We start from the raw sequence: 114,771 nt of genomic DNA, 5'->3' as shown, positions 1-114,771 counted from the left end.
GACGAAAGTTCGTTTACTATCATAGAGATAGCTACCCTAGCCTTAAATATCCACGTATATTGCCCAAATTATGATGAAACCAATGTCTATTACTATCTAGTAATCCTTTAATAATTCTGAAACTATTATGAGTTCATAGGAGTATTATTATTAATTCAAGATGGAAGGTAGTTTTTGCTACTTTATGATGTTTTAATATATTTTTTCGGGCATTTGTTATAATCCTTATTTGAAATGGATTCAATAAAATTTCCAAATGGTAATAGTAAATATAAAAATATATTTATGAAACTTATATTATCTATATTTATATTTGTATGATATTTAGATCCGGAATTAAAGAATATTATAGATAAGTTGGCAAATTTTGTTGCTAGAAATGGACCAGATTTTGAAGAAATGACTAAGAATAAACAACGAGATAATTTAAAATTTTCATTTCTTTTTGGAGGGGAATACCATCCATATTATAAATTTAAAGTTCAAGAGGAATTTATGGGTATGTTTAAACTTGTTAGTTTAATTTATTTAACTTTTTTTATATATAGCTTTTAGATTTCAACAACAGTCACAAAATCAAAATTTGCATTCAAATTTCAATCCTCCATGGCAACAAGCCAATATTCAACCTATTCATTCTCAACATATGCAACCATCAAATTCATTATTGCCTAATCCTTTTCCCAATCCTAACATGAATAATATGATGCCAAATCAACCATTTTTATTCAATTCAAATAATAATAATAATTTAATAAACCAACAGAATAACCCAATTATACCTCCATATATTCAACATCAACAATCATTATTTCCACCTTATCCAAATTTTAAAAATACTTCCAATACATTTGAACAACCAAAATCTACCAATATGAATAATTATAACCCTAATAATTTCAATAATAATAATTTTAATGATAATATTAACTATATACCTAATAGTAGATCTAACAACAGCTCTTTCAATAACACCACAATCTCTCCTAATATATGTTCAAAATACAGCTATGAAACATTAATGAATTCAGGCCTTAATGATGTAGCTCTTCAAAAAATCCAAGAAAGTGAAAATTATTTAGCATCACAGTTTCAGTCACTCTTAAATCAACAACAAGTCATTATTTATATATTTGTTAAATGATTAATAACCTTAAATCAAAAATAATATTTTAGTTTCTTGTTACTTTATTTTTTTAATTAAAATTATAACATAAATATTTATTATTTTATCAAAGCTATTAGGTGGATAATATGTTTTTTTGCAAAAATTTTTATAAATAAATAGGCAAAAGTAAAAAATGTGGTAGCTACAGCACAATTTGGCAAATTAGTACAATTGAGTGAAGAATGCAATATAAATCTCTCAGAATTAGATATGATTGTCAACCCAATCATTGAATCTTGCACTAAAGAAGCAATCTCGGTATTTACTTTAAAATAATTTTTTTTAAAAAAAAATAACTACATGTGTAAACATAATATGAACATTGTCTAGAATCATTTTATATTTTGATTTGGATAGAATTCATATAAGGTTTGATAACCAATTTTTTGCTATTGTTATTAGAGAATTAAAAAAAATTTATTTTATTTGAAAAATTACAGGAAAATGACCTTTTTGCTTTTATTTAATTTTGCCTTTTTTCCCTAAAATAAATTTATATTTTGCCTTTTAATCATTTTTCTTATTGGTACAAACTAGAGTTCTGCCACCCATTTGATCCTCCTGTTACATTATCCCAAAATATAAATATTATATTCTATTCTTTTTGCTTAATTTTATATCCCAATTTAAACGTACTCATTGAAATTTTTTTTGGCCCAGTCAATACATTTTTTTTGCCCCAGTCTATACATTTTTTTCCCCTACCCTAATAATTCTGTATGAAGGAAAGAAATTATTGTTAACTTCAGGCCAAGCTCGTTATTTTGCACAAGTAGTTGAGCCAGGCCATAAAATATTTTTGCCTTGACCTTGGAGTGGAAAATTTAAAAATAGTAGGAGGTGCCAAATTTTTTCTATTTATTTTTGTATCTTATTTTTCAGACCTGCAGGCTAGGCCAAACCTCTATAGGCACAAAACTGGCTAAAAAATATGATTTTTAAAATTTAAATTGTTATTTTTGTTTAAATCCAAGCTAGGTCTAAAATTTTAACTTATGCAGGTCTCTGATATTTTGTTTCAAATAAAATAAGTGGACATTATTAGATTATCATAGTTATTGAATTTCAAAAGTGTAATCAGAGTTTGAAAATAATCTTCAAAAAAATTTTGATTTCATCTTGAATTTTATACATGAAAATTAAAAAAGTTTTGGCATTTTTGATTAAAATTTGATCAAAAAAAATTATTGTTTCTTAAAATAGAAATATTTTTGAGGGTTTTTATAAAAACTCTAGGGATAACAATTTTTCTCCAGGCTTACTCAATCTCATTTGGGAGATCAAAACTTGAATATTATTTTTGATTATTCGTAGTTACAAGATGGTCTGTGGAGCTAACAAACTGCAACTTGAGTATTTTCAAGTGATAGATACCAACCATGCAAAATCTAAAATTTTTTATTTCTTTATAAATTTTTAAAATGGAAATTAATAAGCGCATATGGGAATAAACTGCTTAAATATTATATTTATTTCACATTTTTTCCATTATTGTTTATTGTTTTTTAGACACATTTATAAGATTCTTAGAGAAAGCAAAATATATTCACAATATGGTGTTTGCTTTTAAATCGATCATCAATCTGATTAGAGATAATATAAATTAAGATAAATGCCCTTTACACTTTTTTCCTTACTTTATAAATTTTCACTTTGGGCTAATTCCATAACAAATCTACCAGAATATTATGATTTTGTAAATATCCGAGCCTTTCTTCTTTTAACCAATCTCAAATTACTCAAAATATTTTTGGTACAAAGTCACAAATATATATCACTCTGTAGCCCTCAAAATTCTCCTTTAAGAAATGCAAAAATTATTTCAAAACTATCTTCTATATTGTTGTATTTATGGGGAAAAATATTTTGAGATGGGCAAAATTTGAAATGGTGAAACTCACCAAATATGTTAATCTATGATATATAAATATTTAAGTAAAAATATTAACGGAGAAACTTATAATTTAAATTTTATTTAATTTTTATATAAATTTAGGAATAAAAAAGTAAATTATAGAGGATGTTATCTTTAAAAATAATTGTAATATCTTTTTTTTATTGGGGTACATAAAACTATATTTTTTTAACATTCCTAATATATGTTATATATATTTTTTTATTTTATCAAAAATACAACAGCACTGAAGATATTTTAAAATAATTTTGTTATTTTCTTAAGGATAATTAAAGCTATAAAATGATATATAATTTGTGCCTTTGGACTAAAGATATTTTGAGTAATTTTAGATTCTTTACTAAAAGAAAAGACTATCATTGGACTTTGAAGACACATAACTCCAGATATATTTGAGCTAGAGCTTTAAAATTTTGTTTTGTATAAAATATACACATTATATAACCAATATATTTAGTTTAATTTATTTAAAAAGGGTCACCCAACATACTGGGTGATTTGTCATGGAATTAGCCCTTGAAATTCAATAAAAAAATCTGTTGAATCTTTTTTTAAACATTCAGCTTCAATTTTAAATTTATAAACAAATAAAACCCAACAAAATATTTTAAGTCTTTCTTTAACTTATATTCGATGATTGTAGATTTTTTACTATTATATTGCAATTTTTTTATATAACACATTGAAAAATTAATATATGACAGAAAAATTTTGCATTTTATTTCTAATAGTTTTTGTTTTCTCCTTTCTTTTGACAATAATGTAAAATTTAATAACTTCATTATATATGTATAATCATCTAGATGACAATCTTGTCTTGCATATTCTCTTTAATGTTTTAAGTGATTATTTTCATTAAGCCTTTCTGTTTTTTCCATCTATTATACCATTCCCTCAAAATGTATATATTTTTTTTAATAGCATTGTAAATAATTTACTTATGTTATTAGTAGCAGTATTTACAAGCTCAAGTTATGAATAGCAGAATGTATCCAAGCTGCATTTGTCTATTTCTTTATGCTTGCTCCACTCATATTTACAATTCCATTATATTCTTTTCCTTCATAAATTTATTAATAATAATATCCAATTCTGAATTTTGTTCAGAAATTTAATAAAATCTTGAATAGAATCCATAATCTCAATATCAGGATTTTTATTTTCTTTATTTTTGACAATTTGAAAACAAGGACTAGCTCATCTATTTTTTTGATATCTTGAGTTGTATCTAATATATTTGCATAAAAACAATATTCTCTTATTTAATATTTATTAAATTATTATACCTTTTTTTAAATAGAATATTGAAATTGTGATAATAGATTTATTTTTTTTGGGCTAACCTATATATTTTTTTTTGATTTTTGAGTTAAAAGATTATGATGAATTAGATCATAATTGCTTAACAATTTTATTAATGAGATAAAATTTCATTTGGTTTATATAATAAACATTCATTGTGTCCACAGAGAAAAATAGCATATTTCTATTATCACATCTACAATCCAATCTAGTATGAGCATATTTTCCCATTTATGGGTAATTGTCCATTGACTTATTTTATTGATGATCATGGTAGTATCGATTTCTCTACATTTTCCACTTATCATATGTTAAACAGGATTCAAGATGGGTGTGGGTAATTTCATATTCCATGAAATGCATGGGGGGGGGGAGGTGTGCCTTAAATTTCTGAAAACTTTAAAATTCTCACACTTACAGGGTCTGTGGGCCTTATATTACCACTGCTGAATATTTAAAATAAGGTACACCATTAAAATAGCAATTTGAGTATGAGAAATTTTTTCTCAATTGCATTTATAAAAATTGAGCTGTTTTTTCAGGTCCCGAGTTCAAATCTTATTTAAATATGTTTATAGGTTATCATTATTAAGGATTAATTTGGGTTTATATATAAATTAAAATAAATCTAATAGTATTACTATTTATAATGAAATTAATATTTAATCTTATAAAAAGAATGGTAAAGCATGGATACTCAAAAACAATATCAACCCTAAATTTCCAGAATTTTTGGCTAGATATTTATTGAAACGGTAATTCAATGAAAAAAAAATATTTAAGTATGTTTGTTTCTCTTATATGGAAGGAAGGAAAGAAAAAGAGAGAGAAACAACTTATAAATTGGTTAGGGTTAGGATCTCTTAGAGTGTTATTAATAACAATATAACTTCTGGCAAAGCTCTTATTACATTTTGTTAAATTTATTGATATTTGTTTTTGTTTTCGACAATCTTAACACATCTTTTATAAAAAATTGTTTAATCTATTTGTACTTGTATTTAAATCAAATTTAGATGAAATTAAATAAATAGTAAGTTAATGCGAACATATAATATAGTAATGATGTTTGAACTAATATCCTTGAAATCATTATGCTAAACATGATTATGTTATTTTCATCATTGTTTTCATTATAAATATTTATTTTTAAAAAACAGTATAATGGCGGTAGATGCTAATTTTGACATCAGGCTTCACTTGATTTACCTGATCAACGATCTTATGCATCACTGGTAATAAAAATATATAGAAATTTTATATTTGAAAATTTATTATTATATTGATTATATAGTTGTCATCAATGTAAAATTATGCTAAGAGGGGTGATAAATTTAACTTAATATTCTACTTTAAAAAGATATAAACATCATCCCAGCTGACTTTCAGCAAATTATTAACAGTGATTTATTTTGTTAAAATAAGAAATTTGTTTTGATTAATTTATCTGCTCAAGAATCTAAATGTCTTACTGAACCAAAATTGATTCTTTTAATTTTAAGAGGTTTTCTCCCATTCACTCAAATCTTAGAACGATGATATGTCTTTATAAAATATAAGTATTCTAATTGAATTTTTTTGAACCTAATTCAATTTCGACGAAAAGTGAAATTTCCGGGCAAATATTGCCATGTTTTAAAGTAAGAACAGAATGGAAGCATTATTATTTTTTTCGAGTTTCAGTACTTTTCAGCTATTAAATTATTTTGACTTTCCGGATAAAAAATAATTATTTTGAAGTGATTGGCGTGGAGAATCGAATTTGATCTGTTTAAATGACTTTATGTAAAATGCAAACAATTTTTTTTAATATTTATCATGCAAATTATTATTTTATTTAATATTTTTTGTCAAGCATTCGCAAAAACGTGGAAGAATTAAGAGGCGCCCTAGACAATATCATAATCCCCATTTTTTGTCAAACCTACGTGGAAACGCTGGATACTGAGAGGGAGAAATTGGACAAGCTGTTGCATCTATGGGAGAGCAACAATTATTTCAAACCCGAATATTTAAACGTATTTTTTTAAAAAATAATTTTTTATGGTTTTTTATAGACTTTATTATCGCGTTTGCCAATAACTTTTAATAGTACATAATTCTTGTTTTTAATTTCCCCCTATTTATTTTTCGCCTTTCTATTTCATTCACCATTTTTTTTACTAATCGATATCTTCATTATCACCGATAGGACCTAAAAAACGCCAAGGAATCGCTCGTCACTTATAATTCCGACATTGCGATTGAATACGGGCACGTAGTTGATAACGTGATTGCTGAATTCGATCATCTTCGATCCAATCTGCGACAGAATCATGAAAAAATGGTGGAAGAGTTGAAGATGGAAATGGGCGGAAATCTGGATAGTGGCGGGCACAAAAAACCTCCAGGATTGATGGATATAGATACCGGAAGGAACAGTGCAGAAGAAACTGAAGCTCCTAAGAGTTTATTAGGAAGTTAGTTAATTTTTTTCCCATTGCTTTATTAGAACTATAAACGGCTCTCCAATACGAAAAAAATGAGTTTTAAAAGATAAATATAAGTCTACTTTTATTTGTAAAAAGGAAATGATTAAATACGATTGAAATTCTTTAGATCTGTAAACGATTCATTATCGAAGTTACTGTGCGGTTTCTGTTTATTTTTTATCAAGGAAATCCGGAAGAGAAAAAATGTGCTAAATTTTTTTTTGAATTATTTTTAAAAATCGAAGATCCACCCGTTATGATGAATAGCAGCATTCCTAATCAACCGATGCCAGGCAACAATTTCAATAACCTTATAAACCAAAATCCTAATTTAATGAATAACCTTATGTTTAACAATGCGAACCCTAATGCTATGCTTGAAATGCTCACTTCTTGCATGAATTCTGGCAATACAAACATGACGGCACTCGGTGGAAATAACCCAGCCGCTATTTTAGCCGCCATAATGAATAATAATCAAATGGGAGGAACTGGAATTAGTAGTTTAATGCCTCACCTTCCTCCACCAATGGCAATGATGATGATGACCATGATGAAAAATAATGGGATGGTACAACAGAATCAAAACAATAACCTCAACGCTAATATTCCTTTCCCATTTCCGGGAAACAATAATAATAATATGGGTAAGGAAATTTATAATTTATAAATGATTAATCATTTAGCATAACCTCATTTTTAAAATAAATATTGACATCTTTATCAATATTCCACAGAGTTCGGCCATGTTTCAGGACAGGACAAGTGTCTTGTTGCTAGAATATCCTTTATCCTTTCTTTATCTTTGTAATCGTGTTTTAAAAAAATGAGAAAAACAAAAACTCTTTTCAGTCAATGTGTTATTTTCAACCTTAAATATTTTTTTGACCGTTTTTAAAGAGTTTAAAAATCTTATTTTTTTCGGAAATGTTTTCCACTATTACTTCCATACCCCTGCTTGATTTGATCAAATGTGTTTTAAAATGCGGAGAGTCTAAAAATATAAATATATGAATTAATACCCATGCAAAAATTGATTACCAAATTTATAATATAATCGTCTTTGGCAGTCATATAGTTATTGCTTAAACCATATTTCATATTTGATGGACCGCCCGATTTGGATCGATTTTTAAAAACGGCCGTATTAAGATTTTAGTCAAAATAATATTATGTAAGCCTGAAGATTTTGCTCATTGGTGACACAATGGTTTGGACCTCTATTTCCCAAATCTCGAGACTTACATAATTTTATTTTGGCTAAAATCTTAATCGGGCCATTTGACAATGGATTAAATATACACTGTTAGTCAATCAGGTATAACTATCCTGTTAGAACTTCAAATCAAATTTAATCTTGTTTTAATTTAAATGAAAATTTAAAAATATATATATTTTTAAAAAAAGGTAACTAAATGGGTATCTATGAAATTTTAAATGCTACATAATTATGGACTGTGTTGAAACTTTTTTTTGTATTCTAGTTGACCCAATAGTGGTTATTTTTTTTTCTATATTAACCCGGCCCTATCAAGTGGATTAACTCATCCTGACCAATAATTTTATCATGTAATTGGTATTAATATTTTTATAATATAATAATATATCTTAAAAAAATTTTTTTTATTTACCAACTGCAGCTGCTAATCTAATGAACCTATTTAGCACGTTCAATAATCAGCCCCACCTCAACAATCCCCAAATTATGAACAACGGGAATAAAGAACTCCCTAATTTCGCACCCATACACCCTCCGGCATTTAAAATGGATCCCAAGGATAAATCCATCATCCCCGGATTGCCTTACTTTGACCTGCCAGCAGGGCTCATGGTTAAATTAATCAAGGTATGCCCATTTTTCCTGTTTTATTCTCTTGAGCAATTTTATTTTAATAAAATTATGAATGGTTAACGTAAACACATAAAACTTTTACCAATTTACTCATTTTTGCGAATGATTTTAAATATTTACCAATATTCGTATAATAAAGAAGTTATTATTCGACTTAGTTTTCATTATAATGTGTGTAAAAATACGAATAACGAATAATTTGTTTTATTTCTATAAGAATGAGAGAAATAGTTTTTTTTATATCAAGTTCAATAGCCAATTTTTATATTTTTCTTTTAAATTTACATTTCAGGATGAAGATGTTAATTACAAAAGTTTAGACCCAAACTCGCTCAGGCTGCCTGCTCCAGATCCTCCCTCTGAACAATTATTAGGAGCTGTAGAAGCATTTTACAGCCAGGCCTCCCATGAAGCACCTAGGAATATGTTTTTATAAATAAATTTATTATATTGATTTATTGGCAACTATAAACATGAAACATATGATAAGCATAAAAATTAAATTACGTTGGATTCTTGCAAATTTTTTTTGAAAGTCGTTGCAGGATTGAGGGCAAAAGAGTAGCTTTTACTTTATTTGTATCTATGTACGTTAGATAACTTATAAATTAATACCCTTCGTATCTCATCTTGTATTTTAAGTGAAATAGTCAAATCAATGCGAAAGGTTTTTGTTTCTAGTTAGATGATTCTTATTGTTAGAATAATTAAGATAAATGCTCTATATCGACTTTAAACATTATTTTTGTATAGTTAGGGATGTAAATTGTCTTTTATTTTTTCAAGTGTTAAAAATGGGGAACAAAATATAAATTAATATATATTTGAATTTTAATTTGATAGGTGATAGAAATGCTAATTGTATATAAAAGGAAATAGTTAAAATGTAACGTACATCGATACAAATAAAATTAAACGATGATATAATAATAATGCTCACCAAAGGCCTGAAAATTGAATAAGCCTACTTATTTTTATTATAGTGAAGTTATTATTTTATTATGTTTTAATTTAATTCTCCATAAAATAAAAATGTAACGGTAAATTAGCGAGGGATGGGAACATTTGGGTCTCTTTGAGTTTTACAAGTGTAAAGCCCGTTACCAAAAGTCCACGAATAAACGTCAAACATCCTCTCCAAATCGTTCTGATCAATCTTCTCGCCATAGTTCCCGGTCTCGATCTAGATCATTTTCTAACGATTCCAATTATTCTAGTTACGACTCGACCCGACAAAACGACAATGATTATGCCAGCGAGAGAGCCGATGATAGGAAAATCAAGAAAAAGAGAAGGAGACGCAGGGGTGGTAGAAAAAATCGAGGCAGAAGTTTAACTCATTTTCCTAACTTTCTTTTTTTTAACTATTTTATTGGGTGTAACTGGGATTGGTATTAGATTAAATTATAAATGTTTAATATTTTAAATGGGATTCAACTAATTATAATAAAATCTTATAAATAAATCTCATCTCATTCCCAATCGAGAATGAAACATGAGAATTTATAGAGCAAGGAAAGATTAAGAGAGATAGAATGAGGGCTTACAAACACTCACGAGATTTTGAAAAAAATTATGTTTCGGGAGAAAAATTTATAAAATAAATTATACAATTAATATCGCTGAATTTTTATGTTATCTGTGTTATAATAGTTTTATAACTAAAAATAAAACACATGCTTTCAGGAAACAGAAAGGCATTGAAAGATGACAAACTCGTTGGAGATCAAGATCATTCTTTAAACGCATCGCGAAACGATGAAAAAGAAAGTGACAAAAGAGTCTTCAAAGAGTTCAGCTCTGACGAGGAAGAAAAAGATGCGAATGGGAGAGAAAGGAATAGACGGTAATTTTATTTTATATAATCATAATATGGACGGTTTTTATAATATTTTAGTGTAGGCCATGTCATGATTTTCAGCCTTTAACCAAGGTTTGTTTGTAGTTGTGAGCCATATTTCCTCGACTCTTTTTTAATTATCATTAGATGCACTGCAAAAGGTAAAAGAAAAAATAGAAAAAACAAATATGGTGTCCTAGTTCTAAAGCTGTATCCATAAGTAACAAAAATTAGTCGATCCAGGGACACAGCCTAAGAATTGGATACTGTGTAAAGAGTAAAGAAAATAGAAATTAGAGTGCAACATTTAAATTAAGATATAAGAATATCAAAATAAAGAGTAAAAAGTTCGCCACATTAAACGTTTTTAAGTAAAGTCGGGAATTTATAGGGTTATTTTAGGATTTCGAGTTATAACTAATAAATTGGGATTAAAAGAAGAAATTCTATATTAAATATATAAAACTATAAATTTTAATGAATAATTTTGGATTGCTCGCAAATATTATTTTTTAAATTTAGCTCGAGATCTAGATCCCGCTCAAGAAACAGAACCAGCCGACATTATTCAAGAAGATCTCCTTCCCCGTATAACAATTCGAATTCCAGGGGCAATGCTAAACGGAGATCCCAATCACGATCTCCCATTAAAAATGAGCAGAATGATAACTATTATCAGCCGCCCACGTTAGATATAATTTTTATGAAATCGATTTAGGTTTTAATGAAGCGCACATTTCCTTAAATTAAAACGCCAATGATCTATATTTTCTTGAGTTTATTTCCAGTATAATTCTTATCGACATATTATAAAATTGGCATATACATTTACTAAAGTGTGAAGAATATTTTGGTAACGCAATTGGAAAAATGATCATTACAGACAACAGTTTTGCAATTTGGCGTTAAATTTATCGAGATGATCTTAAGTTTTATGAAAAGAAATTGTTCCTAATTGGTTTTCTTTTTTTTTTGACTATCCGCTAATTTAGCTTATCTCTATTTCAATTCAATATGGTTATATAACATTTTATATAATACATATTATTTAAATGATTGTAGTGAAGATATCTTCTCAATCAAAGACGTTTCCGAGCAACAAAGATTAGATGAATACAATAAAGGTCATCAACTCTTGAAAAAAATGGGTAATAAATATGTTATTAAACAATTCGTTTTATAATTGATTAAAATGTTTCAACTAATCATCTAAAATTTAATTTTTCCTTTAGTCAGTGTCAATAAGCGTTTATACTATAATTTGATTTCAAAATAATAGATATATCTTTTAACCCTTGAGTGTATAAGGTTGGAAAAAAATAGTGAATGGTTAAATGAGGCATAGCATATCCTCATTTAATTGTAAATATAAATTTTTTTATTTATTTACTTTACATTTATATTAGTACAAGCATGTTTGTGAAATTTATGTATTTTTTGAAAAGAAATCATTACAAGAGCTAAAATGTACGTTTTTGCTTCCCAAAAAATGTTTGTATCTTAATAATATTTAAAATACATTAAACTTTTCAGAAATATTGTTTAGTATAAAATAGAAGACTACAAAATAACTACAGGTTTTTTGTAGAATAAATTTTAAATCTCCGAAATGTTTGTCATTTTTTTTTAACTTGCACTTTTATATTATAATATATTGATTTAATTAGGTTGGAAAGGCGCCGGTTTAGGTCTAAACGAACAAGGAACACAAGATCCCATATCCGGCGGCGAGGTAAGAGATAGAGTTAACCAATATAAAGGGGTGGGAGAACAACCCAAAGAGATGGAACCTTACGAAGAATACAGAAAAATAAGATGCAAAATGCTTTACAATCGATGAAAATGTTTTGCAGCCTATCGATTATTTAATATATCATTGTAATTATTTAAGTTTTATATTTTATTTCTTCTTCACCCCCACTCCATAACTTGATTTATACATTACTTTTTAATGAATTATGAACAAATTCTTAAATAAATGATTATAGACCTCGAGGAAGTTTGCTATTGAAATATTGTTATACTTGAACACAGATCATTAATTATATAAGTACAAAGTTTATTCTAAATGATCGAATTCTCTCGGAACCACGTCAAATTTAGGAAGCAGAACCCACTTCGGAACCATTGAGATTTAAGAAAATTACGTTTCCGATTTTACAATTTAAATTTCCCGTCATTTCTTAAAAATAGAATCAATTAAATATTTTTTATTTATTAAGATCAAACTCGGAGATTTCAACAAGAACCTCATTTATTTTACATCTAAATGGAATTAGATTGTTATTATTATTAAAAGTCTTTATTTATCAGCCATATATAAAACAGTAGGGTTCGTGTGGTTTTTTTTCTTAGCAGTCATTTGTTTAGCCGTCTATATAGCTACCTTCAAACAGCCTGAAAATGAAGAAGCTATTTAGATTTACATAAAAGAAGTGCTGTAAACCTTACTTCAAAAAGAAACTCGTTACATTTGAAAAAGAGTGCGTTATTTTACTCGTTTCTTTGTGAAAAAAGGAACGCGTTTTTCGCTATTCAAAAAAAAATAACGCATTACTCTTTACTTAAAAAAAATACTAAAAAAATATATAAATTTTATTTTTTCCCATATATAATAAAAATAAAATTATTACAAAATAATATACTATAAGATAAGATCATTTTGTAATAATTTTTTACTTATTTTTAAATAACAATCTATTTTAAAAATTTTGATGAGATAAACAAGAACATTTTACGGCTTTCCCTCTGCTAAACACGTTCAACTGACGCAAAGGATGGGTGGGTTGTTTATATTTAATAAAAAAAAAAATTAAATAGGGGAATTTATTTAAAATATCAAATGAATTATTTTTCAAAAAAAAGCTTAGTTAAAAATCATACTGGGACAAGGGTAGAGTTAAATCAAAGAAATAAGTATAGATTTAATATTAATCAGATTAACAATCTTGAACTGTATGAAGAAATTCAATAACAGAATATAATAAATAAAATAAAAAATAATGAATTTTGATAGTTGATCTGATTTAAAAACACGGCTTAAATTATTAATAAAATTTATAATATATATCTAATAATAAGAAAAAATTTAAAGTTACATTTTGCGTTACCTTATCCAAAAAAAAGAAACGCGTTACTCTTTAACAACAAATGGGCTTCTTTTTCCTTAAAAAACACTACTTTATAGCACAAAGAATACATGCCTGTTTACTGAAAAAATATATGAATAACAAATAATATTTATTTTTGGTACAAACTTAAAACAAACCAAAATAAGGTGTCCTAGTTCAAAACTTGTTTTACTTGTGCTAAACAAAAATAAGTTTCAAAAATATAACATACCAGGATACGGTCTAACTTATGAATTATTTTTTTTACCTATAAACATGTATTTGTTACTTTTTCTTTATAAAAATGCCTTTATATTTTGAAACATTTTTAGCTCATTTTTTAATCGCAGCTTATTTCGGCGCTTAAATTCAAAAAAATATTTTTTTTAAATATTAGCTCATTCAAATTGTATAAAATATGATCACTATTTCGAAACTCATTTCATGCCTAAGTAAAGTGCTACAGGAAAAAAATCTAAATAAGTTGGCTTCTTAAATTTCCTTGCATTTATTTTGCATTTAAGTTAGTTTTTCATGGGAAATAAAATCATTCAGGTTGGATTGGGCATAATTTACTGGGAAAACAATTGGGCAGACTTGTCGGATTAGGACCTAGAAAAAAAACTTGATTTTTTTTCGAATCTGTTAAACCCACGAAAATATGTCCAATGTAGGGCTCTAGGCGATATTTTGAACCAAGGTAAAATATTAACCAATTCACTAACAAAATTTTCCTCAAAATTGAAATAAGGTGTCAATAAATTTGGATATATTAAAAATCGAAATAATTTAAATGGCCAAGATATGCAAAAAGTAGTTTTTATAAAAATAAAGTGATGGGTGTACATTTTTGTTTCATAGAGTACGTCTTTTTTGAGATATGAAAATTCTGTGTACCGGCGATTCGCATCTAGTCATCTTCTACCTAGCTTTTTCGCCTAATAAGAGCCAACGGTGTACCAGCGATTCGCCTAAGACATTTTACCTAAGGAGCGCCAACTAGTGATGCTAAATCGCTCCATTTAAGCCGATTATTAAAAACGCCTAATTCAATATTTTCTCCGGAAAATATTATACAAGCCTTAAGATTTCGCTGATAGATGCCACATTGGTTTAGACATCTAATAATAAGTTAGCCGTTTTTAAAAATAGGAAAGATACGCAATTTAGGGCAAGGGGTGACAGGGCAAGAAAACTTGTCTTGACATATATGGCATGTCTTGGGTGTTTAGACTAATAAATTAGCGGTTTGTCTATTAATTGGCTCTTATTGATACTAATTGGCTATTATTGACTCCCACTAGCACTTGTTGGCACACATTGACGCTTGTTGACCCTCATTAACATTTGTTGCTGCTCATTAGGCGAAACGCACTCCAACCAAAAGCTCAATTTTTACATAATATAAATATTTATAATAAAAATATCAATGATAATACTAATCTAGATTGATGATTCATTTATTAGATACATATATTGAAGTCAGCTGTAGTCAACATTTCCTATGGTGGACTTAATGAATGAAGTCAATTTAGGTTAGTCATTAATGTCAGTTTAAAGTATATAAATTAAATTAAATTTGCTTGTTATACCCCATTTTCATTATTCATTTTTTCCTTTTTTAAATATGTTTTAATAAATTTGGCCCTTAGTTGATAATTAGGTCTTAAATTATTCTTTGTATTTCTTTAAATTTTAAAATAATTAGTATATTTTAAAAGAATTGTCTAGTTTCAAAACCTCCCCCAGTAAGGCCACTCCTATTTAATAAATATTGTGGTATGCTAAATTATCGGAAATTGTTTCATGTCTGTCAAAAATTTTTTTTTATTAAATACTGTCGGCTGAGTATTATAGTGTTCAAGTACATTTTTGGAAAATATATTTTTTCCCGATAAATCAATTTTTCGCTATTTATTCTTCCATATTAACAATCGAAGATATTAATTTATAATAATGCTTTATAATGTTGTTAAACAGCCCAATTTGGGATCGATTTTTAAAAATGGCCCGATTAAGATATTAGCCAAAATTATATTATGCAGAGACCTGCAGAGGTATCATTTGCACCACCCGACCCTGGATTCTTTTTAAAAAAAATTTAGACCATGCCCGGGTTTTATATTTTCAGGCCCGGCCCTGATTTTTTAAAAATATATCACATTTATTTATTTTTATAGCTAATAATGGCGATTTAAAATATACGGCCCAGCCCAGGTAAAGCACCACCCAGGAGGTCTATGATATTATGTAAGAATCGAAATTTAGAAAATGAAGGCCAAAACATTTCAGCCATCTATGAGCAAAATCTCCAGATTTACAATGTTATTTGGGTTAAATGAAATATTTACGTTATTATAATGTGATCTCCGATTTAAAATTCAAAAAAGTTTATTTTTTTTGAACATGTTCCCCTAAATTTTTTTTTAAAAATAGAACACCATATTAGATGAAGATACTGCGAAAACCTGACTGGACAATTTTTTTAAAAATATTTACTTATTAAAAAAAAATTGGATTTAAAATGTTAGAAATTAATTCCGTAAACGAAATCCTTGGCATTTAAGGTAAAAAAAAAATAAAATAAATTAATATTGGTTTTTTTCTTTTCAAAATTTACATAATTATTATGTTATAAAAATCATGAGGAAATAAAATATGCAAACATTAATATTTTTTTAAAAAAAAATATATAAGCTATCAAATTTTTTTTTTGAAGATATTACGCGAAAAAAAGGAAAAGTAAAACTTAAATTATTTAGATTCCATATTTAAAAGAGGCCAAAATATTTCATATGACAAAAATATTTTTTAAAAAATAATATTAAAAAAAAGGTACATTGCTCTATTTTCATATTTTTGTTATAAATGCTAAAATAGCTCAGACTTTATAATCGTGTGATTTATTCCGAAATATTATATCTATACAAAACCGAATTGAATATATATTGTATGGTGTCTAAAAATTACCCTGCATCTATTTTTTTTTTAATGGCCGGTCCGAAATTTTTTTTTGTGTTTCTATTATTATTTTAGAATTAAATTCAATTTTACTTAAAATAAGGTGCCACCTTAAATAAAATGTGAAAAATATTCGGCTGAGATAAAAATTAAGATTTTTCGGGTATCCAAGAAATTTTGCCAGAATCCAGCTTCGAATGATAATTTGAAAATGAACGTTAGGCCAAATCAAATCGGAGAGTGTATTTGTCCATCATATTCGAGTTCGGAGTGATTCATATAGGACTCTATAAAAAATATGCTATTTTCTCCCCCTATGTTTGATAATGTATTCCAAAAAATTTTTTTTTTACAATACACTAAAATTATCAATAATATACTCATTTATTTAAAATAACAAATATTTCCTTACCCTATATTGTTGTGTATAGCTGTCAATGTCACGAACTTTCTCCATGAGTAATGAAAGTCAGGTCTTTTTCAAAGTGCTGCGTTATCTTCAAATCTGTTTATTACAGTTCATAGCTGGAATAAAATTTAATGGGGAATAACTTCACTTAATAGTTTCATTTCCCCCCTCCCCAAACCTGGCTACGCTATGTTGCCATTATACAAGGTTAACTGGATTTTGCAAATGACTCAGAATACTTGATCATAATATCTAATAGCTAGTAACAGGCAAAAAGGTTGTCGATGTATATTTAATTAAAAATAATGCCAGTAATGTAATTGGGTAAGGTCAAAAATGCTTAGAATACGCGAAGCTGGGCCAATAAATGTTATTTTAAGACCTCTAGAGATTTCATGATTTGAAGGATTACAAATCTTTCAATATAACAGATGATAAATGAATAGTCGTAATCTCAGTTTATGAAGAAAAAAACTATCATTTGGCATTCCTCTCTTATCAGTTCAGAAATTTTATAAACTTGGTAATGAAAATAATGGAATGTATTTTAGAAAGAGTATTATTAATGCCAATGAAATGCAATTCTGGTATGCTCTCGGTTAAGTTATAACTGATGCTATTTTTAATATGAGACAGTTACGAGAGAGAAAAACATCTGGTAAAAAGACATAAGTTATTCAACGTATTTGTAGATTTGGAGAAAGCCTTTGATATTCCTTGTGAAGTCGTTAGTTGGGAATTTTATTGGAGAGTAAATGAATAAGAAAGGATAAACGTGACAATGAGAATTTATTTTTTAATAGACTATATAGATGTAGTAGCCCTAAGTATGCGTCAAATACGAACTAGAGCTTGACCGTGTGGTGTTTGTGATAAAGAACCAGTTCAATACAATGAATAACTATCAAAAATAGGACCGTAAAAAATATAACGGAATGCAAATTTTTTTTTAAATACTTGTAAAAATAAATTTAGAAGATGTATTACGCGCTTCAGTAACACACCAATCCGTTGTTGCGTTTGTTATGGGCAAAGTAACTATTTTAAACAAAAATGAAAATGGGCCAAAGGTTTGCGGGGTAACAAATTCTGTAATCAAGGGCTAAGGATTGTTTAAAATTGTTTATTTAGCTAAACCACAGAGAACTAAATGATGAGATTAAAATTATTAGGTTAATATACGTGCATAAAAATAAAAGTCGACTAAATCAAACACGGATAGAACGGACAAAAAAAGACACAGAAAGTACTTGAGGGACATGATTTAACGTCACTCAATCTTAAACTAGGTGACTGTCAAAAAAAATTTCAAGAGGAAAATATCTAAATCAAGGATTGTATACACATCAATAATGATGATACTAGTTATGTTAAAGGATTTTTCTAAAACTTATTTAATGTGTTCTTTATTTTTGAATAGACATAACCTTTTAGAGTATATATTTGTTTTAGTATTAATTTTATATTCTAAGCATTTTACGAATCTTTTTTTTTCAAAGAGTTATAAAATTATTTTTTATGCATAATATTCGATAGGAATATTTTTTTTCAAATAATAAAAAATTAATATTTGCAAATATAATTCGAATAATGAGATATTCGATTTGTAAAATTTAAGCTAACAAAGTTTCTTAGGAAAAAAAAAAATTTTGTTGAACGAATGGTATACTAAATAAAGGTATAAAAAATGTAGGAGAGGAGGAGAGAAATGTTGAGATGCTGTTATTAAGAATCAACATAATATATATATAAAGAAGAGTAAATACTCATTTTAAAGTGGATTTAAAATAATTTGGGTATATGGAAGAGATGGAGCCCGAAAAAATCTTTAAGTGTTAAGAGTGAGTGACTTGAATATTGTTTTATAATAGTTGACCACCAATAATCAATGAACAAAAAAAACTTCATCTTTTTTTAATTAAAAAATTATATTATAATTAAAAATATACGGTTATTTGATTTATAGTCTACAAAATCCGGCTCAGAACCCGAAATTCCGGTTAGTGTTTACGAACCCGGTAATCCTAACAGATAAAATCAAACCGTTCTTGATATCTAATTTAATGTAACAATTAAAGTTTGAAAAAATAAAGATATTCTGTATCTTATTTGTTGAATCCGTTTTTTTACAAACCTTATTGTGCAATGAAATGTGACCACTTCATTTACTTGAGCCTTCCTAAGTAGAATTATGATTTATAAATATATTCGGGTTTTAAATACAAATTATTAATATTTCAAGTACAGTTTTCTGCATTCTACTTAACAAATATGACAAATTATGCTCTAATTTTTATTATTATGTAAAAAAATCAATCATTTAAGACACATAATATATATACATTAAATAAATTGTTTAGAAAAGAAAGAAAGAAAGAATGAATTAATATAATGTAGTAGTAATATCTTCGCTTTTTTTTTCGTGAACTTAAAATTTAAAAGCACAAAAAAATTGGCAGGTATTAGATAGATAAGAATTTGATAATAATTTTTATAAATTTCCTATCAAATTATTATTGGAAAAATGTAACAATAAAAAATAATGTAAATAGGTCGGCCTATATTTCGGAGTCCTATATATGTGACCAAATTTTCATTTATTGTGAAGATATATAAATATATTTTTACATTTTTTTTTGTCTTTCAAAAATTAATTTAACATTTTAAAGACTTATTTAAAAAAATGATGCTTTCATAATTCACTTCAAATTTTAAATAACATAAAATTTAAAAAATAAAATTATTTTCCATTCAATATCATTTATATTTACAAATGGCTTGTAATAACAATACTAAACTGACCATAATATTCGCTTCTGGTTGTTTCTTAGTAGTTCTAGTGACCTGCTGTGTCATATTACCCATGTTCTACAACCAAATGTCGGTTCTCAAAATGGAACAGAGAGAAATAGTGGAAGGAATGTTGGATTCACTAGTTTACAAACAAAAGATCGTGGAGCAAATGGAGGTCGAAATGATTCGGTTGAAAGTGAGTAAACTAATACTGATGCCATTCCCTTATAAATAACAATTTTTTTTTTTTATAAAACCATTTATATGTAAGGGAAGAATATTCAAAAAATAGATTGTTTTGAGATAAAAATATTTCAATTGTTATTCAAAATTGCATTTTAACACAGGAAATTAAAGACAAGGCCCTAAAATCAGGGAAGAAATTGCGTTCGAATAGACAGAAAAGAGCATCGAGAAATAAGAATAACCATGGTGACTTCACAAAAGATATCTCAAATATAGACACTTCAGAAAGAGCAAAGAGAAATGCCCCGATCGATGATAATATACGCGACGACGAGATGATGATGCTGATGGATGAGCCCGTTATGCCTCCAGCCCCACACGAGGTTAATATGCATATGCCTATGGCGCCGGATCACCACTTAGGGTCTGAAAGGATGGATGATTCATTGTCCAAATACGAAGGAAGAAGGGCAGGTGGTAGTAATGGCGTGGGTAGGGGCAAAAGAACCTATTATCAAGAAGCTACGGATACCCATGGCAGTTCGGAGATAGAAGCCGGGAGAGACGATAGTAGGTTCGAACAATTGTTGAGGGAACTCGAGAAGACTGGAGGCATCGTAGAGATAGGTAAAATAATTATTTGGTTATAATCTTTTCTACATTATAGATTAAGTATAAACGGGGGAGGGGGACTTTACATCTTAATAAGTTAATAAGGTTGGTTTAATCTGTTGCGCCGCTGGCTCTTATAGTATAAATTAATGATGCTAATAAGTAATTTTTTGATGTAATAAGGGTTGTTTAATTAAAAATAGATCTGTTGAGCATACCTTTTTTTCCCAGCTAGGTCATTTAATTTTTTCTTTGGTATAGATTGACACACCATTTAAATTAATCCAAGCTTTATTTTACGCATATTCTTAATATACAAGGTAACTATAAGTTTGTTTGACAATCAGTTTAATTAAAAAATAAAATAGTTTTAACACCATCCTATGATTAGTAGAATAATTCAAAATTATAAATTAAGAATATTAAGATCCATTAATCATAATTTTTGTCGTTGTCTAACAATATATTTTGGCTTTTTTTTAATATCGATTCATCTAACAATCATTCCCCCCCCCCAACAAAAATAAGTATAAATTATATGTTTATCATTATCAATCCTTGCAAATTTTCATCTTTAATGAATAATAATTGGATATTTTTTTTTTAAACTATTATAACTTGCGACAGTCCAAGTGGTGTTACCATAAAAAAAACTTATAATATTATAGTTATTATTTTGTCAAATATTAATCTATTGTAATAGGGTAACCAACTAGTTAAAATAATTTTAATTACTTTTGTATATGTCATATTGGGGTATGAAATTCATAGGGATTCCGAATCTCTAGATTTTAAATAATTTATTGAGGACAATTTTTTAATTTAAACACCGGATTTTATAATAAAAACATTCCAACATGTAGAGTGTACGCATGTAAATTTCAGAACAATTTCCCAGTAAATTTTTAAAAGCATATATTTTATTTATTCTGAAAAATCTAGATAATAAAAGTAATTTAAAGTTGACGGCAGAAGTGTATGAAATTTACAGTTTAGTTACTTGTGAAGTGCTGTAATGCATTTATTATCAATTCCGATGGTTCAAAAAAAAATTCTTTTAATAAATGGTTTAAGAATCGAGTGATTCAGAATTTCCCCGAATTCTGTTTCATTTTAACCATATTAATTTGGCCAATGCTTTAAGGGAAGGAAAAATGCAAAAGAAAGCTAAACTTTTTTAAAATTTCATTATCATTTTTACTAAGCAGTTATAGGTAAAATATCAAATATTAATCAAATGGGCAAAGTTCATAACAGTAAATTTTTCTTAAAAAATTGAACCAGAGTTTAAATTATTTTGCCTTCGTTCAATAAAAATTGTAACCTCAATTTATTTTTTTACTTGTTACCCCGTCTATCGTTTATAATTTTCCACTATTTTCTTTCTTCAAAATATAAAAGATTGCGGTTGTCCCAATGGTAATCCTGGAACACCAGGACCTCAAGGTCCTTCAGGAAAACCGGGAATTCCTGGAATTCAAGGGGTTGATGGCACTCCCGGAAGGCCCGCGATTGATGGAAATCCCGGGGCACCAGGCGAAAACGGAAAACCTGTGAATTCTTATAACTTATATTTATTATTGCAATAATTTTAAGAATTCGGTAGATTTTATAACTGAACCTTTTTATTTTATAGACTACAAATTTAGGTATATACGGTTCAAAAGCTTTTGCTAACTTGACACCCTTTTTTTATAACTCCATTTTTTTAAATGTAAACTAGCCCTAATTCATATAAATGAGTGAGGGGATCAGATGCGAATTTAGTATTGGCGGCGAGTTTTTTTAGTGAAATTCTGTTAATAACTTATGGCTGGAAAACGCGCATAAATATCTATTAGATTTCATCTCAGAAGGGGGGGGGGTATGCATCTATTAAAAAATCTCTTAATTGTGAGCCTGAAACCGGGATAAAAGGGCAGGTCTTGGATTTATTTAGCTATTAAAAAAAGTATAACGATTTAATTTCTATTATATTGAATTAAATTTTGAAACATACGACAAAAGCGCGAACTCAAATTTAATAAAGGATTAATGTATAAATCATACATTAAATAAGATCTTATAAAATAGGATATCATGTTATCGTGTTTATCGATAATAGCTCAACTCAGGGAATGTTCAAGGAGATATGAGGAGATTTATTTAAAAGTGGTTAGAGAGATATGGATTAGGTTAGGGTTACTTGTTTTGACAGATATGGGTTGGTTATCGTTAATTGCTTTAAGCGATTTGGTTTGGTTAGGGTTAAGATACTTTAAAAATGGTTTTGATAAAATTTAATAATTTTATTAATAAACTCAAACCTGAGAGATCATGTAATATAGAAATTAAAATAAATCAACTGTTGTAACGGCAATTTCAACGAATTGAACCATAATCCTGTTTATCTTCTCTTCTAATTTTTTTAGAAATTTTAAAATAATAAAATGATAAACTAGGCTACCATTGTATTTAAAAATATTGTTGATCATATATTATTATTATTATTTAATTATGTATTTCTAATTTTTTAATTTTCAGGGTCCAGCTGGAAATCCGGGAAGAAATGGGAACGATGGTAGAGACGGAACCCCGGGCCAGCCCGGACGAGCTGGACCGGAAGGTAGCAATGGAAGAGATGGTCAACCAGGAAGAGACGGACAAAATGTTTAATATTATACTATCTAATAATTGTATGATTTTCAATTTTAAAGTATGAATAATTTATAATTGTTCATTTTAAAAAAAGTACGGAATTATATATGTTAATGCTGACGGCTTAATTTGGGTCTTTAAAAATGGCTAACTCAACATTATAGAAAATATTGCCTAAGCATCGAGATTTCGCCAATAGATGTTCAATCCTATGTGCCATCTATGAGCAAAATCTTTAGGCTTGCATAATATATTTTTGGATAAAATATTGAGTTAGCCGTTTTTAAAAATCGGCTCAAATTGTGCCGTTTAACAACAATATTTACGTATATTATTAGTTGTTTGGAGGAGTTATATGCTATTTTTAGAAGGTTATAAAATTAAATATTTCTTAATTTAATTTACTAATACAAATTAATTTATTTCGATATAAAATTTAAAAAATGATTAAAATAAACTGAAGGGTTTACCAGGGAAAGATGGCGAACCAGGTAGAGAAGGGGAACCTGGTGTTTCAGGAGAAAATGGAAAGGATGGCAACGATGGTTTACTGGGTAAGCCAGGAGCTGATGGCATACCAGGTACGTATTGAATTTAGATAGAAATACATTCAAAATATAGATTAAATTTTAAAAAAAGTAATGCTTCATAATAAAAATAACTATATATAATATATATAACACATAGGTATAAGGGGTCAACCTGGTCCTAAGGGGCCAGACGGCAGACCAGGGCCACCTGGGCGAGATGGAGCCCATGGAAAAGACGGATTGCCAGGAAAACGAGGTCGGGATGGTGCTCACGGAATTGACAATAGACTACCCGGACCAGACGGGGATGCAGGTACACCGGGTAGAGACGGCCCACCTGGGCTAAGCGGATCAGATGGAAAACCTGGTCAGGATGGTAATCCGGGTCGGGATGGTCATCATGGCTTGCCCGGCAAAGACGGAGAACCCGGCTTAGCGGGTGTCGATAGTCTACCAGGAAAGGATGGTAACCCAGGAACACCTGGAATCGATGGTAGGCCCGGAGCTCCCGGCATAGACGGAAAACCTGGCCAGCCTGGCAATAGGGTGAATTTTTTTTTAAATTTTGGATTTTTTTAAACTTCTTTTTTAGAGCGAAGGGGTTTGTTTTAAATGAAAATTTTAACAAATATTTATAGAATAATTATGTGTTAAGTTTGAATTAGTTTTATTGCTAAATAGTTATTCATAGTGTATACTCTAAAAATTAACATAAGCATCATATTTTTTTAACCTCTTCAAAGTTAAGAAATGAATGTTTTTTCACATGCTAAGTGCACTTTTTACTTTGAAAGATAGGCATTCGTTGAAATTGAAAGGAAATAAGGATTCCACTTTTTGGGATCCCCGGTTCTTATATTTATATTTTATTTAAAGATTTTATTTATAACCAATAAAGAGAATAGATTTTTTCTTGGTTATGAGTAAAAAAAAACATTAAACAAAATTAAAATGTGAAAAATTTTTTTTTTGTAAAAATTAATAAATAGAAAGATTTTCCAACTTGAAGCAATTGCTTCTAAAGTGTTTGCCCCCATGCCCCATGTAAATTTCAAGGAGCATTTGCTTCATAACCCCCCCCCCCCCCGTTATAGGAGCAACTGATAGATAGTGATTTATTTAATGTTATTTCATAGGGTCTTCGATTTTTTAGAGAAGTCTTAATAATGATTTATATAAATATAGCCTTTTAGAGGTCTCAGCTGCATCTTTATTAAAAAAAAATTATATATAATAAATCCAGGGGGTTCCTGGAGAGCCTGGAAACCCAGGAAAAGATGGTTTACCTGGCAGTCCTGGAAGAGATGCTCATCATGGCCTTGACGGAAAGCCCGGACCAGATGGGAGACCTGGCGATGATGGACAACCCGTTAGTATTTTATTTTATTTTACAATTTCAATTTTTTTTATTTACTTTATGAGCGCCATGGAAAGTTTCAAAAAACAATTAGATAGAGCATTTGAAAAAATGTTATTTGGATTTTCCAGAGTGTTACCCAAGATTTTACTCATAAATGAAGGGATATTTTTTATAACCTGCATTATAAAATCATGCTTATTAACAACCATATCCTCCAAGATTTTAAACACCTTGATATTGTGAGCTTTATTTTTAACAATGCTTTGCCATAGAAATATTCATTCATTATTAATTTAATAAAATATTTCTAGAAATGTTTCATAAATTAACTTGGAAATTAATATATTTGGGAAAACTAAGAATATATCATATCAACTAATATCTTTTTTCTCTCTATTAATTTAAAAAATTAATAATTCTATCATTACAAAATTTCATTTATAAAATCGAAGGGCTTAGACGGTGAAGCCGGACGAGATGGTCGGGATGGCAAGCCAGGTGACAGAGGGCGAGATGGTCTTTCAGGAGTGGATGGAAAATCGGGAAACGACGGCAGACCCGGTTCAGCTGGTGTTAACGGTCCGAAAGGAGCTAAGGGATTATCCGGTCAGCCGGGGCAGGATGGATCACCAGGTCAACCAGGACCAGATGGTCTGACTGGCCCACCTGGGGAGAACGGACCTATTGGAAGCTTACCAGGAAATTCGGGTAGGGCTGGAAATGACGGAAGACCGGGTACCCCAGGAATATCTGGAAGCCCCGGAATAAGAGGAAGTTCTGGGGTTCCAGGTAAACCAGGAAGGGCAGGTGAGAAAGGAGATAGCGGACAGAGTGGACGAGACGGTGAATTGGGAGTGCCTGGCTTACCCGGCAAAGATGGCCCTCCTGGAGGCCCAGGAGTTCCGGGAAAGTGCCTTAACGAGTGCGTCAACGATAACCGAAAAATCAGTAATTTGTCATTATAATTTACATTTATAAATTTTTTAAATAAAAATTGCTAGACCTAGAGAGTACAGGAAGGAGATGCCATTGATACACTATATATTAATATATATACAATTTATTTTTATAGTATATCATTATATACTTTTAAACAATATAAACATAAAATATAAAATATTAATATGAAATAAGGAACTAAGCAAAATGTTGATTTTATTAACTAAACAATGTATAAAACTTAATAAAAAAGCGGTATGCGGTGGCTCCTTGTACGTACATTGGGGTAAGAAATCATGTTCTGATGACACAGATACAGGCGCTAAGTCTCAACTTGTTTACAGTGGATATGTGGCTGGAGGTCATTATGCTGACTCGTATCCAGGTGGAGGTCACAACTACCTGTGTTTACCTGAAAATCCGAATTTCGAAAAGTATATTTATTTAATTAAAACAAACAAAAACTATTTATTTTATAAAATTAAAATTGATTAAAAAAGTTATAATTTTTCGATAATTTATTTAGCAATGAGACCAAATTAATAAAAAGAGAACCCAAATATATAACATTTTAATGTATTATATTGCACTTAAAGCTTTTTAAATTATCATTTGGATGATAGAATTTGCCACTTTATTTAATACAAAAAAAATAATGTAATGTAATGTACGCGTCAGTATAATAATGTCAATTTAATGCTCCATAATGAAATACATGATCTGATCGATCTAATATACATTTTTTTAAAATATTAAACAAATTTATATCTTAATCATGTTCGACTAGTTTCGTAGATGGATTTTCGACAGGAACTAATGGCGAAGGAGCTTCCAAGATATACGGGGCAGAATATAGAGTATATGACGATGCCAGCCCATTTTTGGTCTATCAGGGCTCGCTCAAACAAAAACAGGCCGTGTGTTCTGTTTGCTATACCAGTAACGCTTGCAACCATGTAGTTATTCCTGGATTCACTGAATGTCCTACAGGTTAATTTTTTTTATTTTTTGAGGTAAAATAATTACATTCATTATTAGTAAAATAAATAATATACATATTGAAATTCTTAAAAATATATAGTAAATTTTATAATCAATAAATATTTAAATCATTAAAAGGCTTCGTCAAGGAATATCAAGGTTACATTATGGCTCTTAACAACAAATACTGCCGTTCTCAGTACATTTGCGTGGATCAATCTCCTGATTTCCACACTGAAGGTGATAGCACGGGTGACGGTAGCGCGCTTTATGTCGTAGAATCCAAATGTGGAGCTTTGCCTTGTAACACTTATTCAGACGGAGCGGAGATATCGTGCATTGTTTGCGCCAAATCATACGCCTATTAATTGCCCCCCCCCCAAACATAAAATATACTACCCAAAAAGTAGGAACACCCTTCCCTTTTTAAACAAAAAAATATATACCCATATATAAATATCATAGTACATATACATATAAAAATATTTAGTTCAATGCACCACAAATTCACGCTTTATCACTTCTTTCTTATATATACGTAGGTTACTTATATATATTATATATTAAAAATTGACAATATTATTATTTATTTTTTTTATTATTATTATACAATCATAACATAATTTAGACAAATTATTATTGTAATGAATATTGTAGCTTTAAAATAAAATAATTTGATAATCATTTTTATATATCTTTATTTTTATTCTAATCACACATGTATTAGATTTATGTAATTTTATTCGTATTTTTTTTCTTTATAATTTTAGCGAATTTTTTCCAAAATATTTTAAGTCAATTGATGTAATAAAGGATATTAATTTTATTTTCTAAACAAAATATAACCTTTTATTTTCCACCTTTTATTAAGTTTATTAGAGATATCTTATTTTAAAATACATTCCTTCAATATTACGCATTGGGAGGGGGGGGGGTGATTAATATTTTTACGTATTTTGATCACAAATTACATATATAGAGCGCATTCGACCGGTATTTGCATATTTCCAACACTTTTCGTCATTTTTATGGTGAATAAGGAGATATGAGTATAAATTAGGTAATAAATAAAAACGAGTAAAAAATAATTTGTAAATGACTTAATAAGATAATATTAATAATAATTTATGAAATATTCACCATAATTTATGTAATATTGTATTAATGATAAAGTATATAATATTAAAGTTAATTTACGTAATATATTTATATTACATTTTATTTACGAAACAAATTCTGCAATATTTTGGGGAGAGGGAACAAAAAATTATTGGTGGAGGGTGCGAAGCCCCCTAATTCTCCCCTGTTGCTACAGCTGTGATTAAGACTCCTTCCTCTAAACCGATTACGGTATTACCACCAATTAAAACTCCCCCCCCCCCCACTCCAAACATCTAAAATTTTACTCTCATCACCTTCCTACTAAATCAGCATATAAGAAAAGGTAATATAAAATCAAAATTAGCATAAACAAAAAAAGGAAATCAAAATTAACCTATTCTCCTTTCAATTTTATTCAAATGACGATAGCGTCTTCGTAACCACATGTGTCATGCCCCCCCCTCCCCAAACACTCCTGGAGTAGAAGTCTCTCTGCGTCTATTAATTTAATCTCAATGTTTCTTAAACTACATAATATATTGTAAAATTAAAAACTTCTATTAGGTGATCACTTAGGCGATTACCTTTTCTTGGGTCTTTCAAAATATTATTTATGATATTAGAGGTGAGGGGAATGGGAAATGTGTTGCGGGGAGGGGGCTTTTGATTAGATTAAAATTCCATAGGACAGGCAAATCTTTAATGGGATTTTCCCCTCCCCATCCCTTTAGTTACATGCCCTGAATAATAATGTTAATTATTACCTTGCTCAACTTGAAGAGATCTTTTATTTACATATGAGTTAATTTCACTCAAAGTGTATAATTGTTAGATTAAATTCATTTTTAAAAAATAAAAGTTTAGAATAAAAGACTCGATTTGGGAAAGAATCTTAGAACATCGTCTTTTTTATTAACTAATATCTATTCTATCTCCTTTTCTAAGTACTTTTTCTTTAACATAAAGGTTAATTCAAGTTACCTTGATATCTATTACCTATTTTAAGTTCCACATATGCGTAGTCATTATTATCAGATTTACATATATTTTTTTTAAAAAAAGCCTTTAAAAAAGTTATAAAAAAGATAAAAATAAGGAATAAAAGAACAAAAAACTAAGATAAAATTTACTAAGTGAAAAATTTTTTAAAATATAATTATTTAAGACCGCATATTTTACTTTCAATCTTTATTTTATATCATTATTTTTATTTAAAATAAATAAACCAATAAAATCCATCGTTTATCGTAAAATTATATTTAAAAAATACCCAAATTTGACAATTTTAACTGCCTACAGTTAATTTTTTTTGTTAAAATTCCCATGATAATCAATCTTTTATAATATCTATGGAAACCAAGTTTAAAAAAATATTATTTATATAACATAAATATGTGTATTTATATTTATTATATAGTTAAGTTAAATGAAAAAATATTTAAAATTTTTTTTAGAATATATATTATTTTTACTTTAGAAAGTAATAAGATTAAAATTAGGGCTGTTTCTTCAGCACATCGCAAAGATTCTGACATCTCATTAGCAAATGAAGCAAAGAATTCGTTGTCAAATAACCCCCCCCCCCCCACCGCCCCCATACGCTCATATTAAATCAGTTATATTTGATACATTGGTACTTTAAACGTAGTTCAAATTTGCGAAAATAGTTTATTTTCATTAAACATCAGACCCACATAATTAATAAAAGAACATGACTAGTTTAGCACATTTTTATATTATTAAAAGCACTAATTTTATCATATTTACCCACAATATATCTTTTGACAATGAGATATATTACAATTTTTAATGTCGTTGTAGGGGGAAATATTTTATTAGCTTAAAATGATATTTGCGAGAACTGGCAAAACAGCGATGGGCGGGATTATCCCCTCCCTACCCTTTAGGTTATGTGAGAATGTTATATATAAACGTCAGGATTTTAAAAAATTTGGAATTAAAAGAATATGAATTTTAATTGATATTGAACCTTCTTATAATAAATGCTATAGTTTGAACTAACAATAGGTAATTTTTACCAGAAATACAAAGTCAAGCTTAAACTGGTATCCTCTTATATAAAGAAATACAAATTTAATATGGGAGACATAGTTGTACCCTATTCCAGTAACTATAGTCTTTATAATGAGTTTAGTTTGAAGTAAAAAAAATAATAATAACTAAAAGGTATCGGTACTCTTCTCCACCTCCACGCGATAAAATTTAAACATATACTGTTTGTCGGAGCAATTATCGGAATATTTGATGTGATTGCCTTAATGAAATATCTATGATAATTAATAAGACATTTTATTGTTAAATATTATAATTTAATTATCTAAAATGATATGATAATATATTTTTTAAGGAAATTATTGATTTAAATATTTTCTACTTCTTTCAAAATATAATAAAGTATATTCGCATATATTTTTTTGGGGAAAAAAAATTATATAAATCAAGAAAAACCTTTTATCTTCTTATAAACTCCATTTTCTTCGAAAAACGAAACAATCTGTTCCTTTATTCTAAAAAATTAGTCTATAAATGGGTTAAAAGTGCTCTCAATTTTAAAATAGGCTTTATTTTTAAATATAAATTTTATTAGTATCTTATTCTATTTTTTTGTATCAACAGACTCTATAATTATTTTAAAATTGTTTTCTAGCCACATTAAAAATTAATCCTAACAGTAAATATATTATTGTTGTTAAAGTATCTAGATATAAATATGCGGTATCTGTATCTAAATATATTTTCATAAAAAGTATATTTAATACTATTTTACAGATATCTCTATCTAATTTAATTCATCAGATATTATGTCCGAGTTTATTTCATTACAAAAATGAACCAGACAAGTTTAATTTTATGCAATGGATGATGACAAAATTTGAGAATGTTTTATATTTAAAATCTAACAATTATCTTGTATAAATATATAATTATATATTTTATATGTATTGTTAAAATGTAACAATTTTATTTATAATTTAATTTAAATATATATTGTACATTTATTATTAAAATATAATCATTATTATTAATTATATATTTTATATATAAATGGGATATCAATTCAATAAATTTTTTTTTAGCTTACTTAGAAATTTGAATTTTAACAATAGAATCTAAATTTTACGCACATACAAAATTATAATAAAAATATATCTTGCGAAAAATGTCTGTGTAGAATACAATTGTTAAAATGTATCTAGAATCGATACATTTATATGCTATGTAATTTATCTAGAAACATTTTGAAATAAAATTTATATCAAAGTATCTTTTAAGCCTTATCTGTATCTAATTTAAAAAAATAAAATCAGTCAATGTTGAAATATAAGGGGAAAAATCTTTCTTTATATATTTTTTAAAAAAATTATAATAAATTAAATATTTTTCGACTTTTCGACAAAACATCCTTAACTAACCTTTATACAAATTATAATTCTTATTTAAATTGCCGATATTAAATTTAAATACAAAAAATAACAACGAGTTAATAAATCAATAAAAAAAATATATATATTTATATAAAATTTGCACAAAATAAAATACAAAAATTTAATAAATTTTCTTTTATTCAATTGTAAAAGTATTATAAAAATATTTTAAATTTTTCTTTTTGTTAAAGAAAAAGAAGATGAAGTTTAAATAATATTAATTAATATAAAATAAAAATTTGTTTCAAAAATAAAAACTTTTATTATTGCAAATTTGGAGGATTTATTATAATTTTTGTCAAAACTTTATCGATTCTAAATTCTTTTGAATAAATTATATTTTATTTATTTTTTGAAAAAAAAGGAAAATAAGATTCATTTTCCAAAGGAGCATTCATCTTGATATCAATTATTCCCTACTTATATTTAAACAAAAAAATAGAGGGAGTTGGTGTTTCTTAATTTACTATCAACTTACCGGCTCACCACATTCATTTGTGTTCACTATGAAAAGGTTTTATTATAATAAATATAATCATTTTTTTCAAAAATAAAGGTTGGAGAATTTAGAAAGTGAAGCGCCCCCCCCTCTCCTTATCATTTTCAAAATTTATGTCCATATCATTAAAAGGTTTTATGTGGATTTAATAGCTTAATCTGTTCAATCCCACGTTAGACCATTTTTTATATATTTTTTTGGCGTCTAGAGCTAAAAAAAATTTAAATTAATGCAATTGATTTAAAGTTAACTTTATGTTTTAAGGATTTAGTTTATCACTCATTTATTTCTTCTCGGCAGTTATTATTTAATATGAATGTTAAGGGAATTTTTTATTAATATCGGGCTTTCTAGAGAAACAACGTTTTTTTAGATTTATATCGAATTCAGTTAAAAATAATATTAAGTAATATTGGAGATTTGGTAAATCCAAGCCTTTCAGTCATCTATGTGTAAAATAGGCTTACTTAATATTATTTTGGCTAAAATCATAATTGGGCCGTTTTTAAAAATTGATTCAAATCGAGCCTTACCTCATGGTTTTCATTGGACTAAAAATCAGGGGATCTTTATGATTTATTACCGTGAAAGCGATATCATCTAGCATGTAGGTGACGTAATATCTGTTTGTCCAAACCACGACACTAGTAATTATTTATTTCAAAACAAAATTAATATATGAAAATGATTTGAGAGAAATTTTGGAAGAAAGCTGAATGCAATTCTTTCCCAATTACGGTTTAAGAAATGTTACTAAGCCATTAGTGCCTAAATCAAGTCTGCTAATCTCCTGTTGGATTTATAATAATTATGCGAGAAATAATATCACTGGGAATACTTGATTATTTGTCAGTAGCGCTGAATATTTTAGTTTGGCAACTCATCTCGAAAATAGAATTTTAACCGAAAAACGAAATTGAACACAAAATTTCTATATATAAAAAATGAAATTTACTCATATTCTTTGATAATTTAATATTCTGATGTTAATTAAATGTTTATTATAATAAAAATTTTCCATCATTGTCATTGTCCACCTATTTTATTTCTTTATAAAATGCCTAATTTTTAAGCTCTCTATTTATTTTGACATAAATTTGAAAAAATTAGTAAAATTTATAATATGAATAAATTTTCAGTTATCTCAGTTTAGGATTTTCTACAAACATAAGGCAATTTACTGTCCATGATTGAAAAAAAATGTTATTTTCTTTTTATGATTATTTCCGGTTTTTAATATTAGGGGAGACCGGAGTAAAACCATATTATAGATAAATGTGTAGCCCAATCCCTCACCTAATATTAATACATTTAACACCTTGTTCGTTATTTTAAATACCCAAGGTAAAATATCTAAGGGCTAGGGTAAAGTGGTTAAAATATTATTGATACGATTATTTTTATAAGGGTATTAATCAAATGTTTATAATTAGTGCATTTTGAGTGTATTTATTTTAGGAACTTCTTACATCTCAACTATTCTTCACCTTTGCGATTATTTTTAAACTTAAACTTTTTTCCATATAATACACTAATAATCTATAAATGACCCTTTTTGTTCGAAAATTATTTTTTATATGGTGGGGACTGTAGACGTTAATATTTCAGAATTCCTCTTTTAAAGCATTAATTAGACCAGACATTTTTACTGTTTTACTCAAGCTTCTTTACCCCAGAAGAGATTTATATAATTAATTGTTATTGCATGACCTCTGGCTAAGTCCTAAAATTTATATTTTAACTATTTACATGTGTAAAATATTTTAATTGATTAGGAGGAAAATATTTTGCTAAAATCAAAAAATTAAAAGGTGACTTTTATAATTATGTAAAAAATGGGTTTATTGGGCAAAATACATCAAACCAAGAACATTTGCCAAAACATGAACATAGTAAGAAATTATATATAAGAATATATATTTATACCAAATTTACAGTAATTATGATTAAGGCTTAAAAAGGTTATTTGCGTTAACATTGTTACCCCGCCAATCGCTTTACTCCGGTCTCAGTTGATTTTATTATATTAAATTTTATGTCATACTAAAGGCTATTATAGAGCTATAGAATAATTATAATAATATTTTAAACATAGTTTGGCTAAATTATTCTTTGATATATTATCTCATGAATTGTGTCGAGTTGAAAATAAATTTTTATGCTCCTTATAGCTTAGTGCGTGACACGGGTCAGAATTTTTTTTGGCCCGGTCAGGGTTTTATATTTTCAGGCCCGGCCTAGCTGGGATTTTTTTAAAAAAAATTTTCGGACCGACCCAAATTTTTTAAAAATATATTATATTTATTTTTAATTTTTATAGCCAATAATTCCGATGTAACCAGACCAGGCCGGGATTAGGGCCGGGCCTACTGGTCTCTGGTGTAATATGTTAATACAACTAATGCTAGTTTACAAAGTAACTAGAGGCTTAGCTCGTTTACAAGCTAATTGGAAGGATATCTAATATACAAAACTTAGCTAATTGTTAAAAAACTAGTTAGCTAATTTTTTTAAAAATGAATTTTTCCAGGTTTTGGAGTATTTCATAATTTTTTTAGATTGATTGTCCTCCCTTTTTAATATTTTGCTTTTCTTCGCTTTCCCAATTTAAGTATTTTATTATATTTTTTATAGGAAATTAACCCGGGTTTTCCCCATGTTGACTACTTTTTATATTCTTTCATTCTATTTTTGATTCCTTTAATTTTTTTTTCTCATTTCCGTTACTTAAGAATTCTTTCCCTCTTTTATTTTATATTTTTTTAAAGTTTAATCTGATTTTTCTCCTTTTTCAGTTATCTCTATATTTTTCTCCCATTTTTCTTTAGGATTTTATAATTAAATTTTTCTTATTTCCCACCCACTTTTTTTTAACGTACTTTCTTTAAATTTTTCTTCATTTTTGATTGAGTTTTATATCCCCCCCCCCTCCACTTAATAACTTAAACTTGATTTCTCATTTGTATATTATTTAATTTATATTCCGATTTTTTATGTTATAATAATAAAATCCTTGTATGTGTTTTAATGTGTTACTATAATTGGTAAAAATTCAACACTTACAAAAACCCATAATTCAAATTTTTTTTCTTAAACACATTTTCAGGAGCACTTAGAGCCGTCCCATAACAACAAAATTCAACCTCTTGACTCACAAATATTGCTTATATATATTACATGATCTATTTTTTTTGTTGAAAATTTGGATACGCAAATTCAAGCCATATTACTTACTTCCTCAAGGATTAAATCTGACTTAGATGCTGGAAACGTTTTCTCAGGTGTTTCATCATCTTTACTCTCGTTCCTTTTCCAGAGATTTATTGCATAATGATTTATTACCAGAGTCTAAAATTGAAGCAACTCATAGATTCCCACTTTTCTTACTATTTTTCAATTTGTTTCATCATTTCATTTTTATTTTCCTAGCAGTTAAACAATAAAATATATCGACAAAGCAAAATTTATGTAAATGTAATTAGATGCTTATACAAGAGAAAAATTTTGCAATATCTAAGCTAGTTTAAATCACTGGGAAATTAAGAAATATGGTAATAGTTTGAATTCTAGACTTTCTTCATGGAAGAGGGGGATCACGTTGCTAGTATTTGTGAGTCAAGGTTGAATGAATATACAAAGCAGGCAATAATGGGGAAAACCCAAGTTTCTTATAAAAAAAATAAAATACGAGAGTATACAAAAGTGTAAAATGAAAAAAGATAAAATATATATAATTTGAAAAAATTAGAAAATACCGGAAAAAATTTATAAAACATAAATTAGATATCTAGTTTGTATATTCAATTAAGCTTTAGTTAGTTTGTTAAGTAGCTAAAAAAAATTATAATAGTTGTAAAAATATATACTATTTCATCATATAAATTTTTTTTTTAAATAAAAGAGAGGTGGGTGTCGGTTTTCTATTTTTAATTGATTTGGAATGGATTTCAAACTATTGCAAATATTTTGGGGATATTCTACCGTATAACCATCTCGGATATCATTTCAATAAAATAAATATTGCAATTATTATCCATAATCAAATGCAATTTTCACAGTTTTTTTTAATATATTGTATTTATGGATATTCTTCTTACCATTAACGTAGCAATGGAAGGGTTGTTTAAACGGCTCGATTCGAGCTGATTATTTTAAAAACAGCTAACACAATATTTTATCCAAAACAATCTAAGCAAGTCTGAAGATTTTGGTCATAAATGGCACAAAGGTTTGAACATCCACTAAGAAAATCTCGAGGCTTAGGTAATATTTTTCTTACTAAAATATTGAGTTAGTCATTTTTAAAGATCGGATGAAATCAATAACTAAGAAGGGGGATATGCAGTGCCCTTCAGATTCCACTAATACAATGACGCTATATGCCCACCTCAATGACTTAAGTATAAATAATTCAACTATTATGTTAACTACTCCTCCTGAGATTTTAATGAGGCGACTAATTTGTACCTACTCCTATGGTATAGGGCCTTGCTTATATGTGTACCATCTGTCATCGTCATTATTTACTCAAAAATTTTGAAACAATTATATAGTTTTTTTAAATAATCCATTCCACGTATATTATATGATATAGCCTCTTTAATATACTATATCAATAATTATAGATGACACTGACTTCTTAGTTTATAATATCCCCCCCCTTCCCCATTCCGTAGAAAAAGGTTATCAAATTTTTATATAATATTTTTTTTTATTATTTAAATAAGAAATGAAATATTATAGCTCCTGATTGTCTACTACATAAATAAATCGTTATATAACACCTTTATGAAGAATTAGAAATCAATAAATATCATAGAAACCTGGTGATTATTAAAAACTAAATTTAAAAAAAAATTCTTTTGTCAGAAAAATTGAATTTTTAATATATCTTTTATTAGAATATTGCAACTATGTGGAATATAATATGCGTGTAGTATTTGAAAAAGATAATTATATTTTAATTATAATAATTTTGAAAGGTTAAGAATTCAAATATTTTTAAAATAATATGATCGAAAAAATATATCACTTCAAAACCTATAAAAATAATAAATGAATAAATAAAATATTGACTTCTTAATGACAAACTAACTTTTTATCATGGCTCATCATTTGAATTTAAGTTATAATTATTAAATTACAATGTTTATTTATATTAAGCGAACTCACTTAGCGAATACCTTGAAAGATCAAATTTTGGGTCAGAATTTTTCATTTTTCTCCATTTTCAAGCCGGGTATAAATAATGACTTATATTAAATTGATATTTTTTTAGAAAACAAAACTTAATTTTTAATAAAGTGTAAAACTAAAATTTTAATATAAAAAAAATATATAGCACAGACAACAGACCTGTAAAATAAAAACTGCCCTAAATTCTAAATTATATGGATGGAAAAGCTACTTTTAAAGGTTATCCCTATTAGGAAAATCCTGCTATGCCTATCCTCTTCGAAATAATTTGTACTCCCCACCCTTTTAGAAGTCCACCCCTTAGCTATCGTAAAATCTATGGAAACAAATTTCTCATTATTGTCTTCCTTATTATTTTTATTTCTTCATTTTTATTGTATATTAATTAACTTAACCATGAATTTTTTAAAAAAAAACTATGTTGATAAAATTTATCATTTTTCTTCAGAAATATTGAGCTTGATTTTGCTTTTTTCTTTAGAAGAAAATAAATAATATAATGTTATATATTTTTTTAATTAGCTCATTTGAAACATCTTTGAAATTTAAATTATGATATTTTCATAAGTTGATCCGATTTCTTATAATATTATTTCTTAATTGTATTACTTATACTTGTATAATATAATATTTCGTTCTTAAATTCAATTTTTTTATCTCTTATATATGTTAAGAGCAGGAGGCCAAGGATGTGCAAAGCCAGTAAATAGAATATTTGCATTATTCTGATTCGGTGATTAGTATGATTCAAATAATTCTTTGTTCGTTTTCGTACGAATAATAAAAATATTATTCGATTTGATTCTTCAAATATTCAATTAAAACATTAAATTATTTAAAAACATTTTAAAAATGAATAAATGGATTATTTGAATTTAAAAAAGTGATTTATAGATGTGGAAAAAAGGTGAAAAAATAAAATGTCTAGCAAGAAACATGTTAAATACTTAAGAATGATTCAAATATTTATGAATAATTTTGAATAATTATTTACAAATATTTCGATAATTTAAAAATCATCTTGACATAATAAGGGTATCGAGCTCCAAATACTACGGGTACCGTCTCTATGGAGAGTGCACGAAAAAATTTCTCCGTTATATGAAATTTCAGAAATACTCGATATCCATCGATGATGAGAACATTGATATTTTTATGCCAATGAAGTTCCACAGAAGTAGGGGGTTCACATATTTATCTTTCTCATCATGACTATCCCACAGAAGTCACTGGTTCACAGATTTCTCACTTTCAATATGACGATCTCGCAGAGGTAGCTGATTCACATATTTCCCTCTTTCATCATGACGCATGCAAAGTGACAATATTGAATTAGAGAGAGCCATTACATTTATTAGAAATAACACAAGATTTTTAGATCGCTTTAAGGAAATGGCTTTCGGAATTCCCTTGGTTCAGCAAAAGGGCTTGCACAGGAATTGGAAATAATTATAGAAGGGCAGTGTTTTCCTTCATAATATTAATTTGTAGACGGGTTCAAAAACAATTTTTTTACAAAGGAGATGACACGCCTTACATGATCCTCAAAATAAAATATGAGGTTGAATTTTTCAATGTATTAATAGATCAAGCGAGGAATTCGTTGGAAGAACTTTTCTAACAGTTAAAGCTATTTAAAGATAATTTTGGATCCTTATTCAAATATTATGTTGGGTAATTACTAAATTTTTAGTCGTATAATTCAATTTTTAACCAAATAAAAATTCGGTTAAACCAAGTTTTAAGCCGAAAACTATTACTTTGGCCTCGGGGTTTTTCTTCAAAAGATAGCAGCTCAAATTGGCAAGAAACTAATATAAATTCGCCAAAGATTGAGCAAAAATAACCGACACTTAGCCATTAGCCAACTATATTTAATATACAAGAATTAATAAATGCGCCTGATAAAGTATTTATGATTAAAATTTAATAAAGTATATAAGTTTTTAATTATCATTGCGAAAATAAATCAAATAAGCTTAGGTAATTGTGTTTTTTAAACGGGCCATCAAGTTATTTCTTGTCCTGGGTTGCTAAAAGTCTCGGCAAGGGGATGTATGTATTCTGTAAAATATTTGTTTTAGCCTAAAAATGTGATGAAGGACTTGTAGGGGAGAACAAAAGTGGGTAATGAAAGAGAACCAAACAGTTTTGCTTGAGAGAATTTTGACTTAAAATGTTTATGGGACTGTGGCAAAACCGGAGTGGTTGAATGGTTAATAGGGTTGGCTGACAAAAAAATCCAGAATAAATCGTTTGGGGTAACGGAAATGCTCAAATAAATCCTATACAAGTCAGAGAATGATCATGTTGAGAACGAGAATATACGGGAAAGTTTGGGGCGGCTGATAAGAGAGGCGATTAGGGTTCCAATTATTTTAATTATTTATAAAAGATTTTAGCTTTGTTTTCTTTCATTAAATTATATGCCTTAAGCGCTTCCTTCTTTAATAATATTTAATTTTTATTATTTACCAAATTTTATTCACTTCATTGATCAATCATATAAGAAATTCTATCATTAAAATGACTTATAAATATGTTTTTATATATTTTGTCTCATACATGATCACGATATTTGATATTTATAGAGAATGTTATTTGCTATGTTATTATTTACAGTAAGAAAATATAAGAAACACGTGATTCAAGCATATAACTCAATATGTTGCGGGTACAACATTTAGCTGAAATGTTAAGGACAACCCAAAAAAGATCTTCCACTTTAATGAGCAAGCAGTGGGATACGCTTAGCAAACCTAGCCTATCGTTTATTACATTTAATAGATTGCTTCAAAAGAGGCAGGAAATGAAAAGAAAACACCTGTGCCTTACCGTGAAAAATTGGTAAAATTTTGGAGAATTGAAATTGTGTCTATTAATATTTGTCATCCTTGAATTGAATGTTTTTAAATATAAATGTATTTGTTATAAACGCTATACTCTCACAACTTTAAAATATTTTGTAAATTATATTCATTAATTGCATAATTTTATAATACTTCTAAAATCCCCCCCCCCTTCCTCCTTGGCCACGCCTACTTCCCTTAATTATATCATTATCATGTGTTATAAAAAAACATTATGTAATGGATAATATTAATTTACAAATTATTATAAAAGCGGTTAACCTAAAAAAGCAGAATCAAAGAGAATTAAGATAATATTGCCAAACCTTTAATTTTCTTAATTTAAAATTATTATACAAATTTATTAACGACAAATATAATAATGATAGCAGGTTTACTAAATATTCCTGCCAATATAAAAAAATAATAAATAATTTTAGATTTTAATTTTTTTGAAATGTTCTAGAATATTGATTGCAGAGTGCTTTATAATTATAGTGCAAGCAGCTTTCATTTTGTTTATATTAATACCAGCCAGTGGCGGACTGGGAAAGAAAAGGCCCCTTGGGGTGCCCAAATTTTTTTTTGAGTTTATTTACTTTTCGTTTTTATATTGTGTATTGAGTATATAAATTTCCTTTATTTTAATTTATATTTTTTTTTACATATGTTAAATCTAACATAAAGAAATTACTAATTTAATCTATATTGTTTCGTTTGCCTTAGCTTAATCCACATTAATAATGAGAAAATGATCAAGAATTTCATTTAATTTAACCTACTCTACTAATTCAGAGTCAAATTCAACTGCCATCAATAAGCTTACCTAGATTATTCTGATCTATATTGGCTAGCAGTCTTGTGGTTATTTTTAAAAATTTCGTTCACAACTCACTTGTATAAGGGATAAAGTAAGAATATAAGTATATAATTTTAAGTTGTTCTGTACAGATGTATGCATACCAATTATCCACTGTAACTTTCATATGTCCTATGAATTCCAATTATCTCCACTCTCTATTTCTGATATGTCATCAATATTATGAATATTAATATCAAATGCCATATATTCACGCAAATGAGTATTTCTTTTCGTGGTGTCTCGTTATCTACTTTCATTAACAAAGATATTCTCTTCAAAGCATTTTCAGTTATGGAAATATCGGGCATCCATTATAAGATTTGATTTTTTAATTTTTTTTTGATAAAACCGGTATATCTTGATATATGTGATCAATAAAATCACTTTTCCCAGAGTTTTTTTTACGTCTAACTCTACTGAATGGTATTTCAGTTTTCACAAAAATATTTTCTGGTATAGTCAAATCAGCCAATTTTTTATTGCTAATTGCCATATTTGTAGATTTCATTTGTATTAAAAGGAAGTTTATGAGATTTACTAGAATATTTTCCACAATGTTAGGTTAATTTCTTGTTTGTAATTATTTTGATAGAGCCCAATTATTAAAAAAAATTTTAAAATATATGAGCAATTAAATTTTTTAAATTTGGCATATTGTATTTAATAAAGCTTCAGATTTTAAAATCCTTTTTGAATCAAAAGAATTTACTATAATAATGTATTACCTTTATAGTGGTTGGTGTTACAGCATCCTTGTCATTAAACCCATCAAAATGCCTTCTCACGTGCCCACCATCTCATTCTACCAATTTTTTGAATCTATTTATTAGTAATTTTAGATGTTAGCAAAAAAGAAGTAATTTTAGATAATGTTGGCTAAAAAATAGGTAAAAAACACTTAGAGCTTAATTCACTTGGCATATTTGTTATTCCCTTAAACGATTCGCAATCATATTCGTTATTGCACTAATTTTTAGTAATCAAAATTTTATTTAAAGAAATCTCTAAAGGTCCCATTTTTATATATAATCTCGAGACTCCGTGGAACTTTTTTCCACTAGGCTTACTAGCCAGCTCGCCCATAAATTTAGCTTATTCGCTTAGAGAAGAGAATACCTCTCCAAATATTTCATAGATATCAAAATCAACAATTTTGCAATAATTCCCAGTCTCGAAAATATATTTACATAAATTAATGATGGGTCAAAAAAATTAATATTATGCAAATTTTTTTTTGAAATATGAGCCTATTCCACAAGAATATTTATTCAGTCCAATCTTTAGTATACTCTATTTATAAAATCGATTTTATTTTAAAAAGAATTGAAAAAGCCCTACACAATTTATCTTAAAATCATATATTATCCATATTTGAACTATGGCGGGTTAGTTGTTAGGTCAACTATTTTATATTTGTTTTTAAAATAATAAAATAATACCATTATTTCTCATTGATTGGGTGAGGGACGTACTTAGTTGTGTATTATGGATATTAAAACAGCTGTTTTTTAATCCTATCTGAGTTTTAATTTTAGAATGGATGGGCAAAAAATAATATTCCAATATATTAGTCGGGATTTTTCTTAAGAGAAAACTTTTGAGTGGTTTTAAATTTTATTCGGAAGGGATTTAGATCTGCTTTTGGCAAGCCATTGAACTGCTTTATATTTTTTTTTTAAATAATTTTAGTTCCTTTTTTTAAAAAACATTCATTATTTTTTAAAAAAATTCAATTATAAATATAGTAATTATTTTAAAATTAATTTTTTAACATTTTTCATTTTTCATTTCAAAATTTAATATTTATTATTATACTTATTTGATTCATTTGGCTGAGCAAGAGGGTTGAAGGGGGGGGGGCAATTTTTATTTGCTTAAAATTATATTTAAAAGAATTTTTAACGAAGAGGGGGGATTTATCTACTCCCGTTATGGCATTGCTTCTTCTTCCTTAATTATTAGTCGTTTTTCATACCATTATATCTTTTAGATTTTAGGCGGAAATTAAATTATTGTTCCATCTCCAACTTTTAATCCACATCTTATTAAATTTTATAAATATTCTTTACTCTATTATAAGAAATAATTGATGTTACTTTAAATTTAAACAAAGATAGAGTTCCCTTATGAGTAGATACTATTATGGGAGGATTTCCATAAATCTGATAACTTTATGGCACGGTGTATACTTCTATCAATCAGAAATCGCATTTTTAAAAATATCTACCCCTTTTATGCGAAATGAATTATTTAAAAAATATAATATAATATCTATCCCCTTCTTTTAAAATCTAATCTAATATGAATTTGTATCCTCTTAAGGTTAAATATCATTTAGTGGAACAGAAATAAAATATAATTTTATTCAAATAATTTATTGTTCTTTTAATTTAACATGATATATAATAAGAACAACCTTATTAAACGAAATATATATATAATTACATCTTACATGCTATATTTAAATTAGGTAAATATAACAACAAATACTAAATGTGAATTCAAATTATAAACTAATTAAAAGCCTAGCTTGCTTATATTTTAAAAGACGGGTTAGTTCATGTAGAGAAAAATATTTTATTTGGGATTTCCTCCCAGTTCTCTTTTAACCAAAACATGATCAACAATATATCTTCAAAATTTTATTTCACCCAAATAGTTGTATCTACCAATGGATCTTAGATACCTAAGCTTTCAAGATTTTCAAAAAATTTCCCAGATCAATGGGTCTCATGGATCTTCTTCTAAAATTATAATCAGTTCGTGATGTTCCAAGACAAATAATATCTAAGTTCTTAAGAACTCAATGGCATTTTCTTCCTAATATTTTTTATCATATTAAATTTTTTTATCATATTAAATTTTTTTATCATATTAAATTTTTTTATCATATTAAATTTTTCTATCTTATTGGATTTTTTACATTTTTTATACACTTCCATTTTTTTAAATATCTTTTTTATCCATTTGGAGTTTTTAATTTGCATAAATTGAATAAACTATAAAAAATATAACAAATATTAATTTATAATGTATTGTATTTAATGATATAAAAGTGAGCAATAAATAGTATATATAGCTTAGGATTAGACTTATATTAGGTTTAATTTAATTAAAACTATATAGGAATTGCCTCATGAAATCAACGTAATAATTATAAATTGTGTTGTATTCTCTTACACAAGTTAGAATGATAAAAACACCTTTAAAAATAGTTTTTTGTTTCTAATAAATAAATCAAAAATTATAATCTGGTAATGAGATAAATATTATTTACAATAAATACTTATGAATTTAAAAATATTTAGAAAGAATAGTTCCTATTTAATATACTATTAGATTGGTGGTTTTAGTCACTTTATTTAATAATTAATTATACACCAAATACATAAACGGAATTTATATAGGGGAGACCTGGGTAAAGTAATTGTTATTTTGCATTTTTACCATAAAATTTTATAACATAAACAAAACCGAACAAACTATAGATTTATATGTAGGTAAATTCTTCATCTACAAAATAAAAAAAAGGGTAGCCCTCTACCTATAATACTTTATGAGTTATGATTAATTATTTAAAGTGTGCCATATTCGCTACTTTATACAGGGTAAAAAGGTTAAGCGTCAAGGTAAAGTGGTTAAAATAAATTGAAATTAAATATATTGCTAATTGAATAAATATTGTAATTTTGATATCTATTCATCACTTTTAATATAAACTAAGCAATAAAATACCGGAATATAATAAATTATATCAAGACTAGCATATTTTAAGTGTGTCCATTTTATCCTTATCATACATTTCAATTATTCTTCCCCTTAGCTCCTATTCTTTAAATTTTATTTAAATAACTCACAGTATAATTAACAATGTTCCTTCTTGCTCAAAAGTATCATTTTGTATGGTGTAGACCTTTGTATTTATTTTTAAAGCTTAAATCAGACTGAATATTTTAATCGTTTTACCCATAGCAACTTTATCTTAGGGTGATATATATTGCACAAATTGTTATTGCGTGACTTCTAGTTATGCCATAAACTTCCAATAATTTTATTTTATAGCTATTTAATGAAAATTTTAACAAAATTTTCAAAAACTGACTCTTAATACATTTTACTAAAAGCAAAATAAGCTAGAGGATGAATTTTGTAATTTTTAGGTGAAAACGGTTTTTTGGCAAAATATTTCAAGCCAGAATAAATTAGTATAAACATCTTCACAGCAAATTTTAGGTCTTTATGCTCAAGGGTTAACGCGTTAACATTGTTACCTTGTTAATTGCTTTACCCAGGTATCCCTTACAGAAATAAGATTTTCAATGTTTTAAAAATAAAACACAATCTATAAATTATATATAATTTAATTTTCTTTTTTGAACGAAAATTTAATAATTTATTAAATGTATAGTTTAATTGAGGGAATTTTTCTAAAAAATCTTGTAATTACCTCACACTTTTATAGTTTTTGCTAAATAATATAATTTTTAAAGTTTTACAATTCTCATAAATTTTAATAAAAAAATATATCATTTTTATATAATTAAATTATATAATATCTTTTTCAAATATTAGTGCTTTATAATTACATCAATTTATATTTATTTAACAACATAAAATAAGAATTGCAAAAAATTTTTATTTTGAATTTGCAATATAGACAAAGATAATTATATATTATATCAACGTCTATTTATATTTAAAAGAGAATTCAATAAATATCCTATCCCTAAATAAAAATATATAGTTCAATGACAGCCACAGACGTTTTATTCTCTTTTGCCACGTTTAGGTAAAATGACGTTATTGTCATTCCATTTCAAAATGCACATCATTTGATAGCTATAATGTGAATCATTCTAAATGTTGTTTTCCATTGTAAATCAAAATGTATCTCGTTGACAAAGAACGATGAGAAAAACTCTTTTATTTTATGATTATAAGTTCTTTGCTTATCAAACCAAACCACATAAATAGAAAAATGGAGTATCTTGGCGACCTATATACTATACGCCTCTTTATTTTAAGGAAAGACCTTCCAGTGGTTCCCACTAGTATTTTTTTTATGAATTTGTTGACCGATATCATTAAAGAATATTTTTTTTAAACCAAATTACAAGATTTTGTGGCTAAGTTCGAATAACTGATTCATATATATGTAGTTTAATGAGTTCAGCTGAATATTTGACAATTTTAAATATTTTGGACGTTATTTATTGCATCTATGTTTCTTATATAGGGAATCCATATCTATTTACAGATGAAATAATAAGTTTAAAAATTTCCTTGTTTCCATAGTAATCTTGTAAGCCCATTAGATGGTTTCTTGACAAGAAATGAATAGGAGATTCCCAATGTCAGAAAATCTGCTGATCTCATTGTAGGCGATTATCTTATGTTACACTTTAAAATTTTGGGTTTGTCTTAAACTAGTAATTACAATGTTAAGTTAGTAATGCAGGCTATCATAAACAGTTTAAGATCTACAATATTTGTGAGACACGCTTATTATAATTTTGTTTATTTTCTCTAAGATTCTTGGATGGCTTAAACACCTTTTTCTTAACTTAATCGATAAGATTTAGTATGATTTAAAATGTAGGCAACAAAGTTTTAGACCAATAGAGCAGATGCCAGTTTTTCTGCCTTCCAGAATTTGAAAATTTTAGAAATGAATCGTGTGCTTTAATTGGCTGATTAATTTATGACTGGTCCAATAGAGTTGGATATTGAAGATATTGAATTGGATAGCAGCTTCTACCGATCTCAGACAATATCTACATATATAGGAACCAAGTTTTATAATCAGTATTTTATATGCTACTCCTATAATATTAATAAATTTGATCACAAATTTTTGAATCATTACTATTTGGTGCATCCATTTTACCATTCTCAGTATTACTAAACTCGAGCTTTTTTTCATACATTTTTACTTTTTACAACCGGTAAATCCCTGCGAAATACACTCTTGTTCTGAATTATAGGCTGCAAACCTGCATGTGATACCCTGGATTAGTTATCTTTTCTATGACCCTCGCATCTACAACTATTACTATTTTGTCACTTGCATTTTAGCGAATATTTTGTTGAGTTATCGACATTTCTCTGTTGTTTCCATGGCCAAGTCTATTTCAGCAGCTCCCTTTTTTCTATTCTTGTAGTAAATAAAGAGCCATTTTTTTAAATCAATCATAGCTACTAAAATAACGCGCATATTAATTAAAGGTCACTCAAAAGAATTTTTAATACCATAAAATTAGTCAATTAAAAGAAATCTTTATCGAATGATATGTTAGTAAGAATAAGTTCTAAATTTATATTTAAAAAAACTAGCCTATGTTGTTAAAAAAAACTGAAGTTCAATATTTGTGGTCAATTTTACATTATTCTGTTTTATTTCTAGTTCAAGGCCGAGGTTATCGGGGATTAAAAAAAATGTAGAGATCTATAACGTATATTACTGACTCATGAATTTATAAGCAAAACAAAATAGGTCGCAAGGAATCATTCTGTTGTTTGATTTTACTGGTAATTTTAAACATGAAAATTAATTATGATGGTTTATTTTATAAGATAATAGAATGTAGTTAAAAAAATGGGGAAGTATAAATTATTTATTACTAAATGATTACTTTCTATCAATATTCTCAAATTTTGTAAGAAGTACACTTCTTTGGGGTTTTGGATAGAAATGTGACTGATATATGTTTTGCCAAATGAACTGGAATATAATGTTAGACATTTATGGTCCTTATATTAGATACTACTTTGAGCATAACCTTTTATAAAACACAATAACCCAATGTCATTGAATTGTGATTATAATATAATAGGTAATTCTCTTTAAAAGTATAAGTTTGACTACAAAAAATAAAGGTTGTTTTGTAAATTAGAATATCTCCTTATATAAACATATTATAAAATCGGGTAATATTTTAAAAAATTTTATTATCAGAATAGGAGGTTATTAAATCTTAAAGATATAATAGTCTAACCTCTTTGAATCCAAGGCAGCATATTTTTAAAATGACCGAATAGACTTGACGAATAGACTTGAATAACTCTATGATGTAATATAAGCACGACTTTATAGTTGTATTAATATTTATTTGAGAGTAAGTACTTGCTTAATATTTTTAGATTAATCACTGTATTTGTTAGAGTTAAGCGTATCAAAGATATATTTATAGCTTTTATTATTAGTAACATGGTGAAAAATTATATATGCACTGGAACCTATTTTCTAAGAAGTGTCAGTACGATAACTGTCTTTTATAAGTGAATGAAAACTATTTCAATTTCAATAAAATTTATCTAAGCCATATATCCAATTTAAAAAATAAGGAATCATCAAATAATATTCAATTATACTTCATTGACAATAATTTATGTGATGATAATACTGCATTAGCCGAAACGACATTCATTTTTCACGTGATAAAACATTTGCTTAGTTATTTATCTACAGATTGCACCACAAACCTATTGCCTATTCTCTTTCCTGATTCAAACAAAATGGCCAAAATCCGAAAATGTGGAAGAACAAAAGCTTCAAAAATAGTGTTAAATATTTTATGTCCTGAACCTAAGAAACACATATCAGAGGATTTGAATGAAAATCATCAATTTTCTTTATTATCGGGCGCATTGAAAATACTAAAAGATTCACAATAATGCTGCTCTATTTTAATAAAGAAAGAGGTGTTTCAAGTAAACTATCAAACTCGGAGAAATCGAAGGATATTCGGTCTATGCTTGTGCAGAGCCTTGAAAATTCTAACCTTTATCAAGCATTTTTCGAAAATAAGTGGGCCGTGTTTTATTTAGGCCTAGTAATTAATATAGGGAGGATTTTATACAACATGGTTAAAAAATTGCAATTCGAAAATTTAATTGCAGTAGAGATGTTTTCATTAATGAATAAATTATTTACCACTCCAAAAGTTCAAATTGTCAATAACTTTTATGGCTTTGTTGTAAGACAAAATCTTATAAAATGTGATGATCATAATATATTCGCATCATTTCAAAATGAAGTTAATATATTCATTAAAACAATCGTTTCTTATTTGGGAAAAAATTATGAATTTACAAATAATAAATGAGAAAATCAAAGTATTATGACGCTTGATTATAAATTCAAATTCAAAGAAGTTGAATTAATATAACCAATTTTAATGTAAATAAAAGATATCGAATTAGATTCATTATTCCAGGAATTCATTACTTTAAAATACATTTATAGAACAAAATTATAATATATCAAATTTGGCTCATGAAAACAATAGGGGGCCAAATTTCGGAAAAAATGTGCAATATTATATTCTCGTTACCATATTCAAATGCTGATTCAGAGCATATTTTAAGTTTAATGAAGAATCTCAGGAGGAAAAAAAATTATCTGCTTTAGAAACAAATTATAGTTTTATATGTAGTCAAATCCCTCATCTACAAAATAAAAAGTGTAGATATCTCTATAATACTTTAGGAACTGTGATTAATTATGTGGTTTTACCACATAACCAGGGTAAAAGTGACTAAGCATCAGGGTAAAGGGGTAAAAATAAAATTTAACATAAATAATTTAAACAAAATATTAACAATTTTGGCATATAACACTTTTAGTAGAAACTAATCAATACAATATTGGAATATAAAATTTGATATCTAAAATAGCATATTTTGAGTGTGTACATTTTAGGCTGATCGTACATCTCAATATTCGTTCCCTTTGCGACTATTCTTAAAATTTTATTTCAAATAACACAACCTATTAATGTCCCTTTTACTCAAAAGTATCTTTTTTTATGATGTAGATCTTAATATTTAATTATTATCCTAATACAGCTTAAAGCAGATGGAATATTTTAACCGTTCTACTCATAACTTTTCCTACAAATCGTTTTTGCGTGACTTTTACTTTAGCTAATAAGTTTTATTTTAAAGCTTTGACTTTAAATAACATATATAAAATATAAATTATCTTAACATAGTTTTCTAAAAGAAAAATAAACTAGAGGGTGATTTTTATAGTTTTTGTAAAAAATGGTTTTTTAAAATATGTCAAACCAAGTAAGTTTTTCAAAAGATCAACATAAGTTAGAAATTTTTTAAAAATTGTGCGTATATATATATCTATTAATTTGAAAGAAGGCTCAATTTAGGCCTAAACAATAGTTTTTTTGCCCTATGGTTTGGCTAAAATTATCCCCGGTAACTTTCTCCGAAAATCTTCGATTTCCAAAAAATATTTAACACCTCCCCCCCCCCCCCCCAATCTAAATTTAAACCAATAACAGCTTGGTAGATTCCTACTCAGAGCCAAATACCTAGAAAAATAATCTATTTATTCTCAATTGTCCTATAATAACACCTTCAATTATTATTTAAAAGTTTGCCACCTATATTCAATTAGGATAGCTTAATTTAAATCCAATTAATAAGGTGCTACCATTTCTAACAAGAATTTAAAAAATAAATAATTATTTAACTGCTCTTGGCCAAACAACTTCGGTATTCACTAGATATTTGTTTTAAAAAAATAGAGGTAATCAATCTTATTAATGGGTTTATAATAGCCTGCGACTTGACCCGGCATTAAATGATTCCAAATAATAATTAAAGCATGCTTATTTTATAAAATATTTGTTCGCAAATTTAAAAATTCGCTTTTTATAATCAGCATTGATTAAAATATTTCAATAATGATTGTGTTACTAATGCCAGCTATTATATAGGAGTAAAAAAAATTGTTTTACTCAAGATATGAACCATTCAAATTAGTTGATTAAAAATATTTTCTCTTACTCATCGTCATACGTTATGATATAATACTAAAAAAATAATATTTTGAAACATAGTCCATTATAGCTGAATTATAAATACTTCGTGATGTGGCATGACAGGTAAGATTATATAAAATGCTAGTTTTATAAATTACTTTATCTCATCTCATTTCACAGGCCCGATTCTAGTTTCATCCATTTGGGGAAGGGGGGGGGCAAGAAATATTTAGAGAGGGGGGAGGCAGTTAAAAAAAATTCAACATCATAGAACTAATATTTAAGTTATTTGAACATAAAATCGATATATATAATTTTATTTGAAAAATACCACATATCTAAATACACAAAGATCAAATGATGGAAGATGAGAATTGACTTATAGCTGGAAGGAAATAAGTTGATTTAATGATTTTACAAATATTATATAATAATAATGTTGATATAGTTTAATTGTGCTTGTATAATACTTGTTAGAAATTAAATTATAATATATATGTGTAATTTAAAAAATATTTATAACTATATTACAATTGGATAGGACAAAAATAGTAGCTAGTTAAAAAATTTAAATGTCATAAAGGAAACAGCTGATTAAAAAATAACCCTTTTTCAAAAATTGGGATTAATATTCAAATAATATTTTTTATTTTTATATGAATAAAATAAAAATAAGAAGGTATTTTTAAATTGAACCAACGTAAAAAACGAAGGCATTCGTTAAAAATAAATGGATTGTCGTTCATCATTTTTTTCAAAAAAAAAACGTACTTCTTTCAAGAGCGCATTCATATAACGTATTATGTCAATGATTGAGCAGTGTAAAACTAACAAAAATAAAGCACTAACAATATAATTTTTATGAGATGTATTTTTAAATACCTTGAAAACATTTCCAAAATTAATAGGTTATGTTTTTTCATATAATAAAACCAAGTTATCCTTAATTCTCTGTAATGGCGAGAAGTTAATTCACAACTCGATATGGGTGATATAAACTGATACAAAATATTTGAAAAACATTTGGAAATTTGGAAATGCATTTTTGTAAGGCTATAGAAATTTGACAAAATTTGATGTAACACAATCTTTATAATTTTCTAAACTTAACAAACAATTTTTTTACCATTCTCAATTTCAACTACTAATCCCTCTTAAGTAATATTGGTTGCCAATAAATGTTTTAATTTTTTTTATATCTAGAAAATTAAAATGGCTATCTTGATTTAAATTTTATTTTAATTTGCTAATTAGATTATACAAGAAAATTGGAAAAATCTTTTAGGGTTATGATCCTCTTCTTCTATGTATTTTGCAATTATAATGTTTCTCAAGGCCCCTCTATACAAGAACCTTTCTTCCAGTTGGTAAAACCCGTTTTAGTATAGATTTGATTTACCATTTTTTAAGTTATAGATCTTACAAGGAAGGCAAAATACTTCACCAGCTTTAATTAATTATCCAACCTATACGTATTTTATAATAAATAAAATCTTCTTGCATCATTATAATAGTCTTTTATCAATATCGTTGTTAAAAAGCCCGATTTGGGTCGATTTTCAGAAACGACTCGATTAAGATTTTAGCCAAAATAATATTATATAAGCCTAGTCATTTGGCAAATAGATGTCCAAACCTTTCTGCTATCTAAAGCAAAATCTCCAGACTTATATTATTTTGCTTATAATTACCGTTTTTTAAATCGACCCGAATCGGGCTTTTTAACACCTCTAGATGCTGGCCTATTTGGTGATACCTGATTTAAATCAGTTGTAAAATAGTTGCAATAAGAATAACTTAAAAATATAACCTATACATTTTGTTTTTGCAAGCTCAGGCTCATTTTCCTTATTATGAATCTTGGTATCTTGATCATTTTCATTCTTCCATCAAATTAACTACATTTACATTTTCTTCATCCTCATTACAATATGAGGTGCGTTGGCGATATTAGGTATCTCAGCAGACATGAATAAATAGTTCTTTAAACAGATAATGGTTTGAACAACAGTTATTTCTCTCCCATTACATTCTTATTTTTTTTTAAATTTATCAAAAAAATATAAAAAATATTCAATAATTTTTTGGGGGGTGAGAGGGGGCGCAGTTTAAAATTGGGGCGAATACAGCTCCTCCTTCTAAACAGTCCAAAAATGGGACCTGTTTAAACCTTTAAATAAAATCAACCCCCCCCCTCCTCCTACGGACATTAACTTGGCTATTAGAATTCGACTGAATGCATTTTGTTAAAAAAAAAATATTGTAATATTATTTTATAATAAAAAAAATTTGAATCCACGGCTAGAATCAAAGCTTAATAATTAATATGTAATATTATAATCATTTTCATTCATATATTTTTTTAAAATGAACCGAAAACATTGATGCTTAAAATTCGTTTAATATAATATAAAAAATTGACACATAAATTATTATAAATTACAAATTAATCTTCTAATTATATATTCTATTAATAAAAAAGGTTTTGTAAAAAAAATTCTGTTTTCGTGTACACCTGACCTGTTTGTTTCCATTTATTATCGTCTAGCTGAATTATGTCATAATTTTTTTATAAAACTTTCAAATTTATAAATACTTATTTTTTTTTTAAATTGTGAAGTTTATATATATAGGACCTTGGATCGAATCAAAACATTTTGAGTCAATAAATTTATTAAAATAAAAATTAGTTAATGTTCATGGATTTTAAGAGATTTACTTGTTTTGGCTACTTTTGGCAATAAACTATTTCTATATTTAATCTCATTTATTAACCGATTTGTTATATAAAATCTAATTATAAAAATGTGTAAAGGTTTAGTAAATTTAAGGACAAGTTTATGGCGACATTATCCGATATTCACAACACAGGGGTAAGCACTCTGTGTATGTTAGAAAACGATTTCGGCATAACCCGGTTCTCAAAATTTTTAAAAAGAAGCCTGGTATAAATGATCTAAGTTTTTAGAATTTTCCAAAAACTCCAATTCGTTTCTAGGAGAGTTTGAGAAAAATATTCAAAATTTTTTTATTTTTTAATTTGCGATTTCATCTTAAAAAATTTCTAGAGATATTTATACTTATAAAAAAAAATTTAAAAAATATTTTGGCATTTTTAGGTAAAATTTGATCAAAGATTTCTCTTTTTTTAAATAAATCTACAAAGATTTTTGCTCAAATTTCTTCAAATCAAATTTTGCCTTACTACATATTATAGTATAATATATTCGTAGATATAGACAATCAAAATTTAACATTTTAATAAATTTTTCTTTATAACAAAATATGATTATCTATAGTGGTGACATTATTGTTTGGAAACATTTTTACCATCAATATTTTTTGAATAAAATTAATGATTTATTTATTAGATCTTCAAAATTATAATATGAATACTAATCCGAGTTGTTATAAAATACTTTTAGATACATTTTTACAAATGTATGAACTCGGGCCGGATTAGGACATTAAAGACTTTTTTCTGGGCTAGGACTTGGGTCAGGCTCTGACCATACACTATCCGATAATAAAAATTCTAAGTGCAAATATTCCTCCTGAATGATACAAATTAGAGGTCTGCTTGGCGGGTTTTAATTAAAGTTTTCTGGTTAGTTTTACTAAAAACTCAGATACATTATTAAAAAATTTAATTCAAATATTATTTTTAATATAAAAAACGTAAAATAAAATTATATTAAAATGTATCTAAAAAGTGTCTAAATATATTTTAAAATGTAACTAGTTAGAGTTATATTTAAGATGTAAATAATTAAATTTATATTTCAAAAGTAACTAATTTACATCGAAAATTACTTTATAATTTTTTTTAAAATATAACTCAACATTTTTAATATAACCACCTTTTTATTATATAAAATATTTTGCAATTTACAAATTTTAAGTAAAGGGAAATAAAATTAAATTAAAGAAATAATTGCATTGAAAAAAATATAAAAATACAACATATTCTATATATTTTATTTTCATAAAATTGTAACCAACTAGTTATATTTTAAAATTAGAAAGTCATGATCACATCTTTTCCAAGAGGATACGTATATGTCCATTATCCTAACTAACCAATCGTATTCTTTTTTCAACCGAACCCCTCAAGGGTTAATATTTATCTAATTTAACTTTTTTTTAATTTTTTTATTGTTGATTAATCTATCATCAGCAATGTGAAGTTGGCAAAACTTATACAAATATTTCGTGCTTATTAGTACTTGAATCAGTTTAGTAGGCACTATTTTTTTAAAAATTACTAAAAAAAAGAGCAATAAAATATTTTGGCCAATTTCTGATATCCAGTGCATAAGCATGCATAATAAGTAAGCTTCACTACGTTTGGTACATTTAAGGAAAAGGAAAAAAATATATATTAGCAAAATAAGAAAAAAATACAAAATTGATTATAAATTTTATAAATTCTTAGATAGAAACCTATTTATAAGGAAAATAAAAACTATGACGTTATGCCAAACTTTTGGAAGAACTAAATTTGAAGCATCTGCTAACTATTTAATGATTACTTGATATATTTTATTCTATCCATTTGGCGTTTGGTAGAATATTAAGAAAATAATGGCAACCCAAAAAAAACAATATAATAAAAGAAATATGTTTTTTTTGATCTGAAATACTTAAAAATTGATATAAATAAAACTATATTCTTTGTTAAAATATATTGTATTATATCTATTTAATTTCAATCATCCTAAATGTAAATATTAATAATTTATTATGATAATTAATATATATAATCTAAATTAAAATTCATTACATAGTAGTATTATAAAATCTCTGTCACCAATTCAAAAAAGTGACTTGATATAGTATAATTCCAGAATATGAGATAAAGATGGTATTATTAATTATTAATAGACAATATTCAAACTCAGATATCCTTTTTTTTACCTCTTACTGTAACTTTACTACCTTTAAAATTTGTCATAGTGTAAAAAAAAATTAGTCAAATGAAATGGGCTTGTGGCTTCATTAGAACTCAAAAATGGAGGCCATTAAAAATATGATCTTTTTTTAAAAAAAAAAAGATATTGATTTAATAGAAAGACATTCTTTTCAACAAAGATAATATGATGTAAAGCATAATTTTTCAATGACATATACTAAAAATATTTTGATTTTTTATAAAATTAAATCTTCCATAAAGGGATGCTTTGTGTTATAGATGTAGATATAGCCTCAACGGGGTGGGATGCGTCCAAGTTATCGTGTAATTGTCAGGCCCGCCTTTTAATTGATCATATATATTTTCTATAACATCATTTCATCGTGTATACTTTTTAAATGGAAGAATAAATTTTTGAGAATGATTTTATAAAAAATAGAGGAAATTTAGAAGTTAGGTGATGACTTTATTTCACCAACTTTAAATAAATATTTATAAAAAAATTTATGCCTATAATACCCCCCCCCCTCTTATATTTTTTAACGCCTATATACCATCCATCCTAAGTCTAAGTCTCCCTTATAGAAGTATCTTAAAACAAGATTAAAAAACAATATACTGTTTTGTAAAAAATAAAGAGTATAATACTCAATAGAGGGAAAATATTATTATGTATTTTTTAGAATTTAAATGGCTTGACACCACCTAGACCTTTTAACTAATATATAAACAAAATCTAATATACTTTATGACAAGTATACAGCCATGGCTTAAAGCATAGACGAGTGTTGAGGGCGGACCGATTTAGCCGCTTTTTAATAAAGATTTTAGCCAAGATAATATTACCCAATAGATTTCGTTAAAAGATGTCCAAACTTTTCTGTCATTTATACTCAAAGTTTGAATATCTTTGGCTAAAGTATTGTACTAGCCGTTTTTAAAAATCGAGCCATATAATAACACTAGCATGGGCTTTACAGTCATTTGCGCCAAAATAAATTTCTAATTTTAGGCTCCATAAATAAATATTTTTTGAAAGATTTTTTTAAAAAATTTTTTTCCCAAGTTGCCTATGCTGAAAGAGGATTTTCAAAACATATATTAATAAAAATAAACTTAATTAAAGTATGCTAATAACACAGGAGAGGTTAATAGATTATAGATTGTTTTAATAGAGAAAAAATGACATCGTAAACAATTTGAATATTTAAAATTTAGAAAATTTTGCAAATAAAAAAGTCAGAAATTGTTTTTTATTTTAATATTCAAATACTGTATATTTTATTAATTTATTTTATGTAAAATAATTCATTATAATGAAAATTTGAAAATAAGTCGATAAATATTCATCATCTATAATATATGGATATTTATATTATATATGTATATACATAAATAGTTTTTAAATATGAAGAAATTGATAATTTTATATGATATCTGAGTTTTCTAGCTTATATAGAATATTCACTAGCTAATTCAGAAGGGGTAAAATGGCAAATTTATGAAGCAAGAATAAACCAAGCAAGGACTCCACAATTTTTAGGTTTTCTACCTGTATAACTTACCAGCTTAACCCTAATATTTTATTGATTATAATTGTAATGATCGTTCTGATGAAACCATTTTAAATATTCTTACTACTATACCCAAAATTCTATAGCTGATGAGTATGTGGTCGACTTACTATCTAAATGAGAGGAGCCATTTCTACCAAAGAGGGAGGGGGGAAGAAATAGGGATGAAAAGAGGGGAGGCATGGTTTTTTCTAAGTTAATTTTGATGGTGTTTGTTAATGTATTTGAGGGGTATAAAAAAAAAATTTTTTTTTTTTGGGGGGGGGGGGGGTAAAATTGTTTTGCGATGTAAAATTGTCATCAGTAAAATATGGGGAAATAGCCTAGCCTATTTGTGCCAGGATAAATTTAATTGATGTGTATTTCTTTTGTGAAGATTAATTTTATTTAATTCATTTATTGTTTTAATTATCTATTAATTATAACAATAAACATGAAAAATGTTGTTTTATGGGTTAAATTTAATATTTGCCATCTCCCAAGGACTTCCTGGGTGTGAATGATATCGATAAAAAGCATTTCCAATTTTATCTTCAAAATCCGCTGTTTTGAATCTTTAGGCAGCTATAATTTCTCTCACTTTTTAATGAGATTTTATAATAAAATATATATTTCATCTACTTACTGTTATAAGATTATGTAATCATGCCCCAAACATAAATGATGGTTATATTCTTCTAGACTAACACTCTTCTTTACATTGGACGTGCATCCGTAACTATTTTTCTTAGAGCCTACAACTTTACCTATCTCGGATAAAATAGTTTCGGCGGTATGTTTTTTGAATGACATGATGCGTAACCAAGCGACATTAAAATTATTATCTATTTCATTAAATGTAGGTAATATAATTTCACCATCTATCATATTTATTGATAAATTAATTTATAAATCTTTAGAATTTATTTTATTTTTAGTAAAATATTGTTATATTTAATATTTTAGCTACCACATTTCGGTCCACATATCTAAAGCTATAGCAAAAAATATAATTGAATTTTTTAATAATTAAAAATATATTTAATAGTATTTTTCTTATTTATAAATAATATACAAAATAAATATTATAATAATAAAAATATTTATCACGCCCCATCGGCGGCGGGGTGGAGCGTCGATACTTTTTTGGTGGCGGGGTCGGCGTGGTCAAAAATTTTCGGCGGCGGTTTATTGTAGTGGCGGCGCACAGATCTAATTATACCCAAAAATAACTAAATTTATTAACACTTTTTTTCTATAGATTTTTAAAGTTAATTTTAAATACATACCATAAATAATATATCAAATGAAAGCCTTAAACCCTATTCTATGAGTTTTATGAGTTTTATATTATAAGAATCAATATTTTTAGTTTCATTATTTATCATAGTAGGCAAGAGACAATTTGGACAGAGGCACGTCGGACAGAGGTTATTTGGGAGATATATGTAAGGGTAAATCAAATTATTATTTCTAAGTAATTTTCAAATGTGCAAACTTATACTCAGAACAAAAAATATGATGTAATATATCTACCTGTAGCAAAATAACTTGCATATTTAATAAATTAAAGTTTTCAAGTTAATCTAATTTTTTAAGTGGAAAAACAGGGTAAAGGAGCCCGGGGATAGTGTTATCCCGGGGCAAGTAATTTCTTCTTAAATAATTTAAAAACTATTAAACTTTGAGATTTAAAATTTAAGCCAAATGTATTTTAATAAGGGGCTTAGTAGGTCTAAAAATGTTTCACACAAAATTGCTCATGAGAAATTTTAAATGCAGATTTAAATTTAACAAGTCAAGAATAACTTTTTAATTCTTTACCTTTTTACTAATAAATTTGCTTAGAAATGTTAGTCAAACTAAAATTCCATATGATAAAATAAACTCATTTTTATCATGTATAAATATTAACAATATTTATGGTAATTTAACATAATCAAATTAAATTTTAATTAATTGTGGAGACCAGGTGCAAGTTTTGGCGGGGTACGTATTAGCCATTTTTAAGCAGGGATTATTTTAAATAAGAAAAATCCAACTATATTTATAAGAATATTGGAAGCAACTAGTTTGTCTTGGGCTACGAATGGCAATATGAAGATGATTGACTTATTTTTTGTAAATTATATGACAGTAAGTGACAAGTTCTTCCGGGTGATATATTTATAATTTAGATGAACCTGATAAATTTAACATATTTCACATTTTATTTACGTATAAAAAATCTAAAAATAAAGAAGTGGTATGACACGCAACGCGAAAGGATAATACCCCTGGTGTTTTTCATAATCCTTAAATTTTTTTTTTAAATTATATATTAATCAAAAACTAAAAGATTTTTTTCTTAAATATTAATTTCTACCTTAAAAATTTTGGGAAATTTGCTTCGTCTATTTTTTTTAGCCCTTCATTTTTTATGGACAATATAGCCTCGGTCTCCCCTACATTGGATAAGAGGATACACAGGACCACTATAACATAGGACTAGGACCAAACATAAAAATGACTAATTTAATGAATAAAAATATTTTTTATTAGAAGCTAATTTAAAAAAATACATTTTTAAAAATAATTTTTTTATTACCAAAGCTTTTTTGGCAAATGCCACATTTTTAAACATGAAATATATAATTAAATAGAACTATTACGACTAATATCTAAAATTTAATTTAATTAGGCGCAATAACTTATCTAATTATTTACAACACAAGCTGAAGTCTTTTTAGGATTGGTTGTTATTTTATTATTATGGAAAGGATAGAAGAACCACGGATATGCATATGGCTATAAAGGTTGATAAGTCACCCCATATCTTCTTATCTATTTATTCTTTTTTTAATAAAGAATTTACCCTGCTTTCACAGTTAGTGCGAATTTGTGGTTGAGAATACAAAAATACAGCGTATTTTTTATAATTCACTTCGAATTCGCTGTAACTTAGAATGAGGACTCAAGCCAAATTAATAATATTTCTCATATAGATTGAATCCTTATATTTTAAGCTAATTTTCACAAATAAATCAGTCAAAGGCTTTATTTAGTTATATATCTTAGCCTTCTGATTACAAGAGATAGGAAGACATAGAATGGCCAGATGTAGGGTCATCAAAATTGTATATGAACTCATTAAAAGATTAAAAATGGATATTTTTTTTCTTTTTATATAATACGATTAAAATATTTGTTTAATCATAAGTTTTTGAAATTTAGTTGTATGATAAATTGTTTAAATAAAATAGCACATTTTTCCTTCCTCTTCCTATGCCTATTTTTTTTCTTCTTATTTGGTAAAGTACAGGCTAAGTTAATAAATTTATCTTAAATCTTGGCCTAACCTTCGCTTTATTATTTATGCACATTTAAAAATTTATTATCTATTCTTTTACTTTCGCTTATTATTAAATTATATTGATGTTACTTAGGCTATTAGACCCTTCCATAGTTACTTATAACCCTAAAAATATTTCAATGTTTTTAAAAATATTGGAAACTTTATATTGGTTTATTTTAAAGGTCTCCTCCTCTTTCTTTTTTTTGTTATCTTATGAGAAATAAGGAAAGAATAGGAAATGCTAGTTTAACTTTTATATGATGTAGAGTGGTAAATGTTGGCACATTACGAAGTTAATTTTTGACTAGTGTATATATTTTGTAAAATATGTATGCTGTTAAAAATTATCATAAATTTCCTTTTAAGAGTTATATAAATTATTATTGTTAGAACTGTAAAAAAATGTTTATGTTTTATGAAAAAAAATATAGGGTAACATTCAAAACCGATAGAAATTCCTTCGCTGAAACAATAGTCGATGATTGTGAAAACAGTGACAATAAACCTATAATGGCTTCTTGTCCATATTGTCAGCATAGGTAAAGAAGAAAAAAATATACATTTTACCCTTTAATATTTTTCTTTTTATTACCACTCATTCTATTATTGATTTACAACTTAAATTGCTTATTGTATTATATACTATCTATATTTTAAAGATTTTTTATGTATATTAAATGATGGAAAAATTACTGTTCTTATTAGCTATCATCATTTAGTAAAAAAAACTCCTTATAACACTTTCCAATAAGTGTTGAAGAAAATCATGGGCAAATATAAATGCGAATTATGTCTTTAGAATATTTTTTTAGCTCACTTATAAACTTCTCACATTATAGAGATTAAAAAAAATTACTTGTGTATATAAAAGATAATACGCATATACAAGGCTAAGATCTTGATGGGGGGAGGGCCCTATTATAAAATTTATTGGAGGGTTTTTAGGCCCACATAATGTATGTCACGCATTCAAATAATTAATAATTTTTTCCTTAATACTTTGAATTTATAGTCATTATTTTTTCATTTAAAATTAGTTGCTTATAATTGACATATTTTTTTTTTTTTAACGGGAAAAATCTCTCTTTATTTCAATAGTTGCTGATATAATATATTATCAAAAGTTTATAGTAAATAATAAATTTTTTTATATGGTAAAATTAATAAAGGTAAAAAAAATATAAAAATATAATTTGCGAAAGAGGGTAAGGGATAAAAGAATGGAAGCTAGGAAAGAGAAGGGAGAGAGAGAGCATAGACATAGGAGATTATTCAATGGAAGAGATGAAACTTAGGTAGTTAGAGCGAATGATGGCGGTAGCAAGTCTTTGTCGTAAGAAAAGGGACTCTTTAGGCTGATCGGCTTTTTCCCGAATCCGTTTGCCTAATTCTTTAAAAAAACTTAGAGCTTTGCTACCGAAGGTGGTTAAGAGTAGAGCAGGCGATAGGTATGAATAAGAAAGAGGGGTCTATGGAACTATATTTGATAGTTTTACGAGTTTCTGCTAGAGCGAGGGCATCGACGTTGTGGTTGGATGGTGCATTTGGGTCTATGCAGGTGAAGTCCCAGACTAGTAGCTGGCCCCTTGACCAAGGAATCAAGGACATTCCATCAGGACGTTTTCCGTCGGATCTAAAAATGCCGGTCGGTTCAAGTCTTGATGGAATGCCTGCGGATTTGAGAGCGCGCAATATGATGTCATTGCAATTGGTGTGCCGTGGAAAACGGCCTCGGCAAAAGCGGCAATGGAGGCAATGTCTGCCCTTACGATCGACGCTGGTTTCGCAGTGTTTGCATTGGTATGGTAGAACAATTTCGCAATTGAGCCGTAATCCAATGGCAAATCTTAGCTCGTCAGCGGTCAGCAATAAGTCGAGGTTGTTGGAGAAATTGGAAGTTGTGATGGTTGGGGGAACGGATGTAAGAGGACTTTTTTTTATTAGCTTTAAAATGATATTTAAGACAATAATCATATGCAATGACACCCTTCTAGTGAGAGCCGGAAACCTTTTTAGGATTCCTATATTCAATTCTTCTACTAGATTTACACATTTAAGATGTTCATTACTTTATTATATTAAAAAAAATTTATCGAAAAATATCTTTTTTTTCTCATAATATTTATTTATTTTTTGAAATTTGATGTGTTTCTATTTAAATCGTTTAATTATCCAAATAAAAATTTGATACACGCTCAAATTAACATTTAAAAAAATTTTATTTTTATCGATTTCCGTTATAATAATTTTGTATTTTATTTTTAACTCTCTTATAAACATTCATTTTTTCATTTTGCGAATGGCTATCATAAAGTAAATAAATTTTATTTAAAATTATGATATAAAATTCAAAAATGATTTTTTATTCTTTCCCTTTAATTCAATCATAAATAGTTTAGTAAGAATTTCCTAAAAATCAGAAACCTCTTGATATAATTAATTATAAACCGTTGCTTCTTTCTTTACCATTCATTGATATCTTCACTCAATCAATTTTAAAACATATTTATAGCTATTTTCAATAGTTTATAACTCATTAACTTAATGCATGTTTGGAAAGTTTCAGAATTTTTCCCAATTTTCTAGGACACTTCTTCTTCATCCTTAGTTAAGTTTACATTTATTTATTTCACTTTATTTATCACATTCTTTCTTTCTCCGACAAAAATAAATATGTCTTAGACATTGGAGCCTCTCACTTAACTTTAAAATGGAAGTACCTTTAAATAAGAAAGAAATTTTTAGAAAATAATCAGAAAAGATAAAAAAATATTATAATCGACATGTTAAAATTTTTACAAACTTTATTTATGTTTGTTGAAATGAAACAATGTTTAATTGTTTTATGGTAAAAAAAATGAAGTAACTATAAATAATTATATAATGGGGTTTGGTGGTTAGTGGTTTATTGGTATGTATCCCGACTAACGTCGTTGAGTCATCATTCTTTAGCCAGCTTCAAAACTGCTTATTTAAATTATTATAAAGAAAATAGTTCCAATCTTTAAATTGAGGCTTAGTTTAGATGTTCAAATAAATTTTATATGCTAAATGTTTGGTTAAGGAATATTGGACTTGGCTAAAATTAGAGGGTTTAATAACATTAATTTCAATTCCAACAAAATAAATAAATAAAAAATTCTACCCGATATTTATTTAAATTTAGTATTGATTATTTTGCACTCACGAAACTTTTAAAAATAGACGAGTAATTTCTATATTTTATTTTGTATTACACTTTTATAATATCTATAACTAAAGTTTTGTGTTGCAGATAACTTCAACAGTGAACATTATTAAATTAGAAAGCAAGAAATGCTTCGAGTAAATATACAGAATATGCATAATCTCCCTCTTCCAAAAATATCTCAAGGCTCTCTCTATTGTCAATAGAAAACGATTTAATAAATTTTTAGTTTTCAATTTAAATAAATTATTTCATTTGAATTATATTATTTACAGTAAAAAAAATAATACTATATCAACAAATTATTATCTAAAATTCGATTATCTTCGGATTGCAAATTTAGCAATCTACTTTTAATTATATATATATATATATAATTAGTTTTCTTCAGTAATAATTTAAACAGTCATAAAAGACAATTTATTTACATTAATTTTTAAATTTAAAAAATCTAATTATATTAGATTTTTTTTATCTTTAGGAAACATTTTATCGTAATATTTAATCTCTGAATAAAAAATAATAACAATAGGGTTATCGATTAGATTTTAAAATATAACTTTCTTATATTATATTTTTCAAATATAAAAAAATATTTTTTTAAAACTAGCATAGATGCTCTCTTATTAAAATCTCGCATAAGGGTTTCCACTATAAAAGATCCCTTCCGAACAAAATTTGCCGCTGTAACCCCTAATAATATTTATCGTCAACCATTATCATCTACGCCTCATCAAAAATATTTCACAGATTGTTTCAACAATTATCACAATCCTAAATCTAAACCACGGCTTACCATAAACAATACAATCAACTCTACCTGTAACCGAATCATTCCGAACTATGATAATAATACAAAGAAGATATCAACACAGTTAAATTGTTCCGACATTAAAACATATCCATTTAATTACACGCCTACTACGTTAGCCAACAATACACATAATCTAGTCAATTATTTTAATAACCATCACAAGGAAGTAAGTAGTAACGGATATAAACTTAAGTCTCAACTCAAAAAAAGTGATATTAATAATCTATCCAAAAACTTAGTCACTCCGCTTAGTTATCAACAAGATAAACGGAACAAATTCTCAAACTATAAAGATATAATTATATGCAAAAAACCCAATTATAACAATCCATCAAATAATCACAGTTTAGATAGTCATAATCATATAACTAAATTACGATTTATGGAAGATTCCAGTACCAATGCTCAAAATATATCACTTCCTGAGGAACAATACATTCGATTTCCTTTCAAGTTTCCATTAAAATTTTATTATTAATTATATATATGGCTACATCCACAATCAATGTAGATATTACTCCCCTCAAGAATATTATCCATACCCCTAATCTAAGTTTCCACTCTCACCAAATTAAAATTAGCATAAAAAAGGAAATTCAAATCAAATTTAGCTAAAAAAGGGAAAATAAAAATTATAAAAAAAGGAAATTCGAATATAAAATATTTTCTTAACTCCTCCAAGTTAATTGAATATACGATAGACTTTCGTAATTACCTACCCTCCTCTATTTTAAGGCAATCATGTGTCATACCCCTCCCCCGACGTATCAAGGTCCTTGCTTGATTAAGTAAAATATAATAAATCATTTATTATATAGTTATTAATCACATAATTGCTATCATCAAGACCTGTTTCTTAATTAGATGGGAGGAGGGTAGTTTTGAAACCGATCATTATAATGTGTCTGAAAAGAGGAACTATATTAATAAAAGAGTTATGTTAAAATAAATTAATTTAATTTTTTACGTTATTATCATGTTACTGCTTATATTAATAATCTAATTAAAAATATATAATAATCGATGTTTAAACTATTCAAATGTTACTTAATACAGGTTTATGTTTTATAATAAATTTTCTTAATATATTCATATTTTTGTTTACTAAAATAAAATAACAATAAATAATAAATAATTATTAATATAATCATGTATGAGTTTTTACTCCTTTTTATATTCTTTTTTTAAAGTTATTTTTAAAAATTATTCATATTTGTATTTGTTATTTTTATTCATAAATCAACAAATACTTATTATTTTTCTAGTGGAGGAATATTAATTTTCTTCAAACATTTGTTTTTGTGCTTGCTCACATTTTAATAAATTTATGTCACAAACATTAATTATAGATAGAGTCTATGAAAGGTAAATTAATGATTTTCTTTATATTTTGTTATACTTAATAAGCACATAATATTTTGTTATATTTATTTTTTTTTAAATTATAATTAAATGATGAGATTAACACAAGCTTATTGGATTTATTTTTTTATAAATATATTTAGGCTTAATATTTTAATTTACAAATCCATTACTAATTGTTCATTATAAAAAAATTTTTTTTAGAAAAGTGTTAAAAAATATTCTTTAATTCTCTTAATCTGGATGTGAGCCATTTTCATTTTTTAAATATGATTATTACACTAAACTTAGTTCTATGAACAAACTGCCTATATATAATTTAATTTTTAAAATTTTATTGTTCTTTATATAAACATTTTAAAGTTACTTTATTATTAATATCAAGGTTATTTCAAAAAAATTATAATTTTTAAATGATAATTTTTCTAATTTATGTCTATTGTCTCTCCACCATTTGAAATAATTATAATTTTCAATGATATTTTTTTTATATATTATAGTTAATTGTTTCAGTCAATTTACTAACAATTAACTATTGCCAAATATTTGATTTCTTATTTCAAAACATAATCTAAAATATTTTATCATGGCTAATATTACTTATATTTTTTAATTTATAAATATTAATTATCATTTTTTGGTTGGTAGGGTTGTTAAAAAGCTCGATTTAGGTTGATTTTTAAAAATAACCTGATTGTTTTGGCCAACATAATATTATGTAAACCTGGAGATTTTGCTCATAGGTGGCAGAAAGGGTTGGATCTTGCCAAATCTCGAGGCTTTGATTATTTTGGCTAAAATCTTAATAAGGTCATTTTTAAAAATTGACTTGAATTGGGCTCTTTAACAACCATAGGTATTGGCCACATTGAAAATTTAAAGTATTGGCTTTTTTAATTTAAGTGTGAATATTGGTTTCATACAAAGTATCAGATCATCTCTGCTTTTTTGTACATGTTTTATTTAAAATACCAATGGATTTAAAAGAAGTTATACAAGCCAATCAATTTTTATAAAATAAAATATAACCTTATCTAAATAGATTTAAAATATAACCAAATTTATTATATAAAATAGAATAGAAGTAGTGGGAAGAAGATTAGAAAGGAAAAATTAAGTAAGGAATTTCAGGTAGGTTGACCTTGATAAGATATGATTTAAAACAAAACTTTGGGTCAGTTGAATTTTCTTATTTAGGCTTTAAATATTACTTTAAATTATTCAAACTGATTAATAGAATAAGTGGATAGTTTTCTTTTAACAATTAGGATCAATTGAAGTAATCATATTTAATTTCAATAATTTATAACTTCTTTATAACCTGATATAATTTAAGTTTATTTATTTTGGATTATACCTATACCTTTATCATAATATTTTTTTCATATAAGGATTAAAAGTTCAATAATGTTTGAAATTGATTCATTTGCGCTTATTTAATGGATATTTTATCATGAACAAGAAAAACATACTTAACTGATTCTTTTGAGACAATGATGATTAAAAAAATAACTCATTTACAAAAAAAAATATTTAGATCCTTCATTACCTGAACTTCTATTTATTTAAGATTAGTTGAAAAATTTCTGTCATACCTAATAAAATAACCACCCCATTTCTACTCTGATAAGATAATATACATAATCTTTTAAACAATAAATATAAGGCTCTTTCTTCTTTAAAGTATCTTAATCTTTGTTCTAATATATATCCTTTCATTTAAATGGATGTCATGATAATCAAGTAGATTTCTTTTGATAATATTATTTGTTGAGAGTTGGCTAAATTAATATATTTTTGACTTGATTTTATTTTACATTGATGAAACAAGGATATCATCATTTTGCCGATTACCAGTCTCACATTCAATAAATTAAGAGAGATTTAATATTTCTTATATTTTTATGTTTGGGATAGGATAACCTTTAATATATGTTTGTTTAGAACCTGGATGTTGAGATGAAATGGGAAGGATATTTTGATAATTTAATGGCCTATTTATTCCAGAGAATTTGATTGGCCATAAAATACAAATATAGATTAAGAATATAGAATATGGTTAAAGAGTACTAGTTTCTTTTTGAATCGCACGTTTTAGTGTCATTTTTTTGGCTAAGATATTAGAGGTTGGTCCTGCCTGAAGCTTTATGGCCAGTTGGACAACTTGGGGGCTATATATTTGTGGACTGGCCTGAAGTTTACAACTTTTTAAAGCTTACAATTAGGCAAATTTATGATTTTTCCTCTTAGTAAAAATTATTACGAATCTGACCAGACTTGTACATATTTTATGGGTTGGGATAAAAAAAAACTCTTTCAAAATTTTGTTGGGTCAGACCCTCCCGCATCAATCTCCAATTGACATGACATTTTTTAAATTTAAAATGAAAAATGATGAAGAACATTTATAGAAATATAAGTAAGAAATTTTTTTTAAATGCCCAATGATTAATGATGCAAAATCACTCCATTTGAGCCGATTTTTAAAAATGGCTAACTTAATATTTTAGCCAGAAAAATATTGCCTAACCCTCAAGATTTGGATAGTAGATGTAAAAACCTTTGTGTGATATTTTTCTAGATAATATACCGAGTTAGTCGTTTTTAAATATCGGCTCAGATGGGGCGATTTTGCATCACTACCAATGATGATGTTTGAATTCTAAATTATATAATAAAATAACATAATAAAAATTCAAAAATAAAATAGTAAGATCAATCAACCTAACTCGTTGAACACATAAATTTAAACTCAAGCCAAATCCCCTACCCCTTTCCCCCTCTCTTCGTAAAATAATTTTAAAAAATTAGAAATTCTTAGGTATATGCCTTTTTAATATCAGTTTTTGAACTATATGCATAAAGATATATGCGGCCTACCCACTAACTCGTAAAGGGCTCGTATAAAGTTTTCCCATATTTCTTTTTAATATCCAGTTTGGTGGATATGGAATACCTGCTTTGTTGTGCTGACAACAATTAGAGGGCGATTCGCTTTTAACGCTTATCACGTGATGAATTGACATATTTTTTCTTTATTTATAGTTTTTGTTATTTTCAAAATTAAGTTCATATGAAATAAATAACATATTAGCGTTTTTTCTAAAATACATGGTAAATTCTTAATTAAATTTTTTTTAACACCTAAAATTATTTTAATTAAATTCCTTAAAAAGGCAAATTTTGTATAGGCCAAGTTTAAAAACTGATTTATTTTCCTTAAACAATCATTTGATAAAGATATAACCGTTTATCAAAATAAAATATGTTACTTATTTTATTTAAAAGTCTATCGAGTAATTGAATCATTTCTTAAATTATCTATTTATTTTTTTGATAGCCAAGAGAACGGGGGTCCTGGATCCGAAAACCCTTTCAGTCCTCGGAGGGCCTTATTTCTCGAGGCTCAACCCATAGTAGAAGCTTACAAACGGGGTTTTCCTCCGGCACAACCTCCGCCATCTGTTTGTATCAACGTAGGAGATGATGCCAATTTGAGTGCCGCCATTTTAAGCAATTCTCTTAAACAACTACCCCCTCTTTCTCCGCAGTCTAAGCCCTCTCACAAAGAAATTACGGGCAAGGTATTTTTCGTTCTTACACTATACATTACTTACATTACATATCTATATTATGAAATTTATTAAAATTTACATGCACTTAGTCTGATTCTTTGGAGGATGTTGACATATAGGGTTTTATTCTATGATATTTAACTCTTATTCATTTACCAATTAAATTTCCACATATTTGATCCCGAGGGGTGAAAATCTTGCCCCACCTTCCTTATATCGTAAATAATGATTTCTTTTAACAAATGAAGTTGCTTAAATTTATTAACTGAATTTAATTTTTTAAATACTGTTATAAAACAAATATTCGCCCTCTTCCTTATCTATTGTTCGGTTGCATATTTTCCTTTTAAAAATTAATTAGCTCTGGTATAAAAAAAATTTTTGTATTCTCATCTCTAAAAAATTTTACGGCCTAAAAAATTACCATATAAAACGATTTCTAATATTTTAATTCAATATTCTGTTTATGGAAAGAAAAATTTTACTTCTTTTTATATAAAAGAAATTTAAAAAAATATATTATTAATTAACTATTACATTTAAAAATTTGAAATTATAAAAAATTAATTACTAGGATAAACAATACATCTAAATTAAAGAGTGGTAGCACACAAATTTTTATTTAGGATAAGTGGAGAATAGATTGTGTGGAGTGTGAACCCCTATAATTAATTTTTTTTAAATAAAATTTTATATACATCTGCGGAGTATTTTTGTTCTATCTCCATTTTTTTTATAATTCTTTTATAAGCGTATTTAAAAAAAAATTCTTATATTTTAGATAGGAGATCCCACCATAATAATGCAAATAAAGGATTATTCAAAATTAATTTTAAAAATTTTATTTGTGATAAGGGAAGAATAAAGTACTGAAGGATCTATAACACAGCCGACGCTATTTAAATTGTTCGATTTTCATTTAAAATATGGCCCCATTACTACTTGATTTTGAAGGCTTTGTTGTTAAATAATAAAGTACCTTAAAAATACTAAAAATTTGACGATTTTCTTGGATTATTTGGTGGGGATCTTTATTTTCAAATTATTCTATTATTTTTGATATATAACAAAGATTAAATTTTTTTACTAAATCAAGGCACAGAATAAATAAGAAAAATTAAACAATGCATTATGCAAAACTTTGCAAGGTAGGGTATTAACTAAGCGAATACATTTATGTTGCAGATTTTTAAACGTCCCCAACTCTAAAGTTGATTCGAATATTATGGGGGTCAAAAACCTGAAATTTCCATAACCAGGAATCTTTTTTATTAGATGAGTTATATTAAAAGTTCAAATTTAAGCTTTGACACATTTATTTTTTAAGATAATTATATATTTTTTTAAAATGCAATGTCCATTTTTAATACATATACCCTAACCCATATCGCTGTTGCCTTCAATCCTAACCTTTTCTAGCGATATTATTTTTTAAAGAGTAATAAATTTCTTGGTTATGGGTGGATCATCAAATGAATAAGGGGAGGGGGCGGGTAAACATCCTCTTTCTGTTTCCTAAACTCGAATCAGCCAATGTTAGTCTATAATAATTAAGCTTAAAGCTAATATGCTAAATTCATTTTCAAGGATGAAACGAAAAAACCCGCTATCACCCCTTCCTCCGCTCACTCAGTTACATCGCCGTCCGCCAATACTCATCCTCTATCCCAAAGCTCCTCTCCCCGCAAAAATCAGTCCGTAGTAGGGAACGGAACGGCCGGAAAAATGGGCGATTCTTTGAACAAGCGGGTCACGGCCCAAACTATCATGGTACCTAGCGGGGATCCAAAAGCAATCTCACCAGTTGTTCAAACCGTTTTACTCTCTAAGAAGGGGAAGATTGTGGTCGAAAATGGGGATGGAATAGGTAAGACCAAAACTAAGAGCAGCGTCGACGGGGCCGAGAAAAGTGATAAGGTGAAAAAATGCTGCCTTATTTTATAACGGCACCAAGATAAATCGATTTATTCGCGCGAGGAAAATATGTGGCAAAAAAAATGGGATGTTATTCGTTATTTTGTTTTAATTATTATTTTTAAAGGATATATATGAAAAAAATAGCTTATAATTTCACAAAATACTATGCGCCTATTTTGTCAACAACTCACCCCTTTTTTTTAAAAAAAACATAGATCACCTATTAATTGGAGGAGGGTATCATTACCTGAATCATCATCATAAATATGAAACCATCGTTTTGCATTTCTCTTACTCCACCAAAAAAATATTTTTTAATCTTTCGCTTTTTTTTAAAATTTAAATAAAACAATATTTTTAAACTATATTATTTATTTATTTATTTCGAAAGCACATGGATGAACCCCTTTCATGTAAAAAATTTTTTTTTAACGTTCGATATCACTTATCCAATCCCATTGAATTTTGATTCCTCTATACTCTACTCGAAAAAAAAATTGAAGATTTTCATATTTTTTTAATATTTTTATTTATGTATTTAATACATAAAATAAACATTAAAAAAAATCGATATTATTACTTATTACAAACAAGAATATACAAAATTTAAAAAAAATAACCCATGCCATATAACGCATAATTATGACTTTATTTCATATTTTATTTGTCATACAAAAAAATTTTTTTATGATTTATTATTATTTAACAAAAAATGTATATGGTTTAATTTATTGCAAGAAAAAGGCAGACTTTGTTTCAATGGTTCTTTGAACTTATTCTTTGTTTGCTATTTAAAAAAAGAGCTCAAGCCATGTCCTGGTTTTTTTTTATTTTTCAAACTTATTTTTGTTTAAATCACTATTCAGATTTTAAACTAGAACACACTATTTCATCATAAGTTTATACTAGATCTAAATAGCCTTTTAAAAAATTATGTTTAAACTGGCCACATTTATTTTTTGGAAAATTTGAAGCTAATGAATTTAATTAATCTAATTTAAATGTTCTGCTATTGATAAACATTTATTACCTATCCCGATATCTCATCAACTTTTCACTTCGTTTTAAAAATAAAATTGTAATTTCTACTTAAATGCTTTAATTATTTCAAAATTTTTTTTTGAATTTTTTTTTATATAATTTAAAAGAGATTATGATAGTTATGGAGCATATGTGCAATCCCCCCCCCTCTCCTTCCATTTCATTACCACAAGACAAAGGGAAAGAATTTAAAGAATTTTTTTTTAAAAAAGAAAGATTTTTAGCAAATATTTTTTTTTCTTAACGTATTATAAATAAATATAGCTTCTAAGAATCTAATTTATGAATATAAATTTAAGCCATGACTAAATGCACCCCCTACCCTCCTACAATTACTAATATTAATTATAATAGTATAACGCTTATATATCCCAGGCCTTACAAAAATTGAATTTGCTTCATATTTAGCCATATTTTTGATTGTCTACAAATAGTTTTATTTTTACTTAAACTTTAACCATCCCATATTACTCCATTTTTCGTAATTTTTTGCTAAGCTTAGAAATAAATGCCTTAAAACGAAAATGAGTAACTTCTAGATACTATTATATATATATATATCGCAACTAACTTATAAATAACTATATTTTCACAATATACCATGTCGATATTGTAAAAAAAATTTTTTTTTAAAATATGTCAGTTTATGAAATATTTTATTTGTGAATTGATATATTTTTAGATTAATATTTGTCATTTTTTAAAAAAATATATCATTTTCTTTTTTTATACACAAATTTTTTTAACCATTTGGCCACTCAGAATGAATAGATAATATTGTGAAATATTTTAAATTCGAAGATGATTTGTATAATAAATATTTTTTTATGAAATATATTTATGTATATATTACTTTTAAAAAAAATAAAGTTTATAATTCATTATTTAATAATTATAGATTTGTTTTACAAATATGCATCATTTACATCGTTAACAGTGTATTACTAGCTGAAATCGCATTTTACTCTAAAAATTTATATATTTTTTATATATGAAAATAGGTTCTACTTATCTTTTTAAAATAAATTCTTTTCCGCGAGATGACGTCTATAATGACATAAATTCTAACATAGAATGGGATTCATTCTTTAAATAAATGGACTAAAGTATGCATATTGAAGTCCGCTATTGAAAGGCATTTTACCACAGCCTATAATATTTACCACGGCTGTAGACTCCAGCGTATTTACACTTTTAAATTGTGAAATCTATATTGTATTTTTTTTGTAATGTAATTGGGCATAATATGTAGGTAACGAAATACAATAAAAATTGAAAGAAAAAATTTTAATGTAAATTTTGGGCTTTTGTTTTTATATTAAAATTATTATTTTTAACAATAATTAACAGACCTTTATGGATAAAAGTTGTTATCGGCCTTAAGTAATCGAAGCCTTTCTATTTTTAAGGAAGCGCAAAAAATATGGCTTTGAAATGCAACACTACACTATAAATAAAGTAAATCAACTATGAAAAAGGAATTGCGCTAAGTATTACTAACTAAAGACTTAATATAAATTCAATTTTAATAATAAACTAATTTTTGATTGCTTAAGAAGGACTTAAATAATTTTTGTGCATTTTTTTGAAGTAAATATTAAATTGGATTATATTAAGTTTCCCGGGGAAAAATTTTTACATTTGTAAATTTTTAAGTAAAATTTTTTAGGGAACAAAAACAGAAAATGACTACAATGCGCTCATTAATCTAAATAACTATTGAAGACTTGTTTGTATAACCTTAAAAACTCCTTACGAGGTGGATTTAAATGTCTCTTCTTTCATTTAGTTTTATTTATTGACTCTTCGCACATCATACAAAGTTAATCATCCAGGAATGATTCATAATAAAACACTTAATTATCTAAAATATTGTGCTAATGGTATTTAAATTTAATAGTGTATTCAAGAAAGTATTGTATTATCAATTTTACATAACTGACTATATTATCACTATACCAACTACAGTTCCTATTAAAAATATTTGAAAGTATGCATTTATTAATGATGTTAATATTAATGGATTTATTAACAATTAACATTTTCGTTGTTGAGTATAATTTAAATTTTTCATTAACTATAATGTAAATTACATTTTTTTTTAAATAATATTCTTCAAGATTTAATTTTAAATATTTTTTTAAGAATTAAATTTTTAAAAAGTAAAAATATAATCGCCTTTATGTTAATATTACCTTTTTTTTGTTCAACTATGGGAAAACAAGGCAAATTAGAAAAAGAATTTTTTTTTTATTTAGTAATCATTTTTATATAGATTTCATCAAATAGACGGTATAGTAAAAGAAAGGGGAAAAAAGGTCTAAGGCTGTGTCTTAGGTCGGCTTAATACTTAATAGCCTGCTATTTGGCCGTCCTGTATCTTAGGTCGGCTTAATACTTTATAGCCTGCTATTTAGCCATCTTTTAAGTAACGGCTAAAATAGCTAAAAAAGCAAAAGAAATTTTTTTTAAAAAAATGAAAAAAAAGATATAACCAAAAAATACGAAAAATAGAAATGCAACCAAATACTTAAAAAACCCGAAATGGGTATACTCGATCAAAAACTTTTTAGTCTATACTAAAAAGCAATTAAGTATCCAAATTAAGCCGACCTAGGACACCCTAACTATTTATGTTACATTTAAGCATTTAATCGATAAATATATTAAATGTATTCTAAAGCTTAATTTTTGTAGCTAGGGAACCTTTTTTCTAAAATAATATATATCGATTTTTAACACAAGAGTGTTGATATATTTGAAATGCGTTTATTTAATTTTTTAATCTAGAATCCATTCTATTCAGACAACTCTCTAGAATTCTTAAAAGAAGATAAATAACTAACAATCCATTTCATGGCCCTTTTTTTTGTAAAACGAGATGCTTTTTGATTATTTTTTTAAAAAATATTAATTGAGGACTAAAGCAACCCCTTATCGTAAAGCCCAATATTTTTTTTTAAATTTAAATTGCAACTGGAAATAGAGTTTTTTTTATGAATATTAAAACTTGAACAACTCCGATTTCAGTTTTGAAATAGAAGCGATAAAGATTCTTTTTAAATTTAACGCTCTTAATTAAATTTTAATAAATTGAAATCAATTTATTCAATAACTTTGATCTTCCAATCATAAAATTTTTTTTTATTTTTTTTTGTAAAAGAGGGATGACAATAAAATATGTCTTGCATTTTTTAAGCAGCTTTACACGCATATACAGTTCCGAGTTAGGACTCGTGGTAAGCAAAAAAATTTCGCCCAAAATGACATATTCTGCCAAGAACCCATTTGTATTACCCTTTAGTTTATTTTTGTTTTAGCAAAATATATTAAGGCTCATAATTCAAATATATTTATACATGTTACTTAAAGTAAAAGCTGGAAAATAAATTTATCGGAAGTTTATAGCTTAACTAGATGTCACGCAATAATGATTTTAATAATGTATATCATCTTGAGGTAAAGTTGTTTTGGGTAAAAGGGGTTAAAATGTTCCATCTGATTAGCTGTATAGAAATAATTTTTAAATATTTATGTTTTCAACCATATAAAAACATATTTGTGAGCAAAAGTAAATAGTTTGTGTTATTTGGAATAAAATTTTTAAAAATAGTCACAAGTTGCCTAAAATGAGGACACTCAAAATGTGCTATTTTTGATAAAAAAAAATTACATTCCCATATTGAATTGATTAACTGATAAATAGATACCAAAATTGCAAAATTATGTTTAATTTTATTTTAACTGGTTATGTGGGTTGTTTTTTATGTTAAATTGTGAATTCATTCATTTTTTTGGATAAATTTTTTTTAATTATTATTTTGCGCATTCATTCTTTTAATATATTATTATTATTGTTTGTAAAAGAAATAAAAAGTAGTAATTATAAAAATTGTCTATGTCCATATGTTTGTAAATTATTTATATTAATCAATTTATATTTATTTTGTAGTAGATAAAAAAGAGAAAAAAATGAAATAAAATTGTTGTTTTCCTTCCAAAATTATTTTGTCTTCAATATTTTTCCGATTATAGTTCTTCAAAATTTTATCCCTTGGGAAAATTTTCAGAATGGTGGCCAGTAGCCAAAATAAAATAAAGGTAAATATAAATATAATTACTATAAAAGGAAAATTGAGAGAATATAAACCTAAGAAAACCACCGATCCCCTTCAGAATAAATTACTCCCCCTATAAAATTTAATCATTCTACCCTGATGTTTAGCCATTTTACCCTGGGTATGGGATATATTGGCGAGGCACACTACATATAATATGATTAATTATAGCTTCTTTAATCATCAACGGTAGAGTTACACCTATTTATTTTGTTGACGCGATATTGGGCAACATATAAATCTATAATTTGTTCAGTTATGTATTTGTTTCAAAATTTTATGGTAAATACCAATCGTTTTACCCTGGTCTCCCCTAGATATTTGTAATTATAAATATTTAAGTTTAATATATAAAAATCATGAGGATGTCATTGAAATATTATAACCTAATAAATTGAAAGCCGAACTGCCTTTGTTATTATCCTGAATAGGCTTTTGTACTGGCTTAAGCTATAAAATTTTTTATCATAAAGAACTTACTTTTAGAAGTCAAATAGAGCTAATAAAAAGTTTTTTAAAAAAACCTTAGGTAAAAATCAATTTATAAAATGCCTTTTTAAAAATATGTTTCAAAAACAGCAATTACATATCGTAACGTAATATATAACTGTTTTTGTAAACAAAATGAATTTCAACATTTCATATCTGCTTAGCATTTTCATTTAAAGAACTTCAAAATTTTTAATTTACAAATAATATTATGATTATTTTTATTTTTAAATTGATTTTATATCTTCCTTTTTTTCTATGCTTAAGGCTTTGGATATATTTATTTATTTTTAAACAAGCAATTAGTTATAAAAAAAGGTGAAATTTGTAAATTTCTAAGTTATTTTAAATTTAAAATACAAAAAACTTTTTTTTAAATGTATAAAACGATAATATATTTTTTACTTCTGACAAATCTGGTAAATACTCAAATCCACATTATACCCTTTGAACAAGTAATAGAGGTTCCCTATATCATACCTTACGACGTTAACAGTTTTAACAATGTTATTCAACCGACTAAAGAACCTGAAAGCCGTATATCTGGTGAAATTAAGGAATCCGTCTGTGCAACTCAAGTGATAAATTTCATTCAAACTTACGTGGTTGAAAACATCCATAGAATACTCGGCATTTTAAACGACATAACAGCTAATGTCGAAAATTTGAGTTGTCAAAATAAGTTTGACCCTATAACAAATCACCAGCTGAATCCGAAAATCGATGGCCCAAATTTGACCTCCATTATATCTGGTATTTATTTTTTTTAAATTTTATAAATGTGATGAAAATCATTTAAAAATTAATTTTTTTAAAAAAATATTTAAATTATACAAGATTTGGGGAATATACTAACCTCTACAAATATCAATGATTTAATAAAGAGAACGACATTGCCGATCATCTCACCCGACATAGATGAATCAGGGGTTCCTTCAACATTATCTCCGATTGATATAGGAGAGGCTATTAAGCCAAAAGAAGTTACCCATGCCCAAATTATACCAGAGGTATTTACAACTACATCACCCGTAATTACAACATCTAAAAATCTTGAAACCGATCTTTCTTGTGACAAGATTACAAATACAACTCAAGATGTTCAAATATCGGGGAAATTATTCAAGGATTTATTTATCGTAAAAGAAAAATCGGGGTTATTCGCCAGATTCGGTTTGAGCGATCAGGGGCTCAACTGGCGCTATTTTAACGAAATCCTTAAAAACGTTATTATTGAACTACTATCCCCGACAGACCTTAAAAATATAGAAACTTTGATTTCAACCCTTTACCCATCTTCTGCCACCGATTTAAACAAGATAATTAAGGTTAAAAGCGATATTTTTTTGGGCGTTCAAAATCGGGATAGTAAAAACCCTTCTAAACTAATAGTTCGTAATTTGAGATCCTACCCAGAATTATTCAAAGACGAGAAAATTTGCCTTGACCTGTCAGTCAATTCTGAACTAACCAGGTATTCCCTTACTACTGACAGGATGAGAGTTAGGTGTTTTGGTTCACCTAGAGGAAATAGCTGCGGGAAATGTGGGTTGCCCAAAAACCACGAAGTTTCGGATCCCGTCATAATTAAAGAAGTTTTTATGTGGCCGAGTTCTAAAGGGGCTTCGATTCCTGATGATCAATGGAGAAGAAATCAATACGTTTTTAGAGGAACTTTCTACCACATATTCGTCAAATTGCGAGATTGTTAAAATGTGGGATGAAATTTTTTTTTGTAAATTATATATTTTTTTACATAGTTATTATACATAGATTTTAACATTATGCAGCATTACAATTTTTTTTAAATTAAAGTTTATAAAGAATAAAGGATTTTAATTAAATGATTGTCTAATGTTTTTTTTCCGTTTTTTTTTAAAAATTATTGCAACATTTATAGTTTAAGAATTAACAGGTAATTTACAGGGAATCAGCTTTCTAAACTTCCTTTTCCCCAACTAAGCCAATGATGTTGGGATTCATTTAATGATTAAAAACTTTTGAATTAATCACCCTCCCCCACGATATTTTAATGGCGACATTGTATAGTGCCTACGTGTTGGAAAAATGTAAGAAGGAGGTGGTACAAAGCAATGATATCAGTATAATTTTAGGTAGGTTTCTAGATCCATATCGATTTTTAACTGGATAGAATATTTTATTTGTATGGTGGTTTATCATGCAGCTACAAATGTTTTCTATTATTATTAATATATTTATTAAAATTAATCTAATTTTTAAAAAAAATCTATCTAAAGAAATTAATACATTTTTCTAAATGGGTTTTGTCAAAAATTGTGGGCTATTTTAGAAAAATAGGATGCTAACCATTTTTCAAATTGAGACTTATTTTCCAAAATTGGCAATGCAGATACCTAATGAAGCGCCTGCTAGAATCAAAACATACTTTTTTTTAAAAAAAATAGTTAATATAGTAGTCACTATTTTAAATTTACAAAAATAAAAAAAAATTGAATGAGTTAACCAATATTTAGTCAAAACAAAATATTATATAAAAAAATAAAAATGTTTATATGTAAAGTTATTTATTATTTAGGAATGTTATTAAAATAATCAACTAAGCAATATAAATTTTAAAAAATGCGTCATCAAAAATAGATTTCACCCGCACCCATAGGCAGTTAGTTCTCTTCTCTACTTGCGCTAAAAACTGACACTGCCTAGAAGTTTTCAAATTATAAAAATGTAACCAATAACGATATGTTGTTAGATGGGGCTCATTAAATCTTAATAGTCTCAGTGAAAATATTACTTTATCAACCTCTCACAAGCAAAGAAACGGTCACTCTAATGGTCCCAAATATTTATCTATATTCTACTTTGCAATCTGGGTTATGTCCTATTCTCTCTTTTAATCAAAGTTCCGGATATGAACTTCATTCCTTCATGAATTTAGTATCGCTGAATCCGTCACTTACATAGCCCCGTCTCACTTCTTTACTCACTATCTCCACTGCAGACAGCAGCAGCCGATTTCATCACTTGTCCCTTTGATACCTTCATATCTTGAACCATCAGGCCTTTTTAACTATAGCCGCTGCCCAACGGGATTATAAATATCATATAAAGAGTAGGTGTTCTCTGCCTGAGGCCTTACTTGTTTAGAACCCATTTCTGAGAATTTTTAAAGCAGTGGAGATAATATCTATAAGGTTATTTCTGCCCTTTAAATATAATAAAATTAATAAACTATGACATATTGTCAATGGCTGAAGCAGGGAAATGGCGAATATACGGTAACATTTCTGCCTCTCCAGTTTCTATGTATTAATCTTAAAAATAAAATGGGCGTAAATCTCGATATGAGCTTTAAAATCGAGATTGAGCCAAAAAGGCATCAATTTTTATGTATACCTAAATAGATTAGCTTACATCTTAAAATCAACCTAAAAAAATATAATCTAGAAAATAAACTCTAAAAAAATAAAATCCAATCTCCAGGTTGCATTGTGAATGTTGATGCCAAAATATCTGAGTAAAATTCATTAGGTATATTAAATAAAAATTAGTAATATCAGTAAAAATATATATCAAGTATTCACCCATCATCATACCATGAGAAAAAAATTGCCAAGAAAGAAAATAGTCGATATCTTCGTTATTTCTATCCATAACGATTTTAACTTTTACAAATAGGGTTTATCAGTCTTATATTTTCAAGTTATGATTATGTAAGATCTCATTAAACTTTGTCCATTTTAGATTTGTTTAAAAGATTTCAAGAATGCTATATCTTAAAAGCTTTATATGGCTTGAAGTGAAATAGGGGTCTAGTCTCAAAGTTATTTCTTTTGAGTTGTTAGAAAATATTTAATTCAAGATATTTGTTTATGAGAATAATGACTATACTCTCAAGAATATATGCTTTGAAGCTTAAAAATGGTAGCTAGATAGCTTTACCTCTGCTGTGTGGCACGAGTGCCCAACATTTGAAGTATATTTGAGTTTCCTATGTATTGTTTTTTAATTATATCTCATTGAAAAACACAGTTATAACCTTTGCCATTTAAATATAAAACTATTAAATCATTTATGTCATCAATACACGAAACCATAAAATCATCTTATGCAACATTGGAATTATGTGTAAACCAAGATAATTTCACTCCTTTTTCATTTAACTGTGCATAAAACCTAATAAGTTTGTTTTTATAATCCGTAGATTCAGAATCTAGTATATATGATTATGAAAGATAAGTTTACACCTTTCCTTAAAATTCTTAAAAATTTTTTTTTCGCCCATTGGTTTCCATATTTTATAAGATTCTTTGATTAAATTTATGTGAAATCCTTTAATTAATGTTCATTAAAAAATTAGATTAAAATATTGTCAAATTAATATTATTTATAAATATCGCTGTATGTTTCGACCCATTATCCTTTAAATTATAAATATTTCGTATGACGTCATTACCAGGATAAAGTGAATTTAACTACGACAACAAAATAAATATTAGAAAAATGCATATAGACAAACGTCCAACGAGAATATGACTAATAGAATCCGCACGAGAGAAACATAAATTTATTGTTATTATTACCTATAATACAGTATTAAGAAAATCTCCGTAAAATAGTAAAATTTAGGTAATTGTCACTAGCTTATTTTTATCTCTAGAGTAATTCTGAACATTTTGCAAATATAGCAAATATTAATCTCTTAATACTGCATTAATAGTTAGAGCGAATTCGCAGCGAATTATACAAAAATACTAAGAATAGCAGAATATTTTGTATGCTTCGTATTCTTGCAAACTATGAATGCATGGTAACCCTCATTTACGGTTATAGAGAATTCGCGGTGGATATTTTGAAAATACGGCGCATTTTGTATAATTCGCCACAAATTAACACTAAATATGAATAAGAGGTAAGGCGTAACTTGGGTTTGCTAAATACCTAATCTCTAACCTTACCTGAACACCAGAGCTCCCGTTAGTAAGCTTAGCTGTTCGCTTCCCACCGCGTGAAGGTGGGAGATAGATTTTTGGGAAGCATAGAAATAAAAGAAAGAGGAAACATAGATGTGAAACCCTACTCCCAGTTTTAACCCAAAACATAAATATATTTACTCCATCACATTAACACACCTTTCCGAACCCATACCCCTGATAAAACACAATATTTTATATTATTAAGCATTGAAACTTAAACATTAAATCTCAATTAAAATAAAATATTAAAATCATATTAAACCGGAACCCAACAATTCCCATCCCTACCTAGGAAACCTAACTCTAATCCCACCTCTACTCACTAAAATTGAATATATATATATATTATTAATAGGATAGGATAGGTTAGGATAGATAGGATAGGATAGAATATGATAGGATAGGATAAAATAGAATAGATGAGAATAGAAGAATCAGAATAAAGCGAATAGAAAAGATTAGAATAAATAATAATAAATAAAGAATGAGCAGGATCAGTAAGTCGGATGAAAGTAATAATGAACATCAAAATAACATTGAATAAATTAAATAAACATAAAATACAGAAGAGAGCATTTAAAAGAAACTTTTAAATGAACATTAAAGAAGAAAAGAAATGAAAAGCAATAAAGAAACGAAAAGAAAAGAAAGGAAAATAATGATATGAAAAGCAACAAAGAAACGAAAACCAAAACAAAAGGGAAAGAAAAGAAAAGAAGAAAGCAAGAGAAGACGAAAATGTGAATGAAGCAAAATAAATAAAGCTAATAGAAAGCAAAAAAAATGAAAATATTTAATAATATAATATCGCAAGTTGATAAAAAAAACAGATAGTTAAATAACATAACAAGAAAGAATATAACGGATTAAAATTAGCATAATATAAAAAATAACAGAGCGAATAAAACAAAATCGTACAGAAACAGAATAAAATGCAGAACAGAACTACGATAATATATATAAACATCTCTATAGTGATATACGAAAGTAGAGAGAATATAAGCGAATATATAGAAATTGAACCTCCCACAAAGGTGCAGAAATAATGTAATAAATTAAATAGAAAATGACAGAACGAAAGACAAAATGAACGCATATACAACAAGCATATTAGTAGATATTTAAAAAAAGACCAGAAAACAGATGAGATAAGCCTATAAACCAACCGAACTTAATAAAACATAAGCAAATAATCAATGTTTATAAAATATTTAAAAAATCCACCCTATGCAACTACCACCCCACCTACCACCCTCTATCATGACCTATAATTTAACTCATGCACCAACCCAACCCGACGCCAACCCCTATGAAGACCTAAACCCTTGTATTATAAAACATTAGTAAACAACACATTAACCTCCAATATGCATCAACCCAACCTCTCCCAGATCCCATTCCATTCTTTCCCTACCTAGAAAACCCTCACCCTATATAACAATGCTAAACCTGATATAAAAAATTTATATATTAAATATACTTGAAATGACGATTATTTTTGGGTTTCAGAGTAGCAGCAATAGATTGGTGCAAATAATAACTTTATACGTTTCCATAAAGGCACTGGTCTTGGCGGTGGCGGAGCGATTGAATGGGAGGAAGCAGATGTGTCCTCCTGACAGTAGACAAATGTTTTGTTTAGTTCGTCATCCTTAATAAAATCTGGTTTTGTTTTATCCTTGCCCAAAAGAATATTTTCGAATGATTTCATTGTATGTTTGTAAGCTCTTTGTGTGGTAGTAGAAAACTTTCCGAGATAATATTCTTCAAAAGCAACCTTGGAAGGTTCCTTTTTATACAGGTCAGGGTCGAACATACATTTAGATATGTAGTTAGGGGGTTCGCTTTTATCAAATAAAAGTACCTTGTTTACAAGTTCAAACTTAACTGGTATGCGGTAGTAAGAATCTGATTTAATTGATAAATCGCTGTTTGAACCTTGATATGTATTAAAATCATCATAGTTTCGTCTAGCTTTGATAGTCGTTTCTGTAGGAAAATCGTAATTATATTTCAAGTGCTTAATACATTTATTCATATTCAAATTTATAATAATGACTTTAATAGAATAACGTTAGCAAATGTAACAACAATCAGAATAATAGCAAAATAAAATGTAATAAAACATGTTTATCAATCGTTTCATATATTTTTTAACAATCTTCTTAATTTTTTGAATAAAATATTATACGGAAAATACTCTTAAAAAATTAAATGAAAAACCTTACTTTTCTATTTATCTAATATATTTCTTTCACTCATCATCTTTCTTTTCTACAAGTTTAATTTTCTGATCAGCATTTCAATACTATTTTTTATTTTTAATATAAATAGTGCATAACAAAAATCTAACTCACTTTTATGATATTTAGGACAATGATAAAAGGAGAGATATACATCGCCACAAAATGAATCCACACCGAATGGAACACCTTTTACTTTAGCTGAATGCCCACCATCACTTTCTCCTTTTCTACGATCATTGGCCATGATTGTAATCGTTACCTATAACTCTAAGTAAGTTTTAATCCTGAATTATAAGAAAGAAAAAACGCATATTGTATGATGGGACAGATTTTACCTCCATTTTAAGACTGTTATATTTCATTCAAATTTTTATATTACGCTTTGATATTTTTAGTACTTTAGTTTTCTTATTTTCATTTTATATTTTATTTTCAACCAAAATAAAAATTCCGATATTTATCTTTTTGACAATTTTTATGCATATTGGGAAAAAAATCTTTAGGATAATAAAAGCTAAAAAAATAATTGTTTGAAAATATTATTCGTATTAAATATTAAAATTAAAATAAAGGCAGAAATACGGTACTGATTGGAGAAGAAAAGGCAATTAACAAGTTATTAAATATTTACTTTATTTCAATTGCGATGACTTAATTGGGACGGTAGGAATATCGACTAGTGATCTGCATCGGTCCTACTTTTTCAAGCCCGGCCCGAAATTTTTTTAAAAAGGTTTTGCAGGACCGGCCCGAACTTGAATTTTTTTAAATAAGTTTTGCCGGCCAGGCCCGAACCCGAAATTTTTTAAAAAAAATTTACCGACCCGGCCCGGCCCGAATTTATTTAAATATAGAAATTAATTTATATAATTACTCAAAAATATAATCAAATATTTTTATTTTACATAAAAAATTCAATATAAAATTGATAAATTTAGATATATTTAAGAAAATTTCCAAGGTCCGACCCGACCCGGCCCGAATTTTTTTTAAAATATAAGGCCCGGGTAGGCTCGAACCCGATTATTATAAATAAAATTAGGCCCGAGCCCGGCCCGAAGCCCGTTCGGGCCGGGTACGAGCCGGGCCTAACTTTGCAGATCTCTAATCTCGACCCATTAAAATATTCTATAAAATACACATGTTATATTGACATATTGACATATTAATATTTTAAATATCAAATTTATAAAATAATGTTACAACCGCATTGATATCTTGATTAGTCACCCCTCTGCTTTATTTAAAATATAGAATGAAGTTGCAGCAGTAAATTCTGGTGATAAAGCTCTAAGTTAAACAAGTTTTGAGTTGACTCTTCGATCGAAGTTAAAAATTAAAGGATAGCTTAATCTTAAAAACCAAATTTTAACTGTTAGGTTTCAGCCTATTTAACAACACTATAAACGAGAAATAGTTAAATTTTAATTAAAATCTTTTAAATGTTTTCATAGGAACTTGAAATTTTTAAATAGTTAGATATTTAATTACTAAGACTAATCAATTCACTTCGAAAAAAATTTAATTCGGATATTCCCTTTATCAGGGTTATTGGCAAGGGGTACCGAATGACTGATTTTAAATAGAATTAAATCTTAAGATTATTATGAGTAATTAAACATAATTTTGATTATTTACGAAAATAATATGAGTAATTAATTGTGAATATTTAAGAAAATAATATTAGTATTTGAATAAACAAAAAAGATTAGACAAGATATTTAATCTTTTATCATTATTTCTTGTATTTGAACTTAAATTTTAACAAATAATTATGCTCGAATAAATCGCATTACGAATAATTCCTTTTTAGCCTATTTTAAAAAAAAAATGACATAAACAAAAAAAACCTTAATTTTTTTTTAATTTTGGCTTCAAAAACTATTATTAAAATTCTCTATAATAAATTTACTATTTGCGTTTCTTTGCACTTTTCTGCTCTGTGTAATCTGTCACTCAAACTGCGCTTTGCTCTGCGCTGCTTTGCTCTTCTCTAATATATTCTTCTCGGCCCCTCTCTGATCTACTCGAGAAGCTCTTATCTACCCTGTTTTGTTATTTTTGCATTGCCATTCTAATCTCATCTTTGCTCCACTCTGTTCTGTTATGCTATTCTCTGCTTTTAACTACTTAATTCTGTACTGCTCTGCTTTGCTGTGTTTTTTTTCACTTCCCTGTAAATTTGTTTTGATCTGATCCGCTCTGCTTCACACTGATCTATCCTTAAAGGCCCTCCTTGCATCTATTTATTCTATTCTCTTATTTTATGCTTTTGCTCCTCACTTCTCTTCTCTATGTTTAATTAGGTTCTCTGTAAGTTTTTTTAAAGAAATCGGGTTAATAAGATCTATTTTGTGGAATATTTTAAGGGGCCGGGATCAACATCGCCCAATGAAGTCAGTCCCACTGAAATAAAGTTAGAATTAAAAAATCTGTTTGTTGCATTTTCATCTCCAAGCAGTACACTATATATTAGCCTTTATTTTAATTTTACTATTATATTGTTAATATTTTCAAAAAATGTTTTTTTTTACTTTTTATCATCCAATTTTTTTTTTATATATGCATAAAAATTGTTGTAATTGAGAAAAATAAATATTTTTATTTTAGTTGAAAATAAAGTATAGAATTAAAATATTGGAACTAAAGTACTTAGAATACCAATGTATAATTTATAAATTTGAGTGCAATATATTAATCTTAAAATGGGAATGATATTTGTCCCATCATAATGCCTGTAATTTTTTCCTTCTTGCAATTTGTGGTTTAAAAATTTGATTAGAGAGATGAGTAGTATGGGAATGGTCTCTGACCGAAGAAAAGGAGAAGGGACGGTCTTTGTCCTGGAAAATTTAGGGGAGTTGATTATCCTAATTTCAATTAGGAACTCTCATATTCATCCTTATTGAATTTGAGTAAAAATGTATAGAAATCAAAATTAAAACAATTGTGTTTAAGATCATTGGGGATATAAAATAGTAAGAAAAATTTATTGAATTGTAAATAATAATAATTTTGTCGGAGAGTTGCCATGCATTATTATATAATATAATCACAAAAAGTATATTCATGAAATATGAAGAAGCTTTATATTAATTTGCCATTAGATTAAGATCATATTAAATTTTTATCAATATATTTATATTCTATAAAAAAAATTATTTTGATTTGGTAGAAGTGAAATAAGTCAAACAACATTTTATTAAGGTTTAGTGGATATAACCCTAAAATGTAAGTGCCAGTATAAGCGGTTATATCAACAGATTTAACTTGATTTTAAATTAAAATTCATCTCGATTTAAAATCTTGCGGCCAGTGGGCGACGGTGTAAGAATAGACAGGTGCATGCAGATGAAGTAAAAGGATGCCCTTCTGTGTGGATGGATTTGGAGGCGGCATCATAAAAGTGAGTCAAAATATTTTAAAAAATAGTATGAAATGCTGATCATAAAATTAAACTTGTAGAAGAGAAAGATGAAGAGTGAAAGAAATATATTTAGATAGAAAGAAAAGTAAGGCTCTACATTTAATTTTTTGAGAGTAATTTTTTTATAACATTTTATTCAAAAATTTAAGAAGGTTGTTAAAAAAAATGTATGTAACGATTGATAAAAAAGTATTATTTTATATTTGACAAATCTTGTTTAAAATTAGAATCAATTTTGCTATTATTTTGATTGTTGTTACAAATGTTAACGTTATTCTATTAAAGTCATTATAATAAATTTGAATATGAATAAATATATTAAGCACTTGAAATATAATTACGATTTTCCTACAGAAACGACTATCAAAGCTAGACGAAATTATGATGATTATACTTATCAAGGTTCAAAGAGCGATTTATCAATTAAATCAGATTCTTACTACCGCATACCAGTTAAGTTTGAACTTGTAAACAAGGTACTTTTATTTGATAAAAGCGAACCCCCTAATAACATATCTAAATGTATGTTAGACACTGACCTGTATAAAAAGGAACCTTCCAAGGTTGCTTTTGAAGAATATTATATCGGAAGGTTTTCTACTACCACGCAAAGAGCATACAAATATACAATGAAATCATTCGAAAATATTCTTTTGGACAAGGATAAAACAAAACCAGATTTTATTAAGGATGACGAACTAAGCAAAACATTTGTCTACTGTCAGGAAGACACATCTGCTTCCTCCCATTCAATCGCTCCACCACCACCAAAACCAGTACCTTTATGGAAACGTATAAAGATATTCTTTACACCAATATGTTGCTGCCGCTCTGAAACCCAAGAATAATCGTTATTTCAAGTATATTTAATTTATCAATTATTTATATAGGGTGAGAGTTTTCTAGGTTGGGGAAGGTTGGGATGGGGTCTGGAGAGGTTGGGTTGATGTTATATTGGAGGTTAATGTGTTGTTTATTAAAGTTTTATATTATAAGGTTTTGGGTTTTCATAGGGATTGGGGTGGGTGTGGGGTTAGTTTGCTGCATGAGTTAAATATTTATAGGTCGTTTAAGGGCATGGGAGGGTGTTTAAATATATAATTATAATTGATTATTTTTTTTCGTTTGATTAAGTTCGGTTGGTTTTGGTTTATAGGCTAATCTCATATTTTCAGATCTTTTTTTATATCTACTATTATGTTTGTCGTATATAAGTTCATTTTGTCTTTCTGTTTTGTCATTTTGTTGCCTTTTTTCTAATCTTTTATAAGAGGTTCAGTTTCTTTGTATTCGCTTATATTCTCTCCGCTTTCATATATCACTTAGTGATGTTTATATATTACAGTTGTTCTGTTCTACATTTTATTCTGTTTCTTCCTATCCTATCTTATCCTATCCTACACAATTCTATCCTATTCTGCCCTATACTATCTTATCCTATGCTATGCTATCTTATTATATCCTTCCCATCCTACTTATCTTACTGTCCTATCCTATTTTATCCTCACCTATCCTATCATATATTATGATGCTTACCCATCCTATCCTATTCTGTTCTATACTATCTTATCATATTCTATCTCATCATATCTTATACTTTTCTATCATATCCTATCCTATTCTATCTTATCCTGTTCTATAACCTTTTTTCATTTCTTTTCTAATATCTTAGAATGACGCGAAAATCAAAGTAAATATTTTTATTAATATATTTATAAGTGAAATATATTTATATTAGGGGGGGGGGGGTAAGGTTTCACATCGATGTTTCTTCTTTTTTTTCTTTCTATGCTTCTAAAATCCATCTCCCACCTTCACGCGGTGGGGAGCGAACAGCTTTGCTGACCAACGAGAGCTCTGGTGATCAGGGGTATTATGTATTTGACTAAACGCATGTTTACATCTTACCACTCATTCATATTTAACGTGAATTCGTGATGAATTATACAAAATTATCTCTATTTTCTCAATATCCGCCGCAAATTCGATTTAACCTCAAATGAGGGGTTACCCTGCATTCAAGCACGAAGGTGAAATATACAAAATATGGTGCCTTTTTATGTAATTATGTATATTATATACTTCGCAGTGAGTTCGCGCTAACTCTGAATGCAAGATTAAATAATTAATAATTAGAATATTTACAAAATGTTTAAAATTCTCTAGAGATAAAAATAAGCTAGTAACAATTACCAAAAACGTTTTACAACTAAACATAAAAATAAATTTATGTTTCTCATGTATCTTGAACTCTATTGGTCCTATCCTACACGAATGTTAATTTTGAAAGAAAAGTCCATATAAATTTCTGCAACATATTTTTTAAAGTAGTGTCGTATCGTACTATAAAATCACTTTATCCTGGTAATGTCGGCAAAGTAGAAATTTTTATAATTGCTCTAAACTGACAACGTTAATTATTAATATATGTTACATTTAATTTTATTTTAATTAAAATGTTTTAATCAATATTAATTAAAGGATTTCATGTATAATCAGAAGAATCCACGTGTAAAACTTGTGGAAACGAGTAAAAATATCTTATGGAAAGATGTAGGAATATTTAATAAGCTTATCTTTCAATAATACTAATTGAAGCTATTCTGAATCTTTTAAACCGGTTATAAAAACAAGTTTATATTTGGCTTTCTAGGCAAAATTAAATGAAAAATAATTAAAATTTTTTGTTTTAAATTCAATTTTTTAAATTGATAAAATATTATAATATAGAGAATATAATAAAATATGTCATATATCAATTTAAGTTAAAAAAAAGATTGATACAAATGTATACTTTTATAAAAGAAAAAAACATTTTTTAAAAAAAAAGAAAAATAACAAATGGCGAGGTCGGGCCATGATGTTTTTATTTGATAATTAGATCTAATTATAGGAACGGCGATTTTCTGCTTGAGTTTATAAAATGGAGAAAGGTATATTGATTTAAATATTATTTTGAATAGATCTAAAGCCGCTTGTTCAAAAGAGCAGGTTGATGTAGCTGTTATGGGAACAAAGTGGTTATCACACATTCGGTGTGAGTATTTTATATTTTTTAGAGATTCGGCTCTATTAAGGGGATCATGGAAATTATTAGATGGAGCCATTGGATCAATGCAAGTAAAATCCCACATTCAAGGCTTTCCCATGAAAAAATGTACGACGGTTTTGCCGTCAGGGCATTTTTTATCTAAAAAGGATGTAGGTTCTAAAATACAGGGCATATAATTCTAAAGTTTCATTTCAATTTGTTAATAATATTAATTATATGATGCCATAGATGACATTACAGCTATGTATATTGATAATATAAATGATTTAAGAGTATTTTAATATTTAAATGGTATCGATTATAACATATTCAATGAAATATAAATAAGAAGCATATAAGACCAATGATATCAGCAGATGTTACCCTGTCTAACTACCATTTTTACCCATCAGTAAATATATACTTAAAAGAGTTCTCGATATTTTTATTTAAAAAATTCTCTTACAACTCTTAAAAAAGAAATATACTTTTAGTCAATGCTCCTATTCCGCTTCAAGCCATATAATGCTATTAAGGAATAGCTTTCCCGAAATCATATCAATTAATCTAAAAAGGTTTTGTCACAACGACAGGTTTGTCATTGTGCATCAAAACCTAAATATAAAAATAGAAAACAAATATATATATATAAAGGAAATTAATAATAATTAGGAATCACGAAATCATAAAATCAACTTTAATTCTTTATTCAAAATTATAATAGTAAAAATCATAAAAAAAATAAAATAAAATATAATTTAAAAAGTTAATAATTTAAAAAAACATCAAAGATTCATTGTATCGTAAAAATTTGCCTTTTTATACTCTTTTCAATTTTCTTATAACTAATCTAACTATTCAAATATAATCTTTTTATCACGCGTTATAACAATAAATCCACAAGAATTCTTTATGCAAATTAAATCTAACATTTACAACAGGTTTAAATTTAATGAGATCATACATACACATAACTTGACAATATATAGCTGCTAAAAACCTATTTGTAAATGTTAAAATCATTACTGTACTTGTGGTAATAAAGATATTTTATATTATTATCTTTTTCAGAGTTAACAGCATTATCTTAGATTTAAATTTTATTAATTTGTATATACATTTTATTTATTATTTTTATTTTGAAATATGTTATTCAAATACTCTTTTTAACCTTATCAAATATCTTAAATATTTAACTATTTATTTTAATATTATTAGTGTTGTTAAAAGTCTAAATTTAAACGACTAAAACTCAAGTTGAGTTTTTAAAAATTGACTCAGACTCAAAAAGACTAAATTAGTCTTGGTAGACGAATTTGGTCGACCAATTTAGTCATTAAAACGACATTTAGTAGACTAAAACGACTAATTTAGTCTATTAAAACTACTTTAGTCGACTAAAGAGACTTAAAGTGACTAATTTAGTCAAAGTTATTAATTATGTCGGCTATGCCGATCTATTTAGTGACCACATGAAAAGATTTTTATTCTTTTTTATCAAAAAATTCTTGAATTATTTTTTAAATTCTTTGTAGTTACATTGATACCGGCTTAAGTGGGCGTTATGAATAACCACTTTGAAAAGGTTTTTATTAATTTATTTGTAAATTTTTTAAATTCTATTTTCAACTTTTTTTTTAATTATAACTCTAAAGTGACCGCTTAATAAAGTAAGTGACCATTTAGAATAATATATATTATATTGAAAAATTTTTAAATTATATTTTTGGAAGTTTTTTTGAAATAGTATAAATTTAGAAGGGTATAAATCTTATTTAGAAACTTTTCCAGTGCTTTTTTAAAATAAAAATAAATATTTAAATACTTTTATGGTAACCTCAATTATATTGGAAAAATAGTCACAATTGTCATTTAAAAAATTTTTAACAAAATATATTTTTCAAAATAGTCATTTTCTTTTCATGGCGGTCACTTAAAAGACAATAATCAGCTAAAAATAGTGCTGTACGTTAACGTCAAAAAAGTAACGACGTTACTAACGTCGTTACCTTTTTTGAAGAAAAGGAACGTCATACGTTACCTTTTTCTAGAAGTAACGAGTAACGGTAAAGCGTTTCTTTTTTTGGGTAACGGTAACGCAAAACGTTACTCGTTACTTTAAATTTTTTCTTAAAAAAATATTAATAAAAAAAACATATTTTATTGTGCTATAAAATTACTTTTATTTATTTTTAATATAAATAATAAACCGAGTTTTTAATTCATATCAACCACCATTCCTTTCATTCTTATTTAAATTTTCGCTCGTTATTTTCAATCAAATTTTAATCTAACTAATATTCAATCAAAATTCAAAGTATATATTAATATTATTATTCTATATTATAATTTATTTTAAGAATATATGCCAAACTCTATAATAGTTGATTCTTCTGATGAAGAAAATTTAACCCTATATACTATCAGCAATGATTCACCCACTCTTTAAATTAGATTGGCCCTGGATAAAATCAGAGATGAATAAACAAAGAATGCAAGATCTTATTTTCATTTTGAGAAAAGATCTTGATAGAGAAAGAGCAGACCTGATTCCCTTATCCAAAACAAATACCAAAATATTTTCTGATAAAGATAAATTTTTTTTTGATGAGGAAATTAATGAAAATCCTTGTGAAGATGTTTTATTAAATTTTTTTCAAAATAAAGATACTTCTTTAAATATTTTTAATAAATTCCCCGAGTTAAAATTTTTATTTATTAAATATAATACCACCCTCCCATCCTCTGCTCCAAATGAACGTGTGTTTAGCACGGCGAAGGCTGTGTTCAGCACTAAGCGCTCTTGTTTGTCTGATGAAAATTTTGAAAATCAATTATTGCTAAAAATAAATAAAAAAATTTTACAAAAAAATGTTATCTTATGATTATATATTATATATGAAAAATTTTTATAATAAGATCTCATCATTTTATGTATTATTTTTTATAGTTTTGTCTATATTATATATTGTAAGAAAAAATAAATATATTTTTGTATATAATATTTAATTTTTTTAAGTAACGAGTAATACGTTACTTTTTTGAAAAGTCAGTAACGCGCGTTCCTTTTTTAAAAAGGTAACGAGTAAGGGTAACGCGTTCTTTTTTTCCAATGTAACGAGTAACGGTAACGCGTTTCTTTTTTGAGGTAACGTTTACAGCACTAGCTAAAAATAATCAAATTTTTTAAAAAAAAAAAATTTTTCGAAATGGTCACTTTAGAAGTTATTATTATGTATTATGCTTACCTGAAATAGCATTAAGTATAAATGGTGTAAAAAAGATAATGCAATATTTAAGCAATAGGCAGCAAACAGCAAGCTTAGTTTGTCCATTATGCAAGATACAATAAAGGTTGGCATTATGATACAAAGTTTCTTAAAATCATATGATGAAATACAAGTTTACCTGCTTAACGTCAAAAATCAATTAAATAGATTAACGACTATTGATATAAATATCATACACCAGTTAGATATCTTTTTTGTCAGTTTTCAAAGAATGCTCAGATAATCTGAGCGCCGATTCTCATCGTACTATAAATTAAATTTATTTATTTGGTCAACCGTTAATAAACAATGACAATATATCTTGTAAAGGAAAGATTTATTATGTAGCTACTACATAAGGTAGTAATTCTAAATCCAAATCTCAAAAAATCATAAGTTTTTAACAGACGATGAAAAGGCAGATATATATAAAACAACTTTAAAAATGCTAAATGATCTAAAATTCAACGATATGAATAAGATAATGCCATCTATCATTTTTAACTTTTCTAATTTATTTGTAGATTATTCTGATTCTGACGAGGCGAAACATCTACCTATGAAAGCTACGAGGAATAAACTTAAAGATTTCATCGCTCATAAAAGTATAACAGATGAAAATATTTTGAAATTTGGAAGCAGGAAAATTCATTTCCTTTTTTGAGTAAATTTGCGTAAAATTTCATTAGCCCGATGAGTTCTGCTTCCAGTAGAAGATTATTTTTTCTATAGTCAAACGCCTATTAGAGGAAATACCAACACAATTAATAAAATATGGACATTCTTTCTATTTTTAAATAAAAATTTATGTAAATGGTAATTATTTTGTTTGTTATTAATATGGAATTAAAGAAGTAAATACTATGATAGAATAAATTCAAAAAAGGTTAAAAGTATCAATAAAGAAATTTTGAGAAATTTAGAAACAATTTAAAAACGAAAAATTATTGGAACGTGATCAAAATACTGTCTTTGGTAAGGGAGCTCGCTGGGTTAAAACTTTTTAGCAATATGCGTGAAAGGGCATGAATTTTATTTTGCTACCTTAAACGGGCTGCTCATGACATAAATTCATCTCTGTGTGGTAGGTGTTAGGTGTCTGAAAAATATAAGAAAAATATTTCACAAAAAATTTTTTTACCTTTTATTATCCTCAATTTATTTCCCAATATGCATGAAAATTGTTAAAATGAGAGATCAAAATATTTATTTTCGTTGAAAAGAAAATGTTAAATGAAAATATTAAAACTCAAGTACTAAAAAATATCGAAGCGTAATTTAGAAATTTGAGTGAAATATTGTCTTAAAATGGAAGTAGTCTATCATACTTATATGCGTTTTTTCTTTCTTACAATTCAGGGTTAAAATTTACTTAGAGGGATGGGTAAAGGTTACGGGCATTTATGACAGTAGAAAAGGAGGAAGGGATGGTCATTTTCCAAGGGGAGGAATGGGACTCTTGTGATAAAAAAAATCAGCTGGTAAAAAGTGTGTCCTTTGGAATAAATGGATTTTATGGCGGCATCTATATCTCATTTTAACATTGTTTTAGATATCATAAAAAGTGAGTCCAAGTATTTTAGTTATACACAACTATATTAAGAATATAAATAGTATTAAAATGAAAGATGAAGAGAAAAGAAATATAAAGGTAGTTAGAAAGAAAGTTTTTCAAGTAATTTTTTAAATATATTTTTCTTATATTTTATTCAAGATTAAAACGATTGTTAAGTAAGTTATGAAACACTTGATAGAAAATATTATTACATTTGACAAATCTCGTTTAAATTACTACCAAAGTTTGCTCTTGATTTTTTTATTGTTGTTATAATTATTAACCTTTTTTTATTAATATCATTATTATAAATTTGAATATGAATAAATAAATTAAGCACTTAAAATATAATTACGATTTTCCTACAAAAACGATTATCAGAACTAGACGTAATTATTATGATTATAAAACTGATCAGATTTCAAACAGCGACTTATCAATTAAATTACCGCTAAAGTTTGAACTTATAAGCAAGGTAAATTTATTCGATAAAAACGAACCTCCTAACGATATATCTAAATATATGTCCGACACATCTATATAAAAAGGAACCTTCCGAGGTTGCTTTTGAGGAATAATACCTCGCAAAGTTTTCTACTGCAATGCAAAGAGCTTACAAACATACAATAAAATCATACAATATTCTCTTGGGCAAGTACAAACCAAAACCAGATTATATTAAGGATGGCAATTATATAAAACATTTGTCTAAGGTCAGGAGTTACATTTGTTTTATCCCATTCAATCCAACCACGAAGACAGGTGCCTTTAGGGAAACGTATAGTTATTCTTTGCACCCATATGTTATTTGCCGTTCTGAAATACAAGATCAGAAGAGAGAAAAACAGAAGGGAACCGATCAAAAAGGGCACCTCTCTTTAATATTATGTCAATTTTAATAAAAACAGAAGTAAAATATAAGAGAGCAAAACAAAAGAGATTAAATCAAAAGAGAGCATAAAAGAGCTAAATTAGCAAAGAATAACAGAGAGTAGAATCCAAGAGAGCAGAACAAAACTGAACTAAACAGGGCTAAATAGAATGGGGTAGAACTAATTGAGCTGAATAGAACAAAGCATATGGGTGCAAAGAATAACTATATGGTTCTATAAAAGCACCGGTTTTGGTGGTGGTAATGGAGTGATTGAATAGGAGGAAGTAGATGTATCCTCCTGACAGCAGATAAATGTTTTATTTAGTTGGTAATCCTTAATTTTATATAGTTTTGCTTTATCCTTGCCCATGAAAATATTTCCGTATGATTTCATTGTGTATGTAAGCGCTTGCATAGCAGTATAAAACTTTTATAGATAATGTTTCTCAAAAGCAAACTTGGAAGGTTCGTTTTTATTAAAGTCTAGGTGAGATATAGATTTAGGTATGTCGCTAGGTGGTTCGTTTTTATCAAATAAAAGCACCTTGTTTGCAAGATAAAACTTTGCTGTAAGCGGTATTAAGAATCTGATTTGATTAATAAGTCACTGTTTGAACCTTGATAAGTATTATGGTCATGTTTAGCTCTGCTAGTCGTTTCTGTAGGAAAATTGTAATTGTATTTCAAGTGCTTAAATATTTTTTCATATTCAGATTTATAGTAATGATTTTAATAGAATAACATTAACAATTATAACAATCAAAATAATAGCGAAATTTGTTGTAATTTAAACATGATTAATCAAATGTAATATCAATTTTTTATCAATCATTTCCTAATAATCGTCTTAATTTCTTGAACAAAATATTATAAGAATAAATAGTTTAAAAATTAAATGAAAATAAATATATAGATAAAAAATTTAATATGATCTTAATCAAATGGCAAATTATCATAAAATATGTTCATAATTCACTAATACTTTTTATATTTATCATATACAATTTAATTAATTTTTCTAACCATTTTATTCTCAATTAAACACAATTATTTTAAATTCTAGATTCGTTTTTATTCTTATTTCTATGGTGATATAATAGAGATATCTTTTTTCTTGTTGAAATTCTTAACATCTACCCCCCCCCCCCCAATTTTGTTCAGATAAAGGCCGTTCCTTCCTCCTTTTCTCCGATCATAGACTACGCCCATACTTTATCCATCCATCTTAGCAAATTTAAATTTAAAAAAAAAACGCTTAAAATGGAAGAAATATGAAGATTTCTTATTTTAAAATTTTTTTAAGGAATTAAACCTTGAATTGTAAGAAAGAAAAAAAACAAAGGCAGTAATGATAGGACAAATATCACCCCCATTTCAAGATGTTATATTTCACTCAAATTTATAAATTATGCTTTGACATTTTTAATACTTTATTTTTAATAGTTCCGTATTATATTTTATTATCAACCAAAATAAAAAATTTTATTTCTTTAATTATTTTTATGGATATTGGAGAAAAATTTAGGATAAAAAAATATTTTTTTGAAAAATTAACAATATTTAATATTAAAATAAAGGCTAATAAATATAGTACTGCTTGTAAAAAAAATGGAATTAGTTCAACTCTGTTCACTATATGGAAATTTATTTTGATTTGCGTAAATATATGTAAAGTTAAAAATTTGAGCAGAATTATATTTAAAGTCAAAAAAATGTAAAAAAATTAAATGTTAGAGATATGAGATAGTGTTAATTAAAAGTTAGAGATATGGATTAGGAACTAATTCATTTTTTAACAAATTGACGGGTAATGTGATTATAGACAAACAAAAATTATAAGAAGGGAACAGCAATTTCCTTAAGTGAATCTAAATTTCTTAATTTTGCTATAAAATTATACAACATAATACTTGTTTAAAATAATTATCATTCTATCTCATTTGCAATTTTGATTTTTAAAATTTGACAACTCGTCTAAATTAACTATCTGGAAATTATTTTATAATACAAGAAGTTTTAAAGATAATTTTTAGTATAGAATATATTAAAATAAATCAATTAATTATTTCCAAGAAACAATAAAATGCAAACAAAACATTTAAGAACTATATTGATAGTGGATCTTCTGAAGAACAGAATAAACTAAATATTGAATATGCAACCACCGTCTTTGTGTCAAATTGTTTATTTCCCATAACTCAAAGTGTGTATTGGAAAAAATTATTTCAATCTTTTAAAACCTGCATCTATAATACCATCATATTTTCCTCACTAAAAATTTATTAAACAGTTAATATGAAAGGTTCAAAATGATAGTAATTGAAAGATTAGATAAAGATTTGGCATTAGTGTTGGGTGGACAAATATAAGAGGGGAATGCATTATTGATTACATTACAGCAACCTCAAGCCTCATATTCTATATATCAATTGAAATAGGTATCAATATGCATACGGAGAAATATATATCTAATAAATTGTAATTATAGAAAATATGAAACAAAATAATTATAACAACATCTTAACATATGTTGCAAGTAATATAATGAAAGCACGGAAGCTTGTAGAAATATATATCTAAATATCGAATGCTTCGGGTGTGCAGCTCAGGTACTTAATTTGCTTTTAGAAGATATAACAAATAAAATATTGCTAATTCAAATTAGTAAATAAAACCCAAAAGTATTATAAAATATTAGTCCTGTAAAAGTTACTCCAAAAAATTGCTCATCATTTGAAGGTTACCTTTATTCGTTAACTTGTGAAAGGAACACATCATTGGCTGTTCAAAAAAGTAATGCGTTACTCATTATTGTAAAATACTAAATATTATATATAAATTTTATTTTTATTTATTTTATTTCCCCATGGATAATATAAATATAATTATACAAAAATAATATATTATAAGATAAGTTGCTTGTGTAATAAATTTTTATTTACTTTTAAGAATTGATTTTCAAAATACACATGTTCAATTGTTGCAGAGGATGGGATATATTTAATAAATAAAAAATTTAATTGTGAGAATTTCTAAATTTATTTAAAGAATAATCTTTATTTTCAAAGAGAGCCATTAGATCATCTTCTCTTCACAGTAATCTTCATTTAGGTGCCCATCAAACTATTTTTACTATCTTTATCAGAATTAATATTTTTTTAAATTTAAATGAGGTTAATATTTGAATTAAGGTAAAATCTACTTACAAAGTGTAGACTTAGTACATTTAATTTTCCTTATTTGTTTAAAAAATTACTGAGCCAGCTTATTTAACTGAAGGAATAACTACAATTGACATTGATATATATATTCTTTAGAAAGCAAATTAATGCTATTCATTATATTAACAATTCTAACTGAATCTTATCACTTTTAGTAGCGCATAAGTATCCATTCCTAATCGTTAATGTCAATACATTCCAAGATATTTACATATATTCTGTTCGTCATCTTTTTTCACACACAATATCATAATTAATATTCAGGTCAAATTCAAAATATTCGTTGAAAATATTTTAAATACTGAATTATCACCATTAAACTGGACACTCGCCCAATTACATGCTAAATCTGATTGTTTAAACTTCGTTCCACTAACATTCTTGCTCTAGACTTCGTCTGATATCCAGATTAATAAACAACTTTATGATCTCAGGATTCATACCCTCCTCTGAATATTGGAAAATATAATAAATAAAATTAAAATAAAGAATAGTAGTTGATCTGAATTAATAGCTCGGATTAAATTATTTATAAAAATATATATTGAAATAAAAGATACTTTCTCCATATTTTTTAAGAAAAATTTAAAGAAACGTTTTGCGTTATCGTTACTCAAAAAAATAAACGCGTTACTCGTTATCTTCTAAATCAAGTAACAAATGGTGTTCCTTTTCCTCAAAAATGGTAAAGCCGTTAGTAAAGATGTTACTTTGCAGCACTATAAAATATATAACTTAGAGATAAAAATAAAATTTTTCCTAAGTTGCCTAACCCATCTAGCTAGGCACGTATAGTTTTGATGTTTAATATTCTGCTAAAATATAAAAATGTTTTGCAGGAAACGTCAATACTTTGTATTTATAATGATAATAAGAAGTAGGGCTGTGCCGATATTAAATATCGGATCGGATCGGTCCCGATATTTGGCGTTTTTCAAAAATATCGGATCGGCCCGATACCTGTAAAAAACCCGATCCCATCCGATCCTTTTACTAAAAATGCAATTCTTATAAAACTTTTGAGTAATGAAACTTTGAATTATTATTTTTTAATAAAAAAATTTTTTTTAAAATATTTTAAAAAAAAATAAATTTTTTCGAGTTTCTATTTTACATTAATAATATTTTATAAATAATTTTTTTTTAAACAATGCAAATGTTATTTATTTTTTTAAATAGATTTTACAAGTTTTTTTATAAAAATAGAAAGGAACACCCAAAGTTTTATTTATTTTTAATTTTTTAAAAAAATAACACCAATTTTATTATTTATACTTTAAATAAAAATTATTTTAAATATGGTCTGAATTATGGAAATATTTTGATAAAGATGAAGGTAATTTTGCAAAATGCGTCATCTGCGGAATTCTAATTTCACGGGGAGGAATACTGAAAAATTCGTTCAATACAACTAACATTAGGAAACATCTGAAACGTTGCCATCAAAAGGAATTCGAAGAGCTATCACAAAAAGAACGAGAAATATTAGAAAAAAAAACAAATCAAATTTTTAAAAAAAAGAGCCCTGAAAGTCAGCCAACAATATCAGCCATTCTTAATAAAACTAATATTTGGAAACATTCTGATCCTAAATCAATAATAATTTCTAAATTTATAGGGGAAATGATAGCGTGTGACCACCAGCCGATTTTTATCTTGGAGGATATAGGCTTTAAAAGGCTTTTACATCATTTATGTCCAAATTACAAAATTCCCAATAGAAAGTATTTTTCGCAAGGAGTTATTCCGGATATATATGAAAAACTCTCCGAAAAAATTCGTAAAGAAATTTTGGTTGACGATTCTTTTTTATCCTTTACGGTAGATATATGGACTAGAAATTCAGGTGGCGATTCTCACATCTCATTAACATGCCACTATATAAACCAAAATTTTCAACAAATTAATAGAGTTCTAAATGTTAAAACATTTAATGAGTCGCATACAGCAATAAATATTGCTCAAATTTTAGATGAAATTATTAATTATTGGGGTATAAAGAAAAATAAAATACACCTAATCATTAGAGATAATGCACCCAATATAACTTTGGCCATGAAAAATGGGAAATTTCAAAGCGTTTCTTGTTTTGCACATAGTTTGCAATTGGTTGCACAGGCAGCAATTTTATCACAGAGATCTATTATTGACATGCTTGCCCGGGTTAGAAAAATAGTAGGACACTTTAAACATTCTTCTATTGCACAAAATTGTCTAAAAGAAATCCAAATTCGATTAAGTCTAGCCCAGCACAAATTAATCCAGGATGTGCCCACCCGTTGGGATTCTACCTATTATATGCTCGAAAGATTGATAGAACAAAAAAGGGCGGTACAGCTGTTCATTATCGATAATCCTAATTTGGGAAATCTCTCATTATATGAGTGGGAATTAGCAGAAAGGGTAATTGATGTTCTTGAACCAATTCAGAGAGTAATAAAAGAAATAAGTACGGAATCATGTTCAATTAGCAATGTTATACCCTTTGTTGAAATTCTGAAAAGTGAATTAACAATTAATGGGGACACAGATAGAGGTGTGCAGACTATGAAGAATACCACTAATAATCAATTAACAACTCGGTTTTTTGATATTTATAATGATGACAATTATGTTGTCGCAACATTACTTGATCCTCGATATAAGGATTTCTTTTTGCCAAAAAACATATCATACATAGAAAAGCTTAGGACTGCATGTGATTCTTTTTTTAAAGGTGATGATAATGTTCAACTTCCAATTTCTAATAAAGATTCGCCAGGTTTTATATTTTTTAAAATAAATTTAGATTTTATTGTTAACTTAGGTAATGACAATGAGAAAAATGTTCCACATAACATTAAAAAATGCAAATTTAATTTAAGGGATGCTTATAAATTGAAAATCAAAGAAAAACTAGTAATAAATGAAATCGATAGTAATGTAAATGATGACCTGCCATACCTAATAGAAATCAAGGAATATTTAAAAGAATCTTTATATATAGAAAGTATGACAATATATTTTTCATATTAATTTAAATATTGCTTGGTTGGGCTATGATTGACCCATTTGTTTGGGTGATTTTTCAAAATCAACAAAAGATTGGGTTTGTATGAAACCCACTATTTTATAAATGCTAATTTTATATTTGTGTTATTTATTTAGAAAACTCGAATAACATTGATGATATTAATATTATATCCCCAGTGAATCCACTTGAATATTGGAGAGTTAATGCTGTAAAATTTCCAACTTTATCAACACTTGCACGTAAATTTTTGGCTCCTCCAGCAACAAGTGTCCCATCTGAGTCTGCCTTAGTACAGCAGGGGATATTGATAGTCCTCATCGTAGAAGCCTATTGCCTGAAAATCTAGAGGCTCTTATATTTATTAAAAAAAATCTAATATATTATAATTTTATATATTAAATATTACAATTTTATAAACCAACATAAAATGGATATATTATTATATATTTTTTTTTAAATTATTGTTGAAATAAAAAAATTAAATTATGCATAATTCTTTTATGCAAAAAAAATATTGATTTATTAATTACATTTGGTTCAAAGAGGGGTGGTAAAAAATTAATATAAATATCGGATCGGTTTTGAACCAATATCGGAAAATATCGGATCGGATCGGTAAAAAATATGTGGATCGGCACAGCCCTAATAAGAAGTCTCAAAATATTGTAAAAAATGATAAGAAACTGGTTTTTACAAGAACACCAGTTTATGGAGAAAGCAAGTTATTCAAATAATTCTTTTGATTGACTACTCTTTACTGCTAATGAATGTTTAACCTCATATCACAATAGGATAATGATGTTTAGCATCAAACATTATGGATTTTAATATATGGTTTGTTGAAATATTAGGTAATGTTATAAATTTTCTTCAAAGCAAAAATTAATGTTTTAGAATAGCTATTGCTCTCCGTTTATAACTTCGACCTAGGTTGGAATACAGAAAGAATCGGTTTCTGAAGTTACGGGGGTGATATATTGCAGATTAGAAACGAGCGCATGATTTGGGGTAAGTGATATCATATTAAAAATGGATGGTGTTATAAAATAATTTTACATACTATTATACCTAAAATATATCATTTCTACAAATACGAATAACAAAATTTGATCCGAAAATTAATTTTTTTTTTTTAAATTTTAATTATAATTTTCATGCATAAGAAATATTTTAAGATAAAATCCCTTAATTTAAAAAAAAAAAAATTTAAGATAGAATTTAATTATCGAATCAAATATTGGACGAATCAAATTGGATAATGTTTTTATTATTCGTAAGAACAGGTATAATACAATTATTCGATTCAAGAATACGTATAATGCATATTCGTGTTTTTGTAGGTATATACCATAATGGTATAATAAATTGGTTAATGAATTTTGAGTTGTAATAAATAAAAGACAAGATAATAAGTCAAATTTGGGGAAAATTTATTTTGACGAAATAATTTCTATTTAGTTTTTTATGATTATATAAAAAAAAATATCTACTTTAAAAACAGGTAATATAAAAATATTATGATTAAATTAATTATATTTTTGAATAAGGATAAAAATTTAGGTGATAAAATGAGGCTAAATATATTATAATTAAAAATTGATGGTAATAAAAATGGAGGTTAAATATAACTTAATTGTTTAGTCCTTTAAGTTGGGGCAAGTACCCATAAGTTATAAAATAGTATAAGCCACTATTGGTGCAACTAGGGAAGAAGGGTGGAGTCAATATATATTTTTTTTTAAATTCGAAGATATCTTTAAAAAATATTTAAATTTTCCAAATATTTACTTTAAAAAAAGGTAATATTATAAATATTTCTCAAAAGTAATAAAGTTGAGCCCCCCCTGAGATTGTAAAAGGTAGAGAAGTCACTGCTGACGTAAGATTTAATTCAAAATAAATAACTTTATATCTAAATATTTTTTATTAAATACGATTTATAATTTGAAAAAGGATATATATTACAATTTGATAAAATAAAATTTATAGTATTCTTATAAGCATCAAAAATTGTAAAGCGGGTTTCACTTATTTGTCTTCTCGTGACGCAAAATATCTGGAAACCTTTAATATAAATATATATTTTAAAATTTAAAGCCATTCAATATTAAAAATTTATTTAATACCATATCGACAAATTTTTTATAATTCTCTTTGGCCTCTTTTAACATGGCGTTATTTCTGGCAATTTTTTCGTCCAATATCTTTTTCAAACTTTGTTCTTCGGCTCTTAAATCATCAAAGGTGCCACTTGCTTTCAATAATAAGTCAATTGTTTGAGATTTTTTACTAAATTATCGAAATGAAAAGATCGTCTTAAAAATTAATAAACTTTAATAATAAGTAAAAAATTAGAGTATGATATAAAAAAAATTCAAATGAAATTGAAGTTAACCTTTTTGCATTTGCAATATTCAAATTTTCGACTCTGGTATTCTCGTTATGATTACACTCCAAATTAGATATTTTATCTTTAAGCTTCGCATCCTTCTCTGTCAGTTGATCGATTTCCAGGGCATACTTCTGATTCTGAGAAACCACTTTCTCAATTTCAATCCTTTCTTCATCGAGTTGTACTTTGATGGACCTTTTAGTAATTTATTACGAATCTAATTTTTAATCATATTTCAAATTAGCTCACTCGTTTTTATTCCTATATATATCGTCGGCTTAGAATTAAAGTGTTCTATATTCCCATTTTTGCAAAATGTATTTTTTTTATTCTATGATAACTAAAAGTAGGTAATGGCTAAATTTCGACTAAGAGCCTGCTGGAGAAAATCCATTAATATTAAGGTGCTTTAATTTATATTAATTTTCCAAATTCGAGCTGCTATCTTTTTTGGAAAAACTCCAAGGCCAAAGTGATCGTTTTTGATTAAAAACTTGGTTTATTAGCCGGCTAAAATTATGGTAATTATCCTACTAGAGTGATAAATCATTTTCAAGTATTCTTTCATATCAACAATAAAAAAATGTTAAAATAAAATTTAAAATAATGCAAATAATGGATTATTACAGTGTGATCTCCTATTTGCATGAAATATTAATATTTTTTAAATTCTCTCCTAAAAAAAATTTTTTTTTAATGATATAAAACATTATAATAATCAGCTGATATATATTCTGGTCTCATGAAAAAATTTAAACCTTTTGGCCATTAGAATTTCGTCGTATTCATCCATCAAAATTTGCAACTTGGGAAATGTGGAGAAAACACTTTGACATAATAGGGTGTGATCATCTCCCGATTTTAATTTACTGATTAGATATTCCTTTTTATAACAAAATTTGAGAATATTGTAAATAAATAAATATAATAGTTTACAAGTCTTATGACCTATAAGTAGACATGTGTAACCAGTTCCCATCATCATGGGCAATTTTACCCTTTGCCACAACTCTGGGAATTTGGTTGAGCTATGCTGTAAAGTTTGCTGCTCAATTTTTTTTACAGTGTCAACAAGTCATTAAGAAATTATAAAATATAACTATTCAATGAGATTTTAACTATTTTACTACTCAGAAACCAAAAAGAACAATAATATCTATAGAGAAAGTAGAATCATAGGATTTGAAACATTTTCAATCATATCTTTATTCTTGTTAAAGAAGAAAATGTTTTCATTGGTAGAAGTTTTAATGGGTAGAGTTGCCAAAATATAATCATTTTATTATATTTTAAAATTATATGGCCCCCCTTTATTTGTTATACAAGTATAATATTTATTGCTAAATAATTTATGAAGCACACAGCTTACTAAAGTAAATCATGATTTATTATCAATTTAACTTGTTAAAATACTTTTTGCTCTTTAAGATCTTCAAATTTTTGATTCATGGATACCATTTCCTCTGTTAAAAAATTTGGATTTACAACTATTTCCTCAGACAATTTTTGATTTTTCAAATGTAACTTTTATCATATGCTTAAGTTATATTTGGTAAATTTAAATTTTACTTCATTAACTTTTTTATTTAAATGTTCATTTTCTTCTTTATTTGTTAAATCTTTCTTTATAAATTCCATTCTATTATTTAAAGTGTCAATATCTGATTTTATAAAATTATTTGATTTTTCAAATTCATAACATTTTTCATTGTCCTATGAATATCACATATTACGTTATTATAAATTAAATTTTAATACATTTTCACCAAGTGCACAATTAATTTTCCCTTTATAATCATCAATATTAGATTTGATGCCATCAACATAATCCATTTTTTGTTGAATATTTGTTTGCATGTTGGAAAGTTGTTCTGTTATTTTGAAAAAATATTGCTTATTATCTTTCAAATAATCAAGAAAGTTGCATATTGCTCCAAGTATCTTGACCCACTTTTTAAAATCTAATTATTTATTATAATATATGCACATGTAAAATTATTACCTGGTACAATTATATCTGTTATGAAAAAGTCTGGGCACCCCAAATTCATAAGAGTATTGTGTGCCATCAACCCATAGGTAGAAAGATGGTTAATATCTTGATAATTTGAGGCATTTATATAATTATTAACAACATAATTTTCCTTTGTCATTAAAATCGAATCAATATCATAATTTAAATATTTCTCCAAAAATGATTTAATAATCATCAACCTAGATTGAATAAACTATTATAAAGTTTATTTTAATTGTATGCAAAAATTTACTTGAGGATTGCATAATGATTCTAAGGAACCAGTAAATTCTGGAAAATATTCTTTAAGTTTTTTTTTAATTTCTAAAATTGCAGGTTTTGCTTCCATAATTTTGAATTTCGCGCAATCCTTTTATTGATAAATATTGATACGTCGGTCATCAGGAAACATATGGGTTTATATTTTAACCATCTTTTTATAATATTCACCCTAATCTATATATGGCTAATCTTATAAATTTACAACAACCTCTTCAAGAGATTAATTTCGGGAAATAAATATGTATAACCTGACCTCGACTCAATTAAGATATCAAATAACAAAGACGAGTAGATACAATGACATATATATCAAATCTGACAGGTGATGTAATCTTTTTTATAACACATTCAGATAGGCTCTCCAAAAAATAACTAATTCTTTAATGAATGAATTACATGTATTTGTATTTTACCAAAAGAATATCAAACAAATTTTTTAGTACTACTGCCATTCTTAACAAACATTTTTCTCCTGATAATATTTTCTCCCCTCTTAATAAAGTCAAATTTCAAGAATGCTCTAACATAGATCATCGTTGGACCTACAATGCCGATCATTTAATGAAAATCAGACAAGCTGCAGTTCTAGTTCCTTTATGCATAGTTGATCCTGCTGATTATTCCTTGGAAAACGTACAAATGTAATATAAATTTTTGTTAAATAACTAATACAAAAATTCATCAAATTAGGGCATGACTAAAATATGTGCCCCCTATCAAAGAAGCTTAATTTAAATTATATTATTACAGAATCTTATTTAGCTTCATAAGATGAGTTAGAAAATGTTGTTTTTTATTTAAAAAAATGGCAACATAGTAAAAATTTTAAAGAATTATTTTTTTACATGACTAAACTATGTGCCCCCTGTCAAAGAAGCTTAATATATAAAAATTGAACGCAGAATCATATATAACTTATTAAAAGGAATCAACAAATGTTAATACTAAGTTTATAACTTATTGAGATTTTGAAAATACACTTAATTTCTTCTTTTTTGACTAAATTTTTTTTAAAATATTACTATATTGCCATTTTTTTTAAATAAAAAAAACATTTTCTAACTCATCTTATGAAGCTAAATATGATTCTGCATTAATATAATTTAAATTAAGCTTCTTTGATAGGAGGCGCATAGTTTTTGGAGGCGCATATTTTAGTCAAGCCTTCAAATTATCCTAATCTATTTAAAATAATTTATATAGCCCTCTGATACCCTCAAGTAGTATACTTTTTATAAGACGTACCAAATTTTTATTCCGCAACAGTGGTGACATAAGTTTTCCAGGTGGTATTTTTGAAATTGATAAAGACCAATCCCTCAAAGACACAGCTTTAAGAGAAACATTGGAAGAGGTAGGCTTAAATCCTGATCGCATTGATTTATGGAGTGAACTAAATCCTTTCCCAAGTCGTGATTTAAAAACACTCATAACTCCATTCGTTGGTTTTGTATCTGGAGGTTTTATCAATGAATCACAGCTTAAATTATGTGAAACTGAAGTTGAACAAGCTATATTTGTACCTATCAGGGACCTATGCAATCCCAATAATATAGCACATACTCAATACAAAATAGCAGGCAAAATGACTTACTCACTCCCTATATATTTTGTTAAACCTCCCAAAAATAACCATAATAAATTTATAGATATTAAGAGTAAGTCATTGGAAGATTCTAAAATCAGGATTTGGGGTCTTACTGCTATTATTCTTCACCATGTTTTGAAAATTTTGTTACCACCCAGTGTTTATGGATACAAAATTCCATTAATACCCAAAATTGAAACGATCACAAACATTTAAAGCTGTATATAGAAAAAATACATCTTTTTATATTATTTATATATATATATTTATTTGTATATGTAATTTTTATGATGTTTTCATTCCACATATGTGATATAAAATTTCTAGTCTATAAAATTATTTGAAATATAATATTTTAAATTATTTGAATATAAATAAATATAATATTTTGCTTCCTCACTTGTGTTTTCATTTATCATAAAATTTACTAAAATTATATTATCCATATATCTATAGATATAGTTGTAACTAGTGCTGTGAAAAATCCCAATTTGGGTTGATTTTTAAAAATGGCACTATTAAGTTTATAAAATAATATTATGTAAGCCTGGAGATTTTGCTCATAGATAGCTCAAGGTTTGGACATCTATTTGCCATATCTTGACCTCCTAAAATCTTAATTGGATCATTCTAAATATCAACTCAAATCAGACTTTTGAACAATACTAGTTGTAACTAAATTATTACATTATTTATGGCAATATTGAATTTTTAATCCTTAAATAGTTTAATCATTTAAAACCAAAGAAGCACAAAATCACATTTTTGGGTTAAATCACATTTTTCGACTAATACCAATATTTTAAGGTATTAGTTGAAACCTATATTTGTAAAAAAAATATTTCATGTATTTATTCAAAAAAATATGTGGTGTTCTTTGTTCTTTCAATTCCAAGATCTATGTTTGGTTCCCTCTTGTTTTAAGTTTTCTTTTTCAGATATTAAAATTCTTTTTTTAATAAAAATTAATTTTTAAACATTTTCAACCTATTTTTACAATAAATATTTTAAAAAAAAACGTTTTAAATCCCCAAAAATATTTTTTGAATTATTTTAAATTTGAAAGTTTATTTTTGAGTTTTATATCAAATTCATAAATAATAAAATTTGATATTTTTATTATATAAAAAATATTTTTGATAAATTTTCATCTATCAAAATTGATAAAGAGGGCAATTATAGACTTTGGCATTTAAAGCTGTTAAATTACTTTTAAAAGTAGTGTGCTATTTCTATTCACACTATTCCTATTTATAATAGAAGTAGTGTGCTACTGTTACTCACTAAACTAGGTAGCTTGCCCTTTTTTATGAAACTTTATAAAGAAAATACAAGTTTGTTTTCTTTTTTTGGTTATAATGTAATTGTATATATAAAAATCAACATTTATAAAATATAATTAGTTTCTGGCTTATAAAAGAATTTATATAAAAAGACTTAAATTAATTTAATAAAAATTAACTATTCTAATATTTATCTTGTTACATTTTAATAATAAAATCATTTCTATATTACCATCCCCAAATTTAGACCGACGATCACTAAGTATAAGTTTTACCTTACTAAATAATTAATTGCTCATCACCAGAACTTAAGGGTAATGTAGTATTTAATTTTATAAAAGTTTTTCTAAATAAGAATAATCATCAAAAATGTTCTTTTGATTGAGTATTTTGTGTTTTACAAAAGGCATCAAGGGATTGTATTTGATTAGTATATTTTATTTCAAAAAAATATCTGAAGAAGTCGTTTTGGGGGTTGTGACTAATAGTGCACACAAAATTGAACGTTTCATCGAAGCGCTTGTTTAAATTGAACCGTTGATTTTTTATTTTTTTAATATGAAACGTCTAAATTTAAAACAAAAAAATGCTGTCCATTTAAACGAATGCATTATTTGTGTTTTAAAACGCTGCGTTGAAACTTTCAATTTTTGCACTCTATTTGTTTGGTATAAGATTATTCAGCTTTATCATGAGTCTATCACTCTGATCTTTAGATTCAAGTGAGTAGATATATAACCAGTTACTTTAAAATTCGGAGAAATCATGGCATCTAATACATTATCATCTTTGTATATATTTGGGAATCTAATAAGTAAAAAAATTAGTGTATTTAAAATATTTTTTAATCATTAAAATTTAAATCTTTTAGCTTTTATTTATTATTCAGTCAGAATCAGAACAATTATATATAACTTTACTTATACCTATTATTCCAAAATAATTTGAACCAACTTAAATTTTGAATAAATTATTGTTACTTTTATTTTGACTATAAAAATAATATTTCCAAATTTTAGATAATTATCTTCTCTCAATGCCTTTTAGCATAGAAACGTTAGATTATTTAATTTGTAGTTATAATACTAAAACTGGTAACATAATTTCCTATCTACCTATTATACTAACCTACAGAAATTTCAAGGGAAACAGCCACATATTAAATCTTAAAAATTAAAATTGAATAAAAAATAATGGACATATAGACTGACTAATTCATATTGTTCTAATTTTCTATAAGAATTACCTATACTCTTATATTCTTAGTCGTTTTTGAATTCCAACTTGATCACAGAGAAAATCCATTTCAAATCTTCATTCATTCATAAAAAAATGCCACTAATTTGGTTGCATTATAAACAAAAATCCCTCTAGGGGTATTAGGAGTTAATAAATACCTGCCTAATTTGAGGCTATATTTCTCTTACAATTTAAACAGATAAGTTTAACCACCTTTTGTTATAATTTAAAAATACTAGTATTGGTTATATCGAGAATTTCATTTTCTTTCAGTATACCTTCATCAATATAAAAATTAAAAAATAAATAAATTTGAATTAATTATAATATTATATTTTAATTTTGGTATTTATAATTTTATTATACTTTTTAAAGATAGGGAAGTAGCTCACGACTTAGCTAATTTTCTAAAAAAAGGAACACACTACCGTTATCCCTATTTTTTTCAAAGTGGAGCTATATTAACTACCGCTATTAAAAACAAAGTAGTCCACTATAACGCGTTACTTACAACTCTGCTGATATGCTATCAATATTAGTATTCTTTTTTATTCATGAACTTATAAAATGTCTCAGCCTGATAATTAATAAAAAAAATATTTTCTATTATGATCAGTGTTGTTGAATAGAAAGGCCTTTCTGTCCAACTTGGAGTCTCTGAAAACACTGCATGGACTTGGAAGTAAGCTTTGGAATGTTTGTCGCCGCCAGAGGCATCTTAAGTTATCTGGTCTTCACATAAAAAATATTAGTGAAAAAGCGCCAAGTTTACTAAAAGTAATGGGGAATCAATTCGATTTTTGGATTATTTATTAAATTCTAGAAATTAGAATTACTTTATTTTAAAAATTAATATTCGCTTTAAGTAAATAATCATCGCCATTTTGAAAATTTCTTTCAATAATATATATGTAGATATTTAAGAAGATTAACGATTCAAACGAACCGTTATTTACCGAGCCTGAACCTATAAAATTTTGTCACCCAAACCTGGACTGAACCTTTAAAAATGTATATGAACCTGTTTGAACCTTTTGATATTTTAACTCTTAAAGTTGATTATAGATTTTTTTGTATATTGCTAAACGGTGCCAACAACCCAAGATAGCATATACAACTGTTTAAGTTCTTGTACTTCCTCCTAGATTTGAAGGAAATGAATTTTTAAAATAAATTGTAATATCAATTTGAAATTATTATATTTATTTCATTTTGGTTCCTATGTTTTTACAAACTTAAAACCTATTTATTCTTTTTGGAATTAATTTACCCACATAGAAATATGAAAGTGCACAAGTTGCAAACTTAAATAGGTAGGTAGAAGATACAAATATAGACTATTAAGTTTATACTAAGGCTAAAATATATTAAATTATTTTATTTTACAGTGATATATTTAAAATTGAGTTTAGTACATTTAATCCTATGTCATCTATAAATAGTTTTTGTTACCTATGGTTTATAAACTCTAACAACTCCTTTATCATTTTGTATGTTGTAATCATAAATTTCATATATCTGCTCAACATAATAATTTATGCAGGGAATTAGAAAGTATAAATATAGACTATCAAGGGTATAGTATAGTATATTATTTTATTTTACACATATACAATTCAAATTAAAATGATTTTAATCATTTAATCTATCATAGACTACCATAGTTAGGGTGTATTAAATTATTTTATTTATACATTTCAACTAGAATTGAGTACGCTCAATCAAAGATCGTCTATACATCGTTTTTTGTCACTTATGGACCTTTTGCCCTTTTTTAAATTATGAAGATCATAAAATTGCAAATTTGAAGATAGGATGGTAGCAAATTGTTATTAAGGAGTATATTATCATCTAATTCTCTAACCTCTCCAAATAACCTAACTTATAACTAAACTAATGATACTCTGTAATTTCTAACTCTAGGCACGATATTTAGGAGCATATAGCCATCAAACTTCCTTATCTCTAGATAAATTAACTTACAACTAAACAAACTAAGTTATCTCCCCAAAACTTATAACTAAATAAACTAAGTATACCCAACAATTTCTAACTCTAGGTAGATAATGGAGGTAGGAAATCTTAAATTCAATACAAATTAAAGTAAAGCTAGCTGGCTTACGATAGTTATGATCTAGATTATTTCACCTTATATAAATTATATACCTTTCCCTAGAGCCCTCAGTTCTCCCTAAAAACCTTTATTCATTATTTTTATTTTAAAAAAAGAAAAAAATTATTTTACTTACTTTATTTTAAATATTTTTTAAATAAATTATTTAATATATCTTTCCTTTTCTCCAAAAATAAAGAGAAAATAAATCAATATCAAATTTCATTTTATTTGTTTGTTTATAAATAGACTAGCCTTAAATATGGCGGAAGGAGTTAGATATTTTTATTGCTTCATAATTTATTATCAAAAATTCAAAAAAAAAATTTGGAACATTTATCACTCATGTCAAACATATTTTTTTTTACTTAATATATCCCACCCTATTATTAGTTCTAAGCAGTGTTGTTGAACGGCTCGATTTAAGCCGATTTTTAAAAACGGCTGACTCAATATTTTAGCCAGAATAATATTGTCTAATCCTCTAAATTTCGTTAATAAATGTTCAAACCTTTCTGCCACCTATGAGCAAAATTTTAAGGTTGGCATAATAATTTTCCTAATAATTAAGTGAGTTAACCGTTTTTTAAAATCGCCTCAAAATGAGCCGTTTAACAAACACTAGTTCTAAGCTTTCCGAAATAAAAGTTTAATAAGGAAAAATAAATAATTAATAATAAACATAATATATAAGACTTTCGAAATTTAGAGAGAAACATAATCTAAGTAAATGTTAAATATTCCTTACTATAAATTTTTTTATTTCAAATCTTTAATCTTAAACCAAATAAAATTCCTTCCAGCGTCACCTGGATCCTTAAAAAAATTTTCTTGGTTTTAAGTTAGTATAATCAAATGGAGGCAGATATGAAAACTTTAAACAATTTTTAAATACTTTCATGCAAAAAATAAATGGAATTATTTTTCCTATGAATTTTTAATCCCTTAATAGGAGATTTTCTCTCTGTATCTAACATTGAATATATTTTTAAAGAAAACACTCATTATTACCCTTTTTCGATAGTTTTAATTGTGGTATATTTTTTGGACACTTTATTATAGCATAACCTTTTAGGGAAAGTTCCTCCTATGTTTAAGAAATGGTACGCTTTTATCATTAAACCTATTTTTGACCTTGGAAACAATGTTGATTACCGTTAAAATAA

General features: G+C 26.7%; 6 protein-coding genes across 8 annotated transcripts; all 6 read left to right on the top strand.

Moving 5' to 3' along the window:
- The first annotated feature begins 226 nt into the window (after positions 1–226).
- On the top strand, positions 227–12,543 carry LOC135929106 (calcium homeostasis endoplasmic reticulum protein-like). Its single transcript, XM_065465615.1, has 16 exons — positions 227–259; positions 329–499; positions 549–1,117; positions 1,289–1,426; positions 5,064–5,140; positions 5,546–5,620; positions 6,241–6,403; positions 6,577–6,844; positions 7,102–7,503; positions 8,497–8,702; positions 9,001–9,134; positions 9,758–10,038; positions 10,395–10,554; positions 11,071–11,235; positions 11,611–11,696; positions 12,216–12,543. Exons 1-16 carry the CDS (start codon positions 235–237, stop codon positions 12,386–12,388), a joined length of 3,093 nt encoding a protein of 1,030 aa, XP_065321687.1. The 5' UTR covers positions 227–234; the 3' UTR covers positions 12,389–12,543.
- A 7,253-nt stretch (positions 12,544–19,796) lies between these two features.
- Positions 19,797–27,573, top strand: LOC135927958 (collagen alpha-1(IV) chain-like). Its single transcript, XM_065464247.1, has 11 exons — positions 19,797–20,017; positions 20,169–20,634; positions 22,021–22,172; positions 23,143–23,268; positions 23,720–23,837; positions 23,944–24,332; positions 25,030–25,155; positions 25,599–26,094; positions 26,339–26,519; positions 26,873–27,075; positions 27,205–27,573. The coding sequence occupies exons 1-11, from the start codon at positions 19,802–19,804 to the stop codon at positions 27,432–27,434; spliced, it is 2,703 nt and encodes a 900-aa protein (XP_065320319.1). The 5' UTR covers positions 19,797–19,801; the 3' UTR covers positions 27,435–27,573.
- A 4,526-nt stretch (positions 27,574–32,099) lies between these two features.
- LOC135927907 (uncharacterized) lies at positions 32,100–73,215 on the top strand. Of its 3 annotated transcripts, XM_065464162.1 has the most exons (5): positions 32,100–32,127; positions 61,032–61,139; positions 64,398–65,054; positions 69,304–69,547; positions 71,126–73,215. In XM_065464162.1, exons 1-5 carry the CDS (start codon positions 32,120–32,122, stop codon positions 71,480–71,482), a joined length of 1,374 nt encoding a protein of 457 aa, XP_065320234.1. In that variant the 5' UTR covers positions 32,100–32,119; the 3' UTR covers positions 71,483–73,215. The 3 variants fall into 3 exon arrangements, with proteins under 3 accessions (XP_065320234.1, XP_065320233.1, XP_065320235.1); XM_065464161.1 differs by lacking the exon at positions 32,100–32,127 and having other exon boundaries at positions 60,993–61,139; XM_065464163.1 differs by lacking the exons at positions 32,100–32,127; positions 61,032–61,139 and adding an exon at positions 62,885–62,913.
- A 4,265-nt stretch (positions 73,216–77,480) lies between these two features.
- LOC135928753 (uncharacterized) lies at positions 77,481–78,888 on the top strand. The gene is made up of 2 exons (XM_065465208.1): positions 77,481–77,856; positions 77,941–78,888. Exons 1-2 carry the CDS (start codon positions 77,481–77,483, stop codon positions 78,813–78,815), a joined length of 1,251 nt encoding a protein of 416 aa, XP_065321280.1. The 3' UTR covers positions 78,816–78,888.
- Positions 78,889–101,011: 22,123 nt separating this feature from the next.
- On the top strand, positions 101,012–103,040 carry LOC135928752 (zinc finger BED domain-containing protein 4-like). The gene is made up of 4 exons (XM_065465207.1): positions 101,012–101,017; positions 101,203–102,442; positions 102,488–102,670; positions 102,829–103,040. The coding sequence occupies exons 1-4, from the start codon at positions 101,012–101,014 to the stop codon at positions 103,038–103,040; spliced, it is 1,641 nt and encodes a 546-aa protein (XP_065321279.1).
- Positions 103,041–107,733: 4,693 nt separating this feature from the next.
- On the top strand, positions 107,734–109,288 carry LOC135928295 (nudix hydrolase 3-like). The gene is made up of 2 exons (XM_065464736.1): positions 107,734–108,023; positions 108,586–109,288. The coding sequence occupies exons 1-2, from the start codon at positions 107,770–107,772 to the stop codon at positions 109,184–109,186; spliced, it is 855 nt and encodes a 284-aa protein (XP_065320808.1). The 5' UTR covers positions 107,734–107,769; the 3' UTR covers positions 109,187–109,288.
- The last annotated feature ends 5,483 nt before the right edge of the window (positions 109,289–114,771 follow it).

This window comes from Gordionus sp. m RMFG-2023, chromosome 4 (genome assembly GCF_954871325.1).
Source record: "Gordionus sp. m RMFG-2023 chromosome 4, tfGorSpeb1-WG-v2, whole genome shotgun sequence".
Lineage (NCBI taxonomy): Eukaryota > Metazoa > Nematomorpha > Gordioida > Chordodea > Parachordodidae > Gordionus > Gordionus sp. m RMFG-2023.
Note: the sequence above shows the minus strand (reverse complement) of the source record. Positions and strands in the feature narration are given on the sequence as shown.

Bases quoted from the DNA above. Each gene is read 5' to 3' on its own strand.
- LOC135928753 (XM_065465208.1), top strand. From the start codon at position 77,481: ATGTATAAAACGATAATATATTTTTTACTTCTGACAAATCTGGTAAAT. The intron at 77,857-77,940 runs GTATTTATTTTT...AAATTATACAAG, and splicing joins TTTGACCTCCATTATATCTG to ATTTGGGGAATATACTAACC.
- LOC135928752 (XM_065465207.1), top strand. The intron at 102,443-102,487 runs GTTTTATATTTT...TTGTTAACTTAG, and splicing joins TTCTAATAAAGATTCGCCAG to GTAATGACAATGAGAAAAAT. The intron at 102,671-102,828 runs GTATGACAATAT...TTATTTATTTAG, and splicing joins AGAATCTTTATATATAGAAA to AAAACTCGAATAACATTGAT.
- LOC135928295 (XM_065464736.1), top strand. From the start codon at position 107,770: ATGAATTACATGTATTTGTATTTTACCAAAAGAATATCAAACAAATTT. The intron at 108,024-108,585 runs GTAATATAAATT...TAATTTATATAG, and splicing joins TCCTTGGAAAACGTACAAAT to CCCTCTGATACCCTCAAGTA.
- LOC135927958 (XM_065464247.1), top strand. From the start codon at position 19,802: ATGGCTTGTAATAACAATACTAAACTGACCATAATATTCGCTTCTGGT. The intron at 23,838-23,943 runs GTACGTATTGAA...TATAACACATAG, and splicing joins AGGAGCTGATGGCATACCAG to GTATAAGGGGTCAACCTGGT. The intron at 26,095-26,338 runs GTAATTTGTCAT...TTAATAAAAAAG, and splicing joins CAACGATAACCGAAAAATCA to CGGTATGCGGTGGCTCCTTG.
- LOC135929106 (XM_065465615.1), top strand. From the start codon at position 235: ATGGATTCAATAAAATTTCCAAATG. The intron at 5,141-5,545 runs GTAATTCAATGA...TTTAAAAAACAG, and splicing joins GCTAGATATTTATTGAAACG to TATAATGGCGGTAGATGCTA. The intron at 10,039-10,394 runs GTTTAACTCATT...ACATGCTTTCAG, and splicing joins TAGAAAAAATCGAGGCAGAA to GAAACAGAAAGGCATTGAAA.
- LOC135927907 (XM_065464161.1), top strand. From the start codon at position 61,003: ATGTTTATGTTTTATGAAAAAAAATATAGGGTAACATTCAAAACCGAT. The intron at 61,140-64,397 runs GTAAAGAAGAAA...TTTTAAAACTAG, and splicing joins TGTCCATATTGTCAGCATAG to CATAGATGCTCTCTTATTAA. The intron at 65,055-69,303 runs GTTTCCATTAAA...TTTTTTTGATAG, and splicing joins TACATTCGATTTCCTTTCAA to CCAAGAGAACGGGGGTCCTG.